The 129,061-nt window shown below is 38.7% G+C and overlaps 7 protein-coding genes and 3 non-coding genes across 12 annotated transcripts; 6 read left to right on the forward strand and 4 right to left on the reverse strand.

The window, feature by feature from the left end:
* Positions 1–1,772: 1,772 nt before the first annotated feature.
* On the forward strand, positions 1,773–9,046 carry LOC122640945 (E3 ubiquitin-protein ligase CSU1). Its single transcript, XM_043834241.1, has 3 exons — positions 1,773–1,810; positions 1,905–2,161; positions 8,313–9,046. The coding sequence occupies exons 2-3, from the start codon at positions 1,923–1,925 to the stop codon at positions 8,986–8,988; spliced, it is 915 nt and encodes a 304-aa protein (XP_043690176.1). The 5' UTR covers positions 1,773–1,810; positions 1,905–1,922; the 3' UTR covers positions 8,989–9,046.
* Positions 9,047–18,999: 9,953 nt separating this feature from the next.
* Positions 19,000–24,704, forward strand: LOC122640947 (protein PLANT CADMIUM RESISTANCE 8-like). The gene is made up of 5 exons (XM_043834244.1): positions 19,000–19,289; positions 19,900–19,963; positions 20,584–20,748; positions 23,325–23,390; positions 24,214–24,704. The coding sequence occupies exons 1-5, from the start codon at positions 19,024–19,026 to the stop codon at positions 24,445–24,447; spliced, it is 795 nt and encodes a 264-aa protein (XP_043690179.1). The 5' UTR covers positions 19,000–19,023; the 3' UTR covers positions 24,448–24,704.
* On the reverse strand, positions 23,665–23,746 carry TRNAS-AGA. The gene has a single exon. It is a non-coding gene; the product is annotated as a tRNA-Ser (tRNA).
* Positions 24,705–33,222: 8,518 nt separating the features above from the next.
* Positions 33,223–58,252, forward strand: LOC122640946 (protein PLANT CADMIUM RESISTANCE 8-like). The gene is made up of 6 exons (XM_043834243.1): positions 33,223–33,236; positions 51,764–52,052; positions 52,664–52,727; positions 53,348–53,512; positions 56,793–56,858; positions 57,679–58,252. Exons 2-6 carry the CDS (start codon positions 51,787–51,789, stop codon positions 57,919–57,921), a joined length of 804 nt encoding a protein of 267 aa, XP_043690178.1. The 5' UTR covers positions 33,223–33,236; positions 51,764–51,786; the 3' UTR covers positions 57,922–58,252.
* On the forward strand, positions 43,073–47,689 carry LOC122640948. Its single transcript, XM_043834245.1, has 3 exons — positions 43,073–43,454; positions 46,366–46,602; positions 46,997–47,689. The coding sequence occupies exons 1-3, from the start codon at positions 43,236–43,238 to the stop codon at positions 47,318–47,320; spliced, it is 780 nt and encodes a 259-aa protein (XP_043690180.1). The 5' UTR covers positions 43,073–43,235; the 3' UTR covers positions 47,321–47,689.
* TRNAS-AGA lies at positions 57,297–57,378 on the reverse strand. Its single transcript has one exon. It is a non-coding gene; the product is annotated as a tRNA-Ser (tRNA).
* A 6,368-nt stretch (positions 58,253–64,620) lies between the features above and the next one.
* On the forward strand, positions 64,621–64,702 carry TRNAS-AGA. The gene has a single exon. It is a non-coding gene; the product is annotated as a tRNA-Ser (tRNA).
* Positions 64,703–69,614: 4,912 nt separating this feature from the next.
* On the reverse strand, positions 69,615–71,018 carry LOC122638615. Its single transcript, XM_043831473.1, has 3 exons — positions 70,338–71,018; positions 70,022–70,225; positions 69,615–69,884 (listed from the first exon to the last, which is right to left on the reverse strand). Exons 1-3 carry the CDS (start codon positions 71,016–71,018, stop codon positions 69,615–69,617), a joined length of 1,155 nt encoding a protein of 384 aa, XP_043687408.1.
* Positions 71,019–81,260: 10,242 nt separating this feature from the next.
* On the reverse strand, positions 81,261–97,243 carry LOC122640769 (tRNA (guanine(37)-N1)-methyltransferase 1). 3 transcript variants are annotated; one of them, XR_006329745.1, is made up of 10 exons: positions 96,337–97,243; positions 96,107–96,202; positions 95,682–95,801; positions 95,410–95,576; positions 93,796–93,866; positions 87,755–87,897; positions 85,097–85,208; positions 82,248–82,373; positions 81,584–81,696; positions 81,386–81,489 (listed from the first exon to the last, which is right to left on the reverse strand). XR_006329745.1 is itself a non-coding variant. In XM_043834016.1 (9 exons), exons 1-9 carry the CDS (start codon positions 97,204–97,206, stop codon positions 81,355–81,357), a joined length of 1,827 nt encoding a protein of 608 aa, XP_043689951.1. In that variant the 5' UTR covers positions 97,207–97,243; the 3' UTR covers positions 81,261–81,354. The 3 variants fall into 3 exon arrangements, 1 of the variants encoding a protein (XP_043689951.1); XM_043834016.1 differs by lacking the exon at positions 82,248–82,373 and having other exon boundaries at positions 81,261–81,489; XR_006329746.1 differs by lacking the exon at positions 81,386–81,489 and having other exon boundaries at positions 81,660–81,696; positions 82,253–82,373.
* Positions 97,244–100,350: 3,107 nt separating this feature from the next.
* LOC122638616 lies at positions 100,351–103,661 on the forward strand. The gene is made up of 5 exons (XM_043831474.1): positions 100,351–101,583; positions 101,693–101,898; positions 102,016–102,637; positions 102,733–102,813; positions 103,554–103,661. The coding sequence occupies exons 1-5, from the start codon at positions 100,351–100,353 to the stop codon at positions 103,659–103,661; spliced, it is 2,250 nt and encodes a 749-aa protein (XP_043687409.1).
* The last annotated feature ends 25,400 nt before the right edge of the window (positions 103,662–129,061 follow it).

Genomic DNA, 129,061 nt, shown 5'->3' on the forward strand with positions numbered 1-129,061 from the left:
ACTACTGTAACAGATAGTGAATAAGACGAACAAGAAGACGAGAAATGAAGAAACTAAATGTCGTTGCCACAGTTAGGCTGGAGGAAGAAGACAACCACCAATCCCCTTCCTCGGGGCTTCAAGGGTAAAATTGTCCAAAAAAATATGTTGTTGATGGTAAAACACTCTTACCAAAAGGAAAAAAAAATGGTAAAGCACTATATTGGTTAATTTGGTAAAAGGAAACTCAACTTTGTCTAATTTTGTCAAACCAAATATTAGGTGAAAAACCCAAAAGTGTCTAATCTCGTAATTATCTCTTAAAAAAACCTGAAAAGGGGTTTTCTGTAAGGCTGCGTGGTCCCTACACCAACATAGCCAATGAAAATGCATGCATTGGCATCTAAGGGAAGGGGTAGAGTGGTCTTTTCCGTGGCCACCTGAGAGGACGTAGGTGGCGCTGGCGACAGCGTTCTAGACTCTCTGGACTTTTTGAATTTTGAACAAAGAGGTTTTTTTTTTTTTTTTGGTAGAAGAATTAGAGGGCTTTAATAGGGACTTTAATCCACTGCTGTACTCATCGTGCGGCGATGTTGGTGCCATGTGTGCATAATGGGCCCCACATGACACACATGGCACTTGCAGCGTCGCACGATGAGTACAACAACAAATAAAAATCCCTTTAATAGGGGGATAGGGATGGGGATAAGTAGGGGTGTCAACTCTAGGCCTGGCCCACCAGGCCCGACCGAGCCCGCCCGGTTAAAGCCCGGCCCAATTACTAAATGTGTCGGGCTTAAGCCCGACATATTTAGTAATTGGGCGGTCCCGGTGTGGGGTCCTAGCTCGTCGGGCGCCCGATCGGACCGATCGATTCCAGGCTCGACCAAGACCGCCCTGTTGCAGCCCGACCCAGCCTGACCCTTTAATTTATAAACTTGACCTCCCCTTCCCTCCAAATTTCCTTTTTCTTGTTTGTTTTTTTTGTTGGTCTTTGACATTTATTGGTTAGATTTAGATACACTTAACGTAGGTGAGATGCGGCTTAGTTTTAATTTTTAGATCTTACTTTGTTAGATGGGCTTCTATTTGGTGTTGTGTTACTATTTTTTTATTACCCTCTACTTAGTTTGTTAGAAGTGTTTCTATTCGGTGTTGTGCTGCTATTATTTTTTCCTATACTTACTTTATTAGATGTGTTTCTATTCGGTGTTCTGCTGTTATTTTAGTTGGGATAAGTTTTATTTGATTTTGAGTTGAGGTGTACAGTGAATGCCAAACGGTGTGATGGTTTGAACATAATTAAAATTCTGGTTGCATGTCAATTAGTAAGCCCACACCGTTTAGAGACCGTTTAGAGTTGAACGGCTCATTAGCCCGTTTTAGACCCGGTTTAGGTCCGTTTAGCCCGATTAAAGACCGAACATCGACCGACCGAAATGAAACCGTACCATGCCCGCCCAAGGCAAACCCGAATGCCTAAACGGTCGGACACGGTGCAATCTACAAAATTGGTAAGGCCTGGCTAGGCCCGACCGAGACCGACCGAGCCCGACCAGTTGACACCCCTAGGATAAGCCCCAAGGTGGTTTCATCAAAGAGTTGTCACTGGATCTTCCTATGTTCAAAATAACGACCGTCGGATTCGAATCCAATTTAACTCCATGCAAATAATCACGGCGGATCAGAAACTATATAAACCGCCGCATAGCGTATGTACGAGAGTACTTTTACTGAAATTCGATAACGATTAGGATTGAAACACTCAAAGCATACTCTGGTTCCGATCCCGATCCGATCAACTCCTTTCCCAGGTCGCAAGTCCTAATCTCTAAGAGTGGATTTTAGATTTTTTCGCTCTTTTTTTTTTGCCCTTTTCTAGTCTTCTTCTTTGGGATCCCTTTGAAAATTTGTCTTAATTGCAGTGCTTAGGGTTTTCAGAGATGCCGCAGCGACATTCGAAGAATAACAATGATCTTGCTTTCTTTACGTACGATGAGAAGCGAAAGCTTGGATACGGAACTCAGAAGGAGAGGCTTGGCAGGGATTCGATAAAGCCCTTCGACGCCTGTGGCCTCTGTCTGAAGCCCTTAATCGATCCTCTCTGCTGCCAGAAAGGTCACGTCTTTTGCAAGGAATGCATACTTGAGTGCATGTTGGCTCAAAAGAAGGACATTCAAAGGTCGGTTTTTGCTCCTAGTTAAACTGTTGGATTTCACTGGGTTTGCCAATTTGCTTTGTCGATTGTTTCATCCATTGTTTATATATATTTAGTTGCTTCGTCTATGGCAACAATTATTCATCTTGGTCTTAATTATGAACTTTTTTGAATTAAAATGTTGCTTGCGGGAGTCGTTTGGTCTCTCGAAATTGGATTGCTGAGATTATTATGTATCTCCATTTATGGAATACTTGCCTAACAAGGGGTGTTCGGGCCTTCAGGCTAAAAACTGGTCCTTTTGTTCCAAATTGAACTGAAGATACAAAGTTGCAGTTTTTATGCTTCCTTTCCATCACCTTCTCTTTGAAGACAAGTAGGAGTGTACTGTTATAGGGCTTTTCCGTGGTTGAATCTAAAGCTGCAGCCTGCAAGCATAATGTATATTCGGTATCAGAATGAGAAAGGAACTGACATTAGGATGTCAGTAGTGGTATAAATTTGAGTTATTTGATGAGCTATGCAATTGTCCTTGTTGATTCAAAAGGAAGATGAATAAACCACGGGTATTCTTCCTCGTATTGGATCTAAAAGATGTTCTTCTAATTCTCAAATTGATGTACCTGTTCTCCGCTACACACTAGAATTCCTTAACATTTCATCTCCAGTACAGAACCCCTTGGCTCTTTGATGTGACCTCTTGGAGTACATTTTTCAATCTTCTAATATTCCGGTTATCTTTCAGCTCTACTGCACCCTTCTTTTGTGGTACCCAAGTATTGCCTTGGCAGGGGCTCAGGTTAGAGTTGAATTAACTTCCAAAGGCAGAGTAGTTAAGGGACAATGTTTACTCAAGGCGCAAAGGCCTCCTGTCACCTAAGGAATGAGGCACACTCTTTTGACAATTAAAATACTCCGAGTCCACATCCTACATAAGGTAATTATAACATGCATTTTCTATGAAGAAAAGGCCTTACTATTACATACTCATTGGGGGGTGGGGGCAAGTGTTAGCCCTTCAAAGGTTTAGAGTTGGGGCTTTGGCATTCTTCGTCCTGATCTACAACCAGCCTGTGATTGAGATGATTTACAATCAGCCCGTAGTTCTCTTTGCTGGAGCAGAGGAGTGCATGCTATGTAGGGGTAAGGATTTTTCAGCTTGCTGCATGGATTCTTTAAATCTAAAGAATCCATTCTTCTCCTGGAGCAAGACTCTATCTAGATCTCATTTCTCTGACTGTGACTAGAGAATAGTTTGGAAGAGGTGTTGGTATTAATTGGATCTGGGCTGTGCTGGCATAGATTGTCTAAATTTCCAGATACGGTATGCACAGCAACAGAAGCAAGAGCTTCAAAGGGAAAAAGGTCCCAATCCATAAACGCCTATGTCAAAGTAGGTGTAATAATTCGTATTACCATTTACCATTGTGACAATTATTGGTTTTTGAATATCAAATTATTGACTAAAGGGGATAAAGGCAATTAGCAACTCATATACTCAAGGCAGATTAAAAGTTAAAATTTATTTGAAGTATTAGATTCTAGTACACAATCATAAGTCTACATGATATAATTTAGAGTGTAACATCAGATGAACAACTAGCAAACCATTGATAAAGTTAGCAAGCCGTGTCCATACATCATTCTTCAAAGTTCAAAACATCAAATATCAGGCGAATGGCCCAATAATATAAAAGTAACCAGATGATTAGAAAAAAAGGCAATCGAAGTTAATATCCGAATGGAGCTCCAACTGTTGCTAACACTTGCAAAAAAACATGTTTTGTCTCCTTGAATTGCTTTGTGCCTGGGGATGTGCTTCAATGCACCTTATTAAGACCTCAAAATAGGCAGATTCAAAATGCAACTTAGAGTGAAGGCGTTCCCAGTGCACAAGGCTCCCGTCTAAGGGTGTCAATTTGGGAGTCAACTGCGAACTGTCCTGGAACCGACCCATCCCATTACTAAATGGGACAGTTCTGGGAGCTGATTTTGGGACTGATTATTAATTGGGAGAAGTTTCCCAACGGTCTAGAACTGGAATAGCTGGTACCCATTCAAGATGCATATTTTCTTATCTAGGGTTATTTAGTACTTAATAGTTATAACTTATATAAGGCTTATGATGCAATTACAAAGAAAAACTAATATTAATGTGTCAAGAAAAACTTATATATTGAGTGTTTGAGACTTGAGTACCCAAAACCGATAAGGAACTAGGACCGGGTTATGTTGTAATTACAAAGAAACACCTATATACGGGTGTTTTTAGACTTTGAGTGCTAAGAATTATTAAGGAACCGAAACCGGACCGACCTGTTATTAAATGGGTCAGATCCTAGTTTTGGGATCGTTTAGTATGTTGGATGTGTTTAACAAATCCATTAATGAAATGTTTATTTGTGTTTATGATTGCATGACATTAATTATTTGTGGTTTGCCATAGGTCTCCACCTAATATTTGTTCATGGCTAAGGATGGACTTGGGCATTCCATTCATATAATCGTCATATTGTGTGCCCTCAGGAATGTTGATTTCGAGACACAAGTGTGAATGTACATATTGTGTGTACATTGGACTTGATCATATGAGAATTTGAATGGATCACTGTCAGTTTTTTTAAGGACAATGATTCTCATTAGTGGCTTTAGATTTGTCCCTAGACTTGAGAGGTCCTTATTGTTGCAGCTAGGCATTATGGGTATTGGTGTACTAATGGTTGGAGTCTCCTTGACTATATATCGGTGTGAATGCGATGGATTCATAGTGTTTGATTGATTGACGAAAGAGATTCTCAACAAGGAATCCACTTACCCACGGGGAGAATATCTGGGAATGATTGGATGAAAATCAGGATTGTCTTAGACATGAGAGATCCTTATCATTGCACCTAGGCATTATGGGTTTTGGTGTACCAATGGTTGATGTCTCCTTGTGATGTAGTCCTAGATTGGTAGATAATACAACTAGGAGCCAGTAATCAGGATCTGCTATGAACTGGTAAATCGGGTAGGCCAAAATTGGGATTTTGGTCAATTTAGGGTTAGGGTTTAGTGGAACCTAGAGTTTGATGGTAGGGTTAGGCTAAGTTGATGTAGGGGAGTCTATTAGTGAAGGTTACGTTAAGTTTTAATGGGGAAAGTGTGCTGAAATTGAATTGCAGCAATTTAGGGTTTTTGGAAAGAGAATAATGATGGAATCTAGGGTTTAGGGTTGTCTGTTGGGGTTATAACCAAGATCGAGTTTCCCACTAGGTGTGAGGGAGATTCGGTCCAAGTTTGGGTGGATTTTGATGGCCTGATGTAAAGTTATGATGAAATCACAGAATTAGAAAGTAGAAGAATGAAAATAGAAACTTAGGGTTTCAGACTAACCAGTCACCAATTGAATATCAGATCTGGAATGAGAAGAGAAGATAATGCTTGCAGGCTGTGCTCCAAACCCAGATTTAATAACTTGAAGTAGAATTCAGAAGATGCAGCAGCAGGAACTTGAAGAACAGGCAGATCGAGTTCTCCAATGAAGCAAATCAAATTTCAAACACTGCTGTGGACTGATTCTTCTTCAAACAGAATTCGAGTAGCCTTCTTGGAGAACTGAAACAATCACCAGCTTTGTTGAAGATGTTCTTGAACCTTTGCAGAGAGATTCCAGTAATAAGATTGAGTCTTCAAGAGATCGGCTGGGCAGAAAATAGAAGCTCGTTGTGGAACTGATAGAGTGCGGGATGGGAATAGGACAGATATCTCAGGATTCTTCCATGCTATAAGCAAACTTTGTATGCATTCAATCGTGGGCTCAACTGAGCAATTACAACTATATTTATAGCCACAATGGCTGGACATAGAAACTAAAATCAAACTTAAACTAGGACTCAAAAGTAGAACTAGGATTCAAAGCTATCTATCCCAATTAGGATTACAACTCCAAATAGAACTCAAGTAAAAGACTGAATAAACTCTAAACCTAATCTCACGATTTAGTGCTGGTGTAGGGGAATCACTACACCTACACTGCTGCCGGTGTAGGGGAGAATCCCTACACCTGTGGCTGGGTTTAGACAGCCGATTTACATCACCCTGACCCACTTCCCCGCAGGAAGAATATGAGAGAGAGAGAGAGAGAGAGACCGTTCCCCGTAGGAAGAATATGAATAGAATTCCATAGACCTGGGTGGTGACAGATATGTGGGGAGGGGAAGGAGAACTGATGTAACAACAATGAAAATGCAAAAGGAAAAGAAGAAGTTCGAAGCTTCTTCTCTCTTCTCTTGGTCATTCTCTTGTACAACCGACTTAAACAAAAAATGAAATAAAAAAACAAGGATTCTTGACCAAAATTTTAAATGCAAGGTATTCTGAGTGAACTTTTATGTTGAATGAACTTGAAAGAGATAGGGTCTCTGTTTCTGTTTTTGCTTTTTCAGTTGTCATATGTTGTGGCAGTGACTCAACTCTTGCTGTTTACTTTTCATGATTTTTGGCGAGCCTTATTGTTATTATCTGCATTTACCATTAATTGTTAATGTTATTCTTGATTTGTAGGAAAAATGGATGAATTCTATAGGCTATTAATTTGTAGGAGAAAATGAATTGTTCTTCAAGCTTTTTTTGTTTTAATTTCTTATCATGAACAATTATTAGGATTAGGCAAGAGAAAGTTAACGAATCAGTTCACCTCACTGAAAGTACTTAAAAGAGGTCTGTCTGATATGGACTTATTTTTGTTATCTTTACCTTCTCCTGTGGTGTAAAGTACTTCTATACTGTGTTTTTACAAGTATTTCTGATGGTTTTAGAGTTATACTGCATAGAAAAAATCAGTACCCCCATGAAGAGTTGTTGCAGTCCATTAAATATTCTCAGGTTTGTATTATGAAATCTTCAATACCGACCTAATGCATAATCAAACTTTATACTCTCCTGTACTAGTCTACCTCATCAACTCTCCTATACTTATCTGTGGAAATATTCCACCTCCATCACCCCCTTATTTACCTGTCAGGAGAAAATATCATTGTCTGTCCACCCATCCTGCCGATTTGACCAGAAAATGCACAGATGGCAAATGGTGATGTACTTCAGAAATACTTTTCTCCTATTGTCTCCATTTTCCAATTGTTGAGTGGATCCAAAAACTGATTGTTACTTACCAAGGTTTGCATGGGGTTGGGGGGTATGCTACACAATCTCTATTCTCTGTACTCTATCATTTAGTCATTGTGTACTTTACGACTGTAAACTCCTTGTAACTAATTTAAAGCGTATTACGTATGCTTGCGAAGGAATGGAAAGGAGTCTTGATTGATGGGGTAGGCTTTCTCACTTAAGCAAAACGCCAGGCTTTTTCCGTAAAGCCAAAGTGCTTCCTATATTATCTCTCGTATCTCTTCTTATCTTCCTTATCCGATTTTCTCTCTTCCGCTTCTTCAATATTTCCCTTATATTTTCTCCTTTCTCTTATCCTCATCCGCCAACTCTACAAGGCTAATTCTTCTCAATCTCCAACTGCACCCTTGCACGTATCACTGATACTGGCTGCTACATTAATATTTGTTATTAACTGCATGTAGTCAGCACCTCCCCTCCCCCAACCAAAAAATTCCATATCAACAATGCAGAACATGTAGTTGTTTTGTACTAGTAAATGAGTTTATCCCACCTTCATTACCCGCCTAATTTGTATATCTGGGAAAAAGGTGGTTGTTTCTGTCCTATCCTCAAACACATGGCAAAGGGTAGTAACTTCCTTGAAATACTTTCTCCTAATGTCTCCACTTTTCAATTGTTGAAGGGACCCAACAAGTGATAGTGGCTGTTACCCAAGTATTTATTAGTTATTACATTGAGTCAATGCAGAACAAGGGAACCCTGCATTTCTGAGAGGCTCTCTAGGAAATAGGAATCTTGATAAAAATGAATGCATGCTTCCCCAAGTTGAGAAACTGGAAACACTTCTCTCATGATTTTTTACTGCGGTTTCAGAAAGTGGAACTTGTACTTCAATGAATGGTGTAATTTTATGGTAAAAGTTTATAACGATGCCTCATAATTTATTTCCATTTTGCGGTAAAAATGGCTCTGATCCCTCTGAAATGCCCTGTGCTTCTTAGTTGAGTGCATGCAATACCCATATAATTTCCTTATACCCTGATGAAGGGTTCTACTCTGGCAGAAAGCTGGCTGCACATGCTGCCCAACAGAAGCAAGAGGAGGAGGAAGAAGAAGAGAAGTTAATGCTGCAGAAGGCTAGAGAGCTTGATGCCTTTGATCAGCAAAATCATGGTGCAGTGCCTCAATACAATGACAGGAATTATACCAGGGACAAGAATGGTTTCCATGGGGCTAACAGTGTGAAGGTCACATCATATGAAGAGGAAGCCCTTCGCAACATGAAAGCATTTTGGCTGCCTTCTGCAACACCGGAAGCTCCGGTCAAAGTGGAGGCCCCCTCCACTGATACTGTCTGTCCAGAAGGCAAGGAGAAGCTCAGGCTTAAAACCCTATTCCCCATCCACTTCACAGAGGAGAGTGGTGAGGAGAAGAATTACAATCCTCTGGACCGGAGCTTCATTTGTCCTAGCTGCAAGGTTACTCTGACCAACACACTGACACTCGTGGCCCTCAATACATGTGGGCATATCTTCTGCAAGAAGTGTGCGGATAGGTTTATGGCTGTTGATAAGGTCTGTTTGGTATGCAACAGAGGGTGCAAAGAGAAGAATCTAGTGTGCCTGGAGAAAGGAGGTACTGGGTTTTCTGGCCATGGGGATCGGTTGGAGGCAACAGATTTTAAGCATTTGGGTAGTGGTTCGGGCTTGGGACTGGTGAGACCTGCTGCGAAGACTTGAATCATGCAAAAGAAAAAAAAGATGATCCCGTGAAAAGATATTTGCATTGATGACATTTCGTTGTAACTTAAAATCTCCTGCTAATTACTCCTTTCATTTCTCTGTTGTGTGCAAGGTTGTACTATCGCAATGGGGTACAGTTAATGAGAGTATTTTTACCAAATGACATTCTCATATAGGATGGTTAATTAAGAAGTTGTTAACTTTATTTTTTATTACTTGTTCTTATTCTCAAAAGTTATTTAACGCAATGGTAATCTCATCATTTCACATTGGCAAAAACAACTATAGTTTTCAAAAATGTTCTAATGATGAGTCACTTTCAAGTTGTTTTGGAAAACCTTTTCTACTCATGACTAAAATTACTTTTGAGAGTAAGACAAGGCAAAAAAATAATTACTTTAGTTTTGTATATATATCTCTACTTTTGGTGGTGTTTTCGATGCTCTCTCATAAGGCATCGTGAGATGATGCCTCTACCTCTTGAGTAGAATTTAAATTCGACAAATCCCTCCCTCGACTCTATGGAACCTTACTCTCATCAGCTCTACGGAACCTTATTCTCATTTCTGGTTCTCTGATTCAAACAATTAGATGATTTCCCTCCTTATGCACTTATCCGACTAGGTCGGTTGGTGCAACAATTCCATGAGGGTGGTCGGATGTAGAAGAAGATATGGGAGGTGCTGCGCCAATGGATGCGCATCGATACAAATCCCAAACTCGTTGTCCTGGAGAATAAGAGGTGGAAAGTCAAGTATCTAATTCGAATAGTAAGGATTTCTTTCCCTGGGCAACTATCCTTATCTTCAAAAGAAGCAGGATCTCTGGGCGCACCCTTCACAGTTCGTTCGAAGAGATAAATTACTTTAGTTTTGTATATATATATCTCTACTTTTGGTGTTGTTTCCGACGCTCTCTCATAAGGCATCGTGAGATGATGCCTCTACCTCTTGAGTAGATACCCGGCCACCTAGGCGTGCTCACCCATTGGTCAAGACGCTTGTGTAGAGACTATGCGACCAAGTAGAGATCTCTTGTCATATATATATATATATATATATATATATATATATTTTGATATATTGTTAAGATAGGGGTATAAAAGGGTTTTCAAAAATAATTTGAAAGTGATGTATTATTATGTCTATCATAAAATTGGAATGGTATGTACATTTTTTCGAGGACACATGTGAAATGACACTATTGCCCTCATTTGAAAAAAATGTTCTATTAAAAGGACAAAAAAAAAAGTTAAGATTACACATATACAGGCAAAAGTTTATTTGCTTGGGCTACATGGTTTGGATGTGCACTTGGCATTGTTATTCCACCTGGAGATGATCCTTCCTTGCATCAGTTGATTCGTCAATGAGATTCATTTTCTCCATCATATGATACGAAGATAAGGAGATGGATGATTTCTCATTGTACTTTTATTTTTTGGAATTTATGGGAAACAAGGAATGATGTGGTGTTTGGGCGTTGAACTTGGACTCTAGTGGAAGTAATTCATATGTCCCTTTTCGGCTTTCAATGAGCTCTCAAATGCTCAACCATCTATTTCTATCCAAGCGGATTCATCAATTTTCTCCAATGTTGTATCATCCTGGACCACTCTTCCTCTTGGTGAGGTGAAGATCACTTGTGATGCCAGTCTACAACCAAACTCAACAGTCGGTGGTCTTGGTATCATATGTCATGACTGTCATGAGAAACCTCTTCATGTTGTGTCCATTCCCATGGCTTTCAATGATTTTGTAGATAATTGGCCATAAGAGCATCACTATTGGAGGCTATTTCGAAGGGTTTTGTTCGTGTACAATTGGAGTCTGGCAACAAGAGCATCATCAATTATCTTCAGGGAGGTTTATTTTCTTCACCGTTAAACCTCAAACCTATTTTGGAAGATATTGTTTATATGTCCTCTTGTTTGGAAACATATAGTTTTCTCTTTATTCCAATGGAGAATAACAGCTTGGTTGACTGACTCCTTGGCATGGAAGGCCCTATCGATGACGTGTACGATATATAGTATGACCTATTTCCGATCCATGGATCCTGGAGTTTTGTAATCTTCAACCATGAGTTTCCATGTTACTAAATAAATTGCTATTACCAAAAAAAATAAAAATGTCACATCTTCCACAGTGCGCTGACAAGTGAAGTCAATTGTTTCACTATGACATTTTTGGCCATGCTTTCATTCATATTGTTCAAAACATTCAGGGTGGAGTGAGAAATTTCACAAATTAAGATTATTGTACCAAATCTCTGCCCAGGTCCCCCTCCCTCCCTCCCTCTCCAGTTACAACTCCTTCTCGCCTGCATGCCCTTTGCTTCTCCATCTACGACTTCGGGAGCTGCCAAGGCTCCGCTTTGTGACAACTTCACTAGACGGTGAATTGAATTAGTTGAAGAGGAGGGTTAGTGCGAGAGATGCTGAAGAACTAGTGATGAAAAGCCTAAGCTTGAGTGTGAAAGGGGGTAGCTTTGTGAGGAATTCATAGCTTTCAGCGATCGCAACCACATCAAAGATGGCTGGAAAGTGAGCTTGCTAAAAGATGGGGTCAGGAGCAAGGGCAGTGTCACAATAGTTGGTCAGGGGCGAGTGCTATGCTGGCTGGTAAATTGATGCTACTTGTTAGCATTCTTGGCCACCGGAGATGGTCCTTCCTCTATTTTTTTAAAAAAAAAATTTGATCTGATACCTCTTGATCGATGAACGATTCAATCGATATGAAACATTCTATGCAAATATGTTGTTTGATCGATTGCCTGAATCTGAATCCAGGAGTAGAGGGGCCAAACATACAGAGGTAGAGTCTTCGAGAGCAAACAAGATATACAGAGTTCAAAGACCTAAGAGAGATTCGTCATAAGGGTTACTGTGGATTTTTTTATATGGGTAACTGATACTCAAGTGATGCTTTGCAACCCATTTTGTATAGTGGGTTTTATTTTGGATCTTTGGCGTTTTTTCTCATAACGAATACACTATGAGGAGTATTACTTGAACTTTTTGGATCTTAGTATAAGTATTCACGTTGAGTTCCATCTGGATTACAAAGGGCGGGAGGAGGCAGAGGGGAAGGGGGGTTGGCAACAAGAGTAGAGGTCAGGGGAGGACGTTGAGAGAGCATGGAAGTTGGGAAGGTGATGCAAAGGGAAGGGAGAGACCACTGTAGATATATGGTACAGTGTTCTTGGTTTGTCAAATTTCTATAATATCCTCAATAAATTGAATAAATTAATTTCAAAATTGCATGCAAGTACTCCTCATAAGACTCAGATTACTGTAACACCACCCTTGTAAAATGTCTCATATACTCCCCCTATTTTTTGTATTTTCCCATAATGTCCATCCTCCAAGGCATGAAATTGCACACTGACCATGTAGCAAATCCTATCCCTATAGCTCGAGTTCATTTTTGAATCATCAAATACAAAGAGCTGTACATGGGGATCTGCTTCATATAAATGTAGCATGCATTCACCAAGTGCCACCAATGAGGGGAAAAAATCCTCTCCAATTCCCTAAAAGTGCAGTGCGGTGCAGTTCGGGGCTGATAACTCGACAAGTAGGAGATGCTAAATCCAACGGTGCCAAGGTCGAGAAAGAAAAAAAAGGGGTCAATCAAGCTCGACACCGTTAGATTTAGTATCTTCCACGTGTCAAGCTTTCAGCCCCGAACTGCACCACACTGCACTTTTAGGGAATTGGAGAGGATTTTAATCCGCCAATGAGTGATGGAGCATGGTTCGTTCAATAGGGACAAGAGAAAAGAAGAGAGAGAATGCGATGGAATCTAGGGCTTGCGACACACATTTTCCTCAGGACTAAGTTTCTCTCCACCCATAGAGGACAGTTCACAAACCCCTCCGAGGGGTTTAGTATGTTCCCAAAATGCCCTCCCAAAATCCTTTCTCACCCTCTCTTGCCCCATGGTGCATGGGTTTCCACTCTCCATTCACCCACAGTGGAGGAAAACTCGATCCCTTTGGAACTATAAATATAGTTGAAAGTTCTCTTTTCCTTTTTATTGATGGGAAGATCGAGATCTTCCTTTTATCTCTAAATGTGGGTGAAGGGAAATTTGGTTCAAAATTTTTAAAAATAAATGTTTAAAGAAACATGTTCATGTCATTGTATTGTCTCCACACTACAACAGCTCTCGGTGCTTCTATACCGTAAATCACATATTTATCATTTTGTGCCGATATGAGACCTTTTTGATTGATTGTTAGATCTATTGATCTGTCTTTTTTTGTACGAAGAAATCTATTCACCTTGCTGGATCAAAAAAGGCGTTACAATGTTCATGAGATTCCCTGGAAAGGGGGGCTCCCAGATGCAACTCAAAGGAATGGAAATGGCCCATTTATAGATATTATGGGTCCATCCATTCTCAGACCTATTGATATGGACAAAATTACAAAAGGAGAAAGAGGATTTCAGAATGCAAAAGTACAGATCTATTGATTACTCTCATCTTTAACTTTCTGGAGAGTTTTTGTTTATTATTTTTTTTAAGGGGAGGTTTCATACACGGTCGTGTAAACCGTGTATGTGAGAGGGTCTCTCACAAAGAGTTGAAAAAGTCATAAATCTCCACCCATTAATTAATGCTTTGAAACTCCCACCCTCTCACATATACGGTTTACATGACCATGTATAAAAACTTTTCCCTTTTTTCAATAATGAACATAAGAAAATTTTAAGAACAAAGAATATACAATGTGCATAACATGCAGAGTGGCAGAACCTCAGTTCACCTAGATAGATGGTGAGCCACATTCATAGCAGCACCTCATAATTTTTATGGAAAAATGTTCTCTGCATTGGGGGTGCACGGTGTATCCAGACACATGGGGGTGGGCAAAATGACCGGTCAACCCCCCTTGAATGACCGAAATGGCTGTCCTATCCCGCCTTGCCCCACCCCACCCCATGTGTCTAGGCACAGCCTGCGCCCCCGTGTGCTCCCAGGTAGAGAACATCACCCCGTTACCAAGTCTTTTCAACTTTAGAAATAAATTATTGAATGTCAAACAGAACAGGAAAACACTTTCATGGCCAAATAATTGTCCTCAGATTTTGAATAAGATTAAGCAGCAACATAGAGAGTCCACGCCTCTACTGGGTTTGTATCCAATGTTGCTTTGACCCATGGAAGAAGACTTCTGGCTTGTGTCTCCACCTCACCTTCCATTATACCATAATTTAGTTTAATAAATATAAACTAATTTTGAAAAATAACATAAGAAACCCACTGTTTGTATCGATCCACTGATACAAGATCGGTTAGAAATCGATATCGATTTTCATCGATACCAATACGAATCCGCAGATCAGATACCGATTCCTCAAACCATGATTGGCACTGGAATTGACCGTTCTAATTTGACCAATCCCAATCTAACTGATTCTAGGGCTTTTCGATCCATTCCGAATTGGATTGAAATTAGGACTGTTGGAGGCTGATTCTGCTTCCTTCGGATCAACTTTTAACATATTATTGGCAAGAGATTTTTCTTTCAGTGGAATGTTGTTCTTGGGGGTAGATTTTTGGATCCAGATCTTCTACGGTGCGTTGCTCGTAGCAGCTTGTGCGGCGCAGACTGGGTCGTGCACGCAATGACTGTCTTATCCCCATTCAGGTAAGACGTTTGGACAGAGATAAGGCGATCATTGCGTGCGTGGCTCAGTCTGTGCCACTCAGACCGCTACGAGCAGCGTGCCGTAAAGGATCTGAATTGCAGATTTTTACGTAGCTGCCGGCAGTTTTCATGTGAAAGATTATTCGCAAGATGGGCCAGAGATCAATTTGGTGCGATATGTTATTTTGGGTCATGCATGAGTCATGCTCATTACTTATGATTCACTGCCTATCTCACTCTCACAGTCACAATTCACTGTTGCCCATCACGAGAGTAAGGGTGTCACTTGGTCGGTTCAGGCCGGTTAGTTCAGATCGAATCAGTTTTGATAAGGACGAATTTGATTTTGGTTCGGTTTGATTTGATTTTGGATTTTTATTGGTTCTATCGCTTGATTTTAGTTTCGGTGTAGTTTGACTTATAAATATGTATATAAAATTATAAGAAAAAAATACGATTTTTAATGAGATTGAGCTGGTATCGAGTTCTTATTTGGTTATATATATATATATATCAATTTGGTTTTAGTTCAATTTTCCACCCGATTTTGATTTCGGCTTTAGGCTAAATCAGTTACGGTTTGATTTCAAGTGTGCAATATTCCAGCCCAAAGCTGATCCAATAAGGATCGATTTGGTTCGATTCAAACTCTATCGGTTTGGGCTTGGGTTTGACACCCCTACACGAGAGGATGGACTTGGAAAATGAGTGTAACTTTCATACTTCTAATTTGATTTGAACTTTCCTCCAACAATGGAGTGCAGGGGTAAGAATGGAATCTGTGATTGCAACCAGAGAGGGGCTAATTGGGTAAATTCATACGAAGAAAAAAAAAAAAAAAAAAAATCAAACAGCGCATCTAAAGAGAACAAGACATTTTGCCTAAATTCATACAAAGGAAAGTTAATCCTTATCGCTTCATCAATAATTATAATAATAATTCGCTTAATAATTAATTAATTATTATTATAATTAGGCCGTTGGGCGACCCGTGCAAAATCCAAGCTGACTTCAGTCCACAAAGGCATAAAGGCACACGCCAAAGCAGGGCGTACAACACCATCTAAGGTCTGTTTGGATAGTTGATCCATTTCTATTTCTATTTCTATTTCTAATTTTTTTTTCTTGAAACTTGAGACTTTGAGAGCCTGGGACCATTCTACTGTCCACTAAATATTATTTATGCCCCCACCCCACCCTTTCCTGTTTCATGGTGTTTTGAATTCCCGGAGCCTCACAGGGCATATGATGGTGAGCTAGTTTGACAATCATTTTCTGATAAGCTATTTAAATCTAATTATATATATTTTTAATTTTTGGTAGGGGAGATATCTAAATCTAATTATATCACTATCATTATGATTAATTATTCTTGTGATACCATAATCATTCTTATTATGAAAAAAATAAAGCTTTTGGTGGTAGAAGATATATCACCTCTTAAAGGGCTTACTCATTGTTGTCGTGATCATTAGACTAATGGTTCTTCTATATTTTGTAAGGGAAAAAGATCCCCATAGCAACGGGCGATAATGTGGAAATCCTTTTAAGTTTTCTCATATTCCCTAATCAATAATTTCTCATGCTGTGATTGATGTGGTGAGAAAGATTCTTTAATATTGACGGCGTGAAAAAGCCTCTTATTTTTCAATTAAGAATTTATATTTGAATATATAATTGAAATGGACACTTGATTTTTCTATTATCAAATGAGTTTTTGTTTATTGTCATTTTGTTGCCACCAAAGAGGGACCGGGACAACTAATAATAAACTAAAGCTGGTTTGGCTCCTTATCTCATTACTATTTATTCTGAAAAGATCATCCATGTGCAATTGTGGGCTGGATGAGCAATAATACATCCTTGGCATGGTTGGTTGTTAATGACTCATCATAACCACTAGGGCAGCCAACAAGCATTATCCATTCCATTCCTTGGGGATAGGGGGTGGTGGGTTTTGGATTTGGATCATTGGATGGATGGATGGATGGATTATAAAGAATAAAGTTTGGGAAAGGGCTTGTTGTCAGGTTGGGTGGTCCTTACGCCTACACGTGGCTAATAGAAATGTGTACGCAAGCATCTAAGTGTGGAGTGGTCATTTCACTATCCAAAGTGAGAGGACATAGGGAGCACTATCAAGCAGTATTCTTTTATCCTTAATTTTTTTTGATAGAATGTTCTCTGTGTTGTAGCGTAGCTTGTGCCCAGACACATGGGCAGCCTGTGTAGGGGGCAGGGTGGTCATTACGCCCACCCCCATGTACCTGGGCGTAGGCTATGCTGCGACACAAAGAACAGCACCCCAATTTTTTTAGCAGATTGATTAGTTATATAAACTTTTAAAGACCCAGTTTTTATTAATCTAGGGTGAAGGAGATATTTTTAAAACTTTTGCCATTAAATTACATTTGAGTTATCTATATTTTTTTTTGGTAAAAAATAACTTTCGCCATTCAAGTAAGTGTTAACTTAACTAAGAAGGCTTTCTTTTAAAAAGCCAAGTTAGTGGTTAGTAGGCATTGGATAACTCTAGTGATAGGATCAGAAACTTTTTGGTGCTAATTTTCCAATTAAGTTGACATGCGTCAATAAATAATAAAAAAGGCATGAATGAAACCCTACACGGTAGCTACATATTAAAATATTAAATGGGCCGAAAAAAGAACCCTTAACAACCAGGCACAAGGTTCCTACACGGACAGTGATTTCATAGGTGTTTACATAGTTATGCCATGCCACAAATCGATTTTATGGACTAAGTAAACCCAATATCCTTTTTTCACATGTTAACTTATAATCCGGCAGCATTTGGTTTGCATTTTTTGAATGCATTTAAAGTCGATTTTGCATTCTCAAATCATAAAAATAGTTGTTTTTATTATTCGAGAATGTAAAATCGTCCTTGATTCCATTCCAAGAATGCATACTAAACACAGCCGGAATTAACTACTTGACAATACCAAACATTAAACAAATCCAAAAAGATAATGGGACTAAAAGGATTTTAGGTGTCAAGAATCAGGATCAGATCGATCATGATCATATCATTGGTATTGGAATAGATGAGGGGGAAAATAGTATAAAAAGATCCCATATCAATATTTTTTGAGGGGCAAAATGGTCCAATCAGGAAGAGGGGGAAATGGTTTAAAAATTCATATCAATATTTTGAAGGTTAAAATGATCCAATCTACTCCAAAAGAATCAATTTGTGTCGGTACATGAAAAGGTTTATGATTGAGTTTGAAATTTGTTTTCTTTGGGAGAAAGTTCTATGTGGGGACAGAGGAGTGTGTGCGACAGTGGGAGGTGAAATGATTGCCTCACCCTCATGAAAGTTGCCCATTGATACCGCTGCATGTGCTTCCATTGGCCTTGTGCATGCATAGGGGCTACACTCCTCCACATAAAATTCTTGCATTTTTGAAAGAGATTTGATAGTGATGGACAAATCATCTCTCTATGGCAAAATAAAACAATGGAAAGTAGTTTTCAGCCTCGGAGTGTAGTCTATGCCAGCACTCTCATGTGTTTGTCTCCCTCCTCTTCAAAATAAATGAGAGAAATGTCTTTTCATATGACAATGAGGGATAGACTCATGAGAGTGCTGGCGTAGACCACACTCCCCTACAAAGTTGTCTTTCTCTAAGGACTTGCTCATACAAGGAGGGAGGAATCTCTCCAGGGTTTGGAAAAGTAAGGGATGTAGTTCCAAATGGACTTGATCCGAATACCAAAACCCGGGTTTGAGAAAATCTAAACAAACCAATGACGTGGCGTCACGGGCACCGTCAAATACGGTGATGAGCACGTGATCCCCATTAAGGAACTTTTATTCCATTATTATTGCGCGCCAATCTTATTCCCACGCAGTCTCTGAGGCTCTCAGGACAGCAGAATCACCACCGTCCGTCTCTATCAGTGTATCCCTCGCTTCCTTCCTTGAAGAAAGAATTAAAAAGAAAAAAGTCTTAAAAAAGAATTAGTTTTTCAAAACAATAGTTTACTGTTAATGTAATTAAATATTGGATGGATTAGACCGTACCGTATAAAGAGGAGTAATGGATATTTCAGAAAACCAGAACAGAATTTCTCTTTTTGTTCTCATCATAAAAAAAAAAAAAACAGAACAGGATTAAAACATGGAGAAAATGGCCATCGTTCCGTGATGGAATGTTTCTATTTCTCTTTCTTGAGATATAAACCTAAATCCTAATCCCAATAGGAAAGCACAGGTAGAGAAGAAGTTAAAGCTTCGTTCCAAGTTCCAACCTCCTTTTCTTTGTTGTTAAGGGTAAGAGCAAAACAAGAGAGGAAAGAAATTAAAATTTGGGTGATTGAGTTTCTCTTCTTCAGAAGCTCAGACCATCGATGATGGCGGATTCCGAGGAAAAGCCCATTAATGGAGTCGAAGAGAAAGGAGAGGATACATTCATGGAAGGAGTTACTGTGTTGGATTTTGATATGCTTTGTGCAACTGTGGCATTGCAGACGCAAGGGTTTTCGAAGGAGAAATGGGACAAATTGGAGGAAAACATCCATGGAAACGGTATGGAGATTGGTGGAGTCCAAAGGATGTGGGAAGGTGAAGTCCTTGATTGCTTCGTAGACCGTCGAATCGCCATCGAAACGGCTTGGTTAGCTTTCCATTTTCCCTCTGCCCTCTTCCTTTTGTTTTTCTTCCACGTTTTCCATTTTCTCTCGCATATATGCTTTTGTAGCGATTCGTGCCCGGCTCCTCTTGTTTTTGTGTTTTCTCTCTTCGACGCTCTCCCACCTCGTCGCCTTCTCTCTTCTTTTGGGAGAATGGGAGAAGAGAGCTGTTCTGTTATGGAAGGCCATTTTGATTGCGGGGGCTAGGATTTCAGTGATGAGTTTTCAGGGTTTATTTCCCTAATAATTGAAATTGAGGTAATATTTACTCTCTTATCCATTCCCTTTTCATGGAATAAACTTGTGAAGGAGGAACCTTGTGATTTTGGAAGTCAGGAAGTGGCTTTCCTTCTCGCGCTTTATGCCGCATATATGGCAACAAAGATCTAATTTTTCCAAACCAGAATTGCCCTCTCTAAGGCACCTATCTTTGACACAACAGTGTTGACGACTTCTCTGTCTACCCAGGAACGAGGATTTCGGGGAACAAATGAATACCATGTTGTGACACATTTACGTAGAACTTTGCACTGTTAATCTTCTTATGTTGTTATAATTTTTTTGCACAATTGATGGTATATTTTGATCTTGCAGCTGCCCATGCTACAGATTCGGGAAGAACATGGGAAGAGCTGGTTTTGGTTGTGGTTTTATTCATGTAAATATATTCTCTTTGAACCCATATGATTGTTTCTTTTCCTTATTCTTTTTCCAATTTTGTAATTTCAGGAAGTTAAAGAATTTAGACTTAATTCCGTATTATTAGAGCCATGTGTATGCATAGGATCAATCTTCTAGGAAATGGAGTGCAAGAATTTGACATATGTTGTATACTATCCATTTTCTGTATCACTATCTGAAAGTGGGGCCCTGACTCCCACCTAGACATGATATATGGGTCTGTGAATTGTCAAACTGGTTCCAGTTTATTTCAAGTCAGTCAACCTAGGTCAACTAATATCCAACTGATTAATTTTTTAATTTTCTCAACCACATACTGCCCTCACTTGATTCAGTCTGAATCATCTTATCTTTTAGAGTGTTTCTCGTGGTCCATATGGCTATTGTTCTTAACATACAAATCCAACTTATTGTTGCAGTGGGTCAACTCTTTTTCTTTGGGGTCTGGTTAGTATCGGTGCTATAAAAATTGTTATTACAAGCACCATAAAATATATAATTTGAAATTGCACTAATCGGAGAAACTAAAATTTTTTACCAGAAATACTAGTACATGTTGTTCTTGAACAACTAGTGAATTAGTTTTGCCTTTGGCAGGGAGCTGTTTATTTTGTTCTTGCCGTCACTGCTCTTCTCAACTTGATTGCCTTTGCTGTCACCATGCGGCGCTGCTTTCTGTATTTGGTACTTGCTTTCATAATTTTGGCTGGAACATATTTGGGTTTCTTCCGTACACAGATCAGGAAACAGTTCCACATAAGGGTAAGCATTGGTATCCATATCTACATTCTTTTTTATATATTTATTTTAGTTTACAATCTATATGACACAACTTAGTGCTGATTGAGCTGAGGAATTTTTCTATTTGTGCTTCATTGGTTTCTTTTCCAATATTATTCCATATGCCATGGATTCAGTTATAGTAATTTCTCAGATGGTTTTCCAATTGTTTAATTGAAAACGTGCATGCATAGCTCTGAGGTGATTATAGCTCATAACTTCAATTGATGATCCTCACAGATGTTGAAGCCAGGAATTGTCTCACATTTATAGATGTTGACCTGATGGGGGCTTGAAAAGTATACTAACACTCTTGATAACGTATCATTGGAAGCTTTTCACACACAATAAAATAATAATAATAATAAATAAAAGCGTACACAGTGCACGAGGCTCCCACCACTGTGGGGTCTGGGGAGGGCCATAATGTATGCAGCCTTAACCCTGCTTTTGCAGAGAGGCTGTTTCCAGACTCGCCCCGTGACCACTTAGTCACAATGGAGAAGAAGAAGAGAAGATGAAAATTAATACCATTGGAAGAGCAAATGAAAAGAAGTAATTAGTTTGTTTTTGAGTAATTATGGGAACGTGGTTCTTTCCCGCATCCTTTGGGACATATGCTATTTGGTACCCTACTCACCCAAACTCATTTAATCTGTGTGGCATTAGCAGTGTACTTGAAATTGTGGGTGTTTTAAATATTGAAAAGAGATAGATAGCTCTGAAAGCCCAAAGATGGCAATAACTCATGTAAGTATTGCATGCTGAATTTCAAGTAATGGGCATCTGAATGCCATCCTCACTACTGTCGATATGAAGGTATATATCTGGCTTCGTAGGGTGGGAAAGTAGTGATTTACTTGTTTGTTTTGCCTTGCCAAATGGTTTCTCCGAAACAAATGAAGTTTTAGCTATTTTAGGAGTAACCAGCATTTCTTTGAGATGTTTACTTGCAGTTGTTGTTTCACTACTAAGGGAGTATTAGATGAATAACCTTAAAAGATCTTGTTGGTTGTTTAATCTTACCTGTCTGACCTCTAAAGTGAAATTAATTGCAACCATCTTCGCTCTTAAGGTATGAGCTACACTATTAGGGACGGTAAAGAAAGCCAATTCATGTTTCCTGGGTCTTGTAGAGTTGTAGAGACCTCAGGCCTGCTACTGAGAATGAATCTTAAAGGAAGAAGAAGAAGCCCTAAAATTCTTATATCTGAATGCTCGCTTGCTCAAGCTTCCCAGATGCCGATTTTACTGGAATTGCATCATATTAGGAAATCATTGGAATATACATTTCACACCTTGAAATCTTGGATAAAAGTCTTCCCATTATATAGACTCATTTCTGAGCTTATTTTGCTCTGTTTAACCTTCATCTGAACTCCTTTTGCACTGCTATTTAGCATGTAACTTCATATCTGTGTTATATTTTCTGTCTGTCTCCAAGGCTAGCACAATGTGGTTTTTTGGCAGTTCTACAATCCACTTTGTCATCCCAGTCTGATGTTAGACTACCCATTGCCAATGAAATGAGTCTTCTTTTAACTTACAACTAAGTCTTGTAAAGAACTTACTTTAATCATCGCTGTTCACATATGCTGATACTTTTATTGGTTTCATCCGCAAAATACAATGAACTGACAAAGAACAAAATCTGCTAGGGGACTAGGAGCAGCAGCGATGTGGTGCTGCATGCATGGCTGGATCTGGGGATTATAGTGGGTCCCATTGTGAACTGATAGAACTTACTGTTGTCATTGCTGTTCAAATTGCATGAAATATGCTGATACTTTATTGGTTTCATCCGCAAATAATATTGAACTGACAAAGAACAAAATCTTCTAGGATGTCTTTGGTATCAATCCTTGAAAACCATTCTTGCTTTTCCTCAAAAAGAGATTTTAGAATGGTTTCTGAGTTGGAAAGAAATGGTTTGGCTACATGAGAAAAAGAGAAGTAATACCCTTTCCTCCAACCCTGCCAAAAAGATAAAAAAAGAAAAAGAAAAAAGAAGAAGAAATATTCCTATCTAACTTATTCTAATATATCCATGATAGAAATCCTATTCTGATGGTGTTGATAACCATGCTAAAGAAACAAGGCCAAAGACAAAGATACTAATGTTGGAGTGACTGACTCAGACACTACACGCAGGATGCAGTCGCTGCCTGAGAGAGAGAGAGAGAGAGAGAGGGAGAGAGTTGGAGAGTGAAGGGGAAAGAAGGGACAGAGAGATTTGTTGAGACAAATAGGGCATGGGAAGCCGTGAATGGCCTGTATACAGTGGAATACCTGTGCATACTGTCATTATTTTCCAACTTTCTTCACTACTTGCATGGACATCTCACTGAGAATTGCACCAATCGTTCGAACATTATGGTTAAGTATTTTTCCTGATGCTTAAAACATCTGTATTGTGACTTACTGCGAAATTGGCTAGCAGAGATGTCTCTCCCATGTCATGCTGTTGTAATCTAATTGCTTCAATTTATCTATATGTTTATTTTGTTATGTTGGTTGGTTATCTTGCACTTAACACTGATATTCTTCTTGTTTTGCAGGGTAGCGACAGTTGTTTGGATGACTCTGTCAACCATCTGATCTGCCCCTGTTGCACATTATGCCAGGTTTTTATCTGTCTTATACATCTCTCGTATTTTTTTGTTTTTGGTAAGGATCTGTCTCATACATCTCAACTTAAATACTAATGGTGGATCTGTCTTGTACATCTCAACTTAAATAATAATGGAAATTGGGGATCATACAGGATGGAATTGTCTTTTTTGTTTGATAGGTAGGCCCCAAGGAGAGTTGAACTTATGAGTTATGACCTCTTTATTGTGAGGTGTTGGTCCTTGCCAACTGAGCTATACCCCTTGGGGTAAAAATAAAACTCTTTTTCATGGACGGCAGGATTTGAACCTGTGCGGGCAGAGCCCACATGATTTCTAGTCATGCCCGATAACCACTCCGGTACGTCCACTTATACAGGATGGAATGACAAAGAGTACAACTTATGACCACTTTATTGTGAGGTGTTGGGACTTGCCAACTGAGCTACCCCTGGGTAAAAATAAAATTCTTTTCATGGATGGTAGGATTCGAACCTGCGCGGGCAGAGCCCACATGATTTCTAGTCATATGCCCGATAACCACTCCGGCACGTCCACTTGTACAGGATGGAACGACAAAGAGTTGAACGTATTACCTCTTTTATTGTGAGGTGTTGGTCATTGCCAACTGAGCTACCCCTTGGTGTAAAAATAAAATTATTTTTCGTGGACGGCAGGATTCGAACCTGCCCTGCCTGTGTTATATTCCCTTATAACCACTCCGGCACATCCACTTATACAGGCTGGAATTGTCATTTTCAATATTGAATGGAAATGATGGAGCTTTCCTTTAGATAGAAAATAATCTGACATCCGTTTTTATTTTTTCTGGGAACAGGAGTCCAGAACATTGGAGATCAACAACGTTCAAGATGGCATCTGGCGAGGCCGAGGTGACACTATATGCATTGGCAGCTATGGCGAAGGGAGCAAAGGCTTCTTTGAGCTGCGGCAGCCTCCTCTAATCCCAACCAAATCCCCCGACCCCTGCAGCATGCAGAAAGCGACAAATGGTAGCGATCACTCGTGGATACCTGATTCCGGCCATTCCGACCCACTGGTTTCTCAATAGCAAGAGTAACTGTGTACTATATCTCTCATATAGTGCCCCATTTCCATCGCAAGGGTGGAATGGAAGTGGTAGCTTTTTAGTGTGTATATTGTTACTTTATGGCCTTGTGGGTTGGTTGTAATGCCCCATCTGGGCCAGAATTTGTTACAGAACTTGAGAATTGTTGCCCTGAATGGCCTGATGGTCTTCCATCATTTAGTTAGGTGGAGTGAAATTATGCAAACGTGAAGGGTGAAGTGACCCTTTTAACCTGTGTATATGCTACTACTTCAGTGTATGGTTTCATGATTCAGGGGATGGAAATGTTAACACTGAATTATTTTTCTCTTTTCTTTTTCAAAGAAAATTTCATTCCTTCTCATTTATTAATTTTGACAGTCAAGATTTTTTAATGTTATATGGGGAGGGTATTAATTGAATTAGGCTCTGAAATTGGACATGTGGTTAATTCGCGTCATGTAATATCTACTTCAAGGGTTTATCAACTCCTTCCAGTGTGGGATCTAGGGAGGGTCATAATGTATGTAATCTTAATGGCGCTTTCGGGAGAGGCTGTTTCTTGAGATTCGAACCCGTAACTATTTGATCCGTTGCACCAAGGTACACCCTCATGTACGATCTACTTAATAATTAAAATTGTCACAATTAAAATTGCCACGTCATCATTCCATGTCGCCCAATAAGGATGAGCAAGATGTGTAATACTACCTAAGAGGAAGTGAATTTAATGGGAGAGATGGATTAGTGACTGGGGTGGACAATTGGACATAGGTGTGGTTGGGTGGGCTGGGAGAGCAACCTGTGGCCCTAAGCCTTTCTGAGGTCCAAGAAGGCAAAGCCCAAGTCCAACCCAACTTGACTCTGATTTCGATTGACCAGCCCAAAGGCAAGGGTGGGTTGAAAATTTGAAGCCCACAGTGGGGCTTAGCTTGTGGTCTTCATATCATTTTAAGAGATTATTTTCCCATTAATGGTTTTAACATATGTTATCAAAACAGTACTTGAACAACAGTGCCCTCATATGATTTGCTTTAATTTAATCCGGTTTGACCCTTGTTGCCCTTTACATACTTGTTTGTCTTTTTTTTTTTTTTTTTTTGGTAAGAGAAATTTTATAAAGGATAACATGAGAAACTCATGGCTGAGATAAACAAAGATCTTGGAACCATAGATCGGAAATAGGCCACACCATCGTACACGTCATCGATAGGACCCTCCGTACCAGGGAGTTAGCCAAGTTGTTAATCTCCCTTGGAACATAAGTGATATATCCGTGGTTAAAATCCGTACTAATTTAAAACTTTGTGAATGTAACGTAGCTTGGGCGGCCGCCTACACTATCAAACTATGGATCGCCACTGTCAAACCAACATTCAAGATCATTGACCGAGTGTCGGGAGATGTTGTCGAGGAAAGGTTCATAAATCCGACGTGGGGTAGATTTGTGGACTGTGGTAGATTCGTCGACTACCCGCCTTATGTTAGCGAGTGGACGGAAGCAAGTAGGAGAAGATACCTGAGACCTGCTTTTGAGGATGATCCCCTTGTATCTATGTGTGAAGACTGCAAAGAAGAGAGGGGACTATTCCCAGCATTGTCTCCGGATGCGTGAGGTGAATTACTATTCACATATTTTATATTTTAATATGAATAGTTACCTAAAACCTTTGGGCCTTTCTCCTTTAAAACCCGACCATGGGCCTAAGTGGGTCAAAAGGCCCAATGATTTAGAATAGGACCTTAGGCTAATGCTCAGCCAAACAAGCCCCAACTAATTGGACCTAAGAACCTAAGACACAACCAAACATGCCCTAATGGCCATACGGAGAAAATAAGGCTTAGACCACTATTCACTCCACATTTTAGAATCCCCAAATCGATTTGTGAAAAAGAGAAAGAAAGGAAGGAGGGAACCACCTTAGCTCACCTTGCCTTGGTGAGTGCATCTTCCTTATTTTGATCCCTTCCCCTCCATCTATTTTCTTGGATTTGAATGTAGATGATGTCCTACCATTAATGGTGCCCCACCTACCTACATGGGAGAACCATTAGGGATGTAAATGGATAACCGAAATCCGAATCCGAATTCGCATCCGTATTCGTTTAGGGGCATCCGTATTCGTTTAGAGATATCCGGAAAATAATCCGAATACTCCGATTAAAATCCGTCCGAAAAAAAATCCGAATACTTAATAATAAAAAATTAAGTAAATAATGATTTCAAGGGTTTTTGAAGATTAAATAAGTTCTAGAATATGATGAAAAGAGAATCATGATCTAAGAGATATGGATTGAGAGTGGCCATACGGAGAAAATAAGGCTTAGACCACTATTCACTCCACATTTTAGAATCCCCAAATCGATTTGTGAAAAAGAGAAAGAAAGGAAGGAGGGAACCACCTTAGCTCACCTTGCCTTGGTGAGTGCATCTTCCTTATTTTGATCCCTTCCCCTCCATCTATTTTCTTGGATTTGAATGTAGATGATGTCCTACCATTAATGGTGCCCCACCTACCTACATGGGAGAACCATTAGGGATGTAAATGGATAACCGAAATCCGAATCCGAATTCGCATCCGTATTCGTTTAGGGGCATCCGTATTCGTTTAGAGATATCCGGAAAATAATCCGAATACTCGATTAAAATCCGTCCGAAAAAAATCCGAATACTTAATAATAAAAATTAAGTAAATAATGATTTCAAGGGTTTTGAAGATTAAATAAGTTCTAGAATATGATGAAAAGAGAATCATGATCTAAGAGATATGGATTGAGAGTGGCCATACGGAGAAAATAAGGCTTAGACCACTATTCACTCCACATTTTAGAATCCCCAAATCGATTTGTGAAAAAGAGAAAGAAAGGAAGGAGGGAACCACCTTAGCTCACCTTGCCTTGGTGAGTGCATCTTCCTTATTTTGATCCCTTCCCCTCCATCTATTTTCTTGGATTTGAATGTAGATGATGTCCTACCATTAATGGTGCCCCACCTACCTACATGGGAGAACCATTAGGGATGTAAATGGATAACGAAATCCGAATCCGAATTCGCATCCGTATTCGTTTAGGGGCATCCGTATTCGTTTAGAGATATCGGAAAATAATCCGAATACTCCGATTAAAATCCGTCGAAAAAATCCGAATACTTAATAATAAAAAATTAAGTAAATAATGATTTCAAGGGTTTTTGAAGATTAAATAAGTTCTAGAATATGATGAAAAGAGAATCATGATCTAAGAGATATGGATTGAGAGTGGCCATACGGAGAAAATAAGGCTTAGACCACTATTCACTCCACATTTTAGAATCCCCAAATCGATTTGTGAAAAAGAGAAAGAAAGGAAGGAGGGAACCACCTTAGCTCACCTTGCCTTGGTGAGTGCATCTTCCTTATTTTGATCCCTTCCCCTCCATCTATTTTCTTGGATTTGAATGTAGATGGAAACCATTATGAGAAGGTATTAATGTTGTAAGGGGTGAAACCATTAATGGAAGTATTAATGTTTCTTTGGAAGGTTAAATGAACCTATGATGTCCTTATTTTCATTTTCATTTAAGGATCAAGACCATTATTGCACCTACGCTAAGAATATGTAAACTTAGGGTTTTTTCTTGAGATTTACCGGAATTCTTCCTAGGCTATGTACTAAGCCACCTATGGGTTTTGGATATCAATGGATGGAATATAGAGAATAAAGTTTGGAAAAAGGTTTGTGTTAGGTTGGGTGGCTCTTACGCCAGCACGAGGCCAATAGGAATGTGCACGTGAGCATCTAAGGGGAGGGGTGGGGTGGTCATTTCACTGTCTCACTAATCGGGCAGTATTCTTTTATCTATAAATTTTTTTAGCAAATTGATTAATTATGTAAAGACGAAGTTTTTCTTAATCTAGGGTGAAGGAGGTATTCCTAAAACTTTTGCCATTAGATTACATCTGAGTTATCTATATTTTTTTTGGTAAAAAATAACTTGCCATTCAAGTAAGTGTTAGCTTAACTAAGAAGGTTTCCTTTAAAAAAGCCAAGTTAGTAGTTACTACTTAGTACTCATGGGTACTTCAAGTGATAGTTAGTACTTTTGTGTGCTAACTAAGCTGACATGCGTCAAAACAAAATTAAAAAGGCGTGGATGAATCCCTACATGTTAGATATACATTAAATGAGCCGCATAAAGAACACTCTTCTTTTAATATACCCTTAACAACCAGGCACAAGGTTCCTATACAGGCAGTCTTGGGAAAGGTTTCATAGGTGTTTACACAGTTTTGCCAGGAAAATTATCACCTCCAGTTTGCTGACCGGCCCAGTTCCCCAGTTCCTCTAATAGGGGGATGGTGGACCCCACCCGGGCAGGGTGTTTGGGCATGGGTAGAGAGGTCATTTCAGCCCCCCTTTGTTAGAGGAACTGGGGAACTGGGCCGGTCAGCAAACTGGAGGTGATAAAGATCCGTTTTGCCATGCCATGAGAATCGTTATCCTCTGCACTGTCCTCTCACATGGATACAAAATGCCGATTTAGGTTCCGTTTGGTAACACTTCCGTTTTGGGAGAATGTCTTTTTTACAGAAGTGTTCTTGTTCGATTCTTTGCTATGAGAATACTCTCGTGGAAGAGAAACAGAGTTTGGTAAAACTGTTCCAGAAATACTCCATGAACAGAAAAAGAACAGAAACAATGTTTGGCAAACATTTTACAAAATCTCTTCACCAAAAAAAACATTTTACAAAATCACTTCTTTTGTACAAAAAAAATTATATAAATGCCATTATATTCATTATTAATCCATAATAATTATGATTATATTATTTGGGCTGCTCGAAACTGTAAAACCACCAACCAACCATCGGTGCAATGTGTTTGAAAGTTGAAACAATGGATTGGGAGCAGTGAAGGAATCATCTTAAAAAAAAGAGTACAACCCCACCATTCATTAATTAATGTCGTTCTTCACAAGTAGAGGACCCTACCACCAATATAGCTACCATGAATATTGATGATGATGATGATGGAGTTGGCCCATGTACAGTATGGAAGCAGGAAAAGGCCCCAAATATATTTATTAGACAACCACACACAGGTTTTAGGGGGAATCTGATCATGTGTGGATGAAAAGACAAAAAAGAGATAATAAACAGAAAGTCTAATAGTTCACCTTGTAAGACAGTCCTCCGGATATAACTCACCTTGTCAGTGAATTGGTACGACCATGAAAGAAGGATGTTTGTTTTCCATGGGAAAATGGATATATATGATGGGTCCCATGAAGGATGTTTTCAGTTTTCACACACACACACACACACACATGGAAAACAGAGAGAGAGAGAGAGAGAGAGAGAGAACGGGATCGTACCTTGTGAATGAATCGATGGAGTTGCAGGGAGAGGGAGACGAGCTCAGCCGTAGAGTTGCAGAGGGTTTCAGTCATGAGAGAAGCAGTTGCAGGGAGAGAGAGATGAGCTCAGCCGTGGAGTTGCAGAGGGTTTCAGTCGTGAGAGAAGGTTATAGCGTGAGAGAGAAGGGTTTTGTGGGTTTTGCGTTTTGCGTGAGAGAAGAGTTTTATCGGAAACACAACTCTATTTTTTCCCTTTTTAATCTTAAAGTTGAGTTGAAGAATCGAAGAAGCTTCTAATTGGTATTTCTCAATTCCTGATCTTTTCATGTTTTTTGAACCGGTTCAGTCCATGAGAACACAAGATTGGAGCATGTGTGCCAAACGTATTTCTACTCTATATGCACTCCCATAGAACAAAAGAACACTAGAAGCACTATCTAGGAGTGTTACCAAACAAAACCTTAACCACCCTGTCCAAACACACTACCCGAGGGGTGGTTAAATCATCATTTCGTGTCCATGTGAGGGGACAACAGAGGATAAAAATTCCACAAAATAAATGAGTTTCAAATTTTGTGAACAAGTAAACCCAATATCCTTTCTTTACATGTTAAGTTATAATCCGACAACATTTGGTATGCATACTTGGAATGCTATTAAAGTCGATTTTGTATTCTCAGTTGATAAAAAGTTGTTTTTAGAGCAAATTACATGCACCCCTGGTGTTTAAAATAATAATAGAATACCCCCCTAGTTTCATCTTTTACGTATCAATCCCTGATGACTCCAGTGTTAGTAAACTGTCAGTTTTGAAAATAAAAAGATTGTTTTACCTTTTATACTTCAGTGACTTAATTTAAGGTCAGTTTTACACTTATTTACCTTCTTCTCCAAAACGAAAAATCCCTAAATTGATTTAGGGTTTGCCTACGGAGGTTAGTCCCGCCACCCACCAGCGGACATCCCCTGGCCCAGCCACCCTCCAACGAAGAATTCATATACTGGTTGTTTCTTCTGTAAACGTAAGTACGGTATTAGTGGGCTTGAAATTAGGAGAAATGGTCAAACCAGTGGAGTTGAAATAGTGGAAATACCTTCAGCCATGGCCGCCTGAGCGACTGAACTCAATTATTACATGCTTTCCATCAATTTCCATGCTATTCATTCTGAAAGATCCTTACTGGTTGTTTCTTCTGTAAACGTAATTACGGTATTAGTGGGCTTGAAATTAGGAGAAATGGTCAAACCAGTGGAGTTGAAATAGTGGAAATACCTTCAGCCATGGCCGCCTGAGTGACTGAACTCAATTATTACATGCTTTCCATCAATTTCCATGCTATTCATTTCTGAAAGAGCCTTAGCAGCATCTCTGATATCAAAGAACTGCACGAACCCCTGGTGCCTCTTCAATGGCGTTTCTCTCAGTTCCTTCACAGGCCCTGAATTAGAGAACTTGGTCGAATAACAATCGATTGGAAAATAAGGGGGAAAAAAACCCAGTACAGTGGGAGAGGAAAGGCTATAATGCATGAATGAGAAGGACTATTCAGTTCTTCTGCTCAAGCTTCAGATAATTTCAGAGTCCACCATGAGAAATAAAGAAACAAGTAAAAAAAATCTGAAACTTAGTTTACACTAAACAAATCCTTTTAGAAATAAGGACAAAGAGGAAGAAATTAATATAAAAAAAAAGAGATACCCCAAACAAATTTATTTGGAGCTTCTTGAGAGCGATGTAATGTTGCCTAAACCTGCTCTGTTGATGCATGTGTTGCTCTTGTATCTCCACCAACACTGCTTGCGCATGCCTCAAATCTCTACGGACCATCGTTTCACTCACGTCCGTTGGAACCAAACTCAGAAGCAAAGCTCTAGTGCCGTCGGTGAAGGCAGGGGCAGCGTTGACGGTGGTGGTGGTGGTGGTGGAGTTCTAAGATATAGTTATGTTCTATAAGGGTAAAAATGTCCATGACAAAAATAGAAGGGTAATATAGCCATTTTCAAATGTTTAACTAAGAGTGTCAATTTGGGACCGGAACCGAGAACCGTCCCAATACCGTTCCGTTAAAACCCGGTACGGTACTGGTATCTGATTTTGGTACCGAATGATAAATGGGACGGGACGATTATGGGACGGGATTCCCAACGGTACCAGTATCGAAATACCAATTAGGTACTGGATGGTACCGACACTACTAGTACCGTTTAAAAAAGAAGAGTATATAATATCATTTTTAAAAAAAAAAAAAAAAGATATAAGAATTATCACTCATTAGGGTTTCACTAATTGCCTTTTGAATACGAAGAGGAACAACAGTTCAACAGCCGTAGCTTGAAGTCTTTCCTCACAGAACCTGCTACAGTGCTACTCCCTCCTCCCTCCTCCCTCGACCAACTACATCTACTAGGTTCTTCCTTTTTGCACTTGATACTTCGTACCATACTACCATGTGACATGTGTGATAAATAGAGTTTTGTTTGGAAAAATCAAAGAGGAAACACAATGGGATTCTTCCCTTTTGTAGGACTTCTCTAGATTTAAAAAAAATGAGAAGCTTATTACATGTGATCTTAGGGAGTTTGAAGAAGTAAAACTATGATTTTCTAATTTTTTTTTGGTATGAACTATGATTTCATAATTTAAGTTGCTTTATAAAAAGCAGTAGACAACTTAGATTTCATAATAGTGAAAAAATTCCACAACACTAATAAATCCGCCTTGTTAGAAACAATTAAACTTCTTTTCCCTTTTTCTACCGTGCCTAAAACCATTTAAGAACCGGTATCATCCCGTCCAACTAGTAATCGGGACTGGGATCTAGGTTTGGTCCCGTTAACTAAATGGGACGGTACTGGGATTGGCACTTTGGTTACCGGTATCGGTACCATCCTGTCCCAAATACCAGGAACCGTCCCAATTGACACCCTTATGTTTAACTACAATTAACGGTAAGGGTTTATTTGTAAGCCTCCCAATCATCCAAGGGGCTGCACATAAAAGGTGAAACTAGAGGGGGTGTTTTGTTATTGTTTCAAACACCAAGGGTACATGTAATTTGCTCTCATTTTTATCATTCGAAAATGCAAAATCGACCTAGAATGCATACCAAACACAACCAAAGTTGGTCATCTGACAATACCAAACATTGAACAAATCGGAAAAGGGTGATGGGACTGAAAGGATTTTTAGGTGTCGAGAATGGGGATTAGATCGATCATGACTGATACCGATATTTGACCCGATATCATACCATTGGTATTCGAATAGATGAGGAGAAAAATGGTATTAAAAAAACCCATATCAATATTTTGAGGGGTAAAATGGTCCAATTTGGAAGAGGGGGAAATGGTTAAAAAACTCATATCAATGTTTTGAAGGGCAAAATGATCCAATCTACTTCAATACAATCGATTTGTGTCGGTATATGATTGAGTTTGAGATTTTTTTTTTTTTGGGGAGAATGTTCTTTGTGCCGCACAGGCTGCGCCTAGGCACATGGGCAGCCTGTGCAGGGGGGCAGGGTGGTCATTGCGCCCATCTCCATGTGCCTGGGTGAAGCCTATGCTGCGGCACAAAGAACCGCACCCTTTTTTTTTTGGGGGGGGGGGAGAAAGTTCTGTGTGGGGATGAGGAGTGTGTGTGACAGAGGGAGATGAAATGATCGCCTTACCTCATGAAAGTTGCTCGTTGATACCACTGCATGTGCTCCCATTGGCCTTTTTGCATGCATTTGGGCTACGCTTCTCCATAGAGAACTCGTCTTTTTAGAAAGAGATTTGATATTGATGGACAAATCATCTCTATATGGCAACATAAAAAAAAATGAGAAGTAGTTTTGTGTATGAGAGTGTGGTGTGTACCAGCAATCCCATGTGTCTATCTTTTCTCCTCAAAACAATGAGGCAAAGATGTCTTTTCATATGGGAAGAAGAGAGATAGACTCATGGGAGTGACGCGGTAGGCCACACTCTCTTATAGAATTCTTTTTCCATGCAAGGAGAAATCTCTCAAGGGTTAAGAAAAGTAAGGGATGTTGTTCCGAATAAAGTTAATAAATCCACATATTATACTCATAAAATATGCGGATCCTAACGTTTAATTGAATAGTTAGATAAATACGTGAATATGAAAGGGTGATGTATTATACACATGTAAAATGCAGATTATAGGCGTATAATATGTTTAGTTAAAAAATAAAAAATAAAAATAAAAAACTAAAATCTAAAACCGAATTAACCAAACCCGAGCCCATCCAAACCCTCGTCCCTCTCTTCGAGAAGTGAAAGCCCTGGTTATCACTTCTTTTGCCGGCGGCGATTCGGTGACTGTGGTTCTTCAGGCCGGCGATTGCAGCAGCTTAAGGTATTTTCCTGGTTGTAACTTCTTCTCCATCTCTTCTTCCTCCCCTGATTTTTGAATTGGAAAACCCTTTCCCCTCCCCTTCCTGATTTTTGAATGGAGATATCCTTTCCTCTCCCCTGATTCGACTGTGGTACCAAAAAAAAATGAGTTTGAGTTTTTAAAATCTACTGTGGAACTTCTAGCTAGTGGTTTGAACTTTGAAGATACCCTCCTCTTTGTCGTCATTCTGTTGATAGTAAGAATAATCTTATATTCTGATAGTCTACTAAGTATCTCAGTTTTAGAAATTCTCTGGTATTCTAGTGGGAGAATTCAGTCATTGGCCTTATTTAATGGGTCTATATAAATAACATTAGATCCAGAAGGAAAACACGAGCTGTACTAATGAATTAGACCAAAAAAAAAACAAAAAAACAAAAAAAACAAAAACAAAAAAAAACTTATCGATCTTTAGGGTTGTCCAACACCAATTTCTACAAGCTGATTGATTTATTGATTTCAATCACAATGACTGTAGTCATTTCCATTATTGGTTATTACCACAAGATAGTCAGTGCAATGTAATTATTATCTAATTTTGAATTCCAGTCTGGCCATTTCAATTTCCTGCAAGTAGCCCATCTGGGGCATCATAAATTATATGTCTTCTACAGGCAATGGGGATCTCATACATGTAGTGCAGTTGCAAAGTGGATCCTAATTACAATTGACAGCAAATATGCCTATATCCCTATTTGCTGTCAATTGTGAATTGTAGTATAGATGTTAATATCCCTAGTGGATGTTAACACTTAACAGGGATGTTAACACTTAACAACCTATCCAAGTTTCAAACCTATTGTTAAACTTGTTACAACGTAATGATAATGGAAATTCAATTTAGAAACTATATATCATATAAATGGGTTAATATATAAACCAGAGTTTGGTTATTCTTTCATTTCAGCTATTATTATTGGACTTTAAGATGGATATGATCAATATTCATTAAGATTGTAATGTGGTAGTCTATCTAATTCCTTTCAATCATCCCTTTTGATTGGTCATTCTAAGTTCTACAATGAAGAATGAACCCAATCTAGGCTTGGTAAATGGTAACCAATCAAACTATATATTTAGGCACATTAGTAAATGCTATTATTGTGTTTATTAGGTGTACATGCCTATTGCATTGTGAATATATGCCCGTAATTTTGCTCCCAGATTTTTACAGAGCAACCGTATTAAACACATACCGTCATTGCCGTATGCGTTTTATTGAGCCGGATTTTTGAAAAGTATTATTACCATACATCCCGTTTGATTTCCGTACGTATCCGTTCCCGTATTATTGTCGTTCCCGAACTTACTAACTATGGTTCCGAATGGACTAGATCCGAATACCAAAACCCGGGTTTGAGAAAATCTAATAACGCGTTTGGTTGCATGCATCTTTGGATGTTAAATCCTCATAATCACGATTCTGTATTTTTAAAACCGTTTGGTTGGTTATTTCTGCTGATGCACACAAATCCTTAGATTCAACATTTTACACCAAAAGGCTGAATCTCAAGATTTTACTTCATGAGGTAAAATCCAGAGATTCTTGAGGCTGATTCTTGAGATTCACATATTATCGGGAGCCCAAGAGACCAAGTCGAAACTCAGCGAAGCTCCATCTTCAACCTCTGCAATATCGTCGGTGCTCCAAGAATCGCTCACCGGATCTGCCTCTCTCCTTGAACGTCACTCTTGCCCGGCGCTCCTCTGCAATATCACTGGAAGAATCTCTCTCTCACAACTCCTGGAAGAAGATCTTGGCTGGAGGATCTAGGGTTTGGAAATCAGGTATTCAGATCTCTCTCTCTCTCTCCCTCTCCCCCTGTGCACGTGTCTTGACGTCTTTCTTTCTGGCATTCTCTGCCCCCCACCTTTTTTTGGAGTGATTCTTGGAACTTTGCTCCCCCCTCTCTCTCTGTACCCTCTGGTCTCTGACGAGAGTTCTAGATGTTGTTTTATGCCGTTTTTTAGGCTTTATATCACGAGGTTATTTGCTCTGTTTTTATGCGGTTTGAAGGTCATGCTCTGCAATGACCTATTGTGTTTAGTTCCTTTTATTTTCCAGTTTTAAGTTAGTTCTTTTTTGGTACATGTCATTCACCTATTCGTTAGAGACGAATGTTTTCAAGCCGAGGAGAGCTGATGCAGATTTGAAGACCTAACACAAGAGAAACAAGAGAGGCCAAGCTTAGGCACATGGCCTATTGTGTTTAGTTCCTTTTATTTTCCAGTTTGAAGTTAGTTCTTTATGTTTTGTTATGCTTTAAGTTGTTTTCGGCTAGATGAACAATGGTCCAATTTAAGTCATGGTTCAATTTTTTGGTTCAATTTAAGTTAAGTTTCTTTTGTTTGCTTTTAAGTTGGGTCCACTTCACTTTTAAAGTCAACATAGGCTAGTAGACTTCAAAAGGGATAGTGTTATGTACTGTTGGAGTCGACTAAGGTGCCTCCTTCTATAGACTCGGTTTTCATTTTAAAAAACTGCTGCTGATGCTGCTGTTCTTCTCTTTCTTGTGTGAAGAAGCTCCTTTTGATTGGTCAAGGATCCTACAAGTTTGCCATTATACTTTTAATTTGAGTTAGTTATTATTTTTGTGAGCTTATAACAATCTTAAAGCAGGGTTTTGTGACCCCGAATTACTTTAAGAATTCACTCTTCCACTAAGAAATTCATCTTGGCACTGCCAAGCACACCATAAATGCACAAGATAGAGAAAACTTGAAGTTTCATTGCTAAATAACTCAAGCTCATATTACTGAACATATATAGACTCGTAAAAGCCGACTCCAAACACGCCTACCGTGTGAGCCTATTCTAACTAAATCTCCAACTTATACTTACTAATAATGTAAATCCTTGTATTTCTAACTCGCACCCTTATTTTGCCCATTAAAGTGACATTTTACAATGAAAACCCATTGGACCAAAGGCCTAACATATAGAATCCAACTTCCCAATCCAATGCTTATTTCCATTTCCTGAACCATTTCCCCCCTTGTTGAATTAAAAATTCTTGTGTTTTTGAAGTGATGTAGAATCAGAACCACATGATCAAGCATCAATTTTCCCATTTATGTTTGATGGAGGCAATATACGGTCCACAGATAGTAGGTAGGCAAATAACAATTCTTGGACCATTCTCGTCGAGAAAGTGATGAGGTATCATGAACTCAATAATCTCTTCGAAAATAGGAACATCATCTTGAGTGTTCATGCCTTATTGCCTTTGGTTATCATTCTTTAAGTCGTTCTCGGTCATGACTTCATCTTTCATGTAATGGAATCGAAATCAACTTTAATAACTTCTTCATTTATTGGATCAGCAACCTGACAACCTCTTTATTATCAATAAGAATTTCTGATTGTTGATTTTTTTTCCCATTGCCTCATTTCTATCTTCATTATGTGCTCTGACTTTTCATGGCTTTCTTCAACTTTATCTTCAACTTTGGGCTCTAGCTCTTGAGAGAAAGGAACATATACTGCCTTGAAAAGGATTTGGTTTTCAATTTGAATCATTGTTTCCTGTACAATCTGTCTCTCCTCTACCTGTCCACGCTCTGCATCAATTTGTGTGAGCGAATTCTATCTTCCTTTATTAGATCTTTTGAAGGAGTTGAATCTACTAACATCTGAACATTCTCTTTGATGATTTTCTTCTTTTGTCCTTGTGATTGTGTAATGTTGAGCTGAAGCGATGAGATTTCTATTGTTAGACATGCAAGTTGCAACTTTCTCCAACTTGAGAACTGAACTTTATAGGTGGCTGCTTTAAATTCTCTTCAGCCCTGAAGGCCTCTTGGTAATAATCTTCTCAAAGGGAGAACTTTCTATGGATAATTATCTAGGCCTCTTTAACTCAGCTTCATCTTTTCCCAAGTCCTAGGCTCATTTCTTCCAACTCTAGGCCTCGTTTCATGGATTCCCCACCATTCTTTAGCTTGGCCAGTTGATCGCATGCAAACCGACAAAGTTTCCTCTCTTCTATCAAGTCATACCAATCAAAATATTCCTCTAGAGAAGCTAGCCAATCGAAGAACAACTGTGGGTCCATCTATATAGTAAAGTTAGCAACTTTTGGCTTCACCTTCTTTGAATTATTATGAGTCCTCCTATAGTAAGTGTTGTTTTTAGATGTAATCTCTTTGCTGTTTTAGAGCATTAACTGGTTAATAGTGACTTGAAGGTCTCCAGTGTTGCCATGGTTTTCATAGGCTCCATTGCCACCATTAGTATCTTTGTTGCTCGTCATAGTTCTGATACTAAATAATGTATTTACCAGTCCCAAGCTTGATACTAGAGACTAATTTGTAAGACCGAATCTCCAGAAAATAGAGCACAAGCAAAAATTAATAGAGAGCTAATTGCACAGAACGGAACTAGAACCAGAAATTCCAGAATAGAAGCTTTATAGAGAAAATTAATAAGTAACAGAGTGATAATCGGATGGACCTAATAGCCTGGTCTAGTGGACCATTAGGGAGGTCTACTTGCTGAAAATTTTTGTTGATATTCAATGAACAGACCAAATTATGTAGCCCTAGATAGGTAGGAGACCTACTAGGAGCCAAACAACAGGATCAAATAACAAAAGGGGCTGCTGGTTCGAATGGACAGCACTAGGATTTAGGTCAATTCCTAGGGTTTGGGTTGGATATTGGGAAAGGGGTTTATAGGGTATTAATGGGCAGGTCTAGGGGGTCAATATGGTATAAAAATAATAGGATTTGGGAAGGTTTTAAAATTCTGCAGTTCTGGACAGAATTGTGTTGCAGGTTTTGGGTTTTAATGGAGTGAAGGAATGGAGGGGATAAAGTGGAGACTAAGGGCTAGGGCTAAGGTCGAATGTGGGGATTGATGTGGGGAATATAAGTTGGAAGTAGGGTTCGAAAGTGATGGCTAAAACTGGAGTTATGGGGGAGTCCTAGTGGAGGTAGGAGTGCAGGTTTAATGGAGAATTAGGGTTTGATGGATGGTGGGGGACTGTGGATTAGGTCTAAGGGAAGATGAAGGATGATAGAAGAAGGTTTAAAATAAGAAAATAGGTTCAAACTCACTGTATTGCAGGAACAATGGCAGCAGCTTGATGATTTGAAAGAGCCTCCCGATCTTCACAATGCAAGGAGTCGCAGGAGTCCACCTACCCTTCACCACCTTGAGATCCACAAGGATATACACTCACAAAGAGCAGCAGCAATGGCAGCAAGCATAAAGCTAATTTTTATTAATCAAATTCGTATGTAATGCTGGCCTCCCTTACAAACTTATATAGAAGACTCAAAAATAGACTTAGACACTAAAAAGGAATGGCCTAACCCTATCCCTAACCTATTAGGTAATTTAAACTGACTAGGAAACTAGAATACTAAAGGAAATAGACTCAAAACATGGCTAGACTTATAGAGTCCTAATCCAGCCCAACTTACATCACATGACTACTGAAGTTGTCACATGACCACTTAACCAAGTCACATGATCACTTAAATCGAACCAATTGGATGCAACCAATTTGAACCGGTTCAATTAAAAAACATAAAAATAAACTAAGTATTGGGCTAATCCCGTATGCAACCTATATACCCATATTTTAGGCCCATAAAAGTGGCCTATTACATTAGAAACTCATAGGATCAAAGGCCCAACATGTATGTAACTCAACCCTAGACTTATTTCCAATGAAACAAGCCCTATTTGGTGATGAATCTGCATCAACTCTCCCCAACTTGAAAAAATTTGTCCTCGAATTTTGTAGTGATGAAGGGGAATCAACATGTGATCAGCAGCTTTGACCATCCCCAAACTGAATTCCGGTGAAGCAGGGACATTAGGGATAAAATCTCCAAGGCGTGGAGCTTTCTGTTCGAAGAACCATGGTGGCATAACAAACTCTATGTGTTCGTTTTCTAAATTAGCAGCAACTGTGAATGTCCTGTCCATAGAGTCTTCAGTGTTAGCAACCTTCGCATCTAATACTTGAGACACAAGCTCCACCTCTTCAAAAACAGCATCTTCAATGCCAATAATTTCTTGTGGAGTGCTCTCAACCACCTCTTCATCTTCTGCTGTGTCAGCTTTTTCTACTTTGCTCTTTGCAGTGTAGACCTCTTTAGTAGTTTCTTCTACCATTGTGTTTTGGACCTCCACATCAATTTGATGGCTGAGCTTCTCAACCATAATCTTAACTACTGGTACAGCTTGGTCTACTTGAATTTCTTTAGCTATAGGTTCTTGAATCTCTTCAACACAAACCGCCTTAGTAGAAGCTTCTGTTGGTACATCTGCCATTGGTGAAGCTTTAAGCACAATCGCTGCCACTTGCGTTGGAGTTGATACATTTGGCATTCCCTGTGGCTGTACAATCGATGTGGTCACCTTTGGTTGTAACCCTTCTAGAGCAAAACAATGGTATAGACGGTGTCGATCAGGTAGGACACAAGAGTTGTTTTCAGGTTCAATCCAACCTTGTCGCGTGTCCAACCAATCACCACCTACTGCAATAAAGCTCTTTAGATGTGGTACCGGCTGACACCAAGCACCATTATAGTATGAAGAACACCCAAATTCAACAAAGACTTTACCTGTAGGCATGATGCAAATCTCTCTTGATTGGGACAACATATCCACCACGGATTGTGAAATAATGTTGTTACGTCGCCTCTCATCAACAACTAATATGGTTGTGCTCCCATTGGGTAGACGAACTCGGGTCTTGAAAACGAAGGGAGGTGGATCTTTCGAGGCTTGGTTGGAGCTTCCCTCCGCCATAGCTCTGATACCAAATTATGTAGTCCTAGATAGGTAGGAGACCTACTAAGAGCCAAACAACAGGATCAAATAACAAAAGGGGCTGCTGGTTCGAATGGACAACACTAGGATTTAGGTCAATTCCTAGGGTTTGGGTTGGATATTGGGAAAGGGGTTTATAGGGTATTAATGGGCAGGTCTAGGGGGTCAATATGGTATAAAAATAATAGGATTTGGGAAGGTTTTAAAATTCTGCAGTTCTGGACAGAATTGTGTTGCAGGTTTTGGGTTTTAATGGAGTGAAGGAATGGAGGGGATAAAGTGGAGACTAAGGGCTAGGGTTAAGGTCGAATGTGGGGATTGGTGTGGGGAATATAAGCTGGAAGTAGGGTTCGAAAGTGATGGCTAAAACTGGAGTTACGGGGGAGTCCTAGTGGAGGTAGGAGTGCAGGTTTAATGGAGAATTAGGGTTTGATGGATGGAGGGGACTGTGGATTAGGTCTAAGGGAAGATGAAGGATGATAGAAGAAGGTTTAAAATAAGAAAACAGGTTCAAAGTCACTGTATTGCAAGAACAATGGCAGCAGCTTGATGATTTGAAAGAGCCTCCCGATCTTCACAATGCAAGGAGTCGCAGGAGTCCACCTACCCTTCACCACCTTGAGATCCACAAGGATATACACTCACAAAGAGCAGCAGCAATGGCAGCAAGCATAAAGCTAATTTTTATTAATCAAATTCGTATGTAATGCTGGCCTCCCTCACAAACTTGTATAGAAGACTCAAAAATAGACTTAGACATTAAAAAGGAATGACCTAACCCTATCCCTAACCTATTAGGTAATTTAAACTAACTAAGAAACTAGAATACTAAAGGAAATAGACTCAAAACATGGTTAGACTTATAGAGTCCTAATCCAGCCCAACTTACATCACATGACCACTTAAGTTGTCACATGTCCACTTAACCAAGTCACATGATCACTTAAATTGAACCAATTGGATGCAACCAATTTGAACCAGTTCAATTAAAAAACATAAAAATAAACTAAGTATTGGGCTAATCCCGTATGCAACCTATATACCCATATTTTAGGCCCATAAAAGTGGCCTATTACATTAGAAACCCATGGGATCAAGGACCCAACATGTATGTAACCCAATCCTCGACTTATTCCCACTGAAACAAACCCTATTTGGTGATGAATCTGCATCATCAGGGCTCAACTAAAGAAACTTGTGGGTTAACCTTTTGGGATTGGTGTGCGGTTTGTGTGATTACACTTTCATAAAAAATAAAAAATAAAAACTAAAGAAACTTGTGTAACTAGGATTCTAGTGACTAGTCCAGCGACTAGAAAAATTAGAATTTGAAGACAATAATTGAATTTTATCAACTGAATTGCAGAGAACAACTAACATAAAAATTAGATATTGAATTTTAGGCTAATTAGAAAACAAGGAATCAAAAATACCAATGTAAAGCTAGCTGAAAACTAGAAGCCAGAACAGAATAATTGAAGAAGATGTGATTAAAAATCCACCTTAGCACTGCTGAAAATCCATCCAAGCTAATCCACAATGTAGAGAAAACCAAAGCTTCATTGCTAATATAAGTCATTTATATTTTATATATATATATACTCAAAATCTGACTCTTTTCATGACTAGAAATAGCCTAAACCAACTAGTAATCAAAATTGCTACATAATTGAACAATAATAGACTTAAAACTACTCTTACTCTAACTAGGACTCCAACTTAAACTAATTAATAAAGTAAATTCCATATTCCTAACTCCTAACCTTATTTTAAGCTTATTAAAGTGGCCCATTACACTAAAACTCATTGCATCAAAGGCCCAACATGTATAGAACTCAATGGAAGGCTTATTCCCACTAAAGTAAGCCCACTTCTGTGATTTTCCTGCATCACATGTTGTCTTACCAAACTTGGTGTTTATATAATCAATGATACAAATATGTGGGTAGAGTTACCCCTTCTTTTAAGTAGTGTTTTCTCTTGGTTGGATATAAGCCTGCTCCTAAACCAAAGCCACAAAGAGTGAGTGAGTGAGCATCTGTGTGCGCACTGAGAAAGAGAGAGAGAGAAGCTGATGGTTTTAACATGTATATAGTTTTTATCTGTAAAAGAAGATTCCTGGTTTATTGTTTCATCTGCTTTTGGTATTCAAGAATTGACTCTGTTTCTTGTGTTCAGCTGGTATGCTGAGTAGATGCTGGAAGGGTGAGACTCATGAATTTTGATCTTAAATTTTGATACAGGCACCATTTGAGATTTGCTGAAGAATGAGCTCTTTAGGACTTGCTGCCTGTGGGCCCCATAAGCAAGTCATAAATATTTCTTCTTCATGCTGCCTACCTGCTTCACGGCCATGCTTCTCACCAATCTATGCTATTCGAACTACTCGGAGTTGCCCAAGACTTGCTTTTAATGCATCCAGCTATCGGAGATCTATGCCAGTTTGCTTGTTTGGTGGCAAAGAAAATCCAGGGAAAGACAATGAGGTGAGGTGCTTTTCTGAAATTCTCTCTGTTTGTTAGGGTTGTCCTCCAAGATGAGGAAAAAATCGTTTTGGTGGGAAATATGTCATTTTGGCTGCCTCCAACTTGTGCTTAAACTTAAATGGCCCACATGCAAGCCAACTACTTAATATCAGTTAGTATCCCATATTGAATCCAACACTGCCAACCAGGCCTGATTCTGGCAGATACCTGCCAATAGTTGAGGGAACCTCCATGGTAGTATTCTTTATCAGCTGGATCAGTGCTGGGCCCGCCTGTTCCAATCCTGATACTTGAATCCATGATTGAATTAACCTTACCTTCCCAAATACAGACAATTTCGTTGACCCGTTTTCTTTTACTCTTTATGAAAGAAAGGAAGAGATTGAGGGGTTAGTTTCATCCAACAAAGTCAGATTTTCATTGTTATTGCCCTAGAATATCAGGAAACTAACTGGTTCACATTAATGATGAAAAAAAAAGGGAAACTTAACTTATACATGTTCATGGGGAAAAAAATGTTGGGACTTGCTAACTGTTAATAATTTGACATCTCAGAATGAGGAAGATTTTTTTTTCCTTTATATTAAATGGTGAATGTATCTTCCATTTCTAGGATGTTTTGGGCCTTTCACTTCCTGAAGGCAATATTTCTGCGCCTGTGTTTCAAAATTAAAGCAAGTGATCACACTAATGATTTAAGTTCAAAGTAATCCTAGTATAGGAATTGTAATATTCTGTTGAGAGGATATCTTGGGTATTTTTCAGGAAATTTAGATAAAACAGTGCTTTTTTACTTCTATGTTCTTCTGTGGTGAAGATGCAATAGGGTTTGATCAACCTGAAGGTTGATGACCTTAACTATCTGATGTATTAACTATTACAATTACTTCTGTGATTGTTTGGTTTAATCTTTTACTGCCTTGAGAATGAGAGATTGTGAATATTCCCACATTTCTTCGCTGCATTGAATGTGTCCTATCCATAGTTAGTAAGTTTGGGAACGGCAATAATACGGGAACGGATACGTACGGCAGTCAAATGGACTGTACGGCAATAATGCTTTTCAAAAAATCCGGTGCAATAAAACGGTACAGCAATAATACGGTACGTGTTTAATATGATTGCTCTGTAAAAATCTGGGAGCAAAAATACGGGCATATATTCACTATGCAACAGGCATATACACCTAATAAACACAATAATAACATTTACTGATGTGCCTAAATATGTAGTTTGATTCATCATCATTGAGAAATTTACTCCAATAGGTTCATAAAGACTTCCACCGAATCATGCTATATTAGACTCTTTGCCTCAAACTTCAAAAATAGATAAATCCTTTTGGAATTTGATTCTCTGTTTTTGGAAATGACAGCCCAAAACAGGATCTTAGGTAACTAGAATAGATAACTGAAAAGAACTTTCTTCTCAATGGTGTATGTGTGTGTTTCAATGGGAAGAAAAATCTTCGCTTTGGGCTGTCATTCTCCTCAATATAAGAATAGCTCGGCTTGACTGTAACAAATGTTTAGTACGTTTGAGCTTTAGATTATAATTCTTCTGAATCAACATATATACCCATTAAAGAGGAAAGAAAATGACTAAAATTTTAAGGTAACAAATGGCTGAGAAACATTAATGAATGTGCCTAAGGGGATGACTGCTTACTAAAGAACGTAAAGGATTGGGAGGTGACTTGAGATTTGAGAGTGGTCTTTTGGCCTGTGAAGATCAAGAAACCCAGACAATGAACAAGTTTCTGCAATGCAAAGAGTAGACGATCATGATGAAACCCAGTAACATGGGGGGAACAAGAAATGGAGGTTAGAAGTCATTGAGAGTGAGAAAGTATTTACCGCTGCAATAGCCAGCGGAAGAAGCACAGTTGCCGGAAGAAGAAGAGGAAGAAGAGACGGAGAAGCACAGTCGCCGCTCAGCCACTGGGGGTTTGGTGACCAAACAGTTTGGCCTTTCTTTTCCCCGAGATGTGAGGGACGAGGGTTTGGTAAGTGGTAACTTTGGTTTGGTAATCTAATGGTTAGATTGGATTTTAAGTTTTTTTTATTTTTTTTATAACTAATCGTATTATTCACATATAATACGTGTTTTATACGTGTATAATATTTTGACCCTTATAATCTGCGTATTTATCCGACTCTGAAGTATTATATGCAATACGGCACTTTTTCCAATTAAACATTCGGATACACGTATAGTATGCATATTATACGCGTATATAGTTATATACTAACTATGGTCCTATCTACTTGTCTATAATATGTTGAAGCTGTAAACTAACGAGTAACCATGAAGATAGATAGGGCCTCTTAGTACATGTCTCTGGGACCTTGAAGTTTTCTCCTTTCTGTTGTTGTGGAGTTTTCAGATTGCACATTAATCATGATAGTTATTGCAGCTGTACAATAAGAAGTTATCATGATTACAGATAGCCCTTCCGATACAGTTCTCTAGGTCCTTAAAATTGTCCTCCTTCCTTAATAGTTACATATCTCTGTCTGTTGCCATATAGTTTGGATAGTGTGCAACATTTCAAAGTTGTCCAAACCATCCAGCTAAAACATCAGATAGTTGAGAATCTTTTACTGCCTTGATTGATCAGCTTGACTTTAAAGCAGAAGAGATTTTTGTGGTGGTTCCATTGACTATGCTGTTGCATACATGGGACTGGTCAGTTTGTATGATAGAAGATGGTATTAACTTTTAAGAGTTCCCATCTTTCCCCAAGTGAAATTGTCATTTTGAGTCTTGATGGGAAAGTTATGCATTAATATGAATACATCGTTGTACTTTAAAAATGGCCAATTGGCCACATAATAAATGGTCTCTTCTCAAAGTTGTTTTTTGTGGTGGATGATTCGTTCCATCGACTAAAGATTGTTTAATGTTTCAGGGTTCTCCATGGAAAGCACTTGAGAAAGCTTGGGGTGGTTTAACAAAGAGACAGTCAATGGAAGATGTATTGAAGGAGCAGATCCGTAAAAGAGAATTTGCTGATGAGGGAGGTGGTGCAGGAATTCCTCCAGGAGGTGGCAATGATGGTTTTGGTGGTTCAGAGGATGAAAACTCTGATGGTGTCTTGGATGAATTTATTCAAGTAACTTTGGCTACCATTGGTCTCATCTTTCTGGTAATATCCCAACTACCATGTCAGTCTTCTTCTTTTGCTATTTGTTAGTTTACAAGCACCTTTTATCTGTCAAATTGGTATGTGATGTCATTACATATTTAGATTCATCTATTTGTTGCTCAGCATAGTAAGAAGAAGGGCATGGTGGGTGGTGAAACAGAACAATTTATGGCTTTCATATTTGCATTTGTATATTCTGATGCATACTTTTTGCTTACATGTATCATCTTTCATTTCAAAATTTTGAAGTTTGCTTGAACAATCACTTAATATTATCAACATAATGTGAAAGATCTTATGCTTATGTTTTTATGGATGAATTTTGATGTTGGAGGTGTTATTGATCTCAGTTACAAATTATGTCTCACCTATACCTGTCCTGCGTGTTTTGTAGTACATTTACATCATTGATGGGGAGGAATTGATTCGGCTGGTAGGTGACTTCATCAAGTATGGCTTTTCAGGGAAGCAAAGTAATCGTTTGAAGCAAACCATGTACATGTGGAGAAGATTTTATGAGAAGTTGACAAAGAAGGATGAGGAGGTAGATAGGTATTGGTTGGAACGTGAAATCCTCAATACACCAACATACTGGTATGACCCCGGAGAGTTTAAGAACTACCTCAGGTCTCGTCTTGCATCATTATCATCGTCATCGTCATCGTCATCGTCATCATCATCATCATCATCATCATCCTCCTCATCTTATTATCAATAGACCCTAGATTTTGTTTATTACTTGCTTTTTTCCTGTCAACCATTTCATTTAAACCAGGAATTATTCTGGCAGAAATCTGAGTGCATAGCTTCTAGAATACCTAGTAAATTTTGTAATAGAGGGTCCATGTTCCTACTTTGCGAAGATGAACTTGGTCTACTGGTAATGAATTGCTAAATTTTGTATTTTGGATATTCTTGTAAGGCTTAGATGGTCTTGTTAGTTTCTTGTTGACAATCAAACCTGCAAGACTTACGAAGCACCCGCCAATTGATGGTGTCCTCTTGATTGCATGCGCTTTTGATAAATTTTTGGATTTTTATTTCTTGATTATATATGATGGAAATGGACCCTCTTTTCACTCTCAAACCCATTGAACCTACCCTGCAAAATGGAATGCCCTATAGAGCTACTCTTTCTTCCATATAAGCCATGGGACTAATCCATTCTCTCAAAACATAGATGCTTTAACCCATACAGGTGACTTTTACCACATCCCAAATACCTTGAGCTCAATAAAGTTGATTCATTCTCTCTTACGCTTGGCTATAATTTGCAAGTTTTCTTTTTTGGAGCAATTCTAATGTATACAGGAGAGAGTAGCTGAAGAATGTCAAATGTTTCATACCTGTGTTTCAAAACGGGTCCCAAGTATCACAATTGCCAAGCACATGGATGGGAACACCCTAAATTCCTGGAATTCCATCTGCATCCCTAAAACCATAGAAGGGTTGTGTATCCAATCTAGTGAAAACCAAAACAAGCCACTGCTCTTAAAAGTTAGGTGGGAGGATATCAACCCAACTACCCAAATTCAAAGCTTTCTTAGAGCTACATGTCGATCATCCTCTTGGTTTGGAAAGAGCTTCTGTAAAACCAGGATTATTTTCTTGAAATCCATGACATGTAGAAGGATTGGCAGTGGTACTAGTTAGTCTACACATGTATGGGAGGACAGATGAATGGCCAACTGTACATAGTGTACCAAGTAAAGTTTTAACTCTTCCCCGGCCACTTCCTCCCAGTGGAGCACGAAATCGTCGATTGTTATGGTAAATTGTAAGTTGGGCAAGTGGTGGTTGCTGGTTTACGATCATCTATTTTGAAAACTTGTAGCCATCAATCCTCATTGACTACAACAATGCTAATGTAGATTGTTTACCATTATTTCTGATTCAAACTTGTGATATTTTCCAAATCAATGGTGATGGCGTCAAAAATATATTAGAGGCGTTCCAACAAAAATATTCTGTAGTCTGCACAGACCATAAGGAAGGGTGTCTCTTGAAGCTTAAAAATCTCAGACATGGAAATTGTTCCATACGTTTTTACGTTTCATACATCTTCTTTTTGACAAATGGCTTCAGAATCTTCACTTGAATACTATATAGGTTCAGCAAATACCAGACGGACCAGAGAAATGAGAAGAAATACATGAAGTCACTTGGTTTCTGTTACATTAATGAAAACCCATTATCAGATTGAAACTGAGAAAATGAATGTAAGTAGCTCCATGTAACTAACTAAAGTCATTTGGTTCCTGTTAAAATTCATGTGGGAATGAATGCTTCAAATATAACTACACAATCACCTAGGGATTGGGATGAACATTCTATTCGATTTGAGTTACCACTATATATGTTGGCAGAACAGAAACTAATTTAAAGTGAATAATTAAAATGTGCGGAGAAATAGTTACCTGTTGGAACACATTAATTATATACTGCTCATCATCTATTCAGTATGTCTAATGTTGTTGGATCATGATGTCATTGAATATCTCTATAATCAATATATTTGAAAGCAAGTAGTCTACATTAAAGTATTTGGACAAATTCCACTTCTTTAGGGCTCCCAGCAGGCAGCAGGTAATTAAAAAGAAGAAGAGTCACAAACCAGTGTAAGAAGTAACAAGTAAAGTATACCCCCTAGCTCCATATGTCCCTGCAAAATCCAAAGCCCCTTGAAATATATATCTCCGGGTCAAGCAATGACAAGATTAATAATGCTGGAAGCAAAGTCGATCAATAGGTACAGAAGAGGCCCCCCCCTTATTGCTCTGACCATTGGGCAATTTTAATAGACTCTGGTTGTGGTGAATCTTGAATGAATGTTCTCTATTCAAGTGAAAAGGAATATCTTCCAGGCCAAAGAAATGATTAGGGCGCGCTCCACAACTAAACATATGGAACAACCATATATGGTCTGACGCCATTATTGATATAAAAGACGGGCAACCAATACTGTGCTTGTTGTTCAAGTGAAAGATATATACTACTTTGGGGAAGGTTTTCGATGCGATGGGCTCATGCTCATGTGAGAAGGGGGACAGGACCGTGCACGGTGCACAAAACCTTTTGCCTACTATTTTTATAGGGTTATTATTTTGTACGTACAAATAGGTAGGGGTGTAAATGAATAGTCGAAATTTGTTTTCGTATCCATGTTCGTATCCGTTTAGCACTATCCGAATCCGTTCGAAAGCTAAACGGATGCGGATACGGATAGGCTATAGCTATCCGAAAAGCTATATTTATATGTAAACGGATAAAATATTCGATTCGTATCCGTGTCCGTATCCGTTTAGCACTATCCGAATCCGTCCGATAGCTAATCGGATGTGGATGTGGATGCAGATATAGCATTATCTGAGCCGAATCCGATCCGTTCACAGCCCTACAAATAGGTACCAGTTTGTACTGCATAAGAGAGTATCATTCTATATAAATATTAGGGTAAAATACACGTACCCCCTGTAATGCACCCAATATTCGTCGTACCCCCTAAGCTTCTGATAAGTCCACGTATCACCCCTCAATATTCCACGTATCACCCATGCTTTACCCCCCTAATGCCTGAAAAGTCCAAACCGTTAAGTTTAGCCATTAAGTGCTAAAAACTTGATCATTTTACTCTTTTTTTTATTTTTATAAATTTAAAAAGACCTAATTGCCCTGACATATTTGTTCATAATATGAAAAGATGTTTTTGCCCTAACCTAATTTCAAAAGACCCTTTTACCCCCACTATTTGTTCTTAAGAATCTAACCCAATCTAATTACCAAAATGCCCTTGCTAGGGCATAATTTCCAAAATGCCCTCATCTTCCCCTAAATCCATCTTCCATTTCTAAAACTTCTCTCAAAAGTTTATTTTACCTTTTAATTGACCCAAAACCCTTTTTGTGTCTTCTTCTCTTCGGCTTGCAGGTCATCAATGGCATTGGCGGTAACCAGAGCTTGGTAGCCAAACTCCATGGCTGCTACCAATGAGGAAGAAGTTTGAACACTCTCCTCTCGGACGGTAATTAGATCTTGGAAGCAAAATCTCCGGCACTAATCCATCCATGTGTTCCCAAAATTGTAATCCAATTCTACTTGAGGGGCGTAAGCACTAATTATATTGACAACCTCTTTCTCCAACACAAGCTTGATGGACATAATCTTATCTCCGAATTTTAACATCCACTACATCATTCTTTAAAATTTATCCACTATTATGCTCACTCCATTTCTATTACTTTTATCCCCTGTATACCAAAGTTTAAATTCATCCAACTCCTTAGTTTTTTTTTACCCTTCCATCTAGTCTCTTGAATATACAGGTTATGTTAATCATTCTTCTCTTAATAACGTCTATCAAATCTAGACTCTTTCATACCTGTTAAAGATCCAATGTTTTAAGATTAACCTAATCCTACGATGAATCCAGTTTTTTTCCCTTTTATTTTGATCAATTTATTTTTTTAATTCTTTTAACAATACAAGATATTGAGAGACATGTCATGTGGACCATGGACCTCTTATAAGGATTATTCAACATAATTTAGACTTGTCCCCAACTAAATTGCATGGATCTTTTTTTCTTCGCACCACTTCTCTTAGGGTCATCTTAAGTTTGCCGTTAATTCTTTTAAATAAACCGATAATGTGGCGTCACGGGCACCGTTAAATACTGTGAGGAGCACGTGATCTCCATTAAGGATCTTTTATTCCATTATTGCGCGCCAATCTCATTCCCACCCACTCTCTGAGGCTCTCAGGACAGCAGAATCACCACTGTCCGTCTCTATCCCTCTCTTCCTTCCTTGAAGAAAGGATTTTTTTTTTTAAAATGTCTTAAAAAAGGATTAGTTTTTCAAAACAAGTTTACTGTTAATGTAATTAAATATTGGATGGATTAGACCGTACCGTAGAAAGAGGAGTAATGGATATTTCAGAAAACCAGAAAAGGTTTAAAGCATGGAGAATGGCCATCGTTTCGTGACGGAATGTTTTTCTTTCTCTCTCTCGAGATATAAACCTAAATCCTAATCCCAACAGGAAAGCACAGGTAGAGAAGAAGTTAAAGCTTCGTTCCAAGTTCCAACCTCCTTTTCTTTGTTGTTAAGGGTAAGAGCAAAACAAGGGAGGAGAGATTAAAATTTGGGTGATTGAGTTTCTCTTCTTCAGAAGCTCAGACCATCGATGATGGCGGATTCCGAGGAAAAGCCCATTAATGGAGTCGAAGAGAAAGGAGAGGATACATTCATGGAAGGAGTTACTGTGTTGGATTTTGATATGCTTTGTGCAACTGTGGCATTGCAGACGCAAGAGTTTTCGAAGGAGAAATGGGACAAATTGGAGGAAAACATCCATGGAAACGGTATGGAGATTGGTGGAGTCCAAAGGATGTGGGAAGGTGAAGTCCTTGATTGCTTCGTAGACCGTCGAATCGCCATCGAAACGGCTTGGTTAGCTTTTCCTTTTCTCTCTGTCCTCTTCTTTTTGTTTTTCTTCCTCGTTTTCTATTTTCTCTCGCACATATGTTTTTTAGCAATTCGTGCTCGGCTCGTCTTGTTTTTGTGTTTTCTATCTTCGTCGCTCTCCCACCTCCTCGTCTTCTCTCTTCTGTGGATTATTTTGGGAGAAGGGGAGAAGAGAGCTGTTCTGTTTTTGAAGGCCATTTTGATTATGGGGGCTAGGATTTCAGTGATAGGGTTTATTTCCCCTAGTAATTGAAATTGAGGTAATTTTTCCTCTCGTATCCATTCCCTTTTCAAGGAATAAACTTGTGAAGGAGGAACCTTGTGATTTTGGAAGTCAGGAAGTGGCTTTCGTTCTCGCGCTTTATGCCGCATATATGGCAACAAAGATCTAATTTTTCCAAGCCAGAATTGCCCTCTCTAAGGCACCTATCTTTGACACAACAGTGTTGACGACTTCTCTGTCTACCCAGGAACGAGGATTTCGGTGAACAAATGAATACCATGTTGTGACACATTTACGTAGAACTTTGCACTGTTAATCTTCTTATGTTGTTATAATTGTTTTCCACAGTTGATGGTATATTTTGATCTTGCAGCTGCCCATGCTACAGATTCGGGAAGAACATGGGAAGAGCTGGTTTTGGTTGTGGTTTTATTCATGTAAATATATTCTCTTTGAACCCATATGATTGTTTCTTTTCCTTATTCTTTTTCCAATTTTGTAATTTCAGGAAGTTAAAGTATTTGGACCTAATTCCGTATTATTAGAGCCATGTGTATGCATAGGATCAATCTTCTAGGAAATGGAGTGCAAGAATTTGACATATGTTGTATCCTATCCATTTTCTGTATCACTATCTGAAAGTGGGGCCCTGACTCCCACCTAGACATGATATATGGGTCTGTGAATTGTCAAACTGGTTCCAGTTTATTTCAAGTCAGTCAACCTAGGTCAACTAATATCCAACTGACTAATTTTTTAATTTTCTCAGCCACATACTGCCCTCACTTTATTCAGTCTGAATCATCTTATCTTTCAGAGTGTTTCTCGTGGTCCATATGGCTATTGTTCTTAACATACAAATCCAAGTTATTGTTGCAGTGGGTCAACTCTTTTTCTTTGGGGTCTGGTTAGTATCGGTGCTATAAAAATTGTCATTACAAGCACCATAAAATATATAATTTGAAATTGCACTAATCGGAGAAACTAAAATCTTTTACCAGAAATACTAGTACATGTTGTTCTTGAACAAATAGTGAATTAGTTTTGCCTTTGGCAGGGAGCTGTTTATTTTGTTCTTGCCGTCACTGCTCTTCTCAACTTGATTGCCTTTGCTGTCACCATGCGGCGCTGCTTTCTGTATTTGGTACTTGCTTTCATAATTTTGGCTGGAACATATTTGGGTTTCTTCCGTACACAGATCAGGAAACAGTTCCACATCAGGGTAAGCATTGGTATCCATAAATACATCCTTTTTTATATATTTATTTTAGTTTACAATCTATATGACACAACTTAGTGCTGATTGAGCTGAGGAGTTTTTCTATTTGTGCTTCATTGGTTTCTTTTCCAATATTATTCCATATGCCATGGATTCAGTTATAGTAATTTCTCAGATGGTTTTCCAATTGTTTAATTGAAAATGTGCATGCATAACTCTGGATTGATTATAGCTCATAACTTCAGTTGATGATCCTCACAGATGTTGAAGCCAGGAATTATCTCACATCTGCTGGGGGCTTGAAAAGTATACTAACACTCTTGATAACGTATCATTGGAAGCTTTTCACACACACACACCCAAAAAAATTAATAAATAAAAAAAAAGGTGTACCCAGTGCACGAGGCTCCCGCCACTGCGGGGTTTGTGGAGGGCCATAATGTATGCAGCCTTACCCTTGCTTTTGCAGAGAGGCTGTTTCCAGACTCGAACCCGTGATCACTTGGTCACAATGGAGAAGAAGAAGAGCAAATGAAAATTAATACCATTGGAAGAGCAAATGAAAAGAAATAATTAGTTTGTTTTTGAGTAATTATGGGAACGTGGTTCTTTCCCACATCCTTTGGGACATCTAATATTTGGTACCCTTTTTATCTTTTTACTTTACACTGGACTTCAATTTAAATATTCCTAGAGATTTTTTTCATCCACTAAAGTTGCAATTTGATTTTCTTTTCCCTGCTACCCAGAGGAACACGATCCCAAGCCAACTGGTGATAACCACGAAATACCTCCCAGATTACTTCTTAAAGCACCCATGGTTTCAACATTACCCTAACCCATCTCAATGCTCTCTTCCAACTTCCACCCACCTCTTTCATTTTTTTTTTTGGGGGTGGGGGGGGGGGGGTTGATCTATTGTTTGTATACCTTAGATAGGCTGTATTCATCAAACAAAAAATGACGATTATATATACGCTGCTGCTGCTCCATAATTTCAGCTCTATTCTTGGTGTCAATGTCTTTATATTCCAACACCAAGCCCCTTGGCCCTTAAATGACTGCAGGTTGACAGTTATGATACTTTGATACTTCCAACTGCTTAGCATACATGATATAAAACAATGCAGTAGAACTTGGTTTTGCATGAATGTTAAAACTTCCAGTCTGGTGTTATATATTTTTATTATCAATATAAGAACTGCCATTGTTTCTTCAACTAGTATTATATACATGCTGAAATGACTCTGACTGAAAGTTTTCCAAACGTTGGTTCTGTTGAAAGGGAAGACTAGATTAGTGCCATGTGCATTGGGTGAGCAGCCAAACTCATTTAATGTGTGTGGCATTAGCAGTGTACTTCTTGAAATTGTGGGTGTTTTAAATATTGAAAAGAGATAGGTAGCTCTGAAAGCCCAAAGATGGCAATAACTCATATAAGTATTGCATGCTGAATTTCAAGTAATGGGTATCTGAATGCCATCCTCACTACTGTCGATATGAGTGTATATATCTGGCTTCGTAGGGTGTGAAAGTAGCGATTTATTTGTTTGTTTTGCCTTGCCAAATGGTTTCTCCGAAACAAATGAAGTTTTAGCTTGGGAGTGACCAGCATTTCTTTGAGATGTTTACTTGCAGTTGTTGTTTCACTACTAAGGGAGTATTAGATGAATAACCTTAAAAGATCTTGTGGGTTGTTTAATCTTACCTGTCTGACCTCTAAAGCTCATTTAATTGCAACCATCTTCGCTCTTAAGGTATGAGCTACACTATTAGGGACGGTAAAGAAAAAAGCCAATTAATGTTTCCTGGGTCTCGCAGAGTTGTAGAGACCTCAGGCCTGCTAAGAATTAATCTTAAAGGAAGAAGATGAAGCTCTAAGATTCTTATATCTGAATGCTCGCTTGCTCAAGCTTCCTAGATGCCGATTTTACTGGAATTGCATCATATTAGGAAATCATTGGAATATACATTTCACAGCTTGAAATCTTGGATAAAAGTCTTCCCACCATTTCTGAGCTTATTTTGCTCTGTTTAATCTACATCTTAGCACCTTTTCCATTGCTATTTAGCATGTAACTTCATATCTGTGTTATATTTTCTGTCCATCTCCAAGGCTAGCACAATGTGGTTTTTGGCAGTTCTACAATCCATTTTGTCATCCGAGTCTGATGTTAGACTACTCATTGCCAATGAAATGAGTCTTCTTTTAACCTACAACTAGGTCATGTAAAGAACTTGCTCTAATCATCGCTGTTCACATATGCTGATACTATTGGTTTCATCCGCAAATAACAATGAACTGACAAAGAACAAAATCTGCTAGGGGACTGGGAGCAGCAGCGATGTGGTGCTGCATGCATGGCTGGATCTGGGGATTATAGTGGGTCCCATTGTGAACTGATAGAACTTACTGTAGTCATTGCTGTTCAAATTGCATGAAATATGCTGATACTTTATTGGTTTCATCCGCAAATAATATTGAACTGACAAAGAACAAAATCTTCTAGGATGTCTTTGGTATCAATTCTTGAAAACCATTCTTGCTTTTCCTCAAAAAGAGATTTTAGAATGGTTTCTGAGTTGGAAAGAAATGGTTTGGCTACATGAGAAAAAGAGAAGTAATACCCTTTCCCTCAACCGTGCCAAAAAGATAAAAAAGAAGAAGAAATATTCCTATCTAACATATTCTAACATATCCATGATAGAAATCCTAATCTGATGGTGTTGAGAACCATGCTAAAGATGGTTGCTTGACTCGACTAAAATGTTCCTAAGACCAAAAGAAACTCAAACACTACATGTGGCGATAAAGATGGTTCAGCCAGGAGAGAAAGTGACTCAAACAAGGCCAAAGACAAAGATACTCATGTGGGGAGTGACTGACTCAGACACTACACGCAGGATGCAGTCGCTGCCTGAGAGAGAGAGAGAAGGGGGAAGAAGGGACAGAGAGATTTGTAGAGACAAATAGGGCATGGGAAGCCGTGAATTGCCTGTATACGGTGGGATACCTGTGCATACTGTCATTATTTTCTAAATTTCTTCACTACTTGCATGGACATCTCACTGAGAATTGCACCAATAGTTCGAACATTATGGTTAAGTATTTTTCCTGATGCTTAAAACATCTGTATTGTGACTTACTAAGAAATTGGCTAGCAGAGATGTCTCTCCCATGTCATGCTGTTGTAATCTAATTGCTTCAATTTATCTATATATTTATTTTGTTATGTCGGTTGGTTATCTCGCACTTAACACTGATATTCTTCTTGTTTTGCAGGGTAGCGACAGTTGTTTGGATGACTGTGTCAACCATCTGATCTGCCCCTGTTGCACATTATGCCAGGTTTTTATCTGTCTCATACATCTCTTTTTTTTGTTTAGTAAGGATCTGTCTCATACATCTCAACTTAAATAAAAATGGAGGATCTGTCTTATACATCTCAACTTAAGTAATAATGGGAATTGGGGATCCTGCAGGATGGAATTGTCTTTTTTGTTTGATTGGTAGGCCCTAAGGAGAGTTGAACTTATGACCTCTTTATGGTGAGGTGTTGGTCCTTGCCAGCTAAGCTACCTCTTGGGGTAAAAATAAAATTCTTTTTCGTGGACAGCAGGGTTTGAACTTGCACAGCCTACATGATTTCTACTCATGCCTGATAACCACTCTGGAACGTCCACTCATACAGAATGGAATGACAGAGTACAACTTATTACCTCTTTATTGTGAGGTGTTTGGACTTACCAACTGAGGTACCCCTGGAGTAAAAATAAAATTCTTTTTCGTGGACGGCAGGATTCGAACCTGCGCAGGCAGAGCCCACATGATTTCTAGTCATGCCCGATAACCACTCCGGCACGTCCACTTATACAGGATGGAATGACAAAGAGTTGAACTTATTACCTCTTTATTGTGAGGTGTTGGTCCTTGCCATCTGAGTTACCCCTTGTAAAAATAAAATTCTTTATCGTGGATGGCAGGATTCAAACCTGTGCGGGCAGAGCCCACATGATTTCTAGTCATGCCCGATAACCACTCTGGCACGTCCACTTATACAGGCTGGAATTGTCATTGTCAATTTTGAATAGAAATGATGGAGCTTTCCTTTAGATAGAAAATAATCTGACATTCCTTTTTTTTTTTTTTTTTTTTTTTCTGGGAACAGGAGTCCAGAACATTAGAGATCAACAACGTTCAAGATGGCATCTGGCGAGGCCGAGGTGACACTATATGCATTGGCAGCTATGGCGAAGGGAGCAAAGGCTTCTTTGAGCTGCGGCAGCCTCCTCTAATCCCAACCAAATCCCCCGACCTCTGCAGCATGCAGAAAGCGACAAATGGTAGGGATCACTCGTGGATACCTGATGCCAGCCATTCCGAGCCACTGGTTTCTGAATCGCAAGAGTAACTATGTGCTATATCTCTCATACAGTGCCCCATTTCCATTGCAAGGGTGGAATGGAAGTAATAGGTTTTTAGTGTGTATACTGTTACTTTATGGCCTTCGCCACAAATTCTGGCTGGAAGGCAAAACTTTGTTGTCGATCTAATAGACTGGAGAAAATTTTAGCTGCTCCATGCTGCTTGGGTTGGTTGTAATGCCCAATCTGGGCCAGAATTTGTTACAGAACTTGAGAATTGTTGCCCTGACTGGCCTGATGATCGATCTTCCATCATTTAGTTAGGTGGAGTGAAATTATACAAACGTGAAGGGTGAAGTGACCCTTTTAACCTGTGTATATGCTACTACCCCAGTGTATGGTTTCATGATTCAGGGGATGGAACTGTTAACACGATATTATTTATCTCTCTTTTCTTTTTCAAAGAAAATGTCATTCCTTCTCATTTATTAATTTTGACAGTCAAGATTTCTTATAGTGTTATATGGGGAGGGTATTAAATGAATTAGGCTCTGAAATTGGACATGTGGTTAATCCATGTCATGTACTATCTACTTCAAGGGTTTATCCAGTGTACTAGGCTCCTTCCACTGCGGGATCTAGGGAGGGTCATTATGTATGCAGTCCTAATACTGTTTAGGAGAGGCTGATTCTTGAGATTCGAACCTGTAACTACTTGATCCGTTGCACCAAGGTACACCCTTATATACGATCTAATTAATAATTAAAATTGCCACATAATCATTCCATGTCGCCAATAAGGATGAGCAAGATGTGTGACACTACCTAAGAGGAAATGAATTTAATGGAAGAGATGGATTAGTGATTGGGGTGGACAATTGGATATAGGTGTGGTTGGATGGGCTGGGAGAGCAACCTGTGGCCCTAAGCCTTTCTGAGGTCCAAGAAACAAAGCCCAGGTCCAACCCAACTTGACTCTGATTTCGCTTGACCAGCCCCAAGGCAAGGGAGAGTTTAAAATTTGAAGCCCACAGTGGGGCTTAGCTTGTGGTCTTCATATCATTTTGAGAGATTATTTTCCCATTAATGGTTTTAACATATGTTATCAAAACAATACTTGAACTTTACCAAAAAAAATCAAAACAGTACTTGAACAACAGTGCCCTCATATGATTTGCTTTAATTTAATCCGGTTCGACCCTTGTTGCCCTTTACATACTTGTCTTTTTATTTTTATTTTTTTGGTAAGAGAAATTTTATTAAGGATAACATGAGAAACTCATGACTGAGATAAACAAAGATCTTGGAACCATAGATCGGAAATAGGCCACACCATCGTACACGTCACCGATAGGGCCCTCCTTGCCAGGGAGTTAGCCAAGCTGTTAATCTCCTTTGGAACATAAGTATTATATCTGTGCTTAAAACCCGTACTAATTTAAAACTTTGTGAATGTAGTGTAGCTTGGACGGCCGCCTACACTATCGAACTATGGATCGCCACTGTCAAACCAACATTCAAGATCATTGACCGAGCGTCGGGAGACGTTGTCGAGGAAAGGTTCATAAATTGGATGTGGGGTAGATTTATGGACTGTGGTAGATTCGTCGATTACCCACCTTATGTTAGCGAGTAGACGGAAGCAAGTAGGAGAAGATACCCGAGACCCGCTTTTGAGGATGATCCCGTTGTATGTATGTGTGAAGACTGCGTAGAAGAGAGGGGACTATTCCCGGCACTGTCTCTGGATGCGTGAGGTGAATTACTATTCACATATCTTATATTTTAATATGAATAGTGAATGTATGAGTAAATACGATTACCTTAGTTATGAGGCATAGCCATCCCACTTACATTAAATTGAAACCTAAAACCTTTGGGCCTTTCTCCTTTAAAACCCAGAATCTAGACCATCGGCCTAAGTGGGTCAAAAGGCCCAATGACTTAGAATAGGACCTTAGGCTAAGGCTCAGCCAAACAAGCCCCAACTAATTGGACCTAAGAACCTAGGACACAACCAAACATGCCCTAGTGGCCATATGGAGCAAATAAGGCTAAGACCACTATTCACTCCACATTTTAGAATCCCCAAATCGATTTGAGAAGAGAGAAAGAAGGGAAGAAGGAGGGAACCACCTTAGCTCACCTTGCCTTGGTGAGTTCATCTTCCTTATTTTGATCCCTTCCCCTCCATCTATTTTCTTGGATTTGAATGTAGATGATGTCCTACCATTAATGGTGTCCCACCAACCTACATGGGAGAACCATTAATGGAAGGTTTTAATGTTCTTTTGAAAGGTTAAATGAACCTATGATGTCCTTGTTTTCATTCTCATTTAAGGATCAAGACCATTATTGCACCTAGACTAAGAATAAGTAAACTTAGGGTTTTTTCTTTAGAATTGTTGGGATTCTTCCTTGGCTATGTACTAACCCACCTATGTGGACTTTAATAGAGTCCATCTACCTCTGGGAACATCCCCACATACTCACCCTCTCATATCTTGCTTGAGAATCCATGAAAACGTTAGGGTTTGTAAACCCAAAAGGGCGTCGTGCCTTAACCCTTGTATGGAGGTGGTCCTCATGGCTAGGAAACCCCATAAGACCTTGGGGTATGCCTCCTTTGAACCAAAACCCTGGCTTCAAAACAAATCTCGGAATGGTGAAGACAACAGGAGTGGCAGAAGGATAGGCAGGAAGCCTCCTGGGTTGTTCCTGCCGGTGGGGACCTACTGTTCCTGTCGATGGGCACTACCAAGGGACTGACAGGAAACCTCCTGGGTTGTTCCTGCCGGTGGGGACCTATTGTTCCTACCGATGGCTACTGCCAAAGGACCGGGAGGAGGACAGGAAGAAAGCCCCAAGGCTTGTTCCTGCCCGTGGGATTTATTGTTCCTACCGGTCACCTGTTTTGGGAGGCTTGAACCCTTTTTGGGTCCTCTTTCTCTTGGGGGCTTAAATGACAACTAATCCTAGGTAGGTATGCGTGTCTAGTGCACTCGATTACTCACGGGCATGTGCCGGCACCTAGAGATTCGGATTGTGAATCGGATAATCGGACAACTACCCAAGGTGAGGAAATCAGACACTTGATCTTGTTTTGGAATGTTTTACACAATTGCTACGTGAATTGCCCTACATGCATGTACTTGATTTATTGATATGAAGCTATTAGGGATGATGATTATATTGTTAATGATATTATGTAAAACTGTTCATGTTGAATGTAGATGCTTAGGTTGTATATTTATTTTTTATCTTCAATGATGATGAGATTATGAACGAGAACATGGTTGTGTGTTGAGAATGTGATTGAACGATGAGACTGATAGGTGTGTTGAGAATGAGAATGTAAATGTGATTGAATGATGAGACATGCATGTGTGTTGAGAATAGGTATGGTTATGAGTTGGAATATGGAAATGACTAATGGTTGTGAGATGAGTGAGATTGATAGGACCCAAGCATCGTAAGTGTGCGCCGGACTTGGGATCGGTAATTAAACTAATTGTATGTGTACGTGTAAGCTAGAGAGTGTGAAAGGATAGCGACGCCGATATAGGAACTATGGACTCGACCTCTGGCCTATGTGTGTACATCGCCTATTATGCATTTAGATGTTGCTGGCTAGGATGACACTACACTCAATGCTACGACCCTTGCCAATAGTGGTTTATGTGTTGGATAATCCTCCATGGGAAAACCAGCGATCCCTATATAAGTACTGAAAACGGCGATTCCGATGTAGGACCGAAACCGTGGCAGTGGGATTAACTGTGAGGGTTCACTGGGTAAACAAGCAATTTCGATATAGGACCGAGACCGGCAGACTCCCTATGCAACTCAGGTTTGATATCGCCGGATAGGCCATCCATGTGTGAGAGGTGGAGGGCCGGGGATGCTACCTACGGTGTTGCAGCAGCACTAGACCAGACTTATAATGTGATGTTAGGTGAAAAAGTTATTAATGCATCATAGTATTTGTCATTCATACATGTTGTGCTTGCTTGTATGGTTTGATTTGCTCATTGGAGCTCATTCCTCGAGGATACCTCTTTTTAGATGGTGATGCAAGTACGATGGAACTGGGTGGCTCAGATTATGTGGTACCTGAGGATGGTAGTGGAGACTGGTGGACTCCTAAGGTAGAGGAGCATGGGTCAGATTGCTACTGCGAAGCGTGTTACCAGGGAGAGTAGCGATGTTGGACCGAGTGGCCTTATTTTGGAACTGATATTATTCTTTTTGATTCCTGTCATGAATGATGTATTATTTGGATATTATGTAATACATAAGTCCTGATGGGAATGAATGACAACTTACGATAACTTGGTGTGATAGAATGGAACCTTCGATAAACTGCCACAGTTAATGTATCTATTATATAACATAGCTTCCACTACTTCGAGTATTGTTAGTATATATTTCAACTTATCCTCTTGATCTATCATGTGTGGTGTGGTTGAGTTAGCTTAAATATTGCATTAGTGATCCTGGTGAGAATGTGTAGCGTAGATGTATGCTCCAGTCACGTGTCCCTGTGGTACAGGAATTGAGGCGTGACAATAAGTGACAATACAACTAGCAAAATAGTTTGACAGATGCATGATATCCTCCAAAATAGATTTCAGATATGGAATATCTAAAATCTATAGTGTTTGAAACATTCACACACCATCCTAGGGTTTTTGTGAACCCTATAGGGTTTTAGTATGTTCTCCAAAAACCCCTCCCAATACCCCCCGCATGCATCTGAACCTGTTGCGGTAAATGGATTTACATTGGTAATTAAATCAATAAAATATGTTAAGATCATAAAGGGTAAATTGATATAAATTCATCATATCGACTATATATATTATATTTTTTATATGGTCTTGCCATGGTATCCTACAACATTTTTTTTGCAGGTAAATGGTTACTATCTATCATATACTAACAACTGTGAACCGTGGACCCTATTTTTAGGTATTTATAGAGTTATAGTCCGTATTGGTTGTCTGAAACCTTGGGTTTACATGTTTGGTTGTTCTTCCCATTGTTAGTAAAAATGCGTTTAAAATTTCGTTCTTGTTTTGTAACGTTTTAAACATATTTTGTTGTATGTCTTTCAAATAAATGGAAAAAAGAAAAAACACATATTTTTGTCTTCCACATTTTACACATGTGTTAAATGTGTTCGTGTTCATTAAAAAAAAACGTCACGTTTATCCTACGTAGGGATCAACAAAAATTGCTTCATTAAGAAGTGAGGTTCCCAATTCAAAATGTACTTCATGCTAATGTCAGTTCCTGAGACTTCTAAGTGAGGTTCCCAAATCAAAACGGTTACTACAATTGTAATAGCAGTATATTAATAAAATTTTCATTTAATAAGTAAGATAACAAGGGGGGGGGGGGGGGAACCCCCTAAAGAAGCAGATCACGTGTATAGAATATAAACCGATAAAGGAGCATAAGACTCGTACTTTCATTTCATACGTGTTCTAATTAAATTATAATTATATCGAATCAGTTGCTTATGCTGAAACAATTCCCTATGCAAAAACTACAATCCCTTTCATTCCATATTTATCCCTTATTATTATTTTTCTTGAAACTTATAATGATTGTGGAATATATATGCATTAATGTTGGATGTTATAGTTGTTTTAAATATTAGATGCATGAATTCACGTAATAAATAATCTCTCAATTTATATCAGTATACTACCATTTTTTTGGTCCCGTTGTTTTAAAAACTACGCATTTAAAATTCATACCGACTCTTTTTTTATTGTACTGCTCGACGTTTTGCTCCGTTTAAAACCCGTACCATAAGTCTCCGTTTTTTGCTAACCATGATCCTTCCACCTAACAATTCGAGCTTTTGGGTTGAAATCAAACATGGTAATAGAGATCATAGTTCTTGTTCTTCCCCCATGCTTCTTTCTACGTGTTTGGTCTAGTCTTGTATAACATAAGTATTGGGATTGGCTGAGATTTATTGGGGTTCCACGCCGAAGGCAGAAATAATGATCCCACATTGGATGTGAATAGCCACATATAGAGATTTATAACTACTTAGGGATCACCTCCTTAATTTCTAGCTTTTAAGGATAAGTTCTACCAAGTCATGGACTTATTGAATCCTATATTGTGTTTTGGCCTTGTATACACCCACAACCATGGTTCGTAATCTTGGATCAGATTGGTATCGATCGAGGCCGATCCTGAGATTAGACCAGTATAGCAAGGTTCGACTAGATCGTTCCCTGGATCAACCAACTCGGTTGGATCGGCCAATCCGACTAAATATTTTTTAATTTTTTTAAATGTTTTTAAGTTTTTTTCTTTTATTTTTTATATTAACTTGACCGATACTGACCGAACCAACCGATCTAATCCAGATAATATCGGTCGATCCAATCTCGAGATCACAACACCCACCAACTCTTGTCGATACATAACCCGATCCATAAAAAACGATTTTGGGGGGGTTTTTTACCGATCCAATCCCGAGATCACAACACCCATCAACTCTGGCCAATACATGACCCGATCCATAAAAAAACGATTTTGGGGGTTTTTTTACCGATTCGATCCCGATCCAGAAATGTTTTGGTCATAACCGATACTGAGTCCGATACCTGGATTTTGAACCTTGCCCACAACTACATGCATAGCACCTTAATAAGAGAATTGTGCGTTCGATTTCTGAGATTAATTGACTTTTACAAAAACAATGATGAATACAATATGAAGTGGACGTGCCGGAGTGGTTATCGGGCATGACTAGAAATCATGTGGGCTTTGCCCGCGCAGGTTCGAATCCTGCCGTCCACGGATTTAATTTTGAATGCTATTCCCATATTTTTGGGTGTTGTGATGATTGGAAAGGAAATAGGAATTTTAGCTGACAAAAGGTTTTCTTCTGTTTTTTTGGTAAAAAAAAGTGCAGTAGTAGTCTCTTGAAGGGGACATGAGACTCCGCCTCAGGAAGCGAGGTCTCGTGATCAAACCTTTGCTGCTGCATAATTTCTTAAGGCCTCCCGCTTGAGGCTCACTAGGGCCCAGAAGCTCTTGATTTGTGCATGGTGCGGGGGTCATGTATGAGCCCAGGGGGGGATTTAGTCGGCCTAAGGCCGGATACCCCTCCTGTCTCCAAAAAAAAAAAATTTGTTGTTTTTATCGTTCAAAAATTCAAAATCGACCTAGAATTCATTTTAAGAATATGAAGTGGATTTGCCGGAGTGGTTATTGGGCATGACTGCATGACTAGAAATCATATGGGCTTTTCCCACTTAGGTTCGAATCCTGCCCTCTATGAATTTAAATTTAAATGCTTTACCAATTTTTTAAGTTCTTATTTTTTATTTATATTTGCAAAGTAGCTGAGAAAAAGTGTAGCAGTAGTCTCTTAGGTTGCGTTTGGTATGCATTCTAGGTCGATATTCTATTTACAAATGATAAAAAATAGTTATTTTTATCTTCCAAGAATGCATATCAAATATAGACTAAATATGCTGCGGTTTAGTCATTAATTTACTCATTAATCTGAATCTTAAATCTATACTTAATTCTGTACATGGCTTTTGTACATTATGCCTTGCATCTACTCCCAACTGTAGGAGTAGTGTACATCTCCGATATATGGTGGCTATGATCATATCGGTTCCCCTGTTCATCATTTAGTTATTAGGATGACCATGAGAGCATGGTTTGAGGTATTGGGGGTCTCAAATCGGTTGTATCGGCTGATCATATCAGTATTGGCAACCATCGATACAAATTTTAGCCGATCTCATATTTGAAGCAAAACAAGGGCAAAATTGTCCACTCCCAATTGATACATGCCGATTTAGATCAGTATCGGATCAGTCTAGACCGATACCATGAACTTAGACCATGCATAGAAGAGGACTGCTGAGACAAAACTTGGAGGGGCCCAACCCCACATTCACCCATTTGACCCCACATGCCACGCCCTCCTCCCCTCTACTTTCTCATAGCCAGTTTTCTCCAGTGAATGGAGAGGATATATCCTTAGCTGGATGGCCCTTGCCGTTGTTACTAATCCATTACAATTGTTATAAATTGGCCGGTAAAGTTGGATCTCTTCCACTTATAAACAATAGTGAAAGTAGCAATATGATTTTCATGCACAGCCGCATATAGTAGGGAGGGGTTACAATGTGTCAAATAGAAAAGGGGGCATTTGGGTCATTTTGACCCTTTATTGTGAGAAGAATGTATGAAAATTTTATCCGAAGCACGATCAAGTTTCTTTTCATCCACAATAAAGAAAGAACCTCTAAAGTCATAACATTTAAACGTTGGATTGGACTCGAAAAGGATACCTGACCGATACAAGTTTGGTGAACGGTATGAAAAAGAAGGACAAAAGGTATAATTATCAAAATACACTCAAATATCAGTATCTTTGTGGGCAAAAACACCATATATATATATATATATATATGTGTGTGTGTGTGTGTGTGTGTGACTAATACTATACCTATTCCAACTGTATCCGATCTGATACCTGACACCGATCCAGCAGATACCCGATACCTAAAACCATTCACTCAAGGAAGAGGAACCCCTTTGGTATCTAAACTCTAATTTCAAAAGAAAAAGGTAAGAATTGAAAAGTGAAAAGAGATCAAAAAGGCTGCTTCTCTTCCCTTCTAGCAAAGGCTGGTGTTAACTGAGCATCCAATCAAAGTGCACAGTTCAAAAAGCTATCACTGACCATGTCTCGCTTTTCAGCTACTACTACTACCAGTACTTCAGTTTAAACTACTAGTAACCCTAACCCTAGCTATTTCCTTTCCATTTTTGGTCCTTCCTCCTCCTTTCACAGGTTACAGCCCTTACTATTCTGAGCTAGAAAACACACAAAGAGAAAGAGAGAAGAGAGAGAGAGAGACTATTTGTTTAACTCTTTCCTCTATCTTTTCCTCTTGGGTAGAGATACTGTGATTCCAGCATCACATGAAAGAACATATAATTGACATAGAAATGGAATGAATGATGAGATCCATCAGTAAATTGATTCCAATCCAACTTCAAAAGAGAGGTATGCTTATGACCCTTTTTGAAGAGTTTTCTCACATAGCCAGTGAGGTCCTTCACTTCCTTAAAAGAGTAATGGCAGAGATACCTCCCTTGTGTTCCAGGCCATTAAAGATAGAACTAACTCAAGATAAGTAACTTGAAGCCTCCATCCACTTTGGTGTTTCTTTTTCTTCTTTTAAATCAATCAAAAGTGATGCTTTTGATTTTCAGCTCTGCCATAAATAGTAAAAAAGTCATCTTTGCCCAGCTTTCAATACTTGAATTTCTTGCTAGCTTTAAATCTGTTTTAATGGTTAATCCATTAAATTGATATTTGTGTTACGAGGGGTGGTTCATAAAGTTTCAAATCTCTACCACTTCATAGTACTTGGCTGCTAGCTAGTATTTCTCTAGATTGATTACCTATAGATTGATCCATTTGGCCATTAGGGAAAATAGAGGGAAGGGAAGTGAAAATTTTCAAACATAAAATAATAGTTTTGTATTAATTAATCAATACTTAACTTGATTTTATAAGTTATTTAAAATTTTTAAGGATAAAAGATCGTTGCTTCGTTGTGTAGCTTTGCACCAGTGTGAAGACAAATGAGAATGCACACAGAGGCATCATCAACATGTATGGGTTTTTTTATTTCACAGGGGTCAAAAAAATAAATTTTCACTTGGCTTCCCTTGCAACCAAACGAAGCCTTCCTGTTCTACCACATTTTCCCCTTAAATCTTTGTATCTAAATTAATTGATTTGTAGCCAAACTATTCATCTAAAGAGAATTTTCTCATATGCTGACTTTTTGTCATAAAGAAAGATGGCATTGCATGTGAGAAACTAAAGGCTCTGTAAGGCAACATTCTAAAAGCTTGTTTCTGGTGTTTCTGTGGTTTTTTGGAACAAAAATAGAACAAATCTTGTATGTGTCACCCGGTTTATTTTTCAATTTTTTTTAAACGAGTCAGATGTAAAAAACAATTTTGTGGGTGTTTTGATAAACATAAAAAAATTGTGCAAAACAAAAAACAGAAACAGAAAATTGGGACAAAAACACGCATGAAACCACCACCTTCACCGCACCACCACCACCTCTAATGCAACTTCAACCACCACCTCAATGCCGCCACTGCCATCACCACCACCACCACCACCATCACCACCTCCTCCACTTCCTAAACTGAGGCAATATGCAAGATATTTATGTTGTATGACTGTTTTTTAGCGGAAAAGCTCTTCATTCCCACAATGTAGGTTCCTTTTCCATGCCCTGTCTCATTCTGACCATGTGGGATTCATACCAACACTACTTCTCTTCCCTAACCATGTGGGCCTTCTTGTTGACGAAACTATATACTTTTCAAGTCATGATTGGTGTGGCTTGGAAGATTCCTCCCATTCTAACTGTATGGGGAAACATCTCCCTTGTTTTTATATTGATTTATGCTTGGACTATCAGTTAATTGGATTATGATTTGGTTCCAACATCCAATCCAAAAGAGAAAAAAAATGTTGATTTTGTGAATGGTTTTGTCAATTGATTGGATTATGATCGATCTGGTGGTCCTGATGCAAATTCAATACGGTTATTGAAACTCAAATTCCATGTCACTCAACATGTTGAACTGAGTGTTATTGGTGAAGTTTGATTTTGGTACGATCCTGATCGGTTTGGCAATTTTTGGGTTTGGGGGTATTTCTGTACTTTCTAGATTAGGGCTTTTCTATATAATATTTTTATCTCTGGGAGGGCTATATCTGAGGGTTTGTAACATTTCAAAGATAGTGAAATCTGTTCTGTTGTTCGGTCATAGACGTAGCTTCTCATCTTGGGGGTGAACCACGTAAATCCTTTGTGTTGTACGTTGTGTGTCTTCTCTAATTTTCGTTTTCTTCTGCAAATCGTCACTTCTAGACGTTGTTTTGTTAACACTAAGAAACCACCATAATCTTTTTATCCACTCAAATCTCTTAAATAATAGATGTTGAATCTATGAATCGTTAATGGAACATTCCTAAGGAAATGATATAGGTTTTCATATCTATGATTTGTGGTATTTCTCAGGTTCCTTCAAAGTAGGACTGTGGATTGACTAGATTATCATCTGGTCTCAATACAAATAAAATACAGTAAAGAAAATCCGAATCTACACACCATTACCAAAGATATCTAAATATGTTTCCCACTTATTAAGAGAATTCCACAGATGATCGTTAAGAGAGAAGTTTGATTGAAAGTCCATGGAATGAAGCACATAAATTGTGCTAATTAATTAAAAGGAAACGTAATTCCATGGCAGACTCTATAGGACTGCTCAAGAATCCAAAAAGACCATACAAATTGAAAGAAGCTTAAGATTAAGATCCAAAGTTCTGCAACCATCAAATTTACTTATCAAAATGGGACCCACATATGAAATTTCATTTGGGACTCAGATTTGTAGCAGACTAATGGTGTAAAGCAATTTAATACGATTTAGAACTGAATACAGATTTGGTCTCTGAATCTAAACTCTGGTTTTAATATTTCACAAGAAAACCCAATCCAAAAGCCAGAGCTTGGCTTTGGTTCAGTTGCTAGCTAGTTACAGAGATACAAGGGAGGCAGATGAGGATTCAGGACAGGAGGAGAGAGGAATTAAAAAGATGAAAAAGGAAGAAATGGAAAGGTTTTAAAGTTGCTTTCTGGTTCTACAAGGAAAGTTTGAGGGACAAATCAAGCGAATTAGTAGTATCAGTCGTAGCAGAAGCTTCACCCGCTGCAGCAACTCCAGTATTGAAGAAGTCAGTATAATAGTAAGAGCAACCACCAGATCCATTGTTGCAGTAGCTGCTGCTGCTGCTGCTACTGTGGTTGACACTATTTGGGTCAACTTTCTTTGGGAAAAACTGGTACTCCAATACGCTGCTTCCTCCCACAGCCTTTCCCCGAGGATGAATCTCTGAGGCTTCTTCTTCTTGCTGTCACCAGCATCAGTGTATCATCCATCACATATAAGATTTGTTAATATTAATTCAAGGCAAACGGAAAGGACTGAATTAATTACATTGAAATGGAAAGAAAGAGAATAATAATAGTGACAAGAAGAAGAAGAAACCTCATGAACGCCGGGTGCTGAAAAAGTGGCCGGATTCACATTCACGCCGATATCTTGTTGCTGCTCACCATTGATGGACCTGTTGGTTCTCAGATTCCAACCGAGATAATCGCGTTTGTCTCCGATAGACAGCATTGTGTCAGGATATTTTCTTGGCCCTACGTTATAGTTAGACCCTAGATTTCCGCCATGGATGTGCTTCTTCTGCAACAAATTAATATTTAATAAAAACGAAAAAGCATTTTTAAAAGATTTAAAAGGTTTTTTACAATTGGGGAAGCATGGAAACCCTAGCTACTGAGAAGCAGCACCGCACCTTACAGATGTCACACTGATCAGACAAGCAATGCATCGTTTGGTTTTGGGTTTGGGTTGAAGAGAGCTCTTTACTAGTCTCGTACAGATGTAGATTCCCGCTCTGAAACCTCGGTTCCTTAGCGGCTACCCTCAGCCGATCCATCTGACAATGATCGGGAAACATAGATCGGGCGCCAACGGGAGTTCCGGGAGTCGCTGAGAAAGCGCCATTGGAGAACCTGGACGGATGAAGAAGGGAAGGCTGCGAGTTAGAATGGCTATCATGACTAGTGAATCCTCCAAAGTTGACAGGAGTACTGAACCTTGAGTATGGAACAGAAACCCCATTCTGATGATCGGCGAAAGGTAATGGGAATTGATATTGATGGTGGAGGAACTGATGATCATGGATGTTGCGAGGTGCTCGTTGAGCATTGTCGAACTCGGTGATCTTCTTCCAGCGCTCCTGAAGCCTCAACCGTTCTAGCTGCGCCACTCCCAGTCCTCTTTGAGGCGGTTTCTTCGGCACAGAACCGCTTGATTTCCCGCTCTTCCGTACTCTTTGTTTCACAATCTCATGCCCCCTCTCCTGCTGCTCATTTGGAAACTTACTTTCACGATCTCCAACACTAAATCCTCCTGCTCCAGCTGCTCCACTCATCTCCATACAACCATTCCATGGCAGAAATGAATTCGCCATTGACACAGAGAGAGAGAGAGAGAGAGAGAAGTAGGGGGTTTTAGATGAGAGAGAAGAGAGGATAGCTAAAAGCCAAGAGAAATGCTAAAAGCTTCATGAAGGCATTTGGTTGTGCCATCTATATAGACACGCCTACATTCTTTAACACCTCAGCACAGAGAGAGAGAGAGCGAGAGGAAATGAAGACAAAAGGAAATTTTTTATTAAATAAATATACCAAATAATTAATTATTTTCCAAAAATATTTCTCTAGTAAAGGAAAGGGAAGTGAATTTTTAAATCTCAAAAACATTAATGGTAATAATTATTCAACATGATTTGTATAAATTATTGAGATTTCTTATCATATTTACTAACTACTTGTTTAGATGTAATTTTTATTTTATTTTTCATGATTTTTTTTTTTTTTGGGTAAGATACTTTTCAGGAATTCAGATACAATATAAAGTGAGTTATTATTATCAAATATGAATATGATTTGGAATTTGTAACATATTCATGTGAGGCCATGATTACAAAAGTTTCTTTCTAAAGTTTGAAATTTTCCATTCCATTTCCTTTACCGAAGGGAATGAACATATACTTTCTCTCGTCTCCACTATAATCTATACGGTGACTCAATAAGCGACCTTACAAATTACAATACGGTGAGTTAGGTCTACTGTGGATGTTGAAATGTTGGAAGTTGTATAGTTGTAGTTTCACATCGGGAGTTCTCTCCAACTAATGCATCCAATATATTTTAGAGTCTAAGTCCCCTAATACATTAGAGTCCAGGTCCCTTTATTATCCATTTTTAATTGTTTGTCCATGTAGAAAGTTATGTATATCGAAGCTATACGTGAAGGGAAGTGTTACAATATTAAGAATGTATAACTCAGGGGCTCACGTACATTTTTGGTCAGGCCATTGTGGGTCTCAAAAATTATTTAATGCCTAATATAATAGGTATATGTAGGACAAAAAATAAGAATTAATATGAATTTCTACATGTAGATGATGATGTGGCAATCCAGCCTAGGAGGGGATCACACCATTAATGGATCAAAATTGTAAAACTCAGGCTTGAGGGCCGAGGCATCCCCTGGTTCGTGCGCCAGTGCTAACCTTTTAAATCTAAGATTTGGCCATTAATGTGAGGATCCCCTATGGTATAGGCCCAGTAATAAATGTCTGTATATATAAGGCAACTTAGAAAAGCTGACTCCATGGGTTTCCTTCTTATTAGTGGTGTGAGTGGTGCTATGGATGTATAAAAGGCTAAACAACAACTACTGCCTTGACACTTGAAAGCCTTCCTATTTCTCTCTTCTTCTTTTGGAAAATGATTCATTCATTTTCTAAAAGGAAAAAAGATCTCTACCCGGTGGTGTTTTCTATGTCCTCTCACGGGGTACTATGAAAAGACACTTTTACCCCTCTAGATAAATACCTAGGTGTGCTCATCCATTGGCCTAGACACTTGTATAGAGATTATGGGACCAAGTCGAGATCTCTTGCTTTAAAAAATTAATAATAATATTAGAAAATGATTTATACACTAGTGGGCCAGTGTGGTGTGATGGAATATCGTACTCGTAACACTTTATTAACCATCGGCCGGGACAAAAGGCATCTCAGTCATTCATTTCTGTTGTAATTACATAACTCTCATCCACCACCGCCATTGCAATAGTACCCTCTCCTTCTCTCTCCTATTTTTCTTCATCTTCGACTCCCCCCACTCCCCCGTTCTTTCCCCTCCAGATCTCCCACTCCCTCGCCTTCTCTGGCTCCCCATCTCCCTTTCCCGGGGAGGGAGGTGGGGGTGGGGGAGTTGCAAGTGAGGGGGAGGGGAGACAAAGAGGGATAACTGAAAGGGGGGGGAAGAGGATGGTGCAGGTCCAGGTGAGGGGAAGAGGAGGGGAGAAGTCAGGAGGAGGGGAAGCAGATGGAGAATGGTGCAAGGCTAAGGGAGGAGGAGTCGAGAGGGGAAGCCATAGTCGGTGCCTAGTATAAGTGGGAGTTGGGATGCGATAGTTGCAAGGGATCACAACACCAACGGAACACAGAGGTGCAGTAGAGTGCTAGCGACAACAAATGATAGACATTTAAATTGCCTCACCCGACGATAAATAAAATACCCGAGTGTCAGATTTCATTATTTTTCACTACCGTGTCTATGATCCTACCCACAGTGGTATCGTAGGGAACCCTCTCCCTCTATATTATATTAAAAAACAAAAAAAAAATTTTGGAACAAATGACATAAAAGAGTGCACCAAAGAGATGCAACACAATAGTTTTGTACATAAAATGGCAGTCAAAACATTTTGAATGATGAGGAGAGAGAGAGAGAGAAAAGGGTGCTAATGTACGGTCCTCCTCACCTGAAGCCTCACAGAACTTTTCCCATTAGAAAAAATAGGGTAAAAAAAGAGGGAGCACTGAGGTGTTTAAGGTTTTGTAGGCAGAAGAAGACAATGATGCCGGGAGCAAAGAGTTGAAGGTGGAAGCTAATAAGAGTAACAAAATCCGATTCGCGTGACCAAACCGCCAACGCCGTGGATTTTGATGGGCCCCCCTAAAAATAACAAGATTTTTTGAACCCATCTTTTCATTTTGGAAGGGATGGAAGTATGCAGTACCAGTGTACCCACGAGGGTCGGGTGGGCCATGAAGACAACGCTGCGATCTCCAGAGGGACTCACAGAGACGACGTGAGAATTATTAGAAATAAGAAAGGGTTTTTAACAAATGCCCTCCCTGAAAATGCCCATTTGTCCAAATGCTCTTTATAATTTTTCTAATTGCAAACTTCCTCCTACTTTCAAAACACTATAACATTTTAGTTCAGTCCGTTAACTTGGGACGTTAGATGTTAGTTTCAGGAATCTAATGATCAAAATGTCCTTCTGATGAAAACCCATCAAAATTAAAGAATAAAATGATCAATTTGCCCTCATCTTCCCCAAATGGTTTAGGGTTTGAAACTGAAACAATTCATTTTTGAGAAATATTAACAAACCGAGCTCTCAATCTTCAAATGCATCAAAGAAACAAAGACTCAAAAGAGAATCTCAGGCTTTTCAGCATGTATACAAGTAGGGAAAAGGAATGCCACTTGGTCGTTCAGCACAGCCTGAACCTGTGCCCAAACACAGCGTCGCACGAAATGACCGGTGCACCCTCTGGAAAGGCAAAAATGACCAGGGGTGCACCAGTCATTTGGCACACAATCGTGTATGGGTGCAGGCACACCATGTGTTGTGTGACCGATTAACGTACATAGGTAAAGGTATTGGTATCGAACTATATCGGTTTCCGTGACATCAATATGGATATGTCTGTATCAGCATGGATCCACGTTTGCCCTTGGTTTTCCTAAAAAAAATTAGGTTTTTATACTATTTAATCCCTGATATGTATAGGTTTTTTTATTGGGATTGGTGGTTAGCAATATCAATATTGATTGGCCCATATAAGACAAGTTTGCCCCTAATTTTTTTTTTTTTTTGTTTTTGGTTATTATTCAACATGATTGTATAAAATTACTTAAATTTCTTAACATATTTAATAACTATGTTTTTTTTTTTAAACGTAATTTTTATTTTACTTTTCAAATCCAATGAATTTTGACACAAAGTAAAAGGAACTTTTATAATCAAATATATAAATGATTTGAAATTAATATATTCATGTGAGGCAATGATTACAAAAGTTTCTTTTGAAAGATTGAAAATTTTCATTCTTCATTCATTCCCTTTACAAAAGGGAATGAGCATATACTTTCTCTTTTTGTGATTGTTTTACTCCTAGCTTGTCTGTACTACTTTACATTAAAACCGTATCAATATGGTATCAAGATTGGTGGTTTTCAATACTAATACGGATTGCCCATATAGAGCGATTTGATACCAATACCTCAAATCAATGTATTAGTTGACCCCGTAGTACCTTAACTAGCTTTCAAATTTGAACTCAATTGAGTTCTCCATGTAATGTATAAGTTTTGAAAATTCATTATATTTGAAGGAAAAAAAATTGTCAATACTCGAAAGAGATCTTACCCCCAAAAATAATAATAATAATAAATACACGAAATAGATAAATGATTGGGTTTCTCAATGAACGTTGACATCTAGCAAATCTTAACTATGTTCTTTATAGGGAATTGAATTTGCATATTAAGTGGTTAAGTGTATTATGTAAATGGTTGGATGAACACACAAGAAACTTTACTGATACGGGTAAATCCTAACTCCCACTGAGTGCCTTCCATGCGATATATGTCTCACTCTCAAGTATCTCATGCTAGAATTCTTGTCCGTTAATCACGCTGTGATCACACGATGAAAGATGGCAAATTCAGTACTAAACTAGCTGCTAATTCTCTAATCTCCTCCTCTGTTTTCCCTAATTTTTGTTTTTCCTCTTGGTGGAATTTCTTTTGGAAACTTAAGTTTCATCCAAAATTTAAAATTTTCTTCTGGTGTGTGATACATGCAGGACTCCTGGTCAAGGCATCCATTTCCAAGTGGCTCCAGGTTGATCCCACTTGTGCCTTTTGTGAAAATTATATTGAATCCTACTGACATCTATTCCTTTCATGCGATTGGGTCAAACATATTTGGGTGGCAGGACCTCTGGGATTGCATGCTGAATTTCTAGCCAATGATTCCCTGAGAGAGTTTTGTTTTAATTTTTTCTCTTCTCGTCAGTTAGATAAGGCCTTGACTGTTTGGTTTTTTGAGGTTTTTATAATTACTTGCTATTTTATATGGGCTGCTAGAATCAAGGTTGCGTTTGGCTCTGAGAAACCAAATGCCCCGTGGGTTCTACACAAGGTTTCTCGTTGGATAACGGATTTAAGTTTATGTCCCCCTCCTTGTTCTCCCAATATTGTATTTAAGGAGCCTGAGGCTCTATGCACAATGGTTTATTGGAATCCAATACCTTCGCTTAAATATCCTATTTTAATGTGTGCATGAATCCAGATCCCAGGAGTAAGACTGACAGGTTGGTCGTATATTTTTTTGATAGATGGAAGGGTTTTGTTATTAGCTGCAGGGTATATTACCTCTTCTACGGTTTTGAAACTAGAATTGTAAAATATCAAAACTGGTCTAGATCATGCAACCCGCTTGGGGTTGAAGATTAAGGAAATATGGTGTTTTAACCAAATGATCGTTGATGTTCTTCCATCTCCAACTAACAATCCGTGGCCTTGGTATTCTATTAAGGACTTAATACATATAAGTAACAAATCCCGTGATGTCTCTTTCACTATGTTCAAAGACTATTTCTGTTTAGCAGTTGCGCTAAATCTTGCTTCCTATGCGCTAGCTAAACACTATGTATTTTTCTCAACTATTTAAGTTATTCTTACTGTTTCCATCAAAAAATAAAAAATTTATCTCATGTAATTTGCCAAAGTCTCCACATTTCATATCATACAAGGATCATTTTTCACTCAAAGATCCCCAATATAGTCTTGCTTCCTTGGAGGACTCTTGGAGATGATTTCCTACCATGATAGTTCTCCAGTTCCTCTCTTAGTGCACATCCCAATGCACCTAGCAACTCAACAAACGTTGGATACCTCTTACACATTGGACTCCCTAGAGAGGAGGAGTTGAATCCCCCCCCCCCCCCCAATTCGACTTTCTTATAGAAAAAAATGGATTAAACTTCTCTCTATAGAGCCCAATGTTTGGGGAATACCTAAAGAGTATCCAACCGTTGGATTATGTTGCACACATCCCAAATATAAATACACGGTATCGATCATGGATTCTTGTTTTACCAAAAAAAAAAAATAATTCATAGATTGATGGGCAATCATATAAAGAAGAAAATATAGATATAGAAGTAAGTGGTCACCCACGTGGCATGCATCCGACGTGGTAGTGTTGGAATCTGGAACGTACGATAAAGTTATTGAGAGAGAGAGAGAGAGAGAGGGAGCGAGTTTCGTTGGGCAGAGTTATTTTGGAGGTGGTGGTGTGAAGGCCAAGGTGGTAAACTGAATAAAAAGACTGCAGCAGCAGCAGCAGCAGGAGCAGGAGCAGGAGCAGAGAGGGTGGCGATGGTTTCGGGGTACGGATGGTGGCGGCTGAAGAAGAAAAGGACGGGATAGGGGGAAGAAGTGGAGAGGCATAGGAATGGGGGTGTGATAAGATCTGACACGTGGAGAGGGTTATATACATTATGTGCTGGTTATGGGCAGACAAGTATGGATTCTTAATTTCTGACACTCAGATATCGCCCTGCTCGGAATGATTGGTCCCCCAGAGAGGCAGACGAGTCCTTATCTCTCTCTCTCTCTTTCGGATTCCACACCCATTGGCCCAATACTGCGGGGATGGATGGATGGATGGATGGATGGATGGATGCACCGACTCACTGGAGGGTCATACTTGGTTGGCTGTTACTCTCAACTGTCACTGTACGACGACACTTACACAAACACAAGGGTATTATTGGTTAGAAGGTTTTTCAGACGTTGGGTTTTGTCGCAAGTGTTTTATTGTGTTAAGACAGCGACGGTGAACTGAATCCCCCCTCTTCTCTTTCTCTTCTTGGCTTTTCCCCACTTAGGCGCCCGCCTGGTACGTGTGAGTGTGTGACCATCCCCCTCTACTGGGGGTGAAATTACTCAGTTCCCCCCCAAATTACCTATCTTTTGGGACCAAAAATATTGAAAATGGCCTTCATGGGGTGAACATGATGAAAACACATTTATGAATTCTAACAAAAATTGAATTACTTATCTTACTCCAACTCCAACTTTTTTCTTTTTTGGTTTCTTCTTTGGCTGTCTTTGGTATGCATTTTTGGAGCATTCTCAGACAATAAAAACAACTATTTTTATCATCCTAGAATGCATACCAAATACAACCATCGTCAATTTGTCAATTCCTGTAATAACTCAAGCTTCTTGAATTGGATGATACGGTTACTACTATTTTCAGCATATTATGACACATATGGAACAATTATAGTCACTTTCAATAGGAATGCCCTAACTAGTAGAAATATTATTTATAGAGCATGGAGGTTTGCATCTGAGTTCATTTCAAAGGCCTAATCAAGATCAATGTTAATGGGGCGAGTTTAGGTAACCCTAGTGCGAGTGGTTTTGGTGGAGTCGGACAGTATTGGATCGAGAGATTCCTTTTTGGCTACTCAGCTGGCTGTGGTAATACCTACGCTTGTGTTGCCGAGGCTTTAGCGATCAAAGAGGCTCTCCAAACAGCCCAAGGGATGGACACTAGATCTTTGACCAATGAAAGCGACAATGTTATGGTCATCAATATCTTGAATGGCAAGGCACAAAGGATTCCCTGGCATTATATATGATCATAAAGAAATTTTAAAAAAAAAATGGAGTTGAGAATCAGATTGGATTGGTCGATTCTATACCCAATCTGCTGCACCGATCAGCCGAACCGATTCCCTCCGATCCGCTTCCAATTCCTCAAACCAGTTATGTTATGAGGTAAAGACTTCTCTGAAAAGGAATCTGCACACCATTAAATTATGATAATGTCATATGGGAGGAATGGAGGATTTCCAATAAGAAACAAAGTGTATTAGGGTAACTGTTGCCTCTGCCTTGATGCACCTTGTGTTAAAGCCTAACTATTTTTGGGTTTTGGTCACGATTCACAACACTTTTTGTATGTGTGTGTGTATGAGAGAGAGAGAGAGAGAGAGAGAGATTTAGGTGAATCTGAAGTGAGATATGGCAAAATCTGTTATAAAAATGGAGAAAGAAAACAAAAGAGAAGGTAAAGTTAGCTAGTAGTGTGGTCCTCTTTTCCATTTATAGTAACCAGAGAAAGATAATGCAAAAGACTGCATCGTTAATTTAGTTACTTAAAACAGAAATGAAAAAGCGCTTATGATTGTAGATTTGTACATTGTAGTTTCTCTAGCTTGCAAGGGCTGGGACTCACTGGAGTCACTGGAAGTGGAGTGGACGAGAGGTAAGAGGCCTCCCTGCGCGTACATCAAATGGTTAAGATTGAAGTCCCATGATTTTGTGGGCCCAATAGGATCTCCAACTTCTATGTGGGGGGCCCATATATGTTATTTTTATGATTAGATTAATTATGTATTAATTGGAGGATCTGTCCCGGACAAGGAGCTGCTCTATGTGCCAGTCCTGTCGGATTCTGGGGAAAGTAGTAGTAGTAAGTAGTAGTACGGTACACAACCCTGGCCCCACCCCCTCCTTGCTGGCTGGGAGTGAAACTGAGACTTACAGTTACTGTACCCCCCATCACTTGGAAAGTTTGCCAGAGTTCCACTGGAACCGGTACTGGTCACTCAGTGGTGAACAATGTAGTAGTGGTTACACATAGATGTTTCGAACTAACCTTGATACCTCCTTTTAACTTGCCTTTTAAATGTCACAAAGAAGGTTACAAACAGATTTTGTCACCATACATTTTTGTCCTCGTATAAGTTGTTGTGTCAAGTACTTAAAAAGGCTAAAGATGTAAATTTACAAACCTTCCTTATCCGCTATACTTCCTCCAGCTGCGATGTCCTTAGCGCCTTGGCTTCTACAAATGTAGATGTCGACAACGATAATGATGATGATACTGATGGTTGAGGCGGTGATGGTGTTGGTTGTGATGGCAAGAATTGGAGAGGTTTTGATGAAGGTCTTGGACTTTGTAAGCTTTGATCATTGTTGATTAAGGTCACCATAACTTATTAACAGGTTTGTTCTTGGCTTCCAAGAACCTTAGCAGTGTAGAGAGCATGATGATGTCGAGTGCTTCCCTGGGTTTGATTCATCTCCCATTTTCATAACACCAACGTGAATCAAACCCAAGCACTTGACACCATCTTGTTTCTGTACACTTGCTCAGAGCTTGGATTGCGAATTTGTTGCCTAATGTCAATGGGGAACGATTGGGGAACCGAAGATGAGTACAGAAATACGAATGAGACCTTATCGAAGGGTATCGGTATGAATTCCGACTAACGTGAAGAGGCATGTATGGTGAGAGAGGTGAATGGAACATACAGGTCTGTTGTACCAAACACGAAGTGAAATGAATGTTACACCTCTTCCGCTGCTTCCATTGACAAAGTAATTGCACGTTATGTAATAGTAGTTGCAGAGAGGGATCAAGATTGAAGATGGTTATCCTCTTCAGTTCATTGCAAGCATAAACATGGGCTAATGAGCGTGGCCTGCAATCTGAAATGAAATCTCAAGGATTACGTGATCAAGGAAAGCATGGAACTGGAGGCATGATCCCACATTGTCATGCCAATCAGATAGATTGTTGAGACACGTAGAGTACGGCTTGGTTGTTGGAGAACACAAATGATCTTAAACTGAAGGTATGGGATTCCTTGTTTTCCAATTGGAGAGAGAGTCAGAGACCCTTTTTTTAAAATCGAAGTGGGATGTATCCATCTGGTAGAAACACATAAGGTGGAGAACAAATTGATTGACGACATGTGGCTGCAGGCCGCTGCAGGGTTGGTGGTAATAGTAGTCAGCAGGGGCAATGGGAGGGAAGGGCTTGGCAGATATGGGTTGCAGAGTGGAAGAGGGGGTGAGGAGGTTGGAGGTGGGTGGGAAGTTTGGGGAAATACAGATGGCTTGGAGACTGCAGAGGGCAGGACATCAGAGGTGGGGTTGGGTCGGGCCAAGGTCAGAGGAATTGGGTTCTAGAAATACAGGAGGGGGAGCCGACAAGGTCAGGGATGGGAGAGGGAGAACCTGAACGGTGAAGGGGGAAGGGGTGCCGAAGCTGGATCCTGAGACAGAGAGAGGAGGGCAGAGGACGTGGGAGAAGGAGAGGAGAGTGAAATTACGGGGGAAAAAAATTCAATTTACGGAGAATGAAAATATAAAGGAGGGTGAAAAAGGAAAGAAAAGAATGGTTACCATACAGTGTTGTAACCACCTTGGTTACCAACTGATTAACCCTTTTAGTTTAATGAAAGTGACCATATACAATACTGAGAATAAAATAGACACGTCTCATCTGAGTCGACTTACCTATATCAATTACTTGATCCGACTTTGATTTGGGCAACTCAATCACTCTCGGATGCAATCAAGGCTGGCTGAATAAATTGATTAATTTTAAGACATTAGATAAAGAGACTGTCCGAATGAAACCTCCATAGGTGTATTTAGAACATAAAAACCTTCGATTGCCCCCCTTGCTTGTCTTGTTCCCAAAAGTTCTTTAACTCGGAGGTAATTTGATAACCTTTTTTTACAGCAGGACAAGACCACGCTTGTCTGTCTCCACCACACACTGCTAGTGCAGGTAACTCAGCAACCACCCTCAATATCAATCTGAGTTTATTGAACAATTCATAATCGCTTCGCAAATGCAACACTCTGGGGAAGAGAAAACGACGCACAAAGCATCCATTTTCCAGGTGCAACAAGGCGAACCCTATGCATTTCTACCATAACTGCTACCTGCGAAAGTGCAGTACTTATCCGCTGCAATCACAAAAGCAAAGCACAACTACACAATCAGAACTAAATGAAACTGCAGCTATATGATCATTGTAAACGGAAGTTCGATATTAGACACCTCATGGAAGTCAAACTCAGGATCTTGAGCTTTGGAGAATCCATAAACATGAATAATGGGCAAGGTTGTTTCTTTCTCCTCGGGTCTCCCTCTAAATATGCCCCTGAATGCATCTATAAACAAGAAAGAAATGTCAATAGGGAGGGAACAAGGAATTCATTCATGCTACTTGACCCAGCAGATCCCATGTAATATATTGTTTTGTGGCAGGAGAGGTAAGAGTATGCTAATTTGTACTCTCTTAGAAATTAACTGCAAAAATGGACCACTACAGAATTAAAAGAATTGTGCTGTGGCTCCCACGACAAAAGTGAGGCCAACACAATGTTCTTAACCCTACGAACATAAAATGACCACCCATCTGCCATCAACAAAACCAGATGACCCCAATACAGCCAATAAGTGAAGACCTTCTAAGTTATATCACTTTAATAAAGCCTAAATCAGCGCAGCCAAAGTTGAACCGGCAACAGACCCAAGTGGATAAGGTCAACCACAGGACAAGTCCATAAAAGATCACATTCAACTGGCTCACCAAACACAGGTTAAAGGCCTGGATGAATTGTTGGACTGGACTAAAAAAGCTTAAGAAACTCGTTTTGAATGATCACTATTCCATCAGGTACACCGAATACAAGTCAAATTAGATTGAACGGTTCCAGACCTTATCTGGTTCAATGTCCAGGCTGCTTCAGATAATAATGGCTAACATCCATTTTGACAAACTAACAGACGCAACCATTCAAATCAATGCCCACATGTACGCGTTCAGCTTTTAGTAAAAAACAGCCTGAATTATAAATCATAACCAACTACACAAAAAGTATGAAACAGACCTAACAGTAGTATGCTATATGACATAGATAAAAAAGCAGAAACATGCAATAACTAAATTATCATATTCAAGATTTTGGTCATCTGAGTGCACAAGTACAGCATACTAGAGGAATTAAATAGGAATGATTGCTGTTTTCAAAAGAATAAGGAATCTCCACCTGGGCATCTGAAAGATGGCCATGTGTTCTTCAGATCATTAGGTTCCAAAGTAACAAATTTCAGTCCCATAACTGATGCAAAGCATAGTTATCAAGGCGTCGCCTAGGCGTGTGGCGTCCAGGTTCCTTGGTCGCCTTGGGTGCCTAGGCAGGTGCCTTGCAGCCATGGCAGTGTCGCCTTGATTTTTGACCCTCTAAAACGCCATGGTCGCCTTCCCGCCTTGATACCTATGATGCAAAGTGGCCAGAAAACCCACAAATTTGAGGTTCGTTTATTTAAGAAGGATTAAGAACATCCAAGAATTACTATTCATAGATTATAAACAGAATGCAAGTTAGGCTATGGGGCTGAAATTGAGAAAGGTCGTAGTACATGAGGCTTAACTTGATGCCCCCCCCCCCTCCACATGACAAAATAATTTGTGACATGGATCCGCCATGTCTGGATCCACAGGATTTTTTTTTGGGGGGGTAGGGGGGGACATCATTGCCAACTTGAAAGGCCACGGTACCAAAAAAGAAAAACATTGGCTTCCAAACATTAGCTGGATGGGAGATGCTGTGAATTTTAAATGCGTGCAATAATTTCCAAGGCAGTCTACCATCCCAACATGTGCATTAACAACTTCTATAGTTCCATATTAGAAATCTAAATTTAGGGGAAAAAATGACATCATCTAAATTTGATGCTAAAATGAACGTAGCCACAGTAACAAAGTCATCCTTTTACCGTGGGGAACTTCCCTCGAAATTTCAACCTGCTGCAGTTATGCTGTGTGATGCAATTCTGGGTTCAAAAACCCTGCTTTGGGATTGCTATGGGCCCACCCAGACAATCAACAGTTCAAAAGGTAAGGGTAATGGCAATTTGGTAAATAAGCATCAACACTGTTTAACCGCCTACCCTTTTCTACCTTGAGGCTGAAGAACATATTTATCTACCAAACAAAAACGGTTTAGTCGGAAATTTCAATGGGGGATTCCTAACTCACTAGGCTATGAAATCAACCTAACAAGTGAACAAATCCAAAGTCCACCAGCTCAGGCCTGATTCTGAGTTCCAAGTCGTAACTCTCGATTCAGCTAAGATTTCCAGCAAGGGACTTGCATGTAGGATCGCCCAAGGGTGATGAATAATCTCCCAAAGTTAAAGAGAGAGAAAAAGGGGGGTTAAGGAGATCGATCATCAAAGGCCTAGTATGATGGGCTGAGGGTAATGCTAGAACAGGGTGCTAGGTACAAGGGTTAGGAAACTCAGAGAGGAAAGGAAATAAGAATGGGAGAAATAAGTAAGAAAGGGAGGAGGAAGAAGGGAATTGCCTCTGGGAAGAGAGGAAGCGTGTACCTGAGTAGAAGAAAACTGATTCGAGGGAGAAGAGAGGAAAGGAGGACGAAGACCACATGACCTGCAATCACACAACACAGGTGACAGTAACAAAACCCAATTTCTTTTCATTCAACCTAATCCCCATCATTGGGTACATACATATGTATAAGAAGAAATCCACTCCTAGAAAATAGAAATTAACTCTACTTAGGAAACTACCTTAAACAAGGAAACTGGATACAATAAGGACTTTCCTATGCATCTAACTTCTACCAAAATAAAATAGAAAATTACAATATAAAATCCCAAACTATTAAATGAATCCCTAAATATCCTACTGAACCAAAACCATAGTTGGTCCCAGTTCATCTCAGTCTGGGCTACCAAACAGATTTGTATTGGTCCAAGGACGCACTCCCGCATCACTATGTCTGGATCCTCACAGTCCAAGCAGCAGTTTGTCTCCATCAAGGGATTACCTGCTTTATCTCCCAATGCAAATACCATGATCCATAAGAATTAAGAGCTCCACAAATATTTGTTAGTTACAACTCTAAGAAGTTCAAGAATTGCTTCATTATATTAGAATCCCAAAACAAGAAGTCACCAACTAAAAGTCAAATCTATTCTAAATCATGAAGGACCCAATGACCCATATTAAACCCCAGCCTCAATAGAGGAGGTTGTGTACAAGGTGATTAAGTTAGGGTTAGGAGGCATGAGGAGAACCATATACTGAAATCCCAAGTTATGACAATTTTTACATGTTGTAAGTGATATCTATCATTAGATCTTCCACAAGTTAGTTCATCCAAATTTAGATAAATTCAAAGACTACTTTGCCGCAAGAAGTATAACAGTAACCATAGCCATACAAAGAGGGAAGCTACTATTATGATGAAGTTCCTTGACACCAAAAGTGTAACTGAAAAAAATTAACCAAGAAACATCTATCCAAAAATAGAAAATGAAACAAACAAGGAGTTTCTTTGAAAGATATGAATTATGAAACAAACAATGAGTAAGAGAAATGGCCATTTAAACAGATGATGAAATAAGATAATGATAGAAATAATAATAATTCTCAAATTTGAAGAGAGCTCCACAGAATATGTTCCCACTTCAGAGTAAGCAATTCATCAAACTGTACTGGTAAGTTGTCAAGGTACAATAGGTCCAAGATACACAAACCTAGATACTCTGTTGCATCATTTGGCAAATTCATAACCACTTGGGTGATGGACTCTGCCTTTTCACTCGCAAACATAGCATTTATGAACCTCCTACCATCCATGTTATATACCTGGCAATATGAACAGAAACTTATCAGCACTCGCAGTTTCAGTGGAAGCAACTCCAACAGACCAACAATGTCATAAAACATGGACACCGCCAATATCAACAATTGCTAAGCTCTTCCATGCTTCACATTTATCTATAGCACAAAAAGAACCAGCAAGTTTAATTGGGGAGATAAAGATTTACAACTGTGCAATAAAATACATTGGACCTAAAATTGATGCAGATAAGTCACATAATAGGCTTATTTTATTGGAAATAAGCTTGGGTGGGGTTATGTATGCATTGGGCTTTTGAATCCATGTGTTTTCTTTGTAATGGGCTACTTTAATGGGCCTAAAATATGGATACAAGGGAGGCATACGGGATTAGGCTTAGTAGCAGCTTATTTTCATTCCTAGGTTGATTAATGTAGTGGGTTTATTTTCCTAGGTAGTATTAATTAGTCTTTTCAGTCTTCTAAGTAGTAGCAAGGTACAAAAACTCAGGTCTCGGTACCAACTCGACTCTTGGAAAAACCGAGACGAGTCGAGATCCGAGATCTCGCCGAGTTGGTGCATTTTTTTTTTTTTCAACTCGAAGCCTCAACTTTGGGTCAACCCCAGATCTGGACCCACGATCGGAAATCTCGCCGAGATATGTCGAGTTTTGTCCAATTAGGTAAGGTATTTAAGTGGTAGGTGGGTTAAAATAATGGGTCGAAACCGAGATCCGAGATCTCGCCGAGATATTGCACTTTTGAGACTCGTAGGCAGTCTCGTCTCGGCTTTTCCAAAAGCCAAGAAACTCGGAGATCTCGCGAGTTCTCGAACTATGAGTAGTAGTCCAAGAGTCTAGTGCTGAGTTTTAATTTAGCTTTGGTCTTTTCACTTTGACTTTCTTGGGAACAGTTTTCTATGTCTTGGGGCAGATTTCTCTGTCTTGGATTTGTTATCTATGTATGGGGAATTCCACAGGGGTTTTGGAATTCTAAGTTTCTATTTTAATGCTACTTGATGTACTCGAGGCTTTTAAAGTCTGATCGCCCCCCCCACCCTTCTATATAATCCAAACCATGGGCTGCTCTCAAAGGCACCCAATGAATTTTTACAGCAAACAATCTAAATATTTTCTTGTGTGACTCAAGAAGGCTTAGGTGAGATTCCTACGGCGGACTTAAGTGGGACTCTTATGGCTGGGCAACTAGTGGGACTCTAGCTTGCCAAAGTTATCCTACTATCTTCAACATTCACCATTCATCATCCATCACCATTTGCACCATTTCCACCTTCATCATTCAAACACCAACACAGCAGGATCAGAACTAACCAAATCTGACCCGACCTGTCCAGCACCTACCCCTATTCTCTTCTAGATTGGATCTTGGACTGCTTTACCCTCAGGTTTGCATCAAAAATAGTTCATAGCATTCAAGTATGTTCAGTCAATCAGAAAACCTTTTACCAGGCTCCTGTACCAAAACTACAAAAATAAAACGTTTCACAAGGATGATGAGCTGATCTACGACCACTCTCTCTCTGTGGTCAAGCTCAACATAGACCGACCAAGCAACGGAATGAGTGCCTGCGCCAAAACTACAAAAAAATCCATATCATGCCAACAGACTACAACAAACAACAAACTCAGCCTTATCTCAACTTAATGGGTTGGCTACATGGATCCAAACAAAACAAAGTACAGAAAACTGAGGTCTAAACAGAGAGAAAAAAAAAAAAGGAGATGAAGAGATGGGGAATGAGATGAGAAATGTAAAATGAAAGATGGAAGTAAGAGGAACGAGATGCAGCCCAGTAAGTCAGGAGAATCTCAGCTAAATGGGGTCTGCTACATGGATCCTTGCCCTCCAATAGGCTCTATCTGAGGTCATACTTGGTACAAGACCTAAACTATGCCAACTGACTCTATACGATATAAATATACACCAAATTACTCCAAAATGTTCATTGTATCTCATTCCCTACATCTGATACTTCCAAGATTAAAAGATGTTACAAATTGAATCCTATTCAACAATCCAGGGACCAGGCAATCCACTGGTTTTGTCACATTCACATATGGCACAGGCAAGAGCCCCAGAATGCAGGTTTGGCAAAAGTATATCTAATCAAACCAACAAGAGCAGCTGGAAAACAATGACGTGCACAACCCACCACTACTGAACCAGAACCCCAACCCCACCCCCGTGGGGAAAAAAAGCACTGCAAGATTGTTATGATGGATATGCCTCAAGAAGAAGAACATACAATGCATTTTCATTCATTAATTAGCAACTTCAGATGGCCCATACTTCATATAAATGATCAAGGCCAGAAATGTAAAAAACCACTTAAACAACAAAACTTGAAGGGTTTCACAATGTTAATAGTATACAACATAAGTTGTCACGCCGTCTGGGCAACCCAAGGCGTTGGAGGGGACCTAGACGCAAGGCAACCAAGGTGTCCCTTGATGGCTATGGCATTCGGGTATTGCTTCTGGTTTCCCCCCCCCCCCCCTTAAAATATAAACATGAGATTCAATTAATGTTATCTTACTTCGACAATCCCATACCTCAATTTTTCTCTCAAGTTTGTTGAGGACACAATTTCTTTCCAGATATTCAACCGCAGAAGGGTTTAAATCATTGGCATATACACGCTTTACTTTCTTTGCTGCAGATATTGCTATTGGACCAACCCCAGAGAAAACATCACCTGCCCATTACAGGGGAGAAGAAAAGGATAAATGTGCATGGGATCACCAAACAACAACAATAATAATCATGAAAAGGTAAAGGGGAAAAGGAAGTTCATAAAACAAGATAGCAAAACCAAATGTATCGTCTCTGATCAATTCCCAATCAGTTAGGAAGTTCATAAAACAAGATAGCAAAAATTTCCTCCACCAAATCCATTGATTGGTGTTCAAACCTACTCATCAGTTAGGAAGACTACCAACCAAGCAGAGGTTTCTTGTTCAAGGAATGATCTTATATTCAATAAGTATTGCCCCCATATCCACTGTTGACAGTTGATGGTAGAAGTAATATGTTTCAATCTGGACAGAGTTTTTGTCATTACAAACTGATCCTCAAGAGATGGAAAACACAAGACTTGATTGTATAGAACATGTATGTTCTCATACAAAATGATTGTTGCTGAATTTGAGACTGAGAAAAGGATGGTGGTACGGTGACAAAGTTAAGAGATTGTGATAGAAAAAAGAACCTGCATGTCAGAGGTAGCGCAGAGATTGGGAGCTTACCAGCCAAGATAGGTAAAACCAAGAGATAAAAATTATAGCTTGCAAATACCTAGCATTCTTGTAAAAACAGCCATAACAATTACCTTCACATTTCAGGGGAAAAGATATATCACCCTATCAAAGTTGTATTTTCTACACCCATTTCCCCATCCTTCATAACATAAGCAACAAGGAGAAATTAACTGAGAGATGACTAGTAGGCCTCAAGAAACTAGTTTCCATGGGGGTTACTTGGGAACTACACCCACCAACAATTGAACTCCACAATATGGAAGCTTTCAACACTGCAAAGAGAGGTACTAAGCTTGGGAACAAGTCTCCCACGCCACTTGCTAAGAAACAAATATTCAATTTTGCATTCCCAAAATTCAAAATTAAAACACTTTTTAAAACAATTCTCCAAAGCCACTTGCTAAGAAACAAAATATTTAACTTTAAAAAAAAAAACTTTTACATTTCTTGAGCCTCCCACTTCCAGCACAACTAAAATCAAGTTGAAGTAAGCAAAATCTTGAGATCTCAGAAGATCTCTACAGATTTAAGACACTAGATACAAACATGAAAATCTGAGTAGATAGTGAAAAAAAAAATTTGCAAGGAAGGTGAAAACTCAAAGAAGTTGAGAATTGAGATATAGAATTTTGTTCACTTATTCATTTAGAAAAAAAAAAAAGTCTCTGACTTGTCAGGCATAGATCTAGGGTTTCTAAGAATTTCTGTTGGGTTATAAAATTTCTGATTTTCGGTAGTCTCAACCTAATGTGTTTATTTGGGATTTCTGTTGAACTCTCAACCTGTTGGATGACCATTAAGGATCATATGTGAAATGGGGGTTGTTAGTTAGAGTTAATTATTCCGTAGAAGTTAGTCGTAGTCATAGGAGTTGTAAGTTTTAAAGGTAATAAAGCAGCTGTACGCTCGTATCTACAGGATTGGCATAGTGACAGAAATCTGTCTACAGCTTACTCTGTCCTTCTGGGTTCATTGGTGCGAAGGTGAATTCCTTCAGCCTCTAGGTGTGATGCAGATTCATCACCGAAATGGGCTTCTTTTATTAGGAATAAGTCTAGGGTTGGGTTATATACATGTTGGGCCTTTGAACCCATGGGTTTTCTATGTAAAAGGCCACTTTTATGGGCCTAAAATATGGGTAACTAGGTTGCATACAGGATTAGCTGTTTTAATTCCTTAGTTTTTATTTTTATGTAATTAGTGCTCATGTGATCACTCAAGTGATCATGTGACTTGGTTAAGTGGTCATGTGACAACTTCAGTGGTCATGTGATGTAAGTTGCGCTGAATTAGGACTCTATAATTCCAGCCATGTTTTGAGTCTATTTCCTTTAGTATTTCAGTTTCATAGTCAATTCAAGTTACCTAATAGGTCAAGGATTGGGTTAGGCCTTTCCTTTTTAGTGTAGGAGTCGAATTTTGACTCTTTTATATAAGGTTGTAAGGGGGCCAAGTATTGAACACGAATTTGATTAATAAAATTAGCTTTTGCTTGATGCCATTGCTGCTGCTGCTGCCTTGCTCTATTGAGTGTTGCCTTGTGAGTAATGCCAAGGTGAAGGGATTAATGGATCTCCAATCAACTCCTTGCGTTTGGTAGACCGGGAGGATCCTCTTTTCATCTTCTTGCATCTTGTAGATCGGGAGACATTATCTTCTTCAAAGCTGCCGCCATTGAAGGTTCAGTTTTCAATTGTACTAGGATTCCCCCATATTAGTTGATCTAACCATTGGATCAACTTCAGCTTTTCAGCAATTGTTCCAGTCCCTATTTGGTAAACTCATATGGAATTTGGGATCATTCTAACCATCTGATTTTCTATTATCAAGATTTTCCCTAATCTGAACTATCCTTTGATGAAAAGATCCTGGTTCAGTTCCTAGTTTGATTATTCGAATCTAGGAGTCTAGGACTACATTAAGGTGGCTTGACAGACTACCACCATATACCAGCCCAAAATACTTTGCTTCATGCCTACAAAATCATCCATTGCATCCCCATATTGAATCCCTTCAATCATTACTCAAACCCTAATAATCAGTTACCATACAGCCATAGTTATCAAGGCTTCACCTAGGCCTAGGCACTTTCCTGGAAGCTGGCCGGGCACTCGACATAGGCTAACATCAAAAAGCGATTGCCTTGTGGTTCTGGGCAGCGTCTAGGGTGCCTAATTACCTGAGCGAGAAACATATTGATTCCATTTTTTTTTATTTATTTTTTTTTTTAAAATAATGTTATTTTTCTAATGTTCCTGTAAGCTTGTGTACAGGTTATAAAACAGTTGAGAAACATGGAATCAAGTCGTATGAGGGGGAAAAAACAGAAACAAACCAAAAACATAAAGAAGAGAAGAGATTCTAGAGAAACTGAGTAAGAAGTTGTGTCCTACCAAAAAGAATAACCTGAAACCCTGAAGACTGAAACCCTACGTACCTACTGCCTACCTCTTCCTCCGGCGTAATCCTCTAGTCTTCTTATTATTCTTCTTCAGTTCTCCCCCCCCCCTTTTTTTCTTCGTCCAAGTGCCTGTCCTGGTTTCAAGCCAGGTTTCCTCAAGTTTCGATGGGGATAAGTAATTTATATAGGTGTTCAGGTCGAAGCTTGCAAAATATGGACTGTTTCGATCGAAACCTAGTCGAAACAGGTCGAGATGAGTCGAAACCAGGGATTTTTTAGAGTGATTGGCCATCTCGTCTCGGTAGCTGGTGAAACCGAGATGTTTTTCCATAGACACCTCTATAGGTGCATTTAGAACTTGACACCTTTCAATTGCCCCTTGGTTTATTCCCATATCCCAAAAGTTCTTTAGATTAAGGGTATAAAAGGGTTTTCAGAAATAATTTGAAAGTGACATATGAAGTGACATATCATTATGCCATTATCAAAAGGTGCCACTGTCATACATTTTTCAAGTATACATGTGAGAAAAAAAAAAGGCATACTCAGTGCACGAGGCTCTCGCCACTGCAGGGTTTGGGGAGGATCATAATGTACGCAGCCTTACCCCTGCTTTCAACTATACATGTGAAATGACAATATTTACCCTCATTGGAAAAAAGTGCATGCCATACTAAAAGGGCAAAAAAGGATACAAATTATTGGACACCTTGAGGGGTGTCAATAAGAAAATCCCTAAACAAATAAACTACCTCATGCTAGGCTGTAGGAGTAGACTTAAATCCTAATGCAACAAGGACTACTAATAAATAAACATAAAACTGGCTTGGAACTTATAAAGAGCATTTCAGCTGTATAAGGAACTATAGTAGTAGCCCACGACCTGTTGTTATGGTGAACCAGAACACCCCTCAAACTGAGTCAACTCACTGAATTGCTGGTACAGTTGCTAACTCGCTAAGTTAGCGAACCACTTAGTTAGAAGTACCTATCCTGCTTGCTCATCTGCATTAGCAACACTCTTACCTGACACATCATATTTAAGTACAAAATTTATCCATAGCCTATAACCGTAGTTTCAGGAAATCATCTACTTAAATATTAAGCTAGAGGTTATCTTTTATAACCCAAATGAAGTTATCCACAAAAAAAAAATTAAAAAGAGGTTTCTCAAATTTGAGATCCCTTCTCTACCCCTAGAATCAATCCTAACTTCCTGAAGCCAACCTAACATCGTGAGCTTGTAAAGTCACACATCCAAAGACATGTAGATATGGGGATAAAAAAAAATCCATTTGTTATGCTAAACCATGCTTTTACTTCTAGTCTAGAAGCTAAAAGTATCCTTTCAACCAATACTCGTATCTTTCCACCTTTAGTGAGACTTATAATATCTACAGGGCTTCATATAGTAGGATTTCAAAGCGTATTACATTAGATGCGGATCCGGGGTCCAAAAACCCTACTCGGATCACTTACGGGCCCACCCAAGTGTTAGATAACTAAAATCATATGCACAAGTGGCAAAACAGCAAATATTTGAAGTTTTGTAAGAGTAATGGCAGAATGGTAAATAACTGAATATTACAATGGAATGGCAGTATCATAATTAAAGGGAAACTTAAAAGGTAAATAAAGGTAAACTAGAAGAGAGGACAGAATTGAAATTACTATTAAAGAATAAGGGTAATCCAGGTATTCAGATGAAATATGGACTTAATAAGGGTAAGGATTAAGAAAGAAGAGTATAATTGGAAAGTGGGGTAGAAAAATGTAAAAGAAAGAAGAATCATGGGCGAGGGGTTACCTTCAACCTCCAGCAGAAACAGGGAGGCGAAAAAACCAGCAGGGTTTCGAAGAAAAGGGCTCCTTCAGTCCTGCTCTGTTTGCCCTAGGGTTTCAAGGGTAAATAAGTGATGAAAAGACCTCTGGATTACACCCTAACTGAGATCCAATCGGCCACCAGATTTCCGAGATTGAAGGACTGGAGTTGCAGTTGGCGGTAGAACCTGCTGCAGTTTAGTTGCAGGCTTCAGCTCTCACAACTGAAAAGAGGTTTTGAAGAAATTCTTCAGAGGCTTGAGTCGCCTATGGGCAGGCACCCTTCGACCCAGATCTCAGAGCCAATCGACAAAGATTAAGGATTCAGCAAAGCTTCCTCTTGATTCTGGTAGTACCGCCCAGCAGAGAGAAAAAAACCAGTAACCAATGGTAAAACCGTGAACAGGGAAAGAAGCAGATAAGAATAGAAATAAGAAGAAGAAGAAGAACAAATCAGAGGAGGAAAGAGATGCACCCAAGGCTCATGACAGCCATCGACTTAACCCAAATAAATTTCGTTCAAACTCTCAAATCTGTTTATACGACAGTTACACCAGAGTATATAAAGACTTAAACTAATCCTACTCATATAAAAACTCTGAACTAGACTTTGACTCTACTGTGGACTCAAAACTGAAACAAATTCAAATTCTATCAACATATGACTCTATCAAGAATAAAATAATACAAGGAAAATTACAATTTTTAACTCAAAAGATAAATCCCGATTCCTACACATAACTGCATCACAATAATAAGTTAAAACAATCAAGGAAACTGTTAGGACCTATAAGGGAACAACTCAACATATGTTTAGGAATGAAAAACTGAACTATAATCATCCATGCAGTTCTGGCATAGGCATTGGTATCATGTCCTGTGGATACAATACCACAAGCATGTTAAGGTATTCCATTATCACAGCTATAGACCATATCACAATTCCTAATATCTATTGTAATACACCTGAGGAGATCTTCTTGTTTTCTTCACTCATTCTGAATAAAAACTTCAAAGGTGGACCCTAGGTAATGAAAGACACAACATAAATTTCCAAAAAAATGAATGTAAACCTAACTAGAGCAATCAAATTAAAACAAAGAGAGAAACATACAAACAACGTCTTTGCTTGTGAAGAAGTTGATAAGTCTTTGTCTTTCAGTTGCCAATCTTGAATTCCAATATCTGTGTAGATAGAACAAGTAGATCCTTCTCATCAATTCAACTTGCATGAAACCAAAACTGCTGGGTTTCTAGTTTAGAAAAGAATTAAAAGGTCTGCTAGACAATTAGAAACTCTAAATGTCCTTGTCCCAGGATGGAATCATGCAAGTGTTATCGTGAACCAACCAATAGGAAAATTTAACAGGAACCAACGCACAGAGATGTGGAATACCGGCCCAATGGTCTTTCAAGGAATTCATTTAATAAAAAATGAGCACTTTGGAGATTTCAGACTAATTAATTTATTTTAACCAACTTCAAAAGCAATAAGCAAGGACCTTAAACAAACAATGCTCGACCCCCCCCCTGCGTCTTTTGGTGTCCCAATTCCCAACAGCCAGGATAGCTAAATCCAAAGGTCAGTTGCTCATTTGGAGGTATCCAGTAGTACCATGCTCTCTAAAACGAAAATGTCATGTTGTGCCACAATTGCAACATATTTTAAAGCTATGTCAATTTGATACCAGTGTGATATCTAGCACAACAACGAAGATCCTTCCAATTTTGTACGAAAATAAATAAACTGAAACAGAGGATTGTGTCAAGTATGTACCTAACAAATAAAAGTAAGCTACGGATGCATCAAAGATTAACTACAGAGTTTCCAACAGTGACCAACCAGTACTCCAGCTCGCTGGCACAAATCAAAGCAAAAAAATCTGGCTTCTAAGACGAAGTACGAGACCTTTATTGCAACCAGCTTCTTAACGATAGCACACAGAATATATGTATATACTTCCATGCAATATAGTACAGTCGTACTTGTGCATGACACGCATACAAGCATTTTAGATAGCTACCTACCTTACAAACTGAAACCAAACCCTTAAGCCAAAACCGGTCGATTTGGTCCAGTTTGGTCGATCTGAACTGGTTTCGAGCTGGTAATGGGCCCAACAAAAACCAAAACACTAAGCCGAATTTTATTTTTCTCTGGTTCAGTTCACTTTTTTATGGCGTTGGATTAATGGGCTGTTATTGGTTCGGTTTCATTTTTTACCTATATACTTGGGGGAAAAATACTGAAACAATGGCTTTTTCATTTATATTTTTCAGTTTTTTTTATCAGGTTCGGTCCAATGTCCAGTTAGGTTTCTGTTTCTACCGACCGAACCGATAAAGGGTTCAGTTCTGTCCAGTTTTGTTCAGTCCGACCGGTTAGGTCTGGAAGTTGACATCCCTCTGATTCTGGGACTCTATGACCTACCCCAGAGAAACAAAAGAGGTGCCAACATTGCATAGCTGGATGCCTTCTAATCATGTTTCTGCTTCTGGAACCTAAAGTTTGTATAGTAACTAGTTCTCATCATTTACTGCAAATGCATATTTTTGGGAAACTGCAATGTATAGAACTAATTTCAAAAGGTTCCAAATCATGTTAAATGACATAACAGGAGAACCATGCAACAGATTCTGAAAAAATAGATGAATTCTATCAGCCTGTAAGCATTAGTTCAACAGATTTTTATTATGCTCTCATTTTTCAGGTAAGGAAGGAGCATACACTGTCGCCAAATCAACATTGAAACGAATCCCATTCTCAACAACAGTAGTTACAAGGGAATGATTGCCAGAAAGAACTTCAAGCTGCATTGTTCTGTATTCATTCTGAATGGCTTCAACCTTATTGACAACTGTTTGTATCTTGGGTTTATTTTTATCCAAGACAACCTGAAACGAACAACACCTTTTACCATTACATACTGTTTACAAGAACCAATTTCAGAAATGGCACTCATTGTCCCAGTAGCAAGTAATAGTGCTAAATATAAGCACCTGAGCAATGAGTTTCTTGTATGGTAAATGTTCATCTCTAAGGTTCAGGTGTGCAATGCGTCCAACTGTTTCAAAAGCTGCAGGAACAATCATACCATTTGGTAGCAAGGCCTCTAAGATCTGCAAGAAAACAAAGAACCTCAAACCCACGGAAACTAGAACTACAAGACAGATAAATGAATCGGTAAAGCATTATTAATTTCTAATTGTAATTTGTAACTTCCTGGAAAACCGCCTGCGGCTAACAAAATTGGAGCTTCTTCGAAGAGAATGAAGCCAATCTACTTCAAATATCGAACACTCATTCATAAGCGAGCATACCAATATAAAACATACCGGGAGGAGGGGCGGACAGAAAATCTTAAGAACATAGATAAGACAAATAGAGAACAATCATAAAAATTACGATCAGGTGGGTTGAATACCTCATGCATTTGCCAATAATCGTAAAACAAGGTCAGCTTGCATCGAACGAGTTCACATTTTGATGAAGTTTGCGTGGTATCTCCTCTTAACACAGCCTGAATAAAATTTCACAAGGTCACCCATAGTGCAAATACCCTATCTGCATATAATCTTTACTTCCAAACCGGGAAAAATATAAGGGAAATAAAATAAAGCACCTCAAAAAAGATCACAGTGTGGGAACAGCCACCTTGACAGCCTCGGGGAGCTCTTCGACTCCTTCATTAGCATATCGCTCGTCCAGAAGCAGCAACCTTGTGGAACCTCTCCACCTTCCCCTTTTAAAATCATCTCCCAGAAGGCCGCTCATATCGTCTTCTTCATCATTGTCTTCAATAACCTCGACCACGGCAAAATCGTTCTTCCCAATTTTCTTCTTCCCTTGAATTTCCTCTCCCTCATTTCTTTTGTTCTTCCTTTTAGGTCTCGAAATCTTAGCAAGGTTCCGGAATTTCACAAAACCACGGGAATTGAACGTCTTAGCCAGCTTGTCCCTATACAAAATTGGGCTCAGTCTCTCGCCATCACCATCAGCTTCCCCATAGATACGCCGGTCCAAAGCAACTAACCTTTCTTCTTCTTCGTCACCGCCTCCGTTGTTGCACTGCTTTCCCAAAATCTTCCTAAATTCATCGTCCATTTCATCCCCCGGAACCCTAGCGATGTTCCGAACTCGAGGCCAGTTCAAGAGATGGCCTCTTAAACGGTTTTCGAGGACAAAACAGTTTTCTGAAGGAACCCTAATAGCAGCTACGTCGAAGATACGAGAGAAGCTCTCCTTGTTGATGAGACTATCTTGTTCTCCCTCGTCTTCATTCGGTATTCTTACAAGAGACTGAGGAAGCTGGTGTTGTTGTGCTTGTTCTTGAAGAGATGACCTTCTGCTCTTATGAAGAGAAGGTCCGTAAGCGAGATCCCTGTCTAGGGCTAGCGCTAGGGTTGAAAAATTGGTGCAGAACGACGGGAGAAGCGATGTTCTCGAATGCAACGGCGTCTGAGGTAGGCGCCTTGCACAGAGAATGCCAAACGGAAGAGAGCTACATCGAAGAACAGTCTTCATTACTATGGAGATAACTCAGAAAATGATGAGCTCATAAGCACCACTAGTATCACCAGTTCATACTCTGCAGTGCAGAGCCGCCTTGAGGCCGCGGTGATGTAGCCGCTCTTGCACCCTTGAGCGCAAGGATTGAGATATCGGAATCGGTGCCGATACCGATCCAATTTCAATCCGGATCGATCGGTATTCGCCTGGATCGGTCAATTTTATCTTTATTTTTTAATTACAAAAAATCGAGATTTTTTTTCACGATTTTATCCTTGATTCGATATCCAAGATCGGTCAGGTATCGACTAGAGGTGTCAAAATCTAGCTTGAACCATTAAAACCAACTGAATAAAACCCAGACTAAATAATCGGATTGCTTTTGGGCTAGGGCACTGGATCGATCGAAAATTAGATCACACTGAATCAACCAATATCCAAACCAAAAATCGAATCAAATGAAACCGATAACAAATTGTTGTGTGTGAGGTTATAACTAGGCGAATTGATTATCCAAAATTTCAATATCAGTGAGAGGAATTCTAGTTGTAATGGGAATTATTACAAATCAATGAGTATAAGGTTATGAATAATTTATACATACCCTCCTGAGGTTTAACGAAAGGATATTTTTAACCCCCAAGTTTGGAAAATTCTGCGTACCCCCCTGAGGTTTGCAAACGGTAACAGATAGGTCAATTCCGTCAATTCATGACTAACACTGTTAAAAAATAGACTTGAACTGACGGAAATGCCCTTGCCATTGGGGATTGAAAGTGAACTAACGGAATTGCCCTTTCCATTGGGGATTCACAAATGACTAATTCGTTATGGGATTTTTAGGGTTTGAAATTGAAGAAAATCCCAAATGCAGAGCTGCAACTCTTCTTCCTCCCATTCTTGGCCGAGAACCTGCTTGAGCACTGTGTTGTTCCCTTAATCGAGCCACACCGAGAGAAAAGGGGTGCAACTCTTCTTCCTCCCATTCTAATCAGGAAGAGAACTCTTCTTCCTCCCATTCTTGCGAGAACCTGAGCCTGTGTTGTTCCCTTAATTGAGCCACACCGGAGAGAAAAGGGGTTAGAGCACCTGCAACTTCTCCGAGAAGGGGGTTAGAGCACCTGCAACTTCGATAAAGCTCGGGGAAGAGAAAAGGGGGTTCTAAGACTGCAACTTCTCCAACCTTGGTTTGACCTGCGACTCCAACATCTGTAAGTATTTCCTTGAATTTCTTCATCCATTCTCAAACCACCCTATCCAGAAATTTGAAAATTTGAAGGGAGAAGCATTTAAAGTTGAAATTTCTACCATAAGAAAGTAGAATTTGTTAACACGGAATATCAGACCTACTGACCTTTCTGGTTTGCTCTGAGCTGTAACAGCCTTCAATGTAATTAAAATTCTTCTCTTCACACCTTAGCAGCCCCTTTTCCAATTTAAATGTGTTCTCATGTTAGGTAGTCCTCGAGATGATCGTTCTCCCTCTACCGATTCAATATTTACTTGAAGCAAATCCAATGCTCAACCTAGAACCACAGAATCACAGTACTTCACATATTTCAAAGTTCCAACCAATTTGAAGGAGAATTAATCATCCACATGTTTGAAGAGCAATAGACACTCTTAAAGAGATCATTCCCATCATGGAGAAAATTTCAAAACCTTCCTTGGTAAGATTGAAGTCCTATAAAAGAATAATGTGTTATTGGTAAAGCAGGATTTGGGTCCAAAATAGGAGAAAGGCAGTTCCCTAAATGGTCTCGGTAGGAAGAATGCAAAGTAAACATCAACCACAAGCATGAACAAGAAGTGAGTTTGATATAAGTACAAAATAAAATGAGTGCAAAATTATTTAGAAAATCCAAAATAGGAGAAGCCAGCTCTTGACCAAAAAAGGAGTAAAAGGACTTAGATTTTTCAGGAGGGAGGGGGAAATACAAAAGGCAGAATTCAGAACTGCATGAGAGAGAGAGAGAGAGAGAGAGAGAGAGCTAAAAATGGTAGAAACATGCCATTCAAGCTCAAAATGAGAACTAAACCAGAAATCAAGTTATAAATAAACCTTACGTGAATGATCTCAAGAATGAGTTCATATAGGATATAATTTAGTTATATGATGTAACAAGAGTTGGAGATAATTTAGAATTATTTCTCCCTTATTTCTTTTATTATTCTTTGGTTTTCTGAGTTGCAGTGTTCTGTTGAACCAGTATAGTGATAGAATAGTCAATAAGAATTTGTGATTCAGACTTCACATTATGTTGCAAAATTGTATAAAATATTTGGGTTGTGAATATAACTTTTGGTGTATGGAATTGTGACCAGTCTCTTGATGTGCATCTATCTTCTTTTTTGCACTAATATGTTGTGTTTATGTATTTTGTACAATGTTGTTGATTGCAGAACAAGATTTGAATAATGGAGAACACTGTATGCAAGTTGGTCTATCATTATGTGAAGTCTAAATCCAAAATTGTAGATGTGGATAGATTTGGGTATTTGGACATGATTGGTGACATATATAACTTATTGTTGAGTTATATACCCAAGGGAAGGTCTGTGAGTTTTAGTTTGAAATACATAACACCTGATACGGGTGAAAATATAAACTTGGACAGAGATGAAGATGTGTTGAAGATGTTTCATGTCTTGAAGGAGGAACCTGAATTGAACATATATGTTTATGATGTGCAAGTGGGTGATCCAATGTTATGTACTTATGTGAATGGACACACACTTGAAGTGATTGGCGGTGATACTGCCATTGATAGACCAAGAAGTGGAGAGCCACTACTTTCACCTGCAGAGCTATTTGGTGGTGATTTACCAAGACAAATTGAGACTGCTCCAACAGAAATTGAGATTTTGCCAAGAGAAATTGAAGAAAGTAGTAGGAGATCTAAAGCAACTGTAAGGAGGGGTGGTGGTACTTTAGGTTTACCTAAGTTATTGAGTAGTGCCATTGGTAGTGCATCCACTGGTACTACACGCATTGGTACTACACCCCTCGGTAATACAGCAACTACAAGAAGGAATGCTGGTATTAGTAGTACCTCACAAATGAATCTGTTGTGAGAAATGAGAATAGTAACACTTGTGTTCTCGAGGCAAGAGATGGAAATCTCTTGGTGTATGTTCACATGCAGAAGAGACGCCAATATGAGTGACTGTGGTATGACATTGCAAGAGGTTGGGATGTCTACTAGATATGTAAGTAGGGGTCGTGGATTTCTTAGGGCATCTTCCACAAGTGGTACCAATATTGCATTTGAACCTGTTGCTTCACCTACCAAGCTGCCTGACAAGGAAGTGGAAGAAAATCAGATCATCAGTGATACATCCGATGATGAATGGGAAGCTGGAGAGTCAGATGAAATAAGTGAGAGTCAAAGCAATAGTGAAAATGATGTTAGTGAAGAAGAGTTGGAGAAAGAGGATGACAGTAATGATGACCAATCTGAATGTCAATCAGAAGAAGGGGATAATGTGGGTGATGGAGAAGGGGGTGTAGACCAAAATGTCACATTTAGAGTTGGTCAAGAATTCAAGAATGTGTATCATTTCAGGGAGGTCCTAGAGGATTATGAAGTTCAAGAGGGCTTCAAAGCTTTGAGGCACAAGAATGATAAATCAAGAGTAACTGCAATATGTGCTGGGAATGGGTGTGCATGGAGGATCCATGCTTCAGTACTGCCTAGTGATCATATCACATTTGTGGTCAAAACACTTGTGGACAAGCATACATGTAGGGGAGAAGTTAGCAACTTGAATGTAACTTCAAAATGGATAGCAAAGAAACTTGCTTCCAATTTTAGGGCAGACCCTGCAATGAGCAACAAGGTAATGGAAAATATGTTGAAAGAGAAGTACAATGTGGATACAACTAATATGAGGCTGTACAGGGCAAGATGGAGAGCCAGGGATGAAATTGATGGGAGCCATGCAAAGTCATTTAATAAGTTAGAATCATATGGGGACATGATAAAGGCAAAAAACCCTGGCAATTCATATGTTATCCAATACCAGAATGGAAATAAATATGGAGAGGAGGATGCATATGGGGTGGTGAGAGTAAATCCACAGTTCAAGCATATGTATATATGTTTTGATGCATGCATACAAGGATTTTTTAAGGGATGTAGGCCATTCATAGGCCTTGATGGGTGTCATCTTAAAGGTTTATATGGAGGAGTCTTAGTTTCTGCAATTTCAGTTGATGGAAACAATGGGATATTTCCAGTTGCATATGGAGTTGTAGAATCTGAAGGAAATGACAGTTGGCTATTCTTCCTCCACCATTTACATGAGTCCATTGACAGATGCATAGAAAAGGTTTACAATGGAAGACCAACCCTTCATGATATACTCACATTCATGACTGACAAACAGAAGGTATAATATTTTCCTTAAGATTAAGTTCAAATTCAGAATTTTTTTCTTAACATCCCTCACTTAAACAAGTCCCTTATTAATATTATGTAAATCAATATGTTTTGTACAGGATCTTATTGAAGCAATTTCAACCATTTTCCCAGAAGCAAACCATCGACACTGCAGCAGACATCTATACAACAATTTCAAGAAAGTTTTTGGAGGTGGGCCTGTATTACGAGGTTATTTCTGGGCAGCCAGCAAAGCATACAATGTTTTTGAATTTCAAAGGGCCATGGGGGGTATGAAAGCAGAAAAGAATGAGGCATATGTATGGTTGATGAAGAATCTAATTAATATGTAGAGTCAACATGCATTTGATCACAGAGCCAAGAGTGATCAAATAACCAACAATATGACTGAGTCATTCAACCAATGGGTTGGATCATGCAGGGATAAGCCAATCCTTACCTTAATTGATGTAGTCAGATATAAGTTGATGGGTAGGTTACAGAAAAGGTTTTCAAAGGGTTGTAACTTTGAAGAAGAGCATATCACTCCAAGAATGAAAAAAAAACTTGATGATTTGCAGAGAGGTGTCAGATATTGTAGAGCAACATTTGCTGGAGGAGATAAGTATGAGGTACAGGATAACAGTGGTACGTATGTGGTGGACATGGCAAATAACTTCTGTGAGTGTGGGATCTACATAGCAACTGGATTGCCATGTAAACATGTGGGAGCATGCATTCAATATAAAAGGGTACCTCTTCAGCAATTCTGTGATTCATACTACTCAAAACAGAGGTATATACTAGCTCATGAGGGGATGATTGATCCAATGTCTGATCTAAGCACTTTAGCAGATAGATCCCTACTTCCACCACCAATGAAGAGGTCAATTGGTAGACCAAATAAGTCAAGGAGGAGAGAACAAGATGAAGCACGTAAAGAAGACATTAGGAAGAGGTCTAGCACTTTGAGATGTAGCAAATGTAAATCATTTGATCATAATAGGAGGACATGCAAAGGAGGTCCAGTTGCTGAGAAGAGGAAATCTACTTCTAAGAATAAGGTACCTTAACTGATTTTATCATTCTACAATTAAACTCCTTCCCCCTTTTATGCATTAATATTTACCACTACAATTCTTTGTTTTGTTCATGCCAGGGGTCCTCTCAACAGAGGACACCTAAGAAGGGAACCAGCTCTTCTCAGCCCAGCTCCACTCAGCAAAGATCCCCTCAGATGGTAACCAGATCTTCTCGGAGTCGAGGTCCCCTCGCAGACCTCCTCGGATGGTAATGGATCCTCCCAAGCCGAGTCCTCGGATGGTAACCCAGATCTTCTCAGGCCAGGTCCCCTCAGCAGACCTCCCCTCAGGTGGTAACTAGATCCTCCCAACAGAGATCCCCTCAGATGGTAACCAGATCTTCTCAGGCCAGGTCCCCTCAGTAGACCTCCCCTCAAGTGGTAACCAGATCCTCCCAGCAGAGATCACCTCAGATGGTAACCAGAGCTTCTCAGACTAGTTCCCCTCAGGTGGTAACCAAGTCCTCTCAACAGAGGTCCCCTCAGCAGAATGTTGGTGTCAAGGTAGCACTATTAACTGAATTATCATTTTTATTTTAGAGTTTTGTACATAAAACTTGAAATTTTACATATATGTTTTGTTGATGCAACTGTAGAGGAAATTAAGGTGTGATACACCAGATGATATATCATCATCTCAAAAGGCAGCTAGATCTTCACAATAGTCATGTACAACTGTACAAGATGTAATTCAACAAAGGATGGCAACCAAGGCTATGATAGAGAAGGCAAGGAGAGCCAATAAAGCTACCAAATGAAATGGTGAGTGGAGTTGTTGTGTAGGACCAGTCTATCTAACTACACAAGATGTGATTTACTTTGATGACATTATTAGATAGTTTAAATAAATGCCTGAGTTCCTGTATTGGTAAACTAATATTTATTTTTGCCATGTACAGTTCAGTTGCTGTCTAGGAGCAGTCCATGGAGCTGATAACTTACTGTGTTGGAGGTGCAGTGTTTTGGAGCTGAAGGTTGGAGGAGTTGAAGTGGAGTTGCAGTGTTAGAGCTGAAGTGGAGGCTATGGGTTGATTTATGGTTCAGCAAGTTCTGAGCTATTTAGTTGGAAAACATTTTGTAACTTAATGGTTTGACTTGGATTTTTACTGGTTTTACTTGGATTTGGATCAACATTTGGTATTATGTTTGCAAATCCTATTTTAAATATGATGTATGGACCAATGTGTTTGGAAAACAATTACCAATGTAATGGTTTGAGAATGGTTTGACTTTTTATCATAAATTTAGGTCATTGAGCATTGTAGATCACTACTTTCCACCCCTACTTTTTATCCTTGATTTTGGTAACTACATATGCATTCTACTCAAACAATAGGAATATTTCTGGAGAGAAGAGGTGGCCTTCAGTCCTTGTCTTCTGATGGATCTTTTCCTGTATTCTCAGTACTTTCCATGCCTTCATCTACCTCCTTACCCAATTGAAATCCATAACACTTTTCATGCCTAATTGAAATCATAGCTGAATCAACTACTGCTGTATTAAACCTAACATAAAATCTATTGAAGTTGGGGTTTTTAACCACAACAAAGTAAGGTGTCAAGAACACCAAAAACCATAACATTCCAAATACAATACACTAAAATTCCAAATGCATTCATTGAAAGCAAATTGTTCATTCCATGTTTATGAACACCCCCTTCCCATACATTAGGTGAAATTCCCCTTTCCATACATTAAGTGCCCTACCCCATACACTCCATCATATTTTCATAACAATTACAACAAAGTTCAAGACGAACAACGCAACCATCATTTGACAAAACATCTTCATTGTAGCATTTGACTTTTTCAGCTCAATCACTCTATTCTTGAACCTACAAAATTCTTCCTCCTTCTGTTGCTCCATCCTCTGCTGTTCTTCTACACTAATGACACCCATAGTATTTGTTGGACGTGGCTGTGGAGCTGGAACATTGGTGAGGCTACATTGACCTGGTTCACTCATGGTATAACACCATTGGAAGAAGTTGCAGCCACCATTATTTTTGTCTGCACAGTTATAATATAGCCTATTTGGGTTATCTGTTGAGTTCGAGATCCTCACAGCAGCTTTTTTCCTACAAAAACACAGCTTGTTCTCAAACTTAAGGTATCCTGAATAGCTCTCATTGACACTACCAGAAGACATTATACCTGCAAACATAACATCGAATCTAAGCATTAATAATAGTTCCATCAAGGAATCAAATGATCTATTCCATGAAGAACTGATAATGAATTACTGGAGAACAAGGAGGGAAAAGCATATTAAGCAAGCAAAACCATATCCCTACAATCAAGACTCCAGAACTCCACATATGTTTTAACTAGTCTCTCTTGTTTTGTGTCCTGCAATCCTATCAACTGGGCAAAATCTGAATCCTATTTCTATGTTAAACCAGATTCTAATACATTCACTAATTGTTTTCTCTAGCCCCAACAGTAGGGTTGTAGGTATTCATTTGGGGATAAATTAATAGAAGTTCTTGGAAGCATCACACATTTGTTTGACTCAAAGAATTTTCCCTTGGATAGAGAAGAAATCTTTTGTACAAGAAGATCTCCCACAAAGCAAAATAGAGTAGGTTATACTGAAATCATCTGAAATCATTTCAGGATGACAAAGAATTTTGCCTTGAGATCCTTGAAAGCATCACACCACATTTGTTTCAAAGATCAGATTAGCTTTATGGTGGATGAAATGCTTAACAATCTTATTATGAAAAATAATAGAGGTATGGTTTTATGTGCGGTCCAGTTAGGGAGGCCTCCCTGAATGGCTTTAATATCTACCATGTGTCAAATAAAGTGGTGACCAAATTTGGTGACAAATATGGCACCATACCCTGCACTCATATGTCAAATTCCAGCCAAACAAAGTTGGCAATATGAACAATCCTTCTAAAATTTATTCGAAAATCAAAATTTAGAAAATTGTTGCAAACAAGGAAACATCAGAAGAGATAAAGAGAAAAATGCCAATATATGGGATACATAATTGAATTTTCTATGATATTACACAGCCTTTTTTTCTGCCAGGTGGCAAATTTAGTGGTGTCGAACATTGTGGACGGGCAATGGTAAGGTTGCTCCTTCAATCTATTGTGACCAAGTGCTCACTGAGATGCAGTCACATTTTTGAGTTTAGAAACAGTTTCTCACTGAGATGCAGTCACATTTTTTAGTTTATAAACTTTCAAATTCCAAATTTCTGGATAGGGTGGTTGAGTCTCAAGGAATGGAGCACCTAGTTCCCTTCTAAGGCTGTGACCCAAATATATCGAAGGCTGCAGTCGAGCTTCTCTTAGAGCCTAATGTTACTTACAGATTAAGAAATACTCCCTTCAAATTTTCAAATTTCTGGATAGGGTGGTTTGAGAATGGATGAAGAAATTCAAGGAAATACTCACAGTTGTTGGAGTCGCAGGTCAAACCGAGGTTGGAGAAGTTGGAGAAGATGGAGAAGTTGCAGTCTTAGAACCCCCTTTTCTCTTCCCCGAGCTTTATCGAAGTTGCAGGTGCTCTAACCCCCTTTTCTCTCCGGTGTGGCTCAATTAAGGGAACAACACAGTGCTCAAGCAGGTTCTCGGCCAAGAATGGGAGGAAGAAGAGTTGCACCCCCTTTTCTCTCCGGTGTGGCTCGATTAAGGGAACAACACAGTGCTCAAGCAGGTTCTCGGCCAAGAATGGGAGGAAGAAGAGTTGCAGCTCTGCATTTGGGATTTTCTTCAATTTCAAACCCTAAAAATCCCATAACGAATTAGTCATTTGTGAATCCCCAATGGAAAGGGCAATTCCGTTAGTTCACTTTCAATCCCCAATGGCAAGGGCATTTCCGTCAGTTCAAGTCTATTTTTTAACAGTGTTAGTCATGAATTGACGGAATGGACCTATCTGTTACCGTTTGCCAACCTCAGGGGGGTACGCAGAATTTTCCAAACCTGGGAGTTAAAAATATCCTTTCGTTAAACCTCAGGGGGGTATGTGTAAATTTCCCATTAATTTATAGCAATTCTTCCATTGATCTCCTTGTTAACTATACAAAATTAGTTGGACAATTAAATGAATGATTTGATAATAGGGTTCATGTTGTGATTTCAATAGTAGTTATCTTCTCATCGATTAATTATCCATTGATTTCAATATTAGTTATCTTCTCCTTTTTTTTTCTTTTTTTGAAAGTTGTCGTTCCCTTACAATGATAATCAATGATTTGATTTGTAAGAATGAATTCACAACAAATTCTATTTATCCATTGATTTCAATATTAGGTATCCTCCTTTTGCAATATATTTATCTTTGTTCTCATTACAATGAGCACATCAATTCAACTTCCCTAGTCTTTGTTATTTACTTTCCTATTCTTTGTTATTTACTTGTTTGACTTGGGGAAGATCAGTAAATGTCATTAGACTCCATTTATTGTAAACAATTGTTGACCCCCACTATCTCAAAATTCCATACGGATTTCATCGTCCAATCCTGGCCTTTGAAATAGCAGTCAATGTCATTGGATTCCATTAACTGTAAATATGTAATTTTGACCTCTATGCCCCAAAATTCCTTGTAGATTCCCTCAATCAATCGCAGCACTTGAAACAGAATTTTTTTTTCCTGTCGGAACCTGATTGATGCCTAGTCAGTGTCACGAAACTCCACTTACTGTAAACTATTTTGATCCTTGATGCTCCAAAATTCCGTGCAGATTCCTTCGGTCAATCTCAACCCTCGAAATAGAATATTTCCCATTAGAGTTTGATTGACACTTAGTCAATATCATCAGACTCCACTCATCAAAGAAATGTGTCATTTACGTTAAGATAGTCAAAATCCTAGTTAATCACGTGGCCAACAACGACTCCCCAAATGAAATCTTTCGCTGTGAACTTTCGATCAAGGTATTATCAACATTTCTTAGCTTCCAGCGAGGTATATATTGTTTACTTAATATTGTAAATACCATGTGGGAGAAAGTTTTCTGTACGGGAGTGTGGCCTATGCCAGCACTCCCATGAGTCTACCTCTCTCCTCCCCATGTGAAAAGACACCTCTACCCCCTTGTTTTAAGGAAGAGAGAGATAGACACATGGGAGTGCTGGTGTAGGCTACACTCCCTTACAGAAAACTGCTTCACATACCATGTTTAGTATAACTTTCATGCTTTCTCACATGCTTTACTATAAATAGACGATCTTGATCCTTGATGCTCCAAAATTCTATACAGATTCCTTCGGACAGTCTCGAGTCTCGACCCTCAAAACATAATATTTTTCAGTGGGTGCTTTACTATAAATAGACGATCTTGATCCTTGATGCTCCAAAATTCTGTACAGATTCCTTCGGACAGTCTCGAGTCTCGACCCTCAAAACATAATATTTTTCAGTGGGAGTCCAATTAACACTTAGTCAATGTCATCAGACTCCACTCATCAAAGAAAAGTGATATTTACTTTGAGATAGTCAAAATCCTAGCTAACCCCATTGAATCTATCTTGGCCAACGAAGGCTCTCCAAATGAAATCTTTCGTTATGACCTTTTTATCAACATTTATGAGCTTTCGATGGGGTATAGACTATTTAATGGGCAGAAGATCACTATTTGGTCACATGATCTCTAGTTCTCTACACCAACGTCTGGGCCAATGGGGGAGCACGACTGGACTTCCACCCAAGGGATAGGGGCGTCATTTCATGGTACCCTGCGAGAGGATGTAGGGGGCGCCACCAAGTAAGGATCTTTTTCCCATATTTAATATTGTAAATATCATGTTTAATATAATCTTCATGCCTTACTGTTTTTTAGCCTAGCAACCTAGATTAGGATTAGATTATTTTTATTGCTTTTACTATGCATACTAGTATACAAGGCTAGTTAGTAGGACTAGTAAGCTTTGAAATTGTCTAAATATATAGAGACGGTCTTCAGTCGAACATATTGGGTACCTAATACATTCTCAACCTGTAAATTTTAACTTACCCAGAGATTTGAGCAGACTAATGCGTTATACATTGAAATTCTTTTCTCTCTCTCTAGAGGTGGAGACATTTATGGGTCTTGAACTCTTATCTAGGTGGCAACTCCTTAGTAACACTAGGTCCCCTTCCCCTTTCTTCCTTCAACAAACAAAAAAAGATGGTGGACCTCCGTGCAGGTATTTTTTATTCCCACACAATCTTATTTCCAATTAATAAATATATGTTGGTGACAAGAAGATGCTATAAAAAAAACATTTCCACAGCATTTTAGCCCCCATCGAACACTTCCATGGAGCAAAAATAGTTGTTGGTGTGGCACGTTGTTAGGGGTGTCAATAAAGCCCGGCTGGCCCGAACCCGCCCTGAGCCCGACCCGGGCCCGACCCTGATTTTTCGCCCCTGAGGGCGGGTTTGGGTTTAGTTATAGTCTGACCCTGGTAGAGTCGGGTCGGGTCAAGGTTTAGATCTTGGGCCTAGCCTGGCCCTGCCCGACCCGACCCTGTATTAATTATAGGTATATAATATTACATATATATATATTATATACTTAATATAAGTATTTTCTTGACAAAATAAAAACAGAAGAGAATTGTACAGAGATAACTACTAGCTTTGTCATCATCATGAAGTGGGAACCCATAAAAAGAGTAGATCATCTACTATTTTGATCAGGACCATAAAAAGAGTCACTGACATGATTGTTATTTAGTTGTAGCCCCTATAAGCTTCTAGGCCTATTGAGGGGACACCGTTACAATTGTAGAGAGAGAGTTTATACACACGCCATTTTTTTCAACATATTTATTAGCTGTCCCATAGGTTGAGATCCTATGTTACAAAAACATGGTCTAATGAGACACGTGTACGGTGCCATAAATCAGGATCAACCCGACCCGGCCCGACCTTGGCAAGGTCGGGTCAGGGTTGAGAGTTTCTTGACCCTGACAGGATCGGGTCAGGGTCAGGGTTAAGGCCTCTAGGGTCGGGTCAGGGTTTAGGGCAGGCCCGGCCCAACCCGACCCATTGACACCCCTGCACGTTGTTGATGTAGGAAACTATCTAGATAAAAAATATCAATACTTTTAGAAGTTAGGTTTCCATAAATATCTCACAAGCAAAAAGTTGGTCATAGTAGGAAACAAGATGAATCTATTTAGGAGGTAACTCTAAATTAATTCTAATGATTTTTTATTTTCTTCATTGATTCTCTCTTTTCTTATGGAGGAAGGAAAAGTAAACAAACATGCACCAATTATCACATAAAATATTATTTCTAATTCAAATTTGTAGATCCGTGGATTTCATGATCGAATATTTAAAGATTTTTTAGACTAAGATATTTTGATCGTTAACAACAATGTCAATGATAATGATGGTCATGAAATGTGGTCCATATGATAACTAAAAGCAAGTTAACATACCTAAGTATCATATGTCACATTCTAAGTATTTCTTTATGATTTAATACAAACAATGGTAACTATGCACAAGACTCACTTCTTAAACTAACCACATATTGGGTGGTGGAAAAAATAATTATCAAAGTAACAATAGAACTTTAAATAAAGAATTTTCTTATTGACATCCATTAAGGTGTCAAATAATTTAGAATTTTACTTTTTTTTTTTATTCTTTTAGTATAACATAAATATTATAAGGGATAAAGTTCTTTGCACTGGGGCACAAGGTACACCTAGACACATGGGGGTGGGCGAAATGACCCCCCCCAATAACGCAAACCCTACCCCTATCCCACCCCATGTGTCTGGGCGCAGCATGCACCCAAATGCACTCCTGGACAGAGAACGTGCATCCATATTGTAATTTCACATATATAATCAATAAATGTGCAAGACAATGACAATTTTATTGATAATATAATGGGAAGTAGTTTTCTACCCGAGAGTGTGACCTAAGCCAGCACTTCCATGTGTCTATCTCTCTCCTCCTCAAAACAAGGAGGCATAGGTGTCTTTTCATATGGGAAAGAGAGAGATAAACTCATGGGAGTGCTGGCTGGCGTAGGCCACACTCCCGAACAGAGCTCTTTTTCCCTAACATAATAATAAGTTACTCTCGAATTATTTTTGAAAGCCCTTTTATACCCTTAACTTAAAGAACTTTTAAAAATAAAACAAAGAGCAATTAAAAGGTGTCAAGATCTAATTACACCTATAGAGGTGTCATTTAGATAGTCTCTTTAATTAAAGAAACTTATATGAGTTGCTGATAATAGGTCCAAGTTCATTTGCCTAAAGCATATCAACCATCAAGCTTTGAATATCTTAATATCTACAGTATAAAGAAGAGCATACCTAATGCACGAGGTTCCCGCCACTACAGAGTCTGGGGAGAGTCATAATGTACATGATTATGAATGAGACTATTTTGATTATACTTTTGAGCTGAACAATCTAAATTCGACTTAGAGGGAATCTTTTTATTTTCATGCATAGAGAGGTATGTAACGAGATTGGGCACCATGTTTGTCACATGGCAGTTTAGTTAAAATGTAAAAAGCATAGGAGGTTAGGTTCCACCCTACCCCATACTATTGTCAAATTTCAATCTAGTAGTCTTTTGCAGGTTTTTACAGTAGAAGGAACATTTATCTTAGAACCAAGCCAATTAAGGGTCTTGCAAACCTAATAGGAAAAACCCTAGGATTACTTACCCTAAAAAAAAAAATTTGAAGTAAAAGGAACATTTATCTTAAACCCAAGCCAATTAAGGGTCTTGCAAACCTAATAGGAAAAACCCTAGGATTACTTACTCTTAAAAAAAAAAAAACACCATTAGGATTATCTATTCAGCCTATTTGAACACATGACTTGGGATCCCTTCATCATCGAAGACATTGAAAATTAAACCTTGTAGAATGCAGTGGGGATAAAATATGATTTTACCAAAGAAACGAATTTTGAACCATAAATAATAAGAGTGACAGTTAATGATGAACCATCAGAGTTCAATCACAACGTTATATCATCGTTGCTCTCTTCACCATGGGTGAGGGGAAAAAAACTTCATCCTTTTACCATACATGCGATTGGAACACAACACAAAATAGGGGACTAAAGCAAGGGACTTCCAAAGATCAAAGATATGATAAAGTTGGCAACTTTAGCACAACAAACTCAAAATTATATCTAGGAGTGAAAGCTCAGCCATATGGACTTCTAGAACCTCTGAGGAGATTTAGAATTTTTGTCTGATCAAGGCTTTTGGTAATGTAAACTTTCTCTTTAAAATTAAAAACTAATTCACCTACTGCAAAAAGAGGGATCTATGAAAATCGATCTCTATAAGCTTTTGTACCAAATAAAGTTCTAACTGTTTCCTTTTAGTCTCAATTAATAATGGCTTTAAAAAAAAATTTAAAGGAAAACCTTTACCAAAAAAAAGAAACAAGGAAAACACTCTGGCACGATTCATCGAAGTTTTTGCCAGCTGAACCTGGTTTCTTTAGGACCGAGTTTTCCTTAAGCCATGGTGATGAAGAAGAAATTCCTTCACCAATGAACATCATTGCATTTAAATGGGCATTGGGGGACAACAAAAGACATCTTCGACCTTCAACATGTAGGGAAAGTAATCGTGATGATAAATTTATGGGTAAAGGAAAACTCTTGCCTTTACCATATTAGTTTCGCCAATTTCCAGTCTAATCTTCAATATGTTTAGAGAGATGGGCACACGCTTCACACCCAACCGATTCAAATGCTTAATAGAACCCACCCCTTTCTTGTAAAGAAGAATAGAAACCCGTCACCTTGTTCGAAATTTCTTTTATTTATGGTTCAATCCATCATCACCTACAGTTTTTAGGACCAAGTTTCCCTTAAGCCACAATGAATGGGAATCTATTCACCACATGGTTTATATCAAATATACGCAGAAGGATCTCGAGAGGGTATTTTAGGGAACATATTAAAACCCTATATAAGGGTTTGTGAAACCTAGGATGGTGTGGTGAATCATTATCACTGTATGGTGAAGGAAAACTTTCCCCTTATCTTTATTAGTATGCAAATTATATATTACTCTAACTAGAGAAAGAGAGAGAGAGAGAGACAGAGAGTAACTAAATTGATAAACCAAGATTGTTCATGTCCTTAATGCAAAGAAAAGCTATGAAAATTTAAATAAACATGTCCCTTTCCTCCTTTCTTCAACGTGATGCCCAAAACACAAACTTAAAAAGTGCTTTTCTACTCTAATCTTTTTGAGAAAGAGAAAGCTGGAAGCATGGATGGAACTTTACTAGATTGGAACTACTCCTCACTTTCCTTCTAATTCTCATTTTTGACTTCTAAATCTAAACTCACAAGTCACAAGCACTAAACATGCTTTGTGAGGTTGCCTTTGGAAATGATAAGCAACCTTCAATATCCACGTGGTAATTAAAAACCTTTGCCTTCATGCATAAGGAAACCATAATAGGTTGCATTTGTGACGCTACCCTCATAATCACCAATGAAGTGATTGAAAATTATTATTTAATTTTTAATTAAAAAGGCTAACCTCACAAAATTCATATGGGGTCTTATTTTATAGAAGAAAATCAACTATAGAATAAATACTTTTTATTTTACATTCTTCCTATTTTTTATAAGGATCCAATGTCATGTGTTTATTGTTTTGTGAGCGACAATTCTCTGCAAAATTTGATTTTTTATTAGTTTTTGTCTTATTTTCATTAAAATTTAGATCTTAAGCAAGTCTATATAGGTTTTTAATTGGGGAGGGTTTATTTACCCATTATGACATTGATAGTTAAGTTGGCACCCAAATTTTATGGACAGATAGACTCTCATAGTTAAAGTTTTAATTCAAATAAAATTTTGTTATGTGCAACAAAATAGTGGTTTGAAAATCAGGATTAAAAGAGAACGGACAATAATAGTCGGAGTACCTTACGCATGCTTAGACATACATGAGGATGTGTGTAAATACACGGTAAATATTTAATTGAATTAGTTATAAAATTTGACGCATAGCTAATTCAATACATATATTAAATATCCAACAGTCAAAATTGCCACATCATTATTCCATTTGGCATAATGAGATGGGTCACCTTATAAGACCGATCAAATGAGTTTTTCATATTTTATTATTGGGAAGGGGTTTGCTGCCAGACTGCATGCGTAGTTCCTGTGCCAATGCAGGGGCAAGGAAAATGTCTAAATTCGTATTAAATTTAACCTCAAATTCAATCATTTCCTCTCCTATCTATTGGCATAATTATTAAATTTGAAGCATGGCTAATTCAATACAAGTATTAAATATACAACCTTCAAAATTGTCACATTATCATTCCATGGCATAATGAGATGGATCGCCTTAATAAAATTACCAAGGTAAGACTGTTCAAATGAGTTTTTCATATTTTATTATTGGGAAGGGGTTTGCTGCTAGATTGCGTGCACAATCCCTATGCCAGTGCGAGGGCTAGGGAAATGTCTAAATTCAGATCAAATTCAGACTCAAATTTAATCATTTCCTCTCCTATCCATTGGCAGAATTATGAAATTTGAAGCATGGCTAATTCAATGCAAGTATTAAAATTTTCTTTTATAGAAATCCAAGTACTAAATATACAATGGTTAAATTGTCACATCAATATTTCATATGGCATAATGAGATGGGTCACCTTAACGAGATTATCAAGGTAAGGCCATTCAAATGAGTTTTTTCATATTTTATTATTGGGAAGGAGTTTGCTGCCAGACTGCGTGCACAGTCCCTGTGCCAGTGTGGGGGCCATGAAAATCTTTAAATTTATATCAAATTCAGCCTCAAATTCATTTTCACTCATATCTATTGGCATAAACTAGTTATTATGTCTATCATTTCCTCTTTGCTTTCACAAAGAAGCTGTTTCCAGATGCGAACCGTGACCACTTGGTCACAATGGAGCAACCTTACGGTTGCACCAAAGCCCACCCAAAACTTGAGATCTACTAGCTTATCCATAAAATTTCAGCCTCACCTAATACAAACCCTTATCCCCTGAGGTTCGTTGACCGGTACGATTGTGCAGTTCTTCTCATAGGGGGATTGAAATGACCATTCCACCCCCTGACCGAACACGCTACCTGGGTGGGGTCTACCCCCTTTTATTAGAGACACTAGGGAAGCGTACCGAACAAGGAAACCGCAGGTGATAAAAATTCCACCTAATACAACTCCCCACCATCTTCTACCTTGAGTTGTTATCCACCAAAACCACTTCGCTTTATCTAATGATGACAATTTCCCATCCAACAATAAACTCTTAATCTAAAGACCCTTCTACTCCCAAGGATCTTTTTTTTTTTGTTCATTTGTTTTGGAATTGGAGAGCTTTAATAGGGGAGGGGGAGATGGAGATAGGCCCCAAGGTGGTTTGAACTCATGACCTCTTATTTGAGGAGTTAGTCCTTTGCCAACTGAATTGAACCCTTGAAAAAATTAAATAAACAAATCATAATATGATTTAGTTCATGGTATTGGTGTCCATACCACTCATCGTCAATATCAATACAGATACCAATCGATCGTATCAAGCCAGATCAGACTCTGTTGGGAAAATTATCCTCTCCAATTCCCTAAAGCTTGACAATGCGGCAGTGCTAGGTTGAGATGACGACACGTGGTAGTTCAGACATCCAACGGTTGACTATATTGAGCTCAGACCGTAGTCAATCGTTGGATATCCAAGCTTCCACGTGTCAGCATCTCAACCTAGCACTGTCACTCTGCCGAGCTTTAGGAATTTGAGAGGATACTAATCCACTCTTTTGCCCCCACAAGATTCTGATACGATTTTGTTTTAAACTATTTTGCCTTCCTTGGTTTTTGTACCACCGATCCAGTATCGGGCTGGTAACAACCGATATCAATACCTTTTTTTGGTGAATAAACTTTATTAACGCTGAAAAAACATTCCAGACAAGTCATAGAACAAAGAGAGGGAAATACAAGGGACAACCGATATCAATACGGTTGATCCGATCCCGATACTCAAACTCATGTCTACTCCGGATTGGCCCAACGGATCAACCAGAGTAGATTTTTTTTTCTTTATTTATTTATATTTCTTTTAATCTTAAACCTTTGACTATAATGCACAAATGATATGACAGCTGGGGAAACTGCAATCTCCAACTTAAAGCATTCGAAGCATCATTAATAACAAGTCTCATTTGGCGCTGATTCAACATTTTCAACAATTCAGCAGAAACACCTTTCTTCCATGCCTCGACAGGACTTTCCCAATAGTGTTTTTGTCTTCCGGGGCAAAATATTTCTTTCTTTTGAGAGAGAAACTGATTCTTTTAATTACTTCTGGCAACACGGCACTGAGTGATTCCCAAGTTTCTTTTGGCATAAAAATATTTCTACTTTAGATACAAAGAAAGGACTCTGCACCACATATATAAGCAAAAAGTTATCCTCAAATATTGCTTCACAAACATTTCAGAATTTTATACAGTTCGATCTTCAAACACTTTTTTAACGATTAAAGAAATCCCTCCCTCTAAAAGTAGTTTTAAAAGAAACAAAAATTTATTAACTTAGAATCTGTTCTGTTCGGGTATCAGTCTCTATCGATTCTGATTCGAATTGTCCAAGAAATGGCAGGATTCAATTGGAGGCTAGACTTAACCTATTCAATCGAAATCAACTCTGGTCAAGTCAAATTGACCATAATATTAAGTATCGGTGTACCGGCCGATCGGCAATACTAATACCGACACGGATCAATGGTATCTATTTAGGAAAAAGATCTTTTCCAACCACCCATTTAACAGTGGAGATGCCTTGGACACGTATCCTTAGGTATTAATAGATATTGAGATGCGTATCTAAGTTCTCCCAACCATTAGAAGGGTGGTTAGAGTGGATCTAGACATCTATTTATGATAAAATATCCAAAAATGAATTTTTTGTACAAATCTATTTATAGCCTAATACATGATCGGTAGTTGAACTGATACCTTTACCCAAAAAAAATGAACAGTTGAAGTAATACCATTACTGATACCATGATTTGAATCCATGGAGTTGACGGATTCAATCTAGTTTTAAAACCATGGAAGAAAGCAGTGGGCCATTGGAAGGGATCAGGATCCTCTGTAATACCGGTGGGGCGACGGTGTACATTCGACAACACAACAGAGGTCAGGTGGCACACATGGCCTTTGCTGTGCCACCGGATGTGCACCGCCATCCCGCTGGTACTGCAGAGGATTTTAAAGCCTATTCTCCTAAGTAATCTTATCACGTGCTCAGATGTACTCACACTTGCTTCTTTTTTTTCTTTTGTGAATGAAAAATATATTAAAGAAAATAGCTGAATACTAACTAACCAAGAGTGGGACTCCAAACAACGAGAATTAAACATCTATAAAAAAAATGATACGTCAAAAGCCAGTGTGAAGAGGAAATATAATATTTAAAAGGATGATACATCAAAATTGAGCGAGGGAAAGAGAAAACAACTATGAGGAAAATGGTTTTTATCGGGACATGACGCTTGCAACTAGAGACTGGGTGAAATGATCGTCACACCCCCATGAAATGTGAAATGACGCCCTCTTGATACTTCCGCGCTTGCGCCCATTGGGCCCCCCTACGCATAATTGTAATTAATTGTAGGAGTACTAGTTCCTTTTGTCTCGTTCCAACAATGCAGGATTCTGGCCTCCTGAATTTTAATTTTCCTTTAATATATGTGCAAGGATCTCGCCTTATGGGTTTCAATTTTTCTTTCCGAAAGAGTACTATATTAGAATAAAAAAATGGAAATCAAATGAACCAAATAACCATCCCATAAAACAAAAAAATTAAGCTTAAATTGTTACCCCCAAAAAATTTTAAAAAAAAAAAAAAAATTAAAATTCTTTTCCTGTAATTCTCATTTATCCACAAACCAATAGAAAGGAGGACCTTTCTTCAGATCTCTTTCTTCTGTGTTTTTTTCACATGTATAAATATGAAATGATACATGCAATGAACTTTTGCCATAAAAGATGAAAAAAAGGAAAAGGAAAAGCGTTAGTGGGTAGTTGAAAATTTTAATTACAAAGCAGGAAAGATGGGATTCAAACACGTAAAAATTTATTGCCCGTGAAAGCTCACTGCTCACTCAACTAAACAATTAGAACGGTGTTTGCTTCCCAAGAAAACCTTCCATTAGTAATTTCTTCTTATGATTTGAAGGATCAGTATTAGGTCGCTTTAGTTCTACATCTTCTGGGAGATGGCTATTGGAATCCCGACCAGGAGCAAAGTAGAACAATGTCGATGTGCAGAGAATTGCAGAAAGCCTACCAGAGAAGATCACGACAGAAATGCTGATGAGAATCAGAAGCAATCCATAGCAGGAACTGTAAAATCCAATATCAGCTCTCTTATTCTTTGTTTCTTGGAAATTGCTCTGAATCGAATCAACAGAACGATCGTTCTGTTCTAACTTCAAGGAATTCGAGCGAGACGATTTTTTGCAGTTCAACTCACACGATCTCCCATCTGTTGATGAAGCAGAAGAACTAGAGGATCTTGAGATAAAAGTGGAAGTAGAGGAAGACGATGACGATGACGATGATGATGATGAAGAGGAGGAGCAAATCGAAAAATCGGCGTTCCTGTCGTGAAAATCCGAACTTTTTGGACATCGCGTTACGTAAGGAAGTTTAGCGATTTTCGGCAATTGGTTACAGTCCGGTCGACATGGATCTTGCTTAACTTTCCTGTTACGAAGTTTTCTCTTCTGCAAAAAGAACAGAAAAAAGGAAATCAAAATCATCATCGCTGAAACCAAAACTGTAAAAAACGAGAAAATCGTAATAGAAAACTAAAAAACTAACCAATTTGGTGTCGAAGGAGGCGGCATTGAGCAGAGCAGAAAAGATCCGGCGAGCATTTTTCCGTGGATGACGAGTAGACTTATCTTGTTCTGAGACCTTGGAACTTTCCTGTTCCTTCTCAGGTAACGGCGATACGGTGGCTGAAATCTTCGAATCGCCTTTTTCTGCAACAGGGATGTAAGCGAAAACCTGATCGCCGGAACGTAGTTGTTCGTCTGATTTCAACGATTCGTCCATGACGACAGGTCGAAAACAGAGGAAAAACTTGTTTAAAGCTCTGATCTTCATTGTTTCAGTTGCCATGGCGGAATTCTATAGCTTTTGATATGGTTTTTTAGGCTCCGTTTCTGTTGGGATTGTGAGGAAGAGAGAAATCTAAGAAGAAAACGCTCAAAGTATATAATAGTTTTTGGTGGCGTTTCGGCTTCTGTTGCCGCCAATGCCGCTTTTTCGTTTGTTACTCCCCTGAGTCCAAACACCAGAGATACATCCATTTGTTTTGAACTGATTTCCTTCCTTTATATAGACTTCGAAATCATATATTTTTTTATTTATTTTAATATCAGTCGAAAAATAGGATTAAAAAATGAGAAACCGGTCGGCCCCATCCCTCGACTTGTTTATTTGACCGGTCACCTGCTTAACTAGTCAATAAAAGCCTTCAATTGTTCAAAGCTCCTGTCATGAGGGTCCCGGGTCGATCCACTTGTTTTGTTGACTTGGTCGTTGTCAGAGACCCGCAAGTTGATTTTCTTTCGTGCATTATAACTTATAAGTCATCAAATTAGGGGGTCAATCCGTGTTTTGGTCTGGTCTAAATATAACCGTTAAGTCAAACTTTGGTTTTGTTTTGGTTTTTTGTTCAGTCCAGTACTCCAGTTTGGCCTTTTATCAGGTCAGCTAAACGGGTCCTTATCGGTTCGGTTTCGTTTCCATATGTGTGTATATACATTTTTCAGTAAGAATATATGTATATATGCATTAAAAATTGGGGGGGGGGGATGTTGCATGGTCACGTGTAGCCTACACTCTGACGCAGCCCCACCTAAAATGATTGCCCCGCCTCAATAAAAATGAAAATCCCCCTGGTCAATGCCCTTGTGCATCCCCTCATTGGCCCCGTGCTGGTATAGAGGTTGTGCAACCAATCAACATTCTTCCCTTAAAAAAATACTAAAAATAATTAATTTTTGTATTTGTTTTAATGATTATTTTTAATCTGATTCGGTTTTCATTTTTGTAGGGTCTATTCAGTTGGTGCGGTTTGCTTTGTTATCTATTATTTCATAAAACCCCAAACTTAAACAAATGAATAAGGGTTAAAATTCGGTTCCCCCACCCCCCAAAGTCGGTACTACTTGATGAAATGGAAATTTTCATATTTATTCGATAAGATAAAGAAATAAAGATCTCCATTGGGAATTAAGGATTTCTTTCCTCTAAGGTGCCCTCACCCATACGATTGTGAGGTTCTCTTTAAGAATGTTCGATACATGTCAGAGAGAAATCCAACGATTGTGAGGTAAAATACACTTCACGATTGTGGCTTCCAAACAACGAGTGACTCTCTCTCTCTCTCCTTCTCCACTTTATCCTCAAAACCACTCTCTTCTCTTTATACTATTTCAAAAAATTAATGAAATGCTCGAATTGTCCTGACGTGAGCATTAATGTGAAGGCCCGCAGTCGGTCAATTAGTTCAAAAGTCAAGTCTTGAGACCCAATCAATCAACCAGCCAAGTAAATGTAGGGTCAAGTTAACTTTCCAGAGATCAAAAGAACATCTGACACAGAAATTGGGAGTAAAAATAAGATGAAAAGGAATCAAATAGAATACCTCTTCAAGCATGGAAATCAATTTAGCTTTTCGTTTCTTGCAATTCAAGAAGGATTGGGGTGTAAAGAGATTGCCTGCAATAACTATTTTCGTTTTCCCATTGATTGGTTTTCTAGGGCTTCTGCTTTAGTTGTTCTGTTTGTTATATTCTGAGTTTACAGAACTCATTCAAGAGCTCCTGAGTAGGATCCAAGTACTTTGAGTTCTTGAGCTCGAAGTGATGAGTCTGTGTTTGATGAAGATCATTTGCAACAACTTTTCCCAAAAATCCATCTTCCGGCATGTATTGATGTTGATGAGTCGTCGTTTCTCTGGGCTCAAACTACTGTAATCCAATACTAGAAGGCTTGTTTGAACTGAGAGAAAGAGATGATCCTTGATTCGGCCACTCGTTTCCTTCACAGGGTAATTCAGATAGCCCCTTTTCCCTGTTCTTGATTCTTCCGCCTTCAGACCAACGAAGACGATGAAGAGAGTGTTTCATTGTTGAAAAACTGCAAACGTGGAGAGAGGAGAGAGACGAGAGTGGTTTTGAAGAAAGAGTGGAGAGAGGAGAGAGAAAGAGAGAGTTTGGGAACCATCATCGTGAATTGTATTTCACTTCATAACTATTGGATTTTTCTTTGACACGTGTTAAACATCCTTAAAGAAAACCTCACAATCGTATGGGTGAGGGAACCTTAAAGAAAAAAAATCCGGGAATTAGATACCATTGTCGATGAATTTTTATCACCTCAAGTCCGATGCACCTTGAAGTGATATTTTTCAAACACTCCCCCAAGTGCATGTACACCGTCCGATGTACCTTTTAGGTGTACTGGAAAGTGCAATGGACTTGAGAGGATAAAGGCTATCCCTCTCTTCACAGAAAGTGGAGAGATAAATTTATGGATTTATCGGATGCTAAGTCGGGATTGACGGGACTCGAACCCACAACTTCCGCCTTGTCAAATCGGTTAGGTTCAGATTGGAAATTGACCCCCCATATCAATCGTGATCAAATTAATAAATGGATAATATGGTAATTCTATTCATTTAATAAACAGAGGAAGTGATCATGTATTGAATATTTTTCTCTGACCACTCAAATATTATAATAAGAAATTTATTTTGGTTGAATATTGACAAAAATTTACTTGTTAGATTGGCAAGTGATGTAATGCACTTATGTTGGAAATCTGATCACAAAATTTGAGATACAATTAGCATGCCATATGACATACTTTAAGCACCATTTAGGAACTTTGAAGATGTTAAATTTGAAGATACAGTAGGGTTATAAGTCATACCATCAATTTCCTTAAGGTTGTAGAGGCCCTTGCAGTACAATTCGGGTAATATGCATATCAATCTCCAAGATGAAACATCTCTTTTTCTGGACCACATTGGGACACAGTATTCAAATTGTACTCAATCAGGATAAGAGAATTAGGATACTTCTCAAAACAATGAAAACTTGAGGCAAAAATCAGAATATGAGTTTGAGAGAGAGTATGTGACAGTAAGAGAGATTTTAGAACACTCAAGATAATACTCTAAAAAATAATCAAAGAATAGGTCTCTCTAAGAGAGAAGACACGTAAAACTAGTTGTTGCCGATGTCCAATGCATGATAGATGACATGCAATGCAAGCTTGTCGATGTTGGCTACACGTTGAACAACGCATGTCGGTAAGGTTTCTGATAAACCCTGACTTAGAATACATTTTGACCGACATTCAACTCATACAAACCGACGTTAAGAAAACAACAACTGACATAAAATTCTTATTCGACGTTGGAAAAATGAAAACCAAATACAAAGTCCAGTCTAATGAGCAAAATGAAACTACACACACTAAGGCCCTGCCCAACCCTACTAAGAGGGTGTGTGTGTGAGAAAAAAAAAAAAAAAAAAAAACGCCCCTTGGAGAGGATAGAGCATATTGAGTCATTCTTCTATGGAAGTTGGAACCCTACCCTTTATAGTTCCCGTTATGCAATATATGCCTCATTCTACTCTTTTATATAAGCAATGTGGGACTACAAGTTTTACATTCATTTGCTTTACTAGAAAAAACATAAAAACTTCAGAAAAGGTATGGGTTCAAAGTTCACACCTTATCGGAGACAAACAATCAAAAACCTTTTGAAAAAAAAATAGAGGTATTTTGAAACTTCATTTACAATAAATACAATAAAAAGTAAAGGATAAAGTTTTCCTCCACCCATAGAGGATGGTGGGAAGCACAAAGCCCACTTCGATATACTATGAGCGTGCAAGTTATTAGCTCTATATATGTACATGAAAGAAAGTACAAAAATCAAAACGTTGTTGAACTTGTCTAATACTTTTGAGGATGATAGAAATTTTTGTCGCCAGTTGAGTATCCTCGTCAACTAAGTAACCAATTGAACCTGACGAAGTGAATATTTAATGGGATTTTCTTATTGATACCCTTTAAGATGTGAAATAATTTGTAGTCTTACTTTTTTATCCTTTTAGTATAATACACATTTTTGTCAATAAGGGTAACTATTGTCATTTTATATGTATATTCGAAATATGTGCATGGCAATGACACATCTTGATAAGGACACAATGATATACCATTTTCAAATTATTTTTTAAAACCCTTTTATAGTCCTAATTAAAATAGTTTAAAACTTTCGAAAATAAAACAAACAACAAATAAAAAAAAAGATCAAGTTCTAAATGCACTTATGGAGTTATGTAGGCATCATCTAGACACTCCCATACTTAATTGGCAAATTCTAAAGGCACTTATGGAGTTATGGAGGCATTATCGAGAGTATTCTAGACACTCTCATACTTCATTGTCAAGTTCTAAATGCACTTAATGGAGTTATGTAGGCATCATCCAGACACTCCCATACTTAAGTGTCAAATTCTAAATGCACTTATGGAGTTATGGAGGCATTATCCAGAGTATTCCAGACACTCTCATACTTAATTGTCAAAGTTCTAAATGCACTTGTTGAAGGTATTATCCAAGCCACATTCATGCTGAGTTTAATATCCTTGGTGACAAGCAAACCAAACCATAAGGACTCTCTAACCTAAACAGATCTTACTAACAACCCATTAAAATATGGGAGAGGAATGTTAATCATGTCTCTACTCAAAATACCTGATACTATCTTTGCAATGCCTTCCAAGACACAAGATATCAATTGTCATCTTTGGAGTAAAAAAAGTCTTTCATACTATTCTCTTCCTTCAATTTCTTTAGGGATGGAGGTTGAAGTTCATATTCTACTTGCTATAACACACAAATGCCATTAAATTCAATCAAAACAAAGCCCAACACTTGATGGTCATCATGGTGCACATCAATATTAAGCTTCAGAATTTGAAATATGACCTAAGCCAAAGGCTATCCATCTGTTTGATGGTTCAATTAGGCAAATCATCTTCCATGAGTCTTAAATCAAGTCATCACCTTATTAGGTCTAAGAAGATGATCAATTTGAAAGCATCTATTTTTTATTTTTTTTTGGTGGGCGGGGGGGGGGGCATACTTAATTTCCTACTGAATTCTATAAAAAAAAATGGAAAAGATAACGCTACCTGGGCACGTGCGGTAAGCTGCCCCTGCGCCCAGACACAGGGGTGGGCAATATGCCCCCATGGAAAGGCACCAAGTAACGTTCTTTCTCCCAAAAAAATATTCACGTACAGCACTACTACAACGTCATTGTGCTTAATGAAGTATCTCACTTCATGGTTTTTTAACCCTCACAAATACTTTTGTTAAGAGAGAGGCATTGAGGAATGAGAATTCATGGTTTTACAAAAGGATTTGAGGGGTAAAAAAGTTAGAGTGCAGTGATCTGTTAAACTAGGCATAGTGACGCTTAGAATGACTGTAAAAAACTATACTTAACAAGTGAAATATCACAAGGTTTGATATTGCACCTAGATAACTATTAATTTTATAGGAAAAAGAACGTTGTCTGATCACATGGATCCTACGCCCAGACACAGGAACATGGAAAATCAATTGTCCCATTCCTGTGAAATCAAAAAATCCATCCATGTTGGTACCATGAACGCACTCTCAATGGCATCCACGCTGATGCAGGGATTACACGACTAGACATCAATCTCTTGCCCTAATTTTATTTTATGGATACAACCAAATCTTAAAGGTTGGAATATATTATAATATTTTTATGAAAATGACATAAATTCCATATACCAACGCCATTTTCAAAAAAAAAAAAATTTGATTGAGTTCCTAATTCCTGGTCATTGACCTAGTTTATAATCTTAGATAAACAATCGCATATATATATTCAATATTTCAAGTGAGCAAGCAATAGGAAAAAACAAAAAAAAAAGGAACATGTGATTCTACATTTCTACCTCTATATTGAAAAAGACTTACACCCTTAATAATTATTATATGAGGAAAGAAGCAAATTTAGGCATGGATTGGATATCCCGGTTTTTTATCCAAAACTAATTGGAATTTTATACACATCGAACTATAGGTAGCATGCAAACAACTGCTAGCTCTATTGGTTGGAGGCATTGCAAGTTGAATGCATGCCCCCAGGAGGTCAAAAGGTCAAGGGATCGACTCTCTTGCATTACATATTGTGCCAAAAAGGCACCCCTCTCAATACTATGAACTAAAACCTTGAGCATGAATTTTATCAAAAAAGAAAATTCTTGAGCATGAATATGCCTATAGTTGTAACCCACTTGGGAGTGGGTCCTACTTTTACAAGTTCATGAGAAAAGTTTTTTTTTTTTTTTTTTTTGTGTAAGAAGCAAAGATTTAATTTCATTACATGAAAACTTTTGCAAATAAAAATATTATTTTGATAGTAAGAAATAAAGTGGAAATTAGAAATAGCAATTTATCACACTCTTGGTTAATATATAAATATTTTTTATGTGATAGATCAATAATAAGTTTAGATTAATAGATACTTAGAACTAAACATAATTTAAGAATATTTGGAAGCTTCCATGCAATATGAATTGAAACCAATTTTTTTTTTTTTTTTGTAAAAGATAATTTATCCATTGATGTGAGAATACAATGAAGTTGGATAAGAGAAAAAGAAAATTCCTGAGCATGAACATGCATATAGTTGTTGAAGAAGCAAGAATAGGAACCCACTTGGAAGTGAGTCCTACTTTTACAAGTTCATAAGATGGTTAATATATATATATTTTATGTGATAGATCAATAATAAGTTTAGATTAATAGATACTTAGAACTAAACATAATTTAAGAATATTTGGAAGCTCCCATAAAATATGAATTGCAACCCAATTTTTTTTTTTTTTTGTAAAAGATAATTTATCCATTGACGTGAGAATACAATGAAGTTGGATAAGAGAAATCCACCAACCAAGGAGTGGAAAATGGTTATACTATTGTACACATCACTGACAAGGCCTTTGTAGTTAGAAAATTGAAGCCAATTCGAGTACTCTATTTGTTGAAATAATAATACTATAGGAACATTCTTACCCCACCCTCCTCCCCCCTGCCCCCCCCCCCCCACCCCAAACAAAAAAAAACTATAGACAAATTATCTACCATAACTATCATGTATTAGAGGCATATTGTTGTATGGAGAAATGTTTTCTATGGGTGAGAGTGTAGCACCCTCGCCCAGATAGAGAAGGGGTAAAATGATTGTCTTGCTCTCCATGAAAGGCAGAAACGATCACCCTCTTGATGCTTCCGTGTGCGCTCCTATTGGCCCCCACGCGCGCTAGGGACATACTCACCCACATAAGACACCCTCCCCTAATTATATCTATTCATATTGTTGTAATACATTTTTTTTTTTCACTTTTTCTTTTTGTTTTGACATTAATGAGGGGAATAGATTACCTAGCCAATATCGGATAGGTGGTACGACACAGACAAAGGGTAAAAAGATTGAAATATGGTACAACATCATTATATTGGAGGGCAAAAATGTTCGATGTGGACCGATACTTATTAATATCAGTTTTGGAACTAGCCGATGTATTGAATTACTGAAACAAATTCTGATTCTTAAAACCATGAATCCAGCACCAGTATATTAACATAACATAATATAAGCCTAACTTAATTACTAATCAATTATAAAATTTGGACCTTAGCCATGCTAACTTAACTTTTTCTCATTTTGATACTCCTACTAACTAATTGAAGTCGAGTTCATTGTACAATCAGATAATTAGTTGCACATTGAATACCCTAAAAAGGAAAGATAATTTGTCACATAAAAAAAGTGATTGTAAATTATCCTAATATTATTACTGAAAAAAAAAATTATCCTAATATGAAAACTTTATACATAGAAGCCTTTGATGTTATATGGTATTTCATATTGAATTTAAACTCTATTTTGTGTAATATAAAATTACCAAAAGTGGTGTTGCAACGATAAACTTTTCTCGTGAAATAGTTGTACTTACACTATAAGGTTAGGGGTATTTTAGGCATTTCATAGTAATTTTAAATCTCATTTATAAACTACAATTTCATTCTTTTCAAAAATATTTATATTTTAGCTTAACATAATAAAAGCGTAGAGATAATTTAAACTTTCATAATAAATGATTAATCCTTTAAGTACGTGCCAATGCAATAGATGAAAGTACATAAAGGTCCATTGTAATTTCACATTTTATTCTTAAAGCATTCATTGAGTTGAGGGGGGTATTTTTGTTATTTAATATTAATCTCCAAATTTAATAATGTAATATAAAAATCACATGAATTGATTTCACATATATGTATTTTATTATAAAAAAAATTAAAATTATGTTAAATAAAAAATGAAGCTAGGGATAATTATGTCATTGCATAGATGTCGACAAAATGAATTTAAAATAGAATAATATTAAAAAGATAAAATTACATAATAGTATCTCACAACCATAGATTTTATTACAATAGTTACAATAGGACAATCAAAGCAAAGTTTTAAAACGAGGTGGTCCTCGAGCCAATACTTTGCATCATGGTTTTGTTTATACATGGCAAAGGAACCGATCCAATTTAAATTTCATAGCTAAGCCCATTTAAACTACATGGGCCTAGGCCTTGTTTGGAAAAAGGCCCGGCCATTTCTCAGCCTATTAGAACATTATGGGCCTTAGATTTTTTTAAAAGAAATCAATTTATTCTAAAAAAGGAGAAAAAGTTATACAAACCAATACAGCCTTCTAAGACTTGGGCCTAGAAGACCCCCAAGACTAAGAAAAGACCAACCAACTAGGAGAATAGGCACAACAAAATCCCAAAGAACACCAAGAACAAATACACCAAGAGAATCAACTCTACCACAAGAATCGGTTGGATGAAATAGTATTCCTCTCAATCCACATTGTATTGACTTCCCATCGTTGAATTAGAAAAAGGTTCCTATCGGAGACCAACCCCTTTGGAATATCAACTCTACATTGGTCTTCGACATTTGCTTTGATATCTCTAATAGTGCAAGGCAAGGTCTTCATCTTACTTCTGAAACTTCGGAAGTTTCTCTCCCTCGAAATATGTGCAATCATCTTGCAAAATGCCACCTTCGCAATACTCCCAATTGAATCCCCTTAAATGTCTTGTTGTTCCACCTAACTTCCAAAAGGATACTAGCTCCAGGCCTTCTAGAAGGGGAGCACAAGCTCAAAATATCTCTCCATATATATATATATATATTTTTTTTTTGTGAATGAGCACTCAAAAGATAAGTGATTTCTATTCTCAACCCCGGCCCAACAGAAGATTCAATATGTAGCCGCCAAGACCTTGTGTTTTCTTAACTGATCCTTGATGGGGAGACCATCCAGCAAATAACGGCAAGCAGTCATTGAATGCCTAGGAATACAATTGGGGAACCAAATTGACTTGGCCCAATACTTCTAGCGAGGGTGTTCTTACATTGTCCTAGAGAGGTTTTGTGAAGAAGGATCCAGCGAGGAGGCCATCCACTTGATATAATCTTCCTCCAAACCGCTATCTACAGATTCCACCAAGTTGTCCCCAAACCATTCCAAGGTCTAAAGAGGTGGGGGCCTAGGATTCCAATTACCATCAATCAAAATGCTCTGAACCAACGCCAATCTAGTAGATCCAGCATCATATCTAATGTGATCCATGTATCTATTAAGTAGAATCTCTGCAATATGCTAGGGGCTAAGTCACAAAAGAGTAGAGACCCCATTCCCAATTAAATGATGAATGAAAGGAGCTACATGGTCCCTATACTTCAACATCTTCCGCTAAACCCATTTGCTGTTATGAATCGGGAGAACAGTCCAAATGGAATCCAATTTCAAATATCTTTGTTGAATCTATTTTACCTAAAGAGAATATTTTTTGGAAGCCACTCACCAAATTTGTTTCAAAATCCCAACCATATTCAGTTATGGACCTTAAATTGGCACAATGGAATGCTAATACCCTGTCTTGGATGTGTAGTACCAATGAGGGGTGGCAATGGGTCATATGGATCAACCCACAAATGACATGATTAACAAATACCAAATGGATTGCTCTACTAGGTAGAGGGTTCCCCACCAGTATCAGGGAAATTTTTGCATGCTACTGGTGTGCGAAGAATGGTATCATCCACATGGGCTCACATGGTTGTAGTAGGAGAGAGAAAATAAGCAAGAAAAAAATTCTTAAATGTTGACGATTATTTTCCCATTAAAATAGTAAATTAAGAAAAAATTCCTAATTGTTGGTTGAGCAGGTTTGGCATAAAATTATT

This window comes from Telopea speciosissima, chromosome 9, assembly GCF_018873765.1.
Source record: "Telopea speciosissima isolate NSW1024214 ecotype Mountain lineage chromosome 9, Tspe_v1, whole genome shotgun sequence".
Lineage (NCBI taxonomy): Eukaryota > Viridiplantae > Streptophyta > Magnoliopsida > Proteales > Proteaceae > Telopea > Telopea speciosissima.

Coding starts and splice junctions, on each gene's coding strand:
- LOC122638616 (XM_043831474.1), top strand. CDS start 100,351: ATGAGTGACTGTGGTATGACATTGCAAGAGGTTGGGATGTCTACTAGA. Junction 101,899..102,015: donor AAGAATGAGGCATATGTATG/GTTGATGAAGAA, acceptor TGGATCATGCAG/GGATAAGCCAATCCTTACCT. Junction 102,638..102,732: donor AATCTACTTCTAAGAATAAG/GTACCTTAACTG, acceptor TGTTCATGCCAG/GGGTCCTCTCAACAGAGGAC.
- LOC122640945 (XM_043834241.1), top strand. CDS start 1,923: ATGCCGCAGCGACATTCGAAGAATAACAATGATCTTGCTTTCTTTACG. Junction 2,162..8,312: donor CAAAAGAAGGACATTCAAAG/GTCGGTTTTTGC, acceptor CTACTCTGGCAG/AAAGCTGGCTGCACATGCTG.
- LOC122640948 (XM_043834245.1), top strand. CDS start 43,236: ATGAGCTCTTTAGGACTTGCTGCCTGTGGGCCCCATAAGCAAGTCATA. Junction 43,455..46,365: donor ATCCAGGGAAAGACAATGAG/GTGAGGTGCTTT, acceptor TTAATGTTTCAG/GGTTCTCCATGGAAAGCACT. Junction 46,603..46,996: donor CCATTGGTCTCATCTTTCTG/GTAATATCCCAA, acceptor CGTGTTTTGTAG/TACATTTACATCATTGATGG.
- LOC122640769 (XM_043834016.1), bottom strand. CDS start 97,206: ATGAAGACTGTTCTTCGATGTAGCTCTCTTCCGTTTGGCATTCTCTGT. Junction 96,203..96,336: donor AGCTCCCCGAGGCTGTCAAG/GTGGCTGTTCCC, acceptor AATTTTATTCAG/GCTGTGTTAAGAGGAGATAC. Junction 87,898..93,795: donor CACAAGCAAAGACGTTGTTT/GTATGTTTCTCT, acceptor TGTAATGGGCAG/GTGATGTTTTCTCTGGGGTT.
- LOC122640946 (XM_043834243.1), top strand. CDS start 51,787: ATGATGGCGGATTCCGAGGAAAAGCCCATTAATGGAGTCGAAGAGAAA. Junction 52,053..52,663: donor ATCGCCATCGAAACGGCTTG/GTTAGCTTTTCC, acceptor TTGATCTTGCAG/CTGCCCATGCTACAGATTCG. Junction 56,859..57,678: donor CCTGTTGCACATTATGCCAG/GTTTTTATCTGT, acceptor TTCTGGGAACAG/GAGTCCAGAACATTAGAGAT.
- LOC122638615 (XM_043831473.1), bottom strand. CDS start 71,018: ATGGCGAATTCATTTCTGCCATGGAATGGTTGTATGGAGATGAGTGGA. Junction 70,226..70,337: donor ATCAGTGTGACATCTGTAAG/GTGCGGTGCTGC, acceptor AATTTGTTGCAG/AAGAAGCACATCCATGGCGG. Junction 69,885..70,021: donor CAGCACCCGGCGTTCATGAG/GTTTCTTCTTCT, acceptor TGCTGGTGACAG/CAAGAAGAAGAAGCCTCAGA.
- LOC122640947 (XM_043834244.1), top strand. CDS start 19,024: ATGATGGCGGATTCCGAGGAAAAGCCCATTAATGGAGTCGAAGAGAAA. Junction 19,964..20,583: donor TTGGTTGTGGTTTTATTCAT/GTAAATATATTC, acceptor TGCCTTTGGCAG/GGAGCTGTTTATTTTGTTCT. Junction 20,749..23,324: donor GGAAACAGTTCCACATAAGG/GTAAGCATTGGT, acceptor CTTGTTTTGCAG/GGTAGCGACAGTTGTTTGGA.